We start from the raw sequence: 144,179 nt of genomic DNA, 5'->3' as shown, positions 1-144,179 counted from the left end.
TTTAGAATTTGAGCAGTAACCATGGAGCTTCACAATGTTTCTATGCTTGATGTTTGTCAATGCCCTTATCTCGTTCAAGAAACTGTTGAAGCACACCTTCTCGGGCAACAGGTGAAGCCTCTTTACAGCTACTAAGTTAGAAGGTGGTAGAATTGCTTTGTAGACACTTCCAAAACCTCCATCACCTACGCAGAATATTTCACTGAACTCTTCTGTTGCTTTTATAATTTCTCTGTACATTGCTTTGCCATCATATGTGGATATGGAAAACAAATCAGCATCCTTGACATTCTCTGTGGTCTTCCTTTTTCTTTGTCGACATATTTTAAGAGCTCCAAAGAATGCAGAAAGAAGTAAGAGTGATCCTAGAAGAGGGAGCACAATTACAAGTACAAGATTCAACCCCTTATTCTTTACATGCTTTCTAATTAGTTGAGGACTTTCACAAGCCTGTAAACCAGGAATATTGCCACACAATCCTTTGTTTCCCCTCAATTCTTTTATGGCGAGAGTTTTAAAGGCTCCTCCATAAGGAATTGGCCCCTCTAAGTTATTGAAAGATATGTTAATATGCAATGAACCAGGTAGTTCTGCCAAAGCATTTGGAAGGAAACCAGAGAGGTTGTTATGAGAAAGATCCAATATTTCTAGACTCTGAAAACTCCTGAACTCAGATGGTATTTTTCCCGTGATGTAATTATGACTCAGATCCAAGATAGAAAGGTGAGTTAACTTGGCCATCTGAGGTGGAATCATTTGACTTAGATTGTTGTTGCTCAAGTTCAGGTAAAACAATTGTTGGCAACGTCCTAAATTTTCTGGGATAGATCCACTCAAGAAGTTTCCTGACAGGTCTAGATAAAGCAGATTTTTTAGCAAACCTAATTCTTCAGGTATTTTGCCAGAAAGGTGGTTATATTGAAGAGTTAGATTTAGCAGAGAAGCCAGATTCATAACTTGCTCTGGAATTTTCCCAATCAAGTTATTGGAAGAAAGATCAAGCCTTTGAAGTTGAGACGCGTTTCCCAGCTGCGAAGGGATTCTACCTGTGATGTGATTGTCTGCAAGCAAAAGTGCTGCCAAGTTTGGGCATCTACCCCAGTTGCCAGAAAGTCCACCAAAGAAATCATTGTTCCTAAGATCCATGAAATTCAAGTTTGGATAGATACCAAACATCTCTGACAGGTTCCCGGTTAGTTTGTTTCCATCAAATCGAACTCTGATTAAACTGGAGCAGTTTTTCAAGCTTACAGGGATTGGACCAGTTAGCCTGTTGTTGCTTACTGTGAAGTTTTGAAGTGTTCCGTTTTGGCAAAGATGTTCTGGCAGATGACCAGACAATTGATTTGTATCCAGTTCCATCACAGCCAACTTTGTCAATTGCCCGAGCTCCACTGGAATGGAACCAGAAAGCTGGTTTTCACGGAGAAACAGAAATTCCAGGTTGCTCAGATCACCAAATGATTTAGGAATAGAACCATTCAGTTCATTCCTGTCTAGTTCCAAATCTGTAAGTAGCTCTAGGTTGCCCAACTCTTGGGGAATTGAGCCTGAGAGTTGGTTATCATAGAGATGGAGGACAGTCAAATTCGTCAGATTACCCAGTGATGTTGGAATTGTGCCAATGAGATTATTTCCAAACAAGCTCAAACTCTGGAGTGATTTCAACTGCCCTAACTCTACTGGAATGGGACCGGACAGATCGTTTTGGAAAAGGAACAAGGTCTCTAGCTTATTGAGGTTACCTAGAACATGTGGAATTGAACCTGTTAAATGATTAGAGCTCAGAAAAGCAGTGACTAGATTGGATAAGTTTCCTATTTCTGGAGGAAGGGGGCCTGAAAATTGATTCTCATACAAAGACAAGTATGTCAAGTTTCTCAGATTTGCCAAGGAAGATGGAATAGTGCCGCTGATGTTATTGGTATTCAAGTCAAGCTCAGTAAGATGGACTAAATGGCTTAATTCCTCGGGAATTGGACCGGACAAGTGATTTTCGTTTAGATGAAGGACTTGAAGATTTTTTAACAAGCCAAATTCCGGTGGGATTTCTTCTGACAACATATTGGCCGAGAAATCGAGATAAATGAGCTTGGAAAGATTACCAACCTGGGGTGGTATGCTGCCAAAAAGTTCATTCATGGACAGATCAACGTATTCAAGATTTGGCAAGGATGAAAATGGGAAGTCATAGAGTGTAGAGCTGACTTCGGAATTTGTGAGGTTCAATCCGTTGACGCTTCCACCAATGTTGCATGAGACACCCGCCCAAGTGCAAGGGCTGGAAGAATTCTTGGCTTTGGTAGGCGTAATATTCCATGAAATCAAGAGGGAACCATTCTGGTTGGCAAAACCGGCTTTCCATTTTAAGAGGGCAGCAGCCTCTTCCGCAAAAGCTGACGCACAAACTTCGGGTGGAAATGATGGGGCTAGTGTATATAGCACAAAAAGAAACATGAAAAAGGCTTCTCTTGTCACGCAAGGACGCATGATTTCTTTAGCTCACGCTCAGCTGAAGCTGGATCAAATTGGTTCACTTTGTTTTTCTAATGAACTGCATGATGAGATACTGATGGTTCATCCCTTTAAATACAAGGCTCCGGAGGTCGTCTTTTTCTTTCTTTCTTCTCCCCATTCTTCTGTCATACAGATAAAGTACACATTGAAAATTGATTCATTGTCCTTAATTGGACCAAGTTTTGTCTTGGCCTGTTAGGTAGTTTCCCGATTCTGATAAAGGCCATTCTTGTCACCTTTCTGTATGAAAACGAAAGTAGATCAGTAGAGTTTAATAAAAACCCACTAGTCTCTTTTACGAGACACGTGCATCAAATTTCAGAAGTTAATTATTTAGTAAGGACTTTGAAAAGTAAATCAATGTGGCATTTTGATTTTACATTGCAAACCTACCAGAGATTTTAATAGTCAACAGTCAATGCTTCTAAAGGGCAGTTGAAAAGACCTTCTATATTATACTATCTAGTAGCTGATTTGGTGCATTAGATTTCGTACTCCGACGACGTCCTCAATATATAATTTAATGTAGTTTTTTTAGTCTTGCCTTACTTATGCTATTTGAGTTTATTTATGTAATTTTAGAAATAAAGTTGATATTGAAATATATTACCTTAATTTTCTTGAAGAATAAAAGTTCATATTTGAAAGCAATTCCAAGGGAAGGATTTTAGAAGTTTCTATGGCTATACTTTTGGTATCAAAATAAGAATCAAGCACTTAGGCCAAATTCTTAGAACAATAATTCTTTTAGGATGCATTTGATAAAACCGAACTGTAAAAACTGAAATTTGAAATATGAATACAATAAATTACTGAATTGTTAAATACTAAATCTGATAAATTTGAGTGTATATCACATTAAGTGGTAAATAATATTTATTTTTGGAAATAAATTTTACTTAAGAAATTAAGTACTATTTAATTAATTCAGATATTTTATTTTTTATTATCAAACATGTATAAACATATTAAAATCTGAACCCATTAAATTTAAATATTAAATTGAACTTTCAAACAAGGGTTAGTCTATTGCAACAAGAACAGTCAAGAGGTTTTACAAACTTTGAAAAAAAAAAAAAAAAATTCCCCAGCATGTGCTAACAACTTGGATTATTGTGAAATCTTGCTTAAAGCCGTGGATTTCACTTGGAACAAGAATTGTGAGCGGCCGCCAACCGAGTGAGGTGACGAAGAGAGAGAATGGGTGAGACTGGGGAGACAAGGCCAGAAGAGAGTAGTTCGTGAATCTTCAAAACCTTGATTGGATGGTGAATTAAAATATGATTGAGAAGAAAATTTAGAGATGTGACCCTTTTATCAAACTCTACTAATCTACCATTCTTATTTTATATTTCCTAAAAAGACTTGTGTATCCCATTGTTATAATAGAGATTCTTTGACAAGATTAGGTCTCATAGTTTTTCTCAATTTGGATTTTTTTATATTAAACTCTTGGTATCCCGTGACTTTTACTTTTTGACATTTAATTATTGATGTTATTGTTTGGTAAGTTGGTTTAATCTATTTTCATTAGCACTTGGAAAAAGAGTAATTTATCCTAGATTAATTCTAATATCGTGTGCCTGATTCACAAAGTGGTATCCGAGCAATCATATTGGGTTGCTCATTTATAGTGATTAAAATGGATGACTCAAATAGTGGCTGTATAATAAAATTAAATGTAATTAATTATTCGACTTGAAAAATTAGAATGAAAGATTATTTGTATTATGGAGATTTATTTGAATATGTTGTAAAGGATAAGAATAAACCAAATGATATAGACGATGAAGAGCGAGTTAATATGCAGAAAAAAAACTGTTGGCGAGTGCATTTGATAAATGGAGAAGTTTTTATTAACAAAAATATTGGAAAATATCCAGCGTGATTTAGAAAATCAGAGTCGCTATTCTAGAGGAAACAAACGAGATGTATCTCTGTGTGTGTGTGTGTGTGGTTTTTTTTTTTTTTTTTTGGACAAATTTTGCTGACTCATGTGTAACTCTATTGGCTTCCTTGGGGATCCAATCCATATCCAAGACATTCAACCTAGTCAAAAGATATTCGTATATCATCAATCGATGGTCTATGTCACAGAGACATTCTTCATCATTGTTCATTCTTCAGTAGATCCTTGTTCCAGTGCATTCATGATAATGTAAGGTGAATTTTTTTTTTTTTTTTTTTTTTTTGCAATTTATTTGGCTAAGCATATAAGAGCGTCCAGCTCCGGATCTGTCAAAGCCAGATATCTGCTCTAGCAGATATCATCTGCTATACACGAATAATCATAATCATTATATGAATGCAGATCGGAGCAGCGGCTCAGATATCTGATCTGCTTGCTCCCTTGCGATTATTAGCCATCTCCGATCGAGATTGCATTGTTCAAGTCAAACAGTCCTCCACAGGCTCTGTGTAATCTTTTTTTTTTTTTTTTTAAAAAAAATTAGATTTATGTTGATGACATGATAATCGATTCAAATCCATCAACTTACCATAAGATTCAATTTATATGGATATAAGAAGCTATGTTAATCAGGAAGCATCACCATGATGAGTTCACTATCTTTTCTGCATGATATGATACTTCAATCATGAGATGATTGTTTAGATATGTACCAAACAAGAACAGATCAAGCACTGTCCAAATGGACCACAAAACAAACAACAGAAAACTGATTATAGAAGTTTTCCACTGAGTAAAAAAACGAGGACATATGAAAACAAATTTTCACTATTTCATGTCATTTTGATACTTGACATGCATATTCGCATATAGGCTTACAAGAAACTATTATAAAAAGAAGCAACATTCCAGCCCAAATCCTGAAGTATCGTCTGAGTGTGGGAAATCAAACATCCGGAGGAGAGTTGATGGAGCTGTTTGAATGTGGTGAATCGTAGGGAGGTCGGGAAATCTTTATCTTCGGATGAATATTAGAACCGCTGCCCCTGAATTCATCTGAATAAGACCAGATTACAACATACATAAGCCGGTAAACCAAGATCTCAAATGTTTTTAAGACCAAGATCTCAAATGTTTTTAAGGTACTTATGGTCTACAAAACTCACCTGGTGTCCCAGGAAGTGTTCTTGATGTTGCAGATGGCATGGATGAAGTTGAAAGTAAGATGAGAAACAAAATTGTGGTGAGAGCGTTGGTGTCCATGTGTGCTGGAGAAATCGGTAAATCTTGTTTGAGGGTTGATCATGTATCACTCTCGGACCCTTGTTAAAAGAAATTCGTCGAATTCTTTCTGATTTATTTAAATGCAAGGCTCTGGAGGGCTTCTCTTTCTATTCTTTTAACTACACGTTGAAAATAATTAGGTAGTCAATTTTGGACCTCCCTTAGTACCGTGTGTTCTCTTGGCCCGATGGGTACTTTGAAAATTTCAATACAAATAATAGGCAGTCCATTTTTTTTTTCCCCAGCATTGAGACGAAAGCAAAATGACTTGAAATTTCAAGCCTCCTTTCACAACCACTTGTGTTTTCTTTTTCTGAACACGTTCTATGAATTTCAGAATTCAACTATTGAATGAAGACTCTGAATAATCAATCAGGTCAATCAGTGTACTGTTTACATTACAAACTGAAAACAGATTTACTAACGATTTAATTACTATGATTAGGCCAGGTATTAACCTAAAATAAACCCGGCAATATTAGTATACACAGGACATGAATTTAATATTTAGAGCATCATTAGTCCCTAATGAGCATTCCAAGGAGGCCAGGCGTGGTCTTGCTAAAGAGTTTTCAGAGATTTAATACATAACATAAAGTTTTCAAAGCAGAAAATAATTATGTGATACGAGTGAATAAGTTGGATATTTTAGAGTTATTATGAATTACCTTATACACCCACTGTGACGTTTGAATATTGCAAAAAAAAAAAAAGCAATTTAAATTAATATGTCAAATAGCATAAATGAGCCATTTCATTGATTTTGGGTTAAGCAATTGTAAGTTTTTTCAAATTAGCATTTCCGTTTGTATCATTAACAAATTAATCCTATAATAATAGGATAAAAAATTTGGATCATGTTAGTACCTATTGATTTTGAGTCGAGTCGTATTTAAATCGTGCCCTCATTCCATAAATGAGCACGTACTCCTGACGGTGCACACTTTGTAAATGTACACATCCGCTTATATTAGATGTACAACAGCGGTAATTATACTTCTGAATCAAGAAAATATTTATCAAAAAGCTTGAAGCTAAGAGGTTTACTTAAACAATATAATCTTAAAGGACTGAGATATTAAACATCTGGATTTTTAGGACGGTCAAATCATAATGCTTTCAATTTCATATTCTTCTTTTTTTCTATAGAATTTTAGAATCAAAGAAACATATGAAAGATGTAGACTTTCTTTCTTTCACTTCATTAATTTTAAATTTTAAAAATTACGACAAACGACATAGACACAATATTGTAATGCACATACTCCCAAGCTAGTCATTTGTCCGGATTAGCAAAAGAGACAAATTTTAAAAAAGTTGAAAAATGTTTTTAGCCAACTTTCCCAACAATCTTTTCCACAAGCTCAGAATCCAAAAAAAATTTATCATGATCATCAAGTCAATGCGTGGTTAACTGACACTAATATTAGCCATTTCTTTCAAAAGCGATAAATTGGAATTAAAGAAGAATCCGTGTTCATCGTTTGCTTATTCAAATTAAAAATAACATATATTCACGGTTTATTCTCAAAGCAATGCCAAATTTGCAGTGAAAAACCATTTCACCCGAATTCTGATTAAATTTCGCTTCTCTTTTTCCTTGGGGCTTGGGGGTTGAGTCAGATCCTCTCCCGTATATTCTCTTGGTATTATGCCAATTTTAGTGCAAATAAAAGGTGGTCCATTTCTTCTTCAGTATTGAAACGAAAGCAAAATGACTTTACTTCAAGCCTACGATTTGTTTTCCTTTCTCACCTTTGTGTTTTCTTGTTCAAACCACGTTTTATCGATTTCAGAACTCCAGTTATTGAATAATGAAAATGGTTAGCAGCCATGCGGCGTTCACATCACAATCTGAACACAAGTTTTGATTGTCAACGGTCAATGTCTCTATGGTGTCAATATTGTATTTAGTTATCGTGTTCCTGAATCTTGTTAGAAACTTTGAACCCAATCATGGATCATTACCTGTTTATTCGCGAATTGACACAATAAATATATTTACTCAGATATTAACGGTTTTCCAAGATATAGTTTAATCTTGCCGCGTACAAATTAAATAATATAAGACAGGAATTTAATATTTAGAAAATCACTAGTGCCTAATGAGCATTCTAAGGGTCCAAGCATACTTCCGCAAAAGAGTTCTTGAACACTTCTACATAACATAAAGTTCCCGTTTGGATTGCGATTTTTCTCAGAAAAATTGTTACGTTTTCCATGAACACATTTCCCTGTCACCTTTTTACCTCAAATACATCAAATTGTTACAGTAATTTTTCTACAAAAAAATCCAGAAAAATGCAATCCAAACGTGGTTTTTAAAAGTTTTCAAAGCACAAAAAGAAGTATGTGATATGAGTGATATTGTGCTAGTTTGTTGTTGTATAAATACTATAAATAGGTTACTGATGAATAAAGAACTCAAGTTCATTTTCCAACCCTTAATACAAGTCTATTATAATTTTTTTTTTGTAACAATAACTAAGATATTGTTTCTTAGTTTATACTCTAAAAACCAACAATTATATAGAGGGAAGATTTAGAAAATGGAAAAAGAAAGAGTGGAAATTCATCAAAAGGGTCTAATTTGGATAAATTTGTGAAAGAATGGTGAGTAATTAAAAATGTACAAAAATATAATTTTAAGAGTAGACAAGATGGCTTAGAAGAGAACATAACAAGCACATAAGTAGGACCAAAATGAAAGTGAAAATATTGACAAAAAATTCATGATTTCTTTACCCCTCAATGCGGCTGAGAAGAGTTTGTTTCTAAATGTATAATCTGTACATCTATGGCTAGAAATTAAAGGTCTTCTTCGCCCTGGTTTCTAAGTTATACCGATTTCAGTCAACTTGAGCTATCATGAATTCCAATGAAGCAGTGAATGAGAAACCAGATAAGAATGGACTCAACGCATCAACCGAAAGGTGCCAATTTGGGCTGTACACAACAACTAGCAATTGACCAATCCATCTGGAAGGACAAATTACATGTTCTTGATTATACCTGACAATTGGGCAGGTTGAGCTTATTTTAGATGGGTTTATATTGGATTTTCACTTAAATAAGTTATATCTAATTGGTCCAACTTTAGATTTGTTAGATTTTGGATTGGATCATATTAGGTCACGTCAAATTCATGATCCAAATATAACTCAACATATTAATTAATACATTTTGATATATAAACTTTCTCACATGTATTTACTCACACGAAAAGATTTTTTGACATACATAAAAACATTTTCACTTACATAAATATATTTCACACACAGAAACGCACACTCACTTCTTAACCATCTTGGAAACACATCATAAATAGAATAATATTTCATATTGTTTGTATTGTGAATTTTAGATAATAAATTGTACATTTAAATAGATTAGTTAAAAAAAATTTTTTACCCCACTGAAGGAAAAAAAAATAGATTAGTTAAAAAATTTTGTTTACTTTATACTTTTTAAAACTTCTAATTGATTGAAACTTATTTTTGTCACAACTTATTTAACACTTTTACTATTCACATTTGCTTTATTGTAAGTTCTAAATTGTTTTTAAATTATTGAATGCTAGATTATATTATGCTTGAAAATGTAATTAAAAGACATATAATTTGTTGCATTATAATATTGATGAGGAATTATTAACAATGAAATAAAACAAGTTAGAAAAATGTAAAATAATGCAATTAGAACAAATTTAAAACTCTATTCTAGGTACACAAAAATATTAACAAACAGAATCAAGCAACAATCAGAGATTAACAATCACAAAAAAAGGGGGAGGAAAATAACATACTCTTAAAAGGCATAATAAACTATTATAGAAGTTGAGCAACTACAAATACTATTGTAAAAGAAAAATAAGCATGAGTTTTTATTTCAAGTTTCTTTTTTCTTTTAAATAAAATTAAAAAAATGATTGAAAGCATATATATGAAAATTTTGAATATAAATTGGTCAATAAATTGTTAACACATGTCCAAATACAAGTAGTTTGGCGTATGTGTATTGAATTTTGTATTTATTGTTTTGAACTATTTTTAAACAAGTTAGGTGTTGGGTGCCCCAATAAAAAACTCAACCCACCAAATGAATAATTTGGGTTGTTATTGCTCAACCCAACAAAATCCATAGCTCAACTGACCCAACCTATCCTTTAAAATTAATGGGGATGAGTTGTTAGGTTATGGGTTTTGTTGGAAGTTCTATTCTAGATGATTAGTGAACGAGTTGGATGAGTTGTTGGATTATGGATTTTTTTTGCCAGTTCTATACTTGATGATCAGTCATGCTTACTTCTTTACTACTTTACATTAAAAGGAATCGTACTTGTGCCCCTTTATAAATTCAAGAAAATGTACGTAACACTTAGTACTTGTGTTGTTACTTGTTAGTTACCGTTCTGAATTAGTCCGTGTTTGTTATGTTATGGGAGAAGATATTCCCTATTGGCGTTATATCCAAGAGTAAAAGGGCAATGGTGAAGGGGAAATTTTCCAAAATCTCTATACGGAATATTGTTCAATGATGTTTGGAACTGATTCAGATACTGGCAGTAATACTTTCTGTTCTACTTGGATTTCCTTGTATTTAATTGAGAGACATATTTAGTAAAACACTGAACGATTATAATATCAATTATTCCACATACGTTTATCAAAAAAACTTTTAAGTATGATTAAAAATTTGATACAAAATTATGAGTTGAAGGAAATAGCACATATAAATGTGTGTGTGAATAGTATGACCAAATTCATAATTTATCGGGTTAAAAAAATATTGGTAAATTATTACGAATTTGAAAGATTATACTACATTAATATCAATTTTACCTCATTTCCTTATGTATGAGACAAAAGAGTATTTTAATTTTCATCATCTTTTGAATTTTATGTGTATAAATTTATCTGAATTTTCTTATGTATAATAACTATGTGCTTTATAACTTGAAAAGAAATGACATCATCCTTGACAGAATTTAAAATTTTTTTCATAAATTGAACCGTTACTTGTGAAGTATAATATGAGGCAAGTTTATCACAAGCTTTATATATATATATATATATATATATATATAGCTAAATTCTGTGAATATTTCTTAAAAAAATTTGAAATTCACAAAATAAGGGATTTTTTTTATTATAGAAACAAACATGAAATATATGAATATAATGCAATTTTTTAAAAGAGATGGAGACTCTTATTTAGCTAAATAACCAGGCAAAGAAATACTATTGTCTTGAGATGAATTCTTCTCATATTTTGGCTTAATAGTGGACCAGATTTGATGATTAGATTTACATGGAGTTTGTATAATTTTTTTCTAGTCGGGAAAGTGTGGAATTTAAGCAATAGGGAGGGGGACAGGGAAATTAGAATGATTCATATGAAGTCAAGTTCTCCTTTTGTGGATTGAAAATTAGGCAAAATGCATATCTATTCAATGGTTCAATGTTCAATATTTTGAGCCAGTTTTGATGGCAATAATCAGCGTTAAATCTGCTTAACTGGGCTTAGTAAGTAAAATGCTCATCTGCTTTGCTCACTGTCCTATCACGGACAAAATAATAAACACGAGATATTGAATGAAAAGGAGGCAAAATTCAAGGCAAAATGAAATTACACCTTAATTTATTTGTTACCAAAAAAAGAAAAATAAAAAATATCTTTTCTGGGGCCATTTGTTAACTATTGCCTACCTTCTTGTTGGCCACATGTTGGCTTGGATTCTGGATTTACATGTAAACATGCCTCTGCAATCTTGAGGATGAATACCAGGATCTTTTCAATTTCTTGTGTGGGATGCGAAAGTCTCTGGTCTAACAAGTCTTTCAATTCTATATGTCCAGTTGTTGAAGACATCAGATGGGCAACGAATTCACCAGGGTGCTTCCCCTTGATTATTTCCAATGTCAGGACCCCAAAGCTATAAACATCACATTTTTCAGTGACTCTCATTGTGTAGGCAAATTCTGCATGGAAAATCATGTTATCAGCGAAACCTGTACACTTAATACCTATAACACTGTTAATTACCTGGTGCAATGTATCCCAATGTGCCAGCAGGAGTGGTCCAATTGGATGAGCCCCTCCTGAGAAGTTTAGCAGTGCCAAAGTCCGAAACATGAGCCTCATATTCTGAATCAAGCAACACATTGTTGCTTGAAATGTCTCGATGAACTATTGAAGGTGAACAATCATGATGCATATAAGATGGTGCTTGAGCGACACCTTTGATGATGTTCACCCTCTTTTCCCAATCTAGTTCCTTTTATTTGTTCGTCAATGCTGAAACTTTTGGCCAAGCTACCTGGCTTGAGATACTCGTATACCAAAAAAGAGTGTTTAGAATTTCAGCAGTAACCATGGAGCTTCACAATGTTTCTATGCTTGATGTTTGTCAATGCCCTTATCTAGTTCAAGAAACTGTTGAAGTACACCTTCTGGGGCAACAGGTGAAGTCTCTTTACAGCTACTAAGTTAGAAGGTGCTAGAATTGCTTTGTGGACACTTCCAAAACCTCCTTCACATACGCAGAATATTTCACTGAACTCTTCTGTTGCTTTTATAATTTCTCTGTACATTGCTTTGCCATCATATGTGGATATGGAAAACAAATCAGCATCCTTGACATTCTCTGTGGTCTTCCTTTTTCTTTGTCGACATATTTTAAGAGCTCCAAAGAATGCAGGAAGAAGTAAGAGTGATCCTAGAAGAGGGAGCACAATTACGAGTACAAGATTCAACCCCTTATTCTTTACATTCTTTCTAATTAATTGAGGGCTTTCCCAAGCTTGTAAACCAGGAATATTGCCACACAATCCTTTGTTTCCCCTCAATTCTTTTATGGCGAGAGTTTTAAAGGCTCCGCCATAAGGAATTGGACCCTCTAAGTTATTGAAAGATATGTTAATATGCAATGAATCAGGCAGTTCTGCCAAAGCATTTGGAAGGAAACCAGAGAGGTTGTTATGAGAAAGATCCAATATTTCTAGACTCTGAAAACTCCTGAACTCAGATGGTATTGTTCCCGTGATGTAATTATGACTCAGATCCAAGATAGAAAGGTGAGTTAACTTGGCCATCTGAGGTGGAATCATTTGACTTAGATTGTTGTTGCTCAAGTTCAGGTAAAACAATTGTTGGCAACGTCCTAAATTTTCAGAGATAGATCCACTCAAGAAGTTTCCTGACAGGTCTAGATAAAGCAGATTTTTTAGCAAACCTAATTCTTCAGGTATTTTGCCAGAAAGGTGGTTATATTGAAGAGTTAGATTTAGCAGAGAAGCCAGATTCATAACTTGCTCTGGAATTTTCCCAATCAAGTTATTGGAAGAAAGATCAAGCCTTTGAAGTTGAGACGCGTTTCCCAGCTGCGAAGGGATTCTACCTGTGATGTGATTGTCTGCAAGCAAAAGTGCTGCCAAGTTTGGGCATCTACCCCAGTTGCCAGAAAGTCCACCATAGAAATCATTGTTCCTAAGATCCATGAAATTCAAGTTTGGATGATACCAAACATCTCTGACAGGTTCCCGGTTAGTTGGTTTCCTTCAAATCGAACTCTGATTAAACTGGAGCAGTTTTTCAAGTTTACAGGGATTGGACCAGTCAGCCTGTTGTTGCTTACTGTGAAGTTTTGAAGTGTTCCGTTTTGGCAAAGATGTTCTGGCAGATGACCAGACAATTGATTTGTATCCAGTTCCATCACAGCCAACTTTGTCAATTGCCCGAGCTCCACTGGAATGGAACCAGAAAGCTGGTTTTCACGGAGAAACAGAAATTTCAGGTTGCTCAGATCACCAAATGATTTAGGAATAGAACCATTCAGTTCATTCCTGTCTAGTTCCAAATCTGTAAGTAGCTCTAGGTCGCCCAACTCTTCAGGAATTGAGCCTGAGAGTTGGTCATCATAGAGATGGAGGACAGTCAAATTCGTCAGATTACCCAGTGATGTTGGAATTGTGCCAATGAGATTATTTCCAAACAAGCTCAAACTCTGGAGTGATTTCAAGTGCCCTAACTCTACTGGAATGGGACCGGACAGATCGTTTTGGAAAAGGAACAAGGTCTCTTGCTTATTGAGGTTACCTAGAACATGTGGAATTGAACCTGTCAAATGATTAGAGCTCAGAAAAGCAGTGACTAGATTGGATAAGTTTCCTATTTCTGGAGGAATGGGGCCTGAAAATTGATTCTCATACAAAGACAAGTATGTCAAGTTTCTCAGATTTGCCAAGGAAGATGGAATAGTGCCGCTGATGTTATTGGTATTCAAGTCAAGCTCAGTAAGACGGACTAAATGGTTTAATTCCTCGGAATTGGACCGGACAGGTGATTTTCGTTTAGATGAAGAACTTGAACATTTTTCAACAAGCCAATTTCTGGTGGGATTTCTTCTGACAACATATTGGCCGAGAAATTGAGATAAATGAGCTTGGAAAGATTACCAACCTGGGGTGGTGTGCTGCCAAAAAGTTCATTCTTGGACAGATCAACGTATTCTTGTATTTAAAGGATGAAAATGGGAAGTCATAGAGTCTAGAGCTGACTTTGGAATTTGTGAGGTTCAATCCGTTAACGCTTCCACCAATGTTGCATGAGACACCCGCCCAAGTGCAAGGGCTGGAAGAATTCTTGGCTTTGGTAGGTTTAATATTCCATGAAATCAAGAGGGAACTATTCTGGAGCTCACGCTTAGCTGAAGCTGGATCAAATTTGTTCACTTTGTTTATCTAATGAGCTGCATGATGAGATATTTGGTGGTTCATCCCTTTAACTACAAGACTCCAGAGGTCGTCCTTTTCTCTCTTTCTTCTCCCCATTCTTCTGTCATATAGATAAGTACACATTGAAAATTGATTCTTCGTCGTTAATTGGACCCTAGTTTAGTCTTGGCCTGTCAGGTAGTTTCCCGGTTATGATGAAGGCAATTCTGTCAGGTAGTTTAATTCAAACCCACAGTTCTCTTTTTCTAAACACGTCCATCAAATTTCAGAAGTCAATTATTTAGTAAGGGCTTTGAAAAGTAAATCAATGTGGCATTTAGATTTTACATTACAAACCTAACACAATTGTAATAAGAAGAAATCTTGGTGTCTTGTGACTTTTACTTTTTTATATTTTATTATTGTTATTGATGTCATTGTTTGGTAATTTGGTTAAATCTACTTTGATTAGCACTTGGGGAAAGAGTAATTTATCCTAAATTAATTCTAATATCGCGTGCCTGCTTCACAAAATGGTATCTAAGCAATCATGTTGGGTTGCTCATTTATACTGATTAAAATGGATGACTCAAATAGTTGTTGTATGATAAAATTAAATGTAATTAATTATTCGGCTTGAAAAACTAGAATGAAAGACCACTTGTATTATATAGATTTAGTTGAATGTGTTCTAAAGGATAAGAATAAACCAAGTGATATAAGCGATGAAGAGCGAGTTAATATGTAGAAAAAAACTGTTGGTGAGAGCATTTTATAAAAGGAGAAGTTTTTATTGACAAAAATATTGGAAAATATCCAGCATGATTTAGAAAATCGGAGTGGCTATTCTAGAGGAAACAAACGAGATGTATGTGTGTGTGTGTGGTTACCTCGAAGTCATCCCGACTTGAATTTTTTATTATTTTTGCTAATTTTTTAATCATATTTTTTACAATTTTTAAAATATTAAATATTTCAAAAATTTACGTATCGTTAAGATTGCGACTGATATGCTGAGACCGATGTGGAACGGTTCGAGATCGCGACCGTGACTTGGAGTGGGGGCAGCGGCTGCGGGTGGTTGGTGTGCGCGGAAGAGTAGAGCGCGCGGGACGGCGGCGTGCGGTCCGGAGACCAGCGAGGCCGCGGCGTCTGCGAGCTAATGGCAGAGCTGTTGGCATGCGACGGTGGATAGAGGAGCTGTTGCGCGATGGGTGAGGCGCGCGGCCGTGGAGCAGATCCGACGGCGGAGAGAGCTCTACCCTGACGGCAGAACAGTGCGAGGAGAGAGAGGCAGTGGGCGGCGCGGATGGGAGAAAGGGGTGGCGCGGCTGAGCGAGGGAGGAGAGAAAAGTGGAGCTAGAGCCGAGGTGGAGAAGAGCTGGCAGCGTGGGCGGTGCGTGCGACGGCAGGCTGCGGCAGTCGCGGCGAGCTTGGGCTTGGGCTTCGTGAGCTAATGGTGGTGCCGCGCCGCGATGGGGCTGCTGGTAGGAGCCGCGGAGTGGTGGAGGTGGTCGCGAGATGGTGCGAAGATGAAAGAAAGGAGGTAGAGCTAGTGGCGGTAGCTGTGGGCGGCGGCAGACCAGAGATTCGGTCGAACAAGAGAGGGAACAAGGGAGAAGAAAGAAAGAAGAAGAAAGGAAGAAAGAAAGAAAGAATAAGAGAAAGAAAAAAAAAAGAAGAAAAAGAAAAAGAAAGAGAAATTTTTTTTTTTTTTTTTATACTTTGAAAATCTAAGCTACCGTGAAACAAAAATTTAAAAATTTTTTTTTAATTTTTTTTATTTTTTATTTTTTGAAATTTCTTTTCATTAGCAAATTTTACTTTCGAGATTCAAAAGCAGAGATAACCAACAATCAACAATCGTTTTTGAATTTTTTTTAAATACTTATCTCTCCCGTGAACGTGACGTGGGCACGCCATGAAGGCACGGAATCTGGAACTCTCCAGGTGACTTGACGCGGGCACGTCATGAGGGTAAGAGAGCTCCCAGAAGTTTCTGATCGTGAGCTTCCTGCACGTCACCACGCGGGCGCGTCATGACTGAAGGTCACCTACAAATCAGCAAAAACGAAAATTAACACCCAAAATCAGTCAAATTCAAGGAAGACAGATTTAAACTAACAAATAAAATCAAACAAACAACTAAAAGAAATTGGGTTGCCTCCCAATGAGCGCCTTTCTTTAATGTCTTTGGCTAGACATTATCATGTTTTGCTCATGGAGGATAAAATCTTGTGGCTCGCTTCAATGCTTCATCTTCAACGTGATCCTGGTAACCCTCATAGATGGAGTAATTCTTGGGCACAAGAGTTACGGGCTTCCATGGACTAGTAAATGGCGCTAAACAAGTCAACAATGATCTGCATTCTCCACTCACTCCTCCATCACACGCATTCATTGGTTCAAGATATTTTGCCATCTCCACTCTTAACTTATTCCTGTCATGAAATTTTAAATTTTCTGGTATAATAAAATCAATTTCAGTAACAGGAGTTGAAGAATAGGAGCCAGGAAAATATTGATTAAGGAGTGGAGAAGATGTCACCGCATTTGGAGATTGTTCACTGGATTCATTCACTTGAACGAGTTGATCTTGGAGTCTCATTTCTTGCACTTCAGCTTCCTTTTCAACTGCATCTTTAAATCCGTTTTCTTGAAACTCTTGCAGTTCCATGTCATTTGGCCGGACAATTGCACTCTCATCTTCCTTAAGATTGATATTGTTTTGTGAGGGCAATTCTTCAAGGTGAGCCTCTAATCGCTCTATCCTGGCTGTCAATTGACGCATTTGATCCGCCAGGTCGCGACAGCTCGCTTGTGTCTTCTGATGAAATCGATTTAGGCTCGCTTGTGTCTCCTGATGAAATCGATTTGAATTAGCAATTAGTAAACCTATCATTTTTTCAAGAGACATACCTGACACGGAGGATGATTGCTGAGACTCTTGCTGTTGAAAATCCATTGGCCCCGTCGCATAATTAAAATTGGAATTATCCCACCATCCTTGATCATACCCGTTTGAATAAGGGTCATACTGCGTTTGATATTGGGGTGGAAAATCTCCAAAAGTATCAAGTGGAGAACTTAAATTATCTTGAAATACGGGGCATGTGTCAGTTGAATAACCTGAGTCAAAATAAGTTCCACAATTTGCAACAGCCCATTGAGCATTAGGAAAAACATGAGTCTCATAACCCCATTCAGGAACAAAGTCCAGTCTATCATCAAAATATGGAATGTTAGCAGCCATAAAAAATAAAAAAAAATAAGAGAAAAATAAATTAAAAAATGAAAACAAGATAAACTCAAAAAGAAACAATTTAATCTGGCACCAGTCCCCGGCAGCGGCGCCAAAAATTGACAGGTGCCGAACCTGTGCAATAATAATAAATAAAACCTAACTACCACTTAAAACAGTCAATAATCAAATCGAGTACTGGAGCAGGGACTCTAGGTGTGCAATGGGTTACTTGATTCACCCTGTTCCCGAAGAGTTTGCTTAATCCGATATACCTGAATAAATTATTTAACTGAATTCCCTAACTAGTAGACAATGGTAAGCAGGGTCGTCTCCTCAGGGACTAGCAAGATATTTTGTTTCTTTTCAAATCAAGATTAATGGGGGGTTTTGGTGTCAAATGCCAACTAAACAAACTAAATGCAAAAAATAATTAATTAAAAGGAATAACTAAGAGAAACTCTAGCCAAGGGTACACTTCAGAAATGGTTCATGCAACTGATCATCGATTCACAGATAATTCCAACAAATATTAATAGATTGGTTATAGTTGTCTCGCACGCGCTAAACAACCAGCCCTTCCTTAATTTATCGATAGCTAAGGTACGACTGTTAGCTATTTCTCTAACCCAAAAACAACCCTAGGTACGACCGTAGGATTTAATTTCTAGATTGCATTAATAATTAGAAAGGCCCAATCCTAACTAACAAACACGCTACGAGGGTTTGTTTAAATTAGATCGTATGCTCCCCTAACATAAACCCAATTATGCCAGTTGCTACTAAGATAGAGATAACGAACAATTACGGATTCAATTATCCCTATTTAGCAAAATAGCCTATGTGAATAATTAAATATTGCGCATCTATTCAATCACTCACACGAGTTATAGCAATTAAAAGCAGGAAACATATAAATACCAATAAATTAAGGAAGCAATTAAAATAAATTAGATCTCACAGCAATTGTTGAACCAAATCTTCAGTTGTCCCCTTGACTTGAGGGAGGAGATTAATTCATACTTGGTACGAAAAACCCACGCAAAAGTGTAAAGAAAGCAGTGACCATTGTCCTAATTGTTCCAGGCATATGCGACAAGAGAGCCACAAAGGACGAAAGACTAAAGTCAAAAAGAAAACTTGCTACAAAGAATGATTTCTTTGCTTTCTTATGGCCTCTGACATACATACGAGAATTGAGGTTAAGCCAAAAGCCAACCAAAGAAAAGTCAAAAACTAAAGCTTCCAAGTAGTTCCCTTGTGCGGCGGCTCTCTCCCGAGAGGGAGAAGAAGGAGCTCTCTTTTCCCTGCGCAATTTTCCTATATAAAGTAGTGTTCCTTGCGACGGCTCCTGTGCGGAAAAATGAAGACTTCGGCCCAATTTGCCCAACAAGGGCTCACATTTTGTTGTTTCAAAAATGCCCCCAGGACAAGCTCTATCATCTGAACTCTTTTCCTGCCAAATTAGCACCTGTTATTATATTTTCGTTCTACTCCCTGAAATAAATGCAAAATACTAAAAGTGAGTAGAATCCAGCAATTAATTCACATCGGGTCAGGTAATAGGGAAAATTAATAATAAAATAAATGATAAAATCGCAACCTATCATACCCATTCTCTCCTATATACGGAATAATCATCGAGTGTTCAAAATTTAGCTAACAGCATAAAAATTAACTTTTCGAAGATCAGAATTTAGAACCAAGTTTCAAAAATTAGTTGAGAATAAGCCCATCCTATTCTATATACGGATTAATCAGTTGATTTCTTGCCTTATGATTATTTTAAAATTTGAAGCTGTCAATTACTTATTTCTTTTTGTCATACTTTTCCGTTGTCTATTTTTTCTATCTAAATTCGATTTGATATAAACATTTGATAATGTTTAGAATTAAATGTCTTTTTTGTTTTCAATTTTCAAGTAAAAGGAATGAACATGAGTGAAAAACTAACAATTTTTTTTAAACCCCTGTATATATCTATTTTAATTTCATATGAACTACGTTCAAGAGAAATCAAATAAAGATATATTACATACTATTCGTATTGTTCAGGTGAGATCAAATAGATATATACATTAGTTTAAAAAAAATGTATTCGAACACATAAATAATGAGGAATGAAAAATTTTATTTTGTAAAATATGAGGGATGAAAAATTTCATTTTGTGAAATGTGAGAGATGAAACAATTCATTTTGTAAAATATGAGGGACAAAAAAATTCATTTTGTGAAATGTGAGAGACTATGGATTGGATGATGTAAATTTTGATGTGACAATTTTGTCCTTAAAAAATGATCACGTGCAAAGCACGTGGTGAATTCCGACAAAAAACCAGTCTAAAACCCAGATAGGGATCAAATTTGATCAATGTGAATTTGTAAGGGATGTAAAAGTACATTTTTAAAAATAAGGGATGAAAAAAGTTATTTTGTAAAATGTGAGGGATGTTTTGAACGATTTTTCCTTTTTTTTTTAATAATTACATTTAGGGTTTGTCAACTATAGCACTTGTGAGACATATTTCATGTGTCCTATTTTTTAAAATACAAGATTAATTAGGGAAAGGAAATAAATACAAAGAATAGTATGTAAGATTAAATAGAGAAAGTACATAAATATAACTGAGAATAATATAGTAGATTAGGTGAGTGCTAATGAATGTTTATGAAACACTCGTTAGAAAAATCCTTAGATTTATATAGATGACATGATAAGCAATTCGAATCCATCAACTTAGCAAAGGCATCAATTTATATGGATATAACCGATTAAGTCATGCATGAGTCATGGGATGGTTGTTTTGATATTTGCCAACCATGAACAAACCAAGCACTGTTCAAATGAACCACAAAACAAACAACAGGAAACTGAATATACAGCTTTCCATATGCAAAACGAGGACACATAAAAACAGATTATTTTGATACTGGAGATGCCCATTCGTATATAGCCTTACAAACAAATATAAAAAGAAGCAACATCCCAGCCCAAATGGTGAAGTATCGTCCGACTGGGAGAAATTGTTGTTTTGTCAGAGCCGCAAGCTTTGACTTGTGGCATAATTTTTCATTTCCTTCTCATCCCACATCGGAGCCTGCTGAAGAGAAGCCGGCTACTCGAGGCCTATAAATAGAAGGGTCCTTTGAAGGATTTAATTTGCACCACTCAAGAGAGTTATATGGGCTATTAGCTTCTTGAGTCATCTAGCCCATTCAGTTAAATATTTTAGGCTCTCTTGTTTTGAGTTTAGGAATATTTCCTAAACTCTTTTGTAAGTGCCTATTGGCCTAGGAACCACTTTCCTACGGCTTTTGTATTTCTTCTTCATAGTAGAAATATTGCTCCTCTCTCGCCCGTGGACGTAGGTCAATTTGACCGAACCACGTAAATCTTTTGTGTCTCTTATTTGCTTTGTTATCCGTCTTTATATGGTCGGTTTTACCGCCTAATTATTATATGGCTGGTATCTACCGCCTATCTATTAAATGGTCGGTTATACCGCCTAATTTGTGCTAACTTGAGTTTGTCTATTTCCTGGCCCGGTCCTAACAAACTGGTATCAGAGCTGGTTGTTATATTTTGCAAGACAGGTTCATCTGGTGGGGCCCGTTCATCTGGTGGGGTCCGTTCATCCTGTGGGGCCCACTCATCCTGTGGGGTCCGTTTATCCGTGGGGCCCGCTCACCTTGTGGGGTCCGTTCATCCCCGTGGGGCCCGCTTATCTCGTGGGGTCCGCTCACCCTGTGGGGCCCGCTCACGAGACTTGCATATTTGTTTGGCCAATTTTTTTGAGACAAATTTCAAGTTACAGATTTTGTGGCAATAATGACGATAACAAAGACGGTTGTCGAGAAATTCGACAGGAATGTCAACTTCGGCATGTGGCAGCTCAAGATGGAGGCCATTCTTGTTCAAGACGGAGTTGATTTGGCAATTCAAGGAATTGAGAAAAAGCCAGAAGATGTGACAGATGCAAATTTTGCTGAGATGGATAAGAAGGCAAGATCCAGCATAATCCTAAATCTCTCCGATGAGGTATTGCGTGAGGTAGCAACGGAGACTTCGGCCAAGGCTATGTGGGATAAATTGAAAGCCTTGTATATGAAGAAGACAGTCGAGAATCGGCTATATTTGAAGCAGAGTTTGTATATGCTTCGGATGTCTGAAGGTACATCTATATTCTCCCATCTTGATAAATTTGATTCCATTATTATGGATTTGGAGAATATAGATTCGAAAATTGATGTTGAAGATCAAGCCCTATTACTTTTGTGTTCCCTTCCCCAATCCTTTAAGCATTTCCGTGATATTATGATATATGGAAAGGAAACAATTTCGTATCGGGAAATTAAATCTGCATTAAAATCTAAAGAGCAGATAGATAGGGATATTACTGGGGAAACTAGTGGGAGTCAAGCTGATGGCTTGTTTGTTCGGGGTAGATCTGAAAAGAGAAACACAGAAAATAGAAGTAGATCCAAGTCCAGACATAAAAATGTGATGTGCAATTATTGTAAAAAGAAGGGCCATGTTATCTCTGATTGCTTTAAATTGAAAAATAAAGAAAAGCAAAAGGGGAAATTTGTTGAGAGAAATACTGAATCCGCTGAAGCTAGTATAGCAGCTGATGAGAATGATGGAACCATTTTCTGTGCAACGGAAAATAATTTTAGGTCTAACAATGAGTGGATTTTAGATTCGGGTTGTTCGTATCATATGTGTCCCAACAGGGACTGGTTTTCAACATATGAATCAACTGAAGGTGGAGTTGTCTTAATAGGCAACAACGCTGTTTGTAAAGTTGTTGGCAAAGGCACAATCCAGATTAAAATGTACGATGGTATTGTGAGGACGCTCACAAATGTTAGACATGTTCCAGATTTGAAGAAAAATCTCATCTCTTTGGGCACTCTTGAGTCTATCGGGTGCAGGTATTCAGGTGGAGACGGAGTTCTTAAAATCACTCGAGGAGCTCTTGTTGTTATGAAGGCACACAGATCTGGTACTTTGTATATTTTGCAGGGATCTACTGTGACAGGTGCTGCTGCTGTTTCAACATCATCTTTGTCAGATACAGACATCACCAAATTATGGCATATGCGTTTGGGGCACATGAGCGAAAAAGGCTTGGGCATACTGAGCAAAAGAGGACTTCTGTGTGGACAAAGTACCGGTCCATTAGAATTCTGTGAACATTGTATTTTTGGGAAGCAGAAAAGAGTCAGCTTCAGTTCACCAGCAATTCACAAGACAAAAGGTACTCTTGATTACATTCATTCAGATCTATGGGGTCCTTCTCGTGCTCCTTCTAAAGGTGGTGCCAGGTACATGTTGACTTTCATTGATGATTATTCAAGGAAAGTTTGGGTCTATTTTCTTAAGCACAAAAATGATGTTTTCCTAACTTTCAAGCAATGGAAAGTTTTGATTGAGAAACAAACAGGAAAACATGTTAAGCGGTTGAGAACAGATAATGGCATGGAATTTTGTGGAGGTGAATTTAATGAATTTTGCAAAAATGAAGGAATTGTTCGGCATCACACCGTCAGGATGACGCCTCAACAAAATGGTGTGGCCGAACGTATGAACAGAACGCTTTTGGAGAGAGCAAGATGTATGATCTCAAATGCAGGGTTGACAAACGACTTTTGGGCAGAAGCGATCAATATGGCCTGTTATATTGTCAACCGTTCTCCTTCTGCATCTCTTGATTTCAAAACTCCTGAGGAAGTTTGGTCAGGTACTCCTGCTGATTACTCCAATTTAAAAGTTTTTGGGTGTCCAGCATACATGCACGTGAATGATGGAAAATTGGAGCCTAGGGCTAAAAAGTGCATTTTTCTTGGGTATGCTTCTGGGGTGAAAGGATACAGATTATGGTGTCCTGATCCCAAATCCCCAAAATTTGTAATCAGTAGAGATGTTACTTTTGATGAATTATCTCTGTTATCTTCCAAGAAGGAGTCTTCTAGTCCTTGTACTACTGATAGTACACAGAAGCAGGTGGAGCTTGATATTGGCAGTTCTGGTCCTTCTCAATCCAAATCTTCTATTCAAATGCCAGTAGATACACCTGAATCTACTGTTGAAGATAGTTCTGAAGAAGAAGAGTATTCCATAGCCAGAGATAGAGCAAGGAGAGACATTCGACCACCACAAAGATATGCAAATTTAGTTGCATATGCTTTGTCTGTTGCAGAAGAAACTGATGCAGTTGGTGAGCCTTCCACCTATTCAGAAGCAGTTTCTTGTGATGATTCTGCAAAGTGGTTGATTGCAATGAATGAAGAAATTGAATCTCTTCATCGTAATGAAACTTGGGTTCTTGTAAAGCCGCCGTCAGTTAAGAAAATTGTTGGATGCAAATGGGTTTTCAAGAAGAAGGAAGGTATTCCAGGGGTTGAAGATGCAAGGTATAAAGCACGATTAGTTGCAAAGGGCTATAGTCAGGTACAAGGTGTTGATTTTAATGATATATTCTCACCTGTTGTTAAACATAGCTCTATTCGTGTTTTGCTTGCTTTAGTTGCCATGTATAATTTGGAGTTAGAACAGCTCGACGTTAAGACAGCTTTCTTACATGGCGAACTTAAAGAACAAATTTATATGAGACAACCCCAGGGTTTTGAAATTGAAGGTAAGGAAGACCATGTTTGCTTATTGAAGAAATCCTTATATGGATTGAAGCAGTCTCCAAGACAATGGTATAAGAGGTTTGATTCCTTTATGATTGGTCATGGTTATTTGAGGAGCATGTATGACAGTTGTGTTTAGTTCCGGAAGTTAAATGATGGTTCTTTCATTTATTTGCTGCTTTATGTTGATGACATGCTCATTGCTGCCAAGAATTTGTCAGAAATTCACACCTTGAAACTGCAGTTAAATAGTGAATTTGAAATGAAAGATTTGGGAGCAGCTAAGAAAATTCTTGGCATGGATATCAAGCGAGATCGAGGAGTAGGGAAGTTATTTTTGACCCAGAAAAATTACCTTGAAAAAGTTTTGGAGCGTTTTGGCATGAAAGATGCTAAACCAGTATCTACTCCTCTTGCTAGCCATTTTCGGCTATCTGCTGCTCAATCACCAAAATCAGATGAAGAGGAAGATTATATGGCACGGGTTCCTTATTCCAGTGCAGTCGGCAGTATTATGTATGCAATGGTTTGTACTCGTCCAGATATTGCACAAGCAGTCAGTGTTGTTAGCAGATATATGTCTTGCCCTGGTAAAACACATTGGCAGGCTGTGAAGTGGATTCTCAGATACTTGCGAGGTACTTCAAATGTATGTTTGGAGTTTGGAAGAAATAATAACACTTTGGTTGGTTTTGTAGACTCAGACTACGCTGGGGATCTTGACAGGAGAAGATCACTTTCAGGCTATGTATTTTGCATTGGCAGTTGTGCTGTTAGTTGGAAAGCTACTCTACAACCTGTCGTAGCTTTGTCTACTACTGAAGCAGAATATATGGCTGTGACCGAGGCAATCAAAGAAGCCTTGTGGTTGAAGAGTTTATTTAGCGAGTTAAGTCTATATCAAGGTGTTACTGATATTCACTGTGATAGTCAAAGTGCCATACACTTGACTAAAGATCAGATGTATCATGAGAGGACGAAGCATATTGATGTGAAGTATCACTTCATTCGGGATATCATTGCTGAGGGAAAAGTCCTTATTCAGAAAATCAATACTAAGGACAATCCAGCCGATATGTTTACGAAGCCTCTTCCAAATTACAAGTTCAAGCAGTGCTTGGACTTGATTGGTGTTCGTTTGTGATTTAAGCCCATTGGGGCTTATGTGAAGAAGGTGGAGAAATTTTTACTATTGTCGATGATAGAATTCAAAATTATGCCAAGGTGGAGATTTGTTGTTTTGTCAGAGCCGCAAGCTTTGACTTGTGGCATAATTTTTCATTTCCTTCTCATCCCACATCGGAGCCTGCTGAAGAGAAGCCGGCTACTCGAGGCCTATAAATAGAAGGGTCCTTTGAAGGATTTAATTTGCACCACTCAAGAGAGTTATATGGGCTATTAGCTTCTTGAGTCATCTAGCCCATTCAGTTAAATATTTTAGGCTCTCTTGTTTTGAGTTTAGGAATATTTCCTAAACTCTTTTGTAAGTGCCTATTGGCCTAGGAACCACTTTCCTACGGCTTTTGTATTTCTTCTTCATAGTAGAAATATTGCTCCTCTCTCGCCCGTGGACGTAGGTCAATTTGACCGAACCACGTAAATCTTTTGTGTCTCTTATTTGCTTTGTTATCCGTCTTTATATGGTCGGTTTTACCGCCTAATTATTATATGGCTGGTATCTACCGCCTATCTATTAAATGGTCGGTTATACCGCCTAATTTGTGCTAACTTGAGTTTGTCTATTTCCTGGCCCGGTCCTAACAGAAATCAATCATCGGCCGACTGCTGGTACGCGTCCTCCTCCCCCAAAATGTGGTGAATGACAGGGAGCTGGGCCTATCCGTACGGCTCGAACGCCACCCGCAACCCCGTCGAAGAATGTGGTGAATGATAGGCACCTGGGCCTATCTTTACCTCTGGAAGATTGGCAACTTTACCCCGGAATCCATCTGCACGAGACCAGAGTACAACATACATAAAACGATAAACCAAGATATCAGAGCTTATTTAAGGTATTGGACTACGAAACTTACTTCTTGTCGCAGAAACTGTTCTTGATGCTACAGATAAGGTGGATGAAGTTGAAAGTAAGACGAGAAAGAAAAGTGTGGTTAGAGCTTTGGCAGCCATGAATTCTACAGAAACCGGTGAATTTTGGAAGCTACCACCTATCGAAAGGATGGTGCAATTGCTCAACTATATATAGGAAGATTTAGGAAATGGTGAGAGAGATTTGAAGTTCACAAGTGTAGTATGCCATTCGGAATTACCACGAAACCTTGAAAAGCTTACTGAAAAGGCCAAAAAAAAAAGAAAAATAATATGAATTGCTGCAACTAAAACTTTGCCGCCAAGCTTTTAGTGGTATGCCTCATATTTTGGCCAAATTTTATAAATAAAAAAATATCCTTTTATTAAAGCCCAAAATATATAAGCGCTGTTGCAACTTTTTTACCAATTTTGTTACTGGAAAGAGTTCAATTTTTCTTTCCTTTTTAGTTTCGGGCATATTGGGCTATAAATAGGTCTCGTTAGGGCTTTATTTTTCGAACTACTCTCATTATTAATCAAATATCTTCGAATTTTTTTTAACCAAATTTTCTTGTGAGTGCAAAAGAAAGGTTATGTTTGGATTGTATTTTTCTGAATTTTTTGTAGGAAAATTACTGTAGCGATTTAATATATGTGAGGTAAAAAAGTGATTGAAAAATGTATTCACGGAAAACGTAGCATTTTTCTTTGAAAAATTGCTTTTCAAACAAGGCCAACTTAAGGCTTTCTTTCTACTCTTTAAACTACGCATTGAAAGTAATTCCGTAGTTAATTTTGGACCACACTTAGTCCCGTATATTCTCTTTCACCTAATACTGAAACGAAAGCAAAATGACTTTAGTTCAAGCCCTACAATTTGTCTTCCTTTCTCACCTTTGTGTTTTCTCTTTGTATACACGTTTAATGAATTTCAAAATACCAGTTATCGAATAATGACTTTGAATGGTCAAATGTGGTTGTTGGCGTGTCAAACCAGCAAAAATAAAATTTCCTACTCTAATAATATGGACTTGAGTGTAGCTGTGAGTAGGGTCGTATCCACAGGGATTGGGTGATTTATTTCTTTGTGAAAAATGGGGGATTAGGGAAAATTAACTAAATAGCTCACCTGAATAAAAATAAAGACAATATCACAAAATTAAGTAAAACTAAACCAATGAAAGACAATACTCTAGTCGAAGGTTTAATTTCCACTTTGGTTCATTTAACTGATTATCAATGCAACGGTGAAATCATTTATTCATGAATAAATTGGTTATGGTCGTCAACACGCTCTGACAACCTGTCTCGCCTTACTGTTTTGATAACCACAACACGCTCTGTGGCTATTTCTCTTGCCAATTAAGCAACCCTAAACAAGCTCTTAGGATTTAACCTATTGACAGCATTAATAATTAGAGAAGCTACCAATTCTAACCAACAAACACACAAGCTCGGTTCATTTAAGTTAGATTATATATTCCCGTGACATAGATTCGAAAGTCTCTTTTATAATCAAATTACATCACGTGCCACAGATACTAAAACCATCAAACAATTACGGATTTGATATTTTAGATGGCAATAGACTATTTCAACAATTAAATATTGATCAGGTATTTAACTGTAGAAAAATAATCATAAACATGAATGACAAAGAATATATAAATACTCAGAAATAGATGAAACAAATAAATCAAATTAGATCTCACAGAGTTGTCCAACCAAAGCTTCAATTATCCTTCAACTAGAAAAGAGATTAGCCACTCCTCATGATAGATTCGCAGCCGTAAGGAATATTAGGGTTTGTGTAGAGAAAAAGAGGAAAAAAGAATAAGAGCCAGTGGAAGCCCCCCTGCCCACGTCTGTTTTCTCCCTTATTAATAGGGGATGGACTCCTCTTTTCTTCTAAGACTCCTAGTTCCCCTAAACTAACCAACTAAGACCTTTTAATTGGTTTCCCAAAATAATTACATCGAATCAAGAGGTTTGATCATTGCAACTCCTGACTCAAGAGATATACCTGACTAGTGATTTAACAATTTCTTCAAGAGATATGCCTGACTGAAAAGTTGGTTGTTGCTGTTGATATTGCTGTTGAAAATTTGGTGGCCTCGCTGCATAACTGAAGCTAAGGTTATCCCTCCATTCTTGAGTGTACATGTTGGAACACGAATTATACGTCATTTGAGGCGGATTTGGAAATCCTCCAACAGCATAAACTTGGGCATTCAAACCGTCTTGTAATGTGGGACGCATGTTACTTGGATGATTTGAGGTACAACATATTCCACAAGTTTTTCTTTGTTGTACTTGCCCTTCAACCAACTTTTCTACAAGAAATGTTATAAAATGTAAACGTTGATCAATAGAAGAGATACCCACATTATTAACCCTCCTGTGAATGAAATCCTGACTATCACCAAAATGTTGAGTATAGTTAGCCATAAACTAACTCCAGAGTGAGGGGAAAAATAAAAATAAAAAAATTTAAAGAAAATAAATCAATAAAGCACCAGTCCCCGGCAACGGCGCCAAAATTTGTTAGCATGTCAAACCAGCAAAAAGAAAATTTCCTACTCTAATAATATGGATTTGAGTGTAGCTGTGAGTAGGGCCGTATCTACAGGGACTGGGTGATTTATTTCTTTGTGAAAAATGGGGGATTAGGGAAAATTAACTAAATAGCTCACTTGAATAAAAATAAAGACAATATCACAAAATTAAGTAAAACTAAACCAATGAAAGACAATACTCTAGTCGAAGGTCTAATTTCCACTTTGGTTCATTTAACTGATCATCGATGCAAAGGTGAAATCACTTATTCATGAATAAACTGGTTACGGTCGTCAACACGCTCTGACAACCTGCCTCACCTTATTGTTTCGATAACCACAACACGCTCTATGGCTATTTCTCTTGCCAATTAAGCAACCCTAAACAAGCTCTTAGAATTTAACCTATTGACAGCATAAATAATTAGAGAAGCTACCAATTCTAACCAACAAACACACAAGCTCGGTTCATTTAAGTTAGATTATATATTCTCGTGACAGATTCGAAAGTCTCTTTTACAATCAAATTACATCACGCGCCACAGATACTAAAACCATCAAACAATTATGGATTTGATATTTTAGATGGCAATAGACTATTTCAACAATTAAATATTGATCAGTATTTAACTGTAGAAAAATAATCATAAACATGAATGACAGAGAATATATAAATACTCAGAAATAGATGAAGCAAATAAATCAAATTAGATCTCACAGAGTTGTCGAACCAAAGTTTCAATTACCCTTCAACTGGAAAAGAGATTAGCCACTCCTCATGATAGATTCGCTTCCGTAAGGAATATTAGGGTTTGTGTAGAGAAAAAGAGGAAAAAAGAATAAGAGCCACTGGAAGCCCCCCTGCCCACGTCTGTTTTCTCCCCTATTAAAAGGGGGTGGGCTCCTCTTTTCTTCTAAGACTCCTAGTTCCCCTAAACTAACCAACTAAGACCTTTTAATTGGTTTCCCAAAATAATTACATCGAATCACGGTCCCTCATGGTCTTCAATCCATGGCTAATATGTCAGCCCATGGGATGCAACCGGCTCCTTGACCAATTGACAGATTTATCTTGTGTCTTGCGAACTTTTGACCGCTTTGTCAAATAAGGCGTGGGCACGCTTTATAACGAAAGCTCTTCTGGACATGGACCTTTAGAAGCACCACTTCGAGTTTGACAAAGCGTGGGCACGCTTTACAAGATGTCTTCTGCAAAGTCGACTTTTAACGCGCCTTTTACTTCATTCTCACTAACAACTCCTACAAACAGTACCGAAATTCAAATATGAGTGAAATATATCGATTAATGCCATATTTTAGCAAAACAAAGGGGATAATATGTACCAATTATATGCACAATTAGTCACTTAACAAATTCCTCCACACCTAAATAATGCTTGCCCTCAAGCATTCACGACCCAAGAATCACAGTCAAGATGGCAAATATTTCATAGCACAGTGCATACTAACACAAGTATTGTGTCTTCTCAACAATTTTATCGAAATCAGGATGCACTGGATTCAACAGTTCTCACATGGATAATAGTGTATATACTCTGCACTCAAGTGTTTAAAGGGATATTTAACACTCAAATCAACTCCATGAAATGACATTACCATAAGCTTGCTAATATATCACATTTCCACCACTTAAAATGAATTCAATGCAAAAATCAAAGGGTCTTTATAAGGGTTGCAACGAGACTTGGGTTAAGGGTTGGATAAAAGGGAATAATTTAGGTGTACATATATCAAAGGAAACATCAATAATATTCTGCATGAAATCAAACTCCTTTGTCATTCACATGTATAGTTGGCTTCCAGGTGTATCAATAACTTCACTAAACTTGGCAAGTGCAAACGCAATTCGGGTATTATCCCAACTACCACAAAATAACACAAGGGCACTTCACAACAAATTTTTTTCTTTTTCTTCTTTTTTTCGATTTTTCTCTTTTCTTTCAATATTTTTTTCTTTCTTTTTTTGTATTTTTTTCATTTCTCTCTTCTTTTTTTTTAAAAATGCATAACATAACTATCACACTTGCCAACCATAAACGTACTTTTGGAACACACTTGAAATTTCATGCAAGAATATTTATGTATTCCTTTGACACAAGGTTCAAATGAGAAGGTTCAAACGAAAGGTTTACGGTAACAATTAGGACTATTAAACAAAGAGAAGGATTGAGGCTCAAACATGGTTGACTATGGGTAAACATAATTAGGGAAGGCATGTAGAAAGTCAAAAGGGTTAAACCTAATTGCCCTTGTCCTTTTATTGCATCAAATTCAAGTATGGTCTCAACATGTATAACAAAGCAAGTTCTAGAATGTCAAACCATGTGTGATATCACTCAATAAAAGAAAATAGAACACACTATAATGAATTGCTCATTAGGCTCAAAAGCTCACAAATGATTAAAATTATGTCAAATCTAGCACATCCATCATTCAAATCAATTGCAAGAAAATAACATATTCATGCTAATAACATTATACTATTCATATTTGCATCTTGATTGCTTTTCGTAAAACACAATAGAAGTTCCAAAACTAGATTTGAAAAAAAAAAATTTATGACAACTTTTTCACTTGAAATATTCCCTCCCCCACACCTAAATCAGACATTGTCCTCAATGGATGAAATTTAAGTGCAAAAAGAAGAAAAGAGGACTTCCCTAATTATTAAACTGAACATTCGGGAGGGAATAAGTTGCTTAAAAATCACTGCAGGCGAAGCACGTAGTGAGGTTCAACTTGGGATCGCAATATTGGAGGTTTTGTTGTAAGGCGTGGGCACGCTGTATAAGAAATAGTCTTTTGACCTTCCAATCGTAAAACAAACAACTCCTTCTGGACATAGAGCGTGGGCACGTCTTGTAACAAATAGTTGATAGTCCAATCCGACCTAAAACGAACAATGCCCTCTGAAAATAGAGCGTGGGCACGTCTTATAACAGAATGTCTTCTAACCAAGGAATTTTCATCCAATCAAAGCGAAAACTTCATGAGCACGTCCATGGCCTGCAACAAAAAGCCTTTTGTCAAAAAGAAATGAAATAAACTTAACTTCCACATAAAATCATGAAATAAAAAAAATGCAAAAATGACTAAAAATTGAAACTCTTGGGTTGCCTCCCAAGTAGCGCCTTTCTTTAACGTTTTTGGCTAGACGATACCATGTTCGATCAAGGGGGATAAAATCTTTTAGCTTGTTTCACTACTTCATCCTCGTGCCAGTAATTCTGAAGCAAACGAGCTACTTTGTTTCTCGGTTCAAGAGGTTTGATCATTGCAACTCCTATCTTATCCAAGCCATCCACCTCAACAACTTTTAAATCCTCACACTTAGGAGGTAATTTCTGCAACAGTAAGGGTGAAGCATTTTTCTCCATACAAATTTTCTCATTGCAATTCAGTTTCTCAACTTTGTTAAACATTTTCAGAATTTCTCGCTCCTCCTCCTCTTCATTGGATCTTGTAAATTGATTAGGGAATGGAGGATGTATCACCACAGTTGGGGGTTGTTCATTAGACTCTTTTGTTGAAGAAGTTTGAGGTTGGGATCTCATTCCTTCTTTCTCAACTTCCTCTTCGACTGCATGCTTGAATCCTACTTTTTGAAACTCTTGCAGCCTTTCATCACTTTTCAGGGTAATTGCACTCATATTTTGTTTAGAGCTGTCAATGGTCTGCGAGTGCGATTCGTCTGAAATTTGAGACTCCACCCAGCTCATTGCAGATGCTAGTTGACTCAATTGATTCTCCAGGTTTCGAATACTCATTCTTGTCTCTTGTTGAAATTGTTGCATATTAGTAGCTAGTGATTTAACAATTTTTTCAAGAGATATACCTGACTCAAAAGTTGGTTGTTGCTGTTGATATTGCTGTTGAAAATTTGGTGGCCTCGCTGCATAACTGAAGCTAAGGTTATCCCTCCATTCTTGAGTGTACATGTTGGAACACGAATTATATGTCATTTGAGGCGGATTTGGAAATCCTCGAACAGCATAAACTTGGGCATTCAAACCGTCTTGTAATGTGGGACACATGTTACTTGGATGATTTGAGGTACAACATATTCCACAAGTTTTTCTTTGTTGTACTTGCCCTTCAACCAACTTTTCTACAAGAAATGTTATAAAATGTAAACGTTGATCAATAGAAGAGATACCCACATTATTAACCCTCCTGTGAATGAAATCCTGACTATCACCAAAATGTTGAGTATAGTTAGCCATAAACTAACTCCAGAGTGAGGGGCAAAATAAAAATAAAAAAATTTAAAGAAAATAAATCAATAAAGCACCAGTCCCCCGCAACGGCGCCAAAATTTGTTAGCGTGTCAAACCAGCAAAAAGAAAATTTCCTACTCTAATAATATGGATTTGAGTGTAGCTGTGAGTAGGGTCGTATCTACAGGGACTGGGTGATTTATTTCTTTGTGAAAAATGGGGGATTAGGGAAAATTAACTAAATAGCTCACTTGAATAAAAATAAAGACAATATCACAAAATTAAGTAAAACTAAACCAATGAAAGACAATACTCTAGTCGAAGGTCTAATTTCCACTTTGGTTCATTTCACTGATCATCGATGCAAAGGTGAAATCACTTATTCATGAATAAACTGGTTATGGTCGTCAACACGCTCTGACAACCTGCCTCACCTTATTGTTTCGATAACCACAACACGCTCTGTGGCTATTTCTCTTGCCAATTAAGCAACCCTAAACAAGCTCTTAGAATTTAACCTATTGACAGCATAAATAATTAGAGAAGCTACCAATTCTAACCAACAAACACACAAGCTCGGTTCATTTAAGTTAGATTATATATTCTCGTGACAGATTCGAAAGTCTCTTTTACAATCAAATTACATCACGTGCCACAGATACTAAAACCCTCAAACAATTATGGATTTGATATTTTAGATGGCAATAGACTATTTCAACAATTAAATATTGATCAGGTATTTAACTGTAGAAAAATAATCATAAACATGAGTGACAGAGAATATATAAATACTCAGAAATAGATGAAGCAAATAAATCAAATTAGATCTCACAGAGTTGTCGAACCAAAGCTTCAATTATCCTTCAACTAGAAAAGAGATTAGCCACTCCTCATGATAGATTCGCTTCCATAAGGAATATTAGGGTTTGTGTAGAGAAAAAGAGGAAAAAAGAATAAGAGCCAGTGGAAGCCCCCCTGCCCACGTCTGTTTTCTCCCCTATTAAAAGGGGGTGGGCTCCTCTTTTCTTCTAAGACTCCTAGTTCCCCTAAACTAACCAACTAAGACCTTTTAATTGGTTTCCTAAAATAATTACATCGAATCATGGTCCCTCAAGGTCTCCAATCCTTGGCTAATATGTCAGCCCATGGGATGCAACCGGCTCCTTGACCAATTGACAGATTTATCTTGTGTCTTGTGAACTTTTGACCGCTTTGTCAAATAAGGCGTGGGCACGCTTTATAACGAAAGCTCTTCTGGACATGGACCTTTAGAAGCACCACTTCGAGTTTGACAAAGCGTGGGCACGCTTTACAAGATGTCTTCTGCAAAGTCGACTTTTAACGTGCCTTTCACTTCATTCTCACTAACAACTCCTACAAACAGTACCAAAATTCAAATATGAGTAAAATATATCGATTAACGCCATATTTTAGCAAAACAAAGGGGATAATATGTACCAATTATATGCACAATTAGCCACTTAACAGTGGTGTTCATCACAAACTGAACACAAATTTAACTAATTAACAGTCAGTGGCCATTAACTAATGGAGTTGGCTATCACATTAACTGTGGGGTGGGAGGTCAAAGGTTCAAATCTTACCTCCCATCAATGTGTCTCACTATGAGATTTGTTCGAAATTCATACGGATGTGTGGTGCACCCGTCTGGTTACGTAAAAAAAAAAAACAAAAAAAAAACAATCAGTGGCCGTTGGCAGCGTGGTGTGAATATTTTGCCGGGTTGTCATGGTGTTTTTGTTGGAGACCTCAACCCCATCACGGGCTATTAAGTTGTCATCATCATTACCTGTTTATTCATGAATTGACACTCTACAAATAGTTAAATCCGTTAAACGTTTTCCAACATATTAATGGTCTACTATGATTGACACGCTCACCTCAAATATACCCGGAAACTCTAATCCATTTACTCATATAGCACTTACAGGTAATGTGAGAACAAAAAAAAATTAACAAGGGTTAATAACACTTTGCCCTCCTGAATTTAGGAGATAGTCACACTTTACTCTCTGTCAACCTTAAATATATGCAATATACCCTCATAAAAACTAGTCAAAGTAGGGCTAACAGTAGGGCCGAGCCGGACTGGTGAATATATATATATATATATTTTTTATAAATTATTTTATTTTATTGATAGGAGTAAATTTTACACACTGAGAAAGACCAATTCGAAGTACAGCAATCGACTGAAAAGGTAATAAATCAAACACAAAACCTCCATGTCTCGTTCAACCGCATATTAGCTCCAGTTGTCCTTTGTTCTCAGCCCTTCATACGCTTACTTTTCCGAATTGAAGGCATTCCTAATCTATCCAGTCGAATGGCCCCACGAGCCATAGTTGGGAACCAATTAAAGGCCTCGTAAAGCTTGACTTGATGCTCTGGATGAGATACGCCCACATTGGACAGCGCATCAGCAACTTTGTTAGCTTCCCTATAGCAATGCGAAAAACGATCAGGATCTTTCACCAACTGCCAAATCTGCCTAATCTCTGATCGAATCTTCCAGGGGCATTGAATGCGATTCTGAAGAATTCCAACTAATAATAAAGAATCGGATTGAACATAGAGATTTCGAAAACCCCTATGTACACAAGTTTGAAGACCAATAAGGAGTGCCCGAACCTCTGCACATAGACTTGTAGTTTCCCCAAGATATGCCGAAAAGCCAATCAAAGGTATGCCATTTGAATCCCGAAGAACCCCACCACCTCCACTCACTCCTGGATTGCCCTTAGAACAGCCATCCTTATTTAATATGAACCGATCGGATTCCTTTGCTTCCCAACGAACAAGTTTGTATGTAACCTCAGTATGAGAGGAATACGACCAATCATACAAATGATGAAATGACTGTACTCTGAATACTTGTTTGAAATGAATTCCCACCATGTTCTGGATTTCCGAGAAAATGGCACTACAAATGGCAATTGGCCTCATCTGAACATCCTCAAACATTGCTTTATTCCTTGCTTTCCAAATCTGCCAACAGACAATGCTGGGTAGAATTTGCCCAATAAATCGTTGTATTTCAGAATCATATGAGTTGAGCCACCAACCCACTATACGGGGCCTTAAAGATGATCCTGGAAAGGACAAACCACATGAAGCTCCAAAATAGTGCCAAACTGTCGACGCTATATGGCCATTAGAAAATAAATGTTCAATTGATTCCTCAGATGCCGAAGAACAGCAAAAGCACTTTGAAGGTAAATGTAAACCAAGTTTACATAACCGATCTGGAACCGGCAGTCTCCCTAGCAACAATCGTAGCATGAAGAATGAAACTTTGAAAGGGAGCTGAGAATGCCAAATTGTATTAAAGACCATGGACTTGTTGCGGGCCTGCCTAATATCCCGAAATGCCGAAGCTATAGAGAAGTTTCTAGATGTTGTGAGCGTCCAAATGACTTCAGATTCACCCCCTTCTTCTGGAATCGGGTGCTCTAAAATAGAGGGCACCATTTCCTTCGGCAGTATCTGATATAACAAATTCACATCCCAGTGTCCATTGATGATGAAATTAGCAAAAGACAAATGTGGGACAACGGTCGCTTGGTGGAACAAAGCACCACCCCCCAACCAATTGTCGTACCAAAAATGGCAAGCGCCGTCTTTTGCAATCCATAGCATAGAGAATTCCACTTGTCGACTCACATTGACCATCCTGCGCCAGAGTGCGGAGTCCATTGCCTTGATTTCTACCTGACAAGGATGAAGGTGTCTACAGTATTTTGCTTTCATAAATTCAGCCCACAATGACAAACCCTTTCTAAAATTCCACCAAAGTTTGAATGAGAAAGCTGTATAGATGTCTTGAAGCTTCCGAAATCCAACTCCTCCCTCATCTATCGGATAGCACATATGGGACCAACGTATCCAGTGAAATTTCGACTCCTCGGGTGATGAGCTCCATAAGAAGGTCGATAAAGCCTTTTCTATAGTTCTAAACACCTTATTCGGGATAACCGCAGCCGACATCAGATGTACTGGCATCGATGCCAAGACATGTTTGATTAGAACTATCTTACCTCCAAAGGAAAGCATCCTTGATTTCCATGATATAATTCTTCCTAAAATAGACTGACACGCTTCTCCAAAATATGATGATTTGCATCTCCCAAAGTAAAGGGGGCACCCCAAATACCGAATTGGAAATGGTTGCCAGGTAAACTTGGTGATACGTTCAATCACCCTTCGTCTTGCCGGTGGTAAAGATGGATGAACCAGATAACAAGTTTTTAGCACATTTATTAGCTGACCCGAACACCTTTGATACGCCTCTAGCACCTGCATGATGACCTTTAGAGAATAAGAGGATCCGTTTGCAAATATGAGAACATCATCCGCAAACGCCAAATGAGTTATAGTAGGACAAGCATACGGGACTTTGAATCCCACAAAACCCGATTGCCTGGCAAGGTTATTCAATCCTCTAGATAACACCTCAGCCCCTATAATGAATAAAGCAGGCGATAAAGGATCACCCTGACGGAGGCCTCTCGTAGATTTAAAAAAACCATGAGATGCCCCATTTAAAATGGCCGAAAACCAGACATTAGAGATCAATCGCCATACTAAATCAATAAATATTTCTCCGAAGCCAAACCTCCTGAGAACATCAATAATATGATCCCATGCCACCCGGTCATAAGCCTTAGACATGTCAAGCTTCATTACCACATTGCCTCCTCTATTCTTTTTCCTAATACCCGAAACTATCTCCTGAGCTAGCAGAAAGTTATCTGTTATATTGCGCCCCTTCACAAAGCCTGTCTGCTGGGGTGAAATAATTTTGGGCAGTACATAAGCAATTCTATCAGCTAAGATCCTGGATAGTAATTTGTTGAAGAAGTTACACAAACTGATGGGCCTATATTGAGAAAAATCCTGAGGATTTGGCATCTTCGGAATTAACACAATGGAGGTAGATGTGAAGAATCGAGGCAACTTTGCCCCACAGAAAAAGCTGAGTATTGCATTATATACATCTTGGGCGACAACTTCCCAGGCAAATGTAAAAAATTTTCCTGTAAAACCATCTGGGCCAGCAGCACTATCCCCATCCATTGATCTCACGACTCGATAGACTTCTTCAATCGAAGGAACCTCTTCCAATTTTCCATTGTCCTCTTCCGAGATTATAGATGGAATTAGGTACCGCAAATCGGAAGATGACTGTAAAGAACACGTGAATAGGTCAGAAAAATATGTTATTGCCTCAGTTGCTATATCATCATTCTTGTCCACCCAAACACCGTTTGACTTTTTGATGCGGTGTATCATTCCTTGAGCCCGTCTCTGTCTTACTACCACATGAAAATACCTTGAATTACGATCTCCGTGTTTAAACCATTTGACCCGGGTTTTTTGGCTCCAAAATTGCTCTTCAATTGACAATGCATTCCGCAACTCCGCCTGAGCCTTGCTAAGCTCAACCTGACATTCATCCGATGCATATTGATCCATAGCTTCCTCTGCGCGTTGGACCCCCATTTCCGCAGAGCGAACAGCATCAAATACATTCCCAAAGTGTTGCTTGTTCCAAGTTTGAATAGCCCTCCTCGTTGCCAAAAGTTTAGAGCTCAAAACGCGCAATGGAGAACCAGACACATCTTGATTCCAAGCATATCGAATTACCTCCAAGAGTTCAGATTTGGTTGTCCAGACGTTCAAAAATCTGAAAGGCCGTGGCGTATGATCTGATCTCTCCTTAAATGAAATTTTTAACGGTGCATGATCTGAAGGGTGTCTTGCCAGGTGAAGCACAGAAATTGCATTTGAGAGATCCAAACAAGCCCCATTGACTAAAAACCTATCCAACCTCTTTGAAACCCGAGCTCTTCCTCTACGATTGTTAGACCATGTGAAGCTAGCTCCTGAAAATCCTACGTCAAAAACTCCGGCATCTTCCATAAAAGACATGAATTCCATCCCCTCCGCTATAACAAATGGACGTCCCCCTCGTTTTTCATGAGGCGCTAAAATAACATTAAAATCACCCCCAATGCACCAAGGAAGAGAAATTGGCTTATCATTTAATAAGGTATACCATAAGACACGGCGCTCCTGCACTGAGCACTTAGCATGAACAAAAGACATGACGATTGGAGAAGAAAGCAATTGACTTTGGACATGTATAGAAATATGCTGCTCCGATCTACCCACAATGGAACATATAAAAGGACTACTATAGAAAACCCAAATATCACCCGAGTTATTAACAAAGGTATGATCAAATAATAATCGTAGACGAATGGAGTCAATTTTGGACTCATCTAACTTTGGTTCACAAATCACGACAAACTGAACATGGTGAGTACGAACTAATTTAATCAATCTTCGTAGATTAGGGGCCTTAGCTACCCCTCTAATATTCCAAAATATTCCACTAATCATGAGAAAAAACCTGGAATTAGTTATGGGATGATGTTGCCGAACGTAGCTGCCTGTCGGATGGGATGTAAGCTTGCACACCTTTAACCTTATCTTGTCGGCAATCCCTCTCCAAAGCTACAGATTGGTCAATGTTTAAAGTGTTAATTGATGGCTCCACTGACCTCTCACTTGTTACAACCAATCTTGGAGATAAATTCCCTGCTGTAGTTGGCAAGGCTGCTTCATCAACCGCATCGGATTTGGAATCTTCCTCCTCGACCCCACACAAGTCGACATAAAGAGTTTCAAGCTCAGTGGAGTCGGACTGTTGAAGATATTCACCTGCCAAATGCTTCTCCTCAGCAGGTTGGGACCCGTCACCTTTGTTCCAACTGTGATTGTCGGCATTTTGATTAACCAAGGTGGTAGTGTCGGCCATTTGCTGTTGAACATCTCCCAAGACTTGCTCCACTAGACTATGGGACCCTTCACAATTATGTGCATGGTCTTGGCCTGCAATTTTCGTTTGAACGTTGTGCAATGGTCCCTCCCTGTCATCATCAACCACCGACTGTCCATTTGCATCAGCAGCGGAAGCTTCGGCAGCTTGAGCTTGGGCAGTAATGCTGTTGAGCTTATCATCTTGTGGAGGAGTTGTATTCTCTTTCTCAGCTATCCGATCAGGTCCAACAGATTTCTCCATTCCAGATGTGGAAGCTCCTTGGACTGCAACAGCACCAAGTCGCGCATCTTCAGTCGACACCTCCTTGTTGATTTCAGTCGCATCTTCAGTCGTAACCTCCTTGTGGAAGCTCCTTGTTGATTTCCCTTCATCTTTTGGATTGTCCGCAGGAGTAATAACTAACCCATACTGATTGTTCCCAAGTATCTTAGAACCATGCTGCAGCCGGTTGGTTTGATGATTGTGGTATTGAAGTTCTCCCTTGGAAACATTATTCTTGCAGTTGGTAGACGAATGACCCAATCTCCAGCAGGATGAACAATATGGTGGCATGTTGTCTGGAACAATTTTTTGCCAAAATCCTGATTCTCCTTCAACAGCTACCCATATCCTTGGCATAACAATCTTCGCTACATCGATCTCCACGCACACCCTGGCCACACTAGGACGTGTCCCAGCAGCCGTTGCCGAATCCAGGAACAATGGTCTTCCTACTGGAGATAATATGGAGAACAAAGAGTGTTTATCGAAATAATGAATGGGTAAATTTGGAAGCTCTACCCAAATCGGAACCAGAGATGACTCTCTTTGCACATGAAACTCCCTGGTCCAGCGAAATACCCGCATCGGATAATTGCCCAATTGCCAAATCCCTCTTGTCCAAATCCTGTTAAAATCTACTTCAGCAGAGCACTTAATCAGGACATGTCTATAATCCATCAATCCAATGGAGATGTGGTCTTTTAGATTTAAAGAAGCAAAGAACTTGCGAATATCCTCCAACGAAGGTCTCCCATGAGAAAATTTTCCAACCAAAGCCCATCGAAACGGCACTGCTAGTTTTTCCACATCTGCTCTCGAGAAGATGACCGCAGCTTCACCTTTGTAAACAGTTGCCTGCCGAATTTGGATAAGAGATGTTGAAGGCTGTGAGAAAAGTTGGGAGAAAGTTTTTTTCCCTGTAGGAGATCCTTGCCCCTCAGCCGATGGCTGAAGGGCAGCCATGCAACCCTTAACAAAATGTTGAAATTGAAAAGGCTTGAGATATCTAGATGCTCCGGCTGTCTTTATAACCAGAGGGAATATTCATAGTGGTGGTTGTTTATGGAGGGGTTTCAAATGGTGGACCGCTCCTTTCCAAAGGAAAAAGATAAATTGTGACTACTGGACTGGTGAATATATTATGTGTAGTTTTAATGTATAACCTTAAATATATTTAATGTATAATTAGTAATCAGTATTGGTTTATGTGTAGTTTTAATGCTATAGATTTCAAATTAGGTTTACCACTTCGTGGTTATAGTGATTACCTTAAGGAAATTAAGGAATAACGAGTTTGGCTAAACTCGAATTAGTCTCAAAACTTGAACATATTATGAGCCAGGTATGAGTTATACATTTATTAGTCCAAAACTCATGGTTCGAAACCTGAATGTCTTACTAGTAGGATCAGTCGAACCCGGACTTGTTAAAACTCGGCTCAGATGGCCGATTCACAGCCCTAAGTCAAGGTTGGAAATACAAAGACAAAAATTATTATCCTTTTGTTATGAAATTAACTATAACTTAGAATTATTTTCTTTCATTGTTAAAAGATATACATCTTCCCTATCATATCAATTATACAAAAATATAAAATTGAAAAAGCTAAAAAATTTACATTTAATTTATATCTTTAAAAAAATTTTTATTGGACTACTATTCACTTATATATGCTTCGGTCAATTTATTAGACTTTATGTCAATCAAAATGGATAAATAGAACAATACTAAAAATAAACACAATTACTAAAATTTTGAAACAAAGGCAATACTAAACTTGGTTTTAGCTTAAAAAATAATTTTTTATTATTTTATTTTATATATACTTTTGGACTAGTATTATTGTCATTTTTTGTTGACATATTTATAGTTTACCACTATTGCCTTTTTCTAAAAAACAATGAAATTTGAGTTGTTCGTTATTTTCCACCTCTAAAATTTGAAGTGATTTCAACTGCCCTAACTCAACTGGAATGGAACGGGACAGATCGTTTTGGAAAAGGAACAAGGTCTCCAACTTATTGAGGTTACCTAGAACAGGTGGAATTGAACCTTCTAGAAGTTAGAGCTCAAAAAGGCAGTGACAAGATTGGATAGGTTTCCTATTTCTGGAGGAATGGGGCCTGATAATAGGTTTTCATACAAAGACAAGTATGTCAAGTTTCTCAGATTTGCCAAGGTAGATGAAATTGTGCCACTGATGTTATTGGTATTCAAAACAAGCTGAGTAAGACAGACTAAATGGCTTAATTCCTCAGGAATTGGACCAGACAATTGATTTTCGTTCAGATGGAGGACTTGAAGATTTCGTAACAAGCCAATTTCAGGTGGGATTTCTTGTGACAGCTGATTGAACGAGAAATCGAGATAAATGAGATTGGAAAGATTACCAATCTGGGGCGGTATGCTGCCAAAAAGTTCATTCATGGAAAGATCAACGTATTCAAGGTTTGGCAAGGATGAAAATGGAAAGTCAGAGAGTGTCGTGCTGACATTGGGATTTGTGAGGTTCAATCTGTTTACACTTCCATTAATATTGCAAGAAACACCAGCCCAAGTGCAAGGGCTGGAACAATTCTTGGCTTGGGTTGGCGAATATATTCCATGAAATGAAAAGGCAACTATTCTTGTTGGAAAATTGGCTTTCCATTTCAAGAGTGAAGCAACCTCTTCAGCAAAATCTGATGCACAAACTTTGGAAGGAAGTGTTGGCGCTAGTATATGTAGTACTAAAATAAACATGAAAAAAACCTCTCTTATGAAATTTGGAAGCATGATTGCTTTTGCTCTATCTCAGCTGAAGATGGACCAATTGGTTAATTTGTTTACTTGTATGAACTACAAAATGAGACATTGATGGATCCTCCCTTTAAATACAAGACTTCGGAGGTCGTTTTATCTTTTTATTTTTTTGGCCATTCTTCTTTCCTTATGAACGTACAAGTTGAAACTTAATATTTTGCCGTCAATTGGACTCTTATATTCTCTTGACCTGATTGATACTTTGCTAATTGTAATGCAGATAAAAGCAGTCCATTTCTCCTTTCCGTATTGAAACCAAGGCAAAATCAAAAGAGTTCAATTCAAGCCTACGTACTTTTTGTTTTCCTTTCTCACCTTTTGCAATTTCTTTTCTAAACATTTTTATTAAAATTTAGGTGAAATGTTGCTTAAATTGATTTCTGTCTATGAGAAAAAATACTCATAATTGAACAAACACTACCCGATTTGTGCATAAAGTACCGATTTTGTATAAAGAAAATGTTTAAGTAGCCTTGAATTGAATTTAACCGATGCCACTTACCTTAAAAGACAACCAGTGACAACTATTGGTTTCATAACTTGCACTTGCTATTCCAAAATGAATTATATGTTAACAAAACTCATGTTCTCCGGGAATTATTCTTTTACCAACTTGTTAATTCATGACTATAACGAAAAAAATACATTGTAGTTTTAATAAAAATTCTTGAATTAGTGAGTAACATATTAATTTTGTTCAACCAGAATATTTCCAGTAGAATCGTATTTAATTCAATTGTTGTGATTAATTAGTAAAATCATCTAGTGAGAATTAGTAAAAGTGATTTCAACTGCCGCAGTTCAACTGGAATGAGACAATAAATGTTGTTTTGGGAGAGGAACAAATTCTCCAGCTTATTCAGGTTATGTAAAGTAGGTGGAATTGGACCTGTTAAATGGTTAGACCGGAAAAATAAAAATAAAAAAATGGCTAGAGGTCCAAAAAGCGTGCAATGATGAGTTTCCGAGACTAGCTGGCTTATTGTCTTTGGAATTGAATTATTCAAGTGATTTTCGTTTTAAGTGGAGGACTTGAAGATTTCATAACAAGCGAAATTCAGGTTGGATTTTTCGTGGCGACTGGCGAGTAGTGCTGATATGCTGCCAAAAAGATCTGGGGTCATATGCTGCCAAAAAGTTCATTCATGGACATATCAACGTATTCAGTATTTAGCAATGATGAAAATGAGAAGTCATAGCGTGTAGTGCTGATAGTAGAATTTTTGAGGTTCAATCTGTTGACATTTGACACGTCTATCATTATTGCATGAAACACCAAGTGCAAGGGTCGGAAGAATTCTTAGCTTTGGTCGGCTATGTATTCCTTGAAATCAAGAGGGAATTATTCTGGTTGGCAAAACTGACATTTAGGACTTGCAATAAGGCCCGGCCAACCCAAATTTGGCTCGTTTGACACAAGAAAAAAAAAGTCCGATGATCCTAACTTTTGTTGAATTGGGTTGAGGTTGAGGTTTGCGGGGTGTCTTTATCCCTTAGTAGCAGCAGCCTTACAGGCTTCCCTATTCTGTTTATCCCACATCGTTCTTGGAGGGTTAAGGGTTAGATAGTTAAATCCCCAGATTTGCCTCAAAAGTTGCTGGCTTTTGAGGTTAAATTTGGGATTATGTTTAATTAAACAATTTTTTACTTCTGTAAGAAAAGGAAAAAGGTTGAGATTGAACCTAAATATAAGCCGAATTAATTGTAAGTTGAGTTTAAACTTTATTAGGGTCAAACTAGATATATGTCCAACCTTATGATTTGTATCTATATAAATAGTTATTATAATATATTCATATTTTGACATATATAATTATATATCTAGATATGTAATATTAATACTTTATACTTTTGAGTTATGTGTCCAAATACATTAATATACATAAGAAATATTAAATATACAAAATTATGTCAAAAGTTTCAAAACATAGGCAACTATCCAAATCCCTAAATATACTTATGAGTTAGAATCAACAATTCTGTTGCTTTCTTGAGGGTCAATACTGATAATTCATAGCTTAAATTCTAACTTTCTTTTGATTTAGTAAATGCCAAGTAGTCAAATTCTTGGTTTAGCTATCTCAATATATTTAATATGTTATCTAGATACTGATTCACTGCCTTTTGTAATAGCTGCTTGTATTTTATCTAAACATACACGTGTAGTTCCAGTGACAAAGCATGCCTTTTATATACTCCCCCTTCTTAAACTCTACTAAAACTGACCACCATCATTTCTTGATCCATTTTATTCTTTTTTGTAGGTTCTGTTTGTGATTCATGAGACAAATCAATTTGTTTACTTCTATTTCGATTCAAAAACTGTATTTCTCTTTAAATCTGGTCATTGTGATCAAAGGGACTGGACGAGTTAGTATGAACAAATTGAGGACCTTTCAAGATGTATTAACCATTGATTATATTTTATTACTATTTTTCATGTATTTTGAATTAATTGGATATATTATTGTTAAAAAATTCTTGATTTATGTGCTTTTTAATGAAATATTACTAGTTCGTGTATATTTTAATATTGTGGTCTTATGGATGTTAAATTAACTTTAGAACTTAATAGTTATAGTAATTATATTAAGAAAACTAAAGAGTAATCAGTCAGTTTGGTTGAGCCAAAATTAGACTCACAATCCGAATATTTTATGACCAAATATGAGTTTCATATTTATCAACCTAAAACTCATAATCGTAAACCCGAAAGTGGTACTAATTACATGAGTCGAGATTGAATTTGTTAAAACCCAATTTACAAGGCCTGATTGACAAGCCTACTAATTTTTCATTTTAAGAGGGCAGTAGTCACCTTTTTTTTTTTTTGGATAAGTGGAAGGTTTTGAAAGTAGGATCTCTTATTTATAATCCCTTCTATCTTACCATCCAATTCAACCTTCCTTCGCCACTTTGTTTACTAAAATTAAACTCAGCAATGATATATTGAATTTTATTGACAATGACTAATACAGAAGTGGATGCAATAAAGATGAGTAACACAGAAGTGGATGTAATAAAGATGATATGCAAGCACATCAGTCTGCTTGAGTTTTTGCTTTTTGGCTTGTAGAATGTGCATTTTGGGTTGTTGGAATATCTTTTTGAGATATTTTCTTCTTTGGGCGGCAATTTGTGCCTTTGGGTTATGATAGTAGAAACATAGTGGAATTGATTGTGGTGGTCATGGCTCTAATAGTAGAACAAAGAGTTTTCTATTGCTTTTTTTTTTTTTGTTTTTCTTGAGTTTTCTATTGTTTTTTTTTGTTTTTCTTTTTTTTGTTTTTTTTTTTTTTTTTGCTTATAGTCTATGATCCTAGTAATAAACGCGGACTTGGTGACAGTGGTGTGTTTTTATTTTTTTTTAGAAGTGAAAGATTTTGAGTTTAGGATTTCCTACTTACAATTTCTCTTCCCATATCATCCAATCCAACTCTCCCCCAATAGTGGTTCAATTCTACTCTAAAAAAAATAGCTAAGGTCATAGTTTTGGTGCGAGACAAAGGAGCGAAAAAGAGTTTATCTTTTCTTTACTTTTTTTTTTAACTTTTAGTATAAAGGTCCACAATGATATATTAAATTCTATCCTAATTAGGTTTGAATAAGAGTGTCAAACCCAACCACTGAGAATTACTTGGGTATTATTGATTATTTTGTATTTTTTATTGTTTTCTTCATATGTAAATATGTAACACTACTATGTCATTTTTATATTCTAAATCTTTTTTTTTTGTAGTTGCTGGGGGTATTATGAGATATTATTTTTCATGTGCATTTCCAGATGCTAATACTCGCAACCATTATGGTCAATTCTTGGTTTTATATAGTTTGCATATTATGGGAGGTAACATTAAATATATTCTACAAATGTTAAACCAAATTGTAGATTATGGATTTTTTTTTTCTTTTGCTTCAAATTTACCTTCCAATTTGGAGTATGAATGTAGAATCAACTGTAAACATTTTCAAAAGAAAAGTTGACACTATTCAATCTTAACTTATATTACAGATAACTAAACCTAATGCTTTTATTTTGAAAATGCAAAAGTAAGTATATTCTGAAAGTGTAAAACTAAATTGCAAGTTATGAGAATATTTTCTTTTGCTTCAAATTTTAACTTTTCAATTTGAAGGCTGAAATATAAAACAGTGCATAGCACAGGTCTGGATGTTGTTTTTCAAAAATCTTGAAGGTAAAAATCTTTTTTTACACAATAACTTATTAAAGAAAAGTTTGATAAGTACATAAAATCCCTTAATGGAAATAAAAAATTTTGCTCATATCGTTCTTTGGAATTATGCTTGCTGTAAAATCATGTTTTAGGAAATTGTTTAAAGAGACTTGTGATACTTACTCGATGAGTTTGAGTTATGAGTCAGATGAATATATATGACCAAAAGATAAACTCATGGCCATCAAGTACTTGTCGATTGATGGCTGGACAAGTAGACATTGATTGATATTGGAGTCTGAGTCGTTCGTTCCATTATTATTTGATTTATCTGAAGTTTGATTGTTTAAAGAATTTTAAATAGATTAAATCATAATATAGTTAATTAAAGGCATTGCTGACTAAATTTCAAATTACAAAAATTCAAGTATTAAAACTAAATTACAAAAAATCGAAGTCAATAAAATTTAAGAACCTTTCAGATCATATTTAGAATCAAAGAAACATATGAAAGATGTAGACTTTCTTTCTTTCACTTCATTAATTTTAAATTTTAAAAATTACGACAAACGACATAGACACAATATTGTAATGCACATACTCCCAAGCTAGTCATTTGTCCGGATTAGCAAAAGAGACAAATTTTAAAAAAGTTGAAAAATGTTTTTAGCCAACTTTCCCAACAATCTTTTCCACAAGCTCAGAATCCAAAAAAAATTTATCATGATCATCAAGTCAATGCGTGGTTAACTGACACTAATATTAGCCATTTCTTTCAAAAGCGATAAATTGGAATTAAAGAAGAATCCGTGTTCATCGTTTGCTTATTCAAATTAAAAATAACATATATTCACGGTTTATTCTCAAAGCAATGCCAAATTTGCAGTGAAAAACCATTTCACCCGAATTCTGATTAAATTTCGCTTCTCTTTTTCCTTGGGGCTTGGGGGTTGAGTCAGATCCTCTCCCGTATATTCTCTTGGTATTATGCCAATTTTAGTGCAAATAAAAGGTGGTCCATTTCTTCTTCAGTATTGAAACGAAAGCAAAATGACTTTACTTCAAGCCTACGATTTGTTTTCCTTTCTCACCTTTGTGTTTTCTTGTTCAAACCACGTTTTATCGATTTCAGAACTCCAGTTATTGAATAATGAAAATGGTTAGCAGCCATGCGGCGTTCACATCACAATCTGAACACAAGTTTTGATTGTCAACGGTCAATGTCTCTATGGTGTCAATATTGTATTTAGTTATCGTGTTCCTGAATCTTGTTAGAAACTTTGAACCCAATCATGGATCATTACCTGTTTATTCGCGAATTGACACAATAAATATATTTACTCAGATATTAACGGTTTTCCAAGATATAGTTTAATCTTGCCGCGTACAAATTAAATAATATAAGACAGGAATTTAATATTTAGAAAATCACTAGTGCCTAATGAGCATTCTAAGGGTCCAAGCATACTTCCGCAAAAGAGTTCTTGAACACTTCTACATAACATAAAGTTCCCGTTTGGATTGCGATTTTTCTCAGAAAAATTGTTACGTTTTCCATGAACACATTTCCCTGTCACCTTTTTACCTCAAATACATCAAATTGTTACAGTAATTTTTCTACAAAAAAATCCAGAAAAATGCAATCCAAACGTGGTTTTTAAAAGTTTTCAAAGCACAAAAAGAAGTATGTGATATGAGTGATATTGTGCTAGTTTGTTGTTGTATAAATACTATAAATAGGTTACTGATGAATAAAGAACTCAAGTTCATTTTCCAACCCTTAATACAAGTCTATTATAATTTTTTTTTTGTAACAATAACTAAGATATTGTTTCTTAGTTTATACTCTAAAAACCAACAATTATATAGAGGGAAGATTTAGAAAATGGAAAAAGAAAGAGTGGAAATTCATCAAAAGGGTCTAATTTGGATAAATTTGTGAAAGAATGGTGAGTAATTAAAAATGTACAAAAATATAATTTTAAGAGTAGACAAGATGGCTTAGAAGAGAACATAACAAGCACATAAGTAGGACCAAAATGAAAGTGAAAATATTGACAAAAAATTCATGATTTCTTTACCCCTCAATGCGGCTGAGAAGAGTTTGTTTCTAAATGTATAATCTGTACATCTATGGCTAGAAATTAAAGGTCTTCTTCGCCCTGGTTTCTAAGTTATACCGATTTCAGTCAACTTGAGCTATCATGAATTCCAATGAAGCAGTGAATGAGAAACCAGATAAGAATGGACTCAACGCATCAACCGAAAGGTGCCAATTTGGGCTGTACACAACAACTAGCAATTGACCAATCCATCTGGAAGGACAAATTACATGTTCTTGATTATACCTGACAATTGGGCAGGTTGAGCTTATTTTAGATGGGTTTATATTGGATTTTCACTTAAATAAGTTATATCTAATTGGTCCAACTTTAGATTTGGTAGATTTTGGATTGGATCATATTAGGTCACGTCAAATTCATGATCCAAATATAACTCAACATTTTAATTAATACATTTTGATATATAAACTTTCTCACATGTATTTACTCACACGAAAAGATTTTTTGACATACATAAAAACATTTTCACTTACATAAATATATTTCACACACAGAAACGCACACTCACTTCTTAACCATCTTTGAAACACATCATAAATAGAATAATATTTCATATTGTTTGTATTGTGAATTTTAGATAATAAATTGTACATTTAAATAGATTAGTTAAAAAAAAAATTTTTACCCCACTAAAGGAAAAAAAATAGATTAGTTAAAAAATTTTGTTTACTTTATACTTTTTAGAACTTCTAATTGATTGAAACTTATTTTTGTCACAACTTATTTAACACTTTTACTATTCACATTTGCTTTATTGTAAGTTCTAAATTGTTTTTAAATTATTGAATGCTAGATTATATTATGCTTGAAAATGTAATTAAAAGACATATAATTTGTTGCATTATAATATTGATGAGGAATTATTAACAATGAAATAAAACAAATTAGAAAATGTAAAATAATGCAATTAGAACAAATTTAAAACTCTATTCCAGGTACACAAAAATATTAATAAACAGAATCAAGCAACAATCAGAGATTAACAATCACAAAAAAAAGGGGGAGGAAAATAACATACTCTTAAAAGGCATAATAAACAATTATAGAAGTTGAGCAACTACAAATACTATTGTAAAAGAAAAATAAGCATGAGTTTTTATTTCAAGTTTCTTTTTTCTTTTAAATAAAATTAAAAAAATGATTGAAAGCATATATATGAAACTTTTGAATATAAATTGGTCAATAAATTCTTAACACATGTCCAAATATAAGTAGTTTGGCGTATGTGTATTGAATTTTGTATTTATTGTTTTGAACTATTTTTAAACAAGTTAGGTGTTGGGTGCCCCAATAAAAAACTCAACCCACCAAATGAATAATTTGGGTTGTTATTGCTCAACCCAACAAAATCCATAGCTCAACTGACCCAACCTATCCTTTAAAATTAATGGGGATGAGTTGTTAGGTTATGGGTTTTGTTGGAAGTTCTATTCTAGATGATTAGTGAACGAGTTGGATGAGTTGTTGGATTATGGATTTTTTTTGCCAGTTCTATACTTGATGATCAGTCATGCTTACTTCTTTACTACTTTACATTAAAAGGAATCGTACTTGTGCCCCTTTATAAATTCAAGAAAATGTACGTAACACTTAGTACTTGTGTTGTTACTTGTTAGTTACCGTTCTGAATTAGTCCGTGTTTGTTATGTTATGGGAGAAGATATTCCCTATTGGCGTTATATCCAAGAGTAAAAGGGCAATGGTGAAGGGGAAATTTTCCAAAATCTCTATACGGAATATTGTTCAATGATGTTTGGAACTGATTCAGATACTGGCAGTAATACTTTCTGTTCTACTTGGATTTCCTTGTATTTAATTGAGAGACATATTTAGTAAAACACTGAACGATTATAATATCAATTATTCCACATACGTTTATCAAAAAAACTTTTAAGTATGATTAAAAATTTGATACAAAATTATGAGTTGAAGGAAATAGCACATATAAATGTGTGTGTGAATAGTATGACCAAATTCATAATTTATCGGGTTAAAAAAATATTGGTAAATTATTACGAATTTGAAAGATTATACTACATTAATATCAATTTTACCTCATTTCCTTATGTATGAGACAAAAGAGTATTTTAATTTTCATCATCTTTTGAATTTTATGTGTATAAATTTATCTGAATTTTCTTATGTATAATAACTATGTGCTTTATAACTTGAAAAGAAATGACATCATCCTTGACAGAATTTAAAATTTTTTTCATAAATTGAACCGTTACTTGTGAAGTATAATATGAGGCAAGTTTATCACAAGCTTTATATATATATATATATATATATATATAGCTAAATTCTGTGAATATTTCTTAAAAAAATTTGAAATTCACAAAATAAGGGATTTTTTTTATTATAGAAACAAACATGAAATATATGAATATAATGCAATTTTTTAAAAGAGATGGAGACTCTTATTTAGCTAAATAACCAGGCAAAGAAATACTATTGTCTTGAGATGAATTCTTCTCATATTTTGGCTTAATAGTGGACCAGATTTGATGATTAGATTTACATGGAGTTTGTATAATTTTTTTCTAGTCGGGAAAGTGTGGAATTTAAGCAATAGGGAGGGGGACAGGGAAATTAGAATGATTCATATGAAGTCAAGTTCTCCTTTTGTGGATTGAAAATTAGGCAAAATGCATATCTATTCAATGGTTCAATGTTGAATATTTTGAGCCGGTTTTGATGGCAATAATCAGCGTTAAATCTGCTTAACTGGGCTTAGTAAGTAAAATGCTCATCTGCTTTGCTCACTGTCCTATCACGGACAAAATAATAAACACGAGATATTGAATGAAAAGGAGGCAAAATTCAAGGCAAAATGAAATTACACCTTAATTTATTTGTTACCAAAAAAAGAAAAATAAAAAATATCTTTTCTGGGGCCATTTGTTAACTATTGCCTACCTTCTTGTTGGCCACATGTTGGCTTGGATTCTGGATTTACATGTAAACATGCCTCTGCAATCTTGAGGATGAATACCAGGATCTTTTCAATTTCTTGTGTGGGATGCGAAAGTCTCTGGTCTAACAAGTCTTTCAATTCTATATGTCCAGTTGTTGAAGACATCAGATGGGCAACGAATTCACCAGGGTGCTTCCCCTTGATTATTTCCAATGTCAGGACCCCAAAGCTATAAACATCACATTTTTCAGTGACTCTCATTGTGTAGGCAAATTCTGCATGGAAAATCATGTTATCAGCGAAACCTGTACACTTAATACCTATAACACTGTTAATTACCTGGTGCAATGTATCCCAATGTGCCAGCAGGAGTGGTCCAATTGGATGAGCCCCTCCTGAGAAGTTTAGCAGTGCCAAAGTCCGAAACATGAGCCTCATATTCTGAATCAAGCAACACATTGTTGCTTGAAATGTCTCGATGAACTATTGAAGGTGAACAATCATGATGCATATAAGATGGTGCTTGAGCGACACCTTTGATGATGTTCACCCTCTTTTCCCAATCTAGTTCCTTAGCTTGTTCGTCAATGCTGAAACTTTTGGCCAAGCTACCTGGCTTGAGATACTCGTATACCAAAAAGGAGTGTTTAGAATTTGAGCAGTAACCATGGAGCTTCACAATGTTTCTATGCTTGATGTTTGTCAATGCCCTTATCTAGTTCAAGAAACTGTTGAAGTACACCTTCTGGGGCAACAGGTGAAGTCTCTTTACAGCTACTAAGTTAGAAGGTGCTAGAATTGCTTTGTGGACACTTCCAAAACCTCCTTCACATACGCAGAATATTTCACTGAACTCTTCTGTTGCTTTTATAATTTCTCTGTACATTGCTTTGCCATCATATGTGGATATGGAAAACAAATCAGCATCCTTGACATTCTCTGTGGTCTTCCTTTTTCTTTGTCGACATATTTTAAGAGCTCCAAAGAATGCAGGAAGAAGTAAGAGTGATCCTAGAAGAGGGAGCACAATTACGAGTACAAGATTCAACCCCTTATTCTTTACATTCTTTCTAATTAATTGAGGACTTTCCCAAGCTTGTAAACCAGGAATATTGCCATACAATCCTTTGTTTCCCCTCAATTCTTTTATGGCAGAGAGTTTTAAAGGCTCCGCCATAAGGAATTGGACCCTCTAAGTTATTGAAAGATATGTTAATATGCAATGAATCAGGCAGTTCTGCCAAAGCATTTGGAAGGAAACCAGAGAGGTTGTTATGGGAAAGATCCAATATTTCTAGACTCTGAAAACTCCTGAACTCAGATGGTATTGTTCCCGTGATGTAATTATGACTCAGATCCAAGATAGAAAGGTGAGTTAACTTGGCTATCTGAGGTGGAATCATTTGACTTAGATTGTTGTTGCTCAAGTTCAGGTAAAACAATTGTTGGCAACGTCCTAAATTTTCTGGGATAGATACACTCAAGAAGTTTCCTGACAGGTCTAGATAAAGCTGATTTTTTAGCAAACCTAATTCTTCAGGTATTTTGCCAGAAAGGTGGTTATATTGAAGAGTTAGATTTAGCAGAGAAGCCAGATTCATAACTTGCTCTGGAATTTTCCCAATCAAGTTATTGGAAGAAAGATCAAGCCTTTGAAGTTGAGACGCATTTCCCAGCTCCGAAGGGATTCTACCTGTGATGTGATTGTCTGCAAGCAAAAGTGCTGCCAAGTTTGGGCATCTACCCCAGTTGCCAGAAAGTCCACCATAGAAATCATTGTTCCTAAGATCCATGAAATTCAAGTTTGGATGATACCAAACATCTCTGACAGGTTCCCGGTTAGTTGGTTTCCTTCAAATCGAACTCTGATTAAACTGGAGCAGTTTTTCAAGCTTACAGGGATTGGACCAGTCAGCCTGTTGTTGCTTACTGTGAAGTTTTGAAGTGTTCCGTTTTGGCAAAGATGTTCTGGCAGATGACCAGACAATTGATTTGTATCCAGTTCCATCACAGCCAACTTTGTCAATTGCCCGAGCTCCACTGGAATGGAACCGGAAAGCTGGTTTTCACGGAGAAACAGAAATTCCAGGTTGCTCAGATCACCAAATGATTTAGGAATAGAACCATTCAGTTCATTCCTGTCTAGTTCCAAATCTGTAAGTAGCTCTAGGTTGCCCAAGTCTTCAGGAATTGAGCCTGAGAGTTGGTCATCATAGAGATGGAGGACAGTCAAATTCGTCAGGTCACCCAGTGATGTTGGAATTGTGCCAATGAGATTATTTCCAAACAAGCTCAAACTCTGGAGTGATTTCAACTGCCCTAACTCTACTGGAATGGGACCGGACAGATCGTTTTGGAAAAGGAACAAGGTCTCTTGCTTATTGAGGTTACCTAGAACATGTGGAATTGAACCTGTCAAATGATTAGAGCTCAGAAAAGCAGTGACTAGATTGGATAAGTTTCCTATTTCTGGAGGAATGGGGCCTGAAAATTGAATTCTCATACAAAGACAAGTATGTCAAGTTTCTCAGATTTGCCAAGGAAAATGGAATAGTGCCGCTGATGTTATTGGTATTCAAGTCAAGCTCAGTTAGACGGACTAAATGGCTTAATTCCTCGGAATTGGACCGGACAGGTGATTTTCGTTTAGATGAAGAACTTGAAGATTTTTCAACAAGCCAATTTCCGGTGGGATTTCTTCTGACAACATATTGGCCGAGAAATCGAGATAAATGAGCTTGGAAAGATTACCAACCTGGGGTGGTATGCTGCCAAAAAGTTCATTCTTGGACAGATCAACGTATTCTTGTATTTAAAGGATGAAAATGGGAAGTCATAGAGTGTAGAGCTGACTTCTGGAATTTGTGAGGTTCAATCCGTTGACGCTTCCACCAATGTTGCATGAGACACCCGCCCAAGTGCAAGGGCTGGAAGAATTCTTGGCTTTGGTAGGCTTAATATTCCATGAAATCAAGAGGGAACTATTGTGACGACCCCACCTCCCCCTAAGGCGTACCAAAGGGTTCGGCAGACCGCCTGCCCAGCTCTCGCCAGGACTCACTCCCTATCTCAAACGAGTCATGTACACACATCCATGAACCATAAATAACATTCCCAATTCAAGCTTATAATTTACATTGATAGAAATCGAGGTACAAAGTCTCAATACACCAAACTAGTTCAAAACGTATACAATCCAAGTACAACATGTTCCATTCGAGGAATAGCGCGAGTACAAGACCAAAAAGTCAAAAGTCAAAACAAAAGGCTACGCTAGTCTTTTACAAGTCTCACGCGTCACTCGTACCCCTGAAAGGAAAACAAATGGAGTGGAATGAGCTAAAAGCCCAGTGAGGTTCCAAATAGCAAATTGACCATTATTTAGAAGTACAAGTTTTCGGTATAGCAAAGTAACAAGCATGAAGAGTTCATAAAGGTGAGCAATAACACGTCAAGTAGCAATCTTAAAATGAACGAATGTAGAAAATTTTTCAAAAGAAACAATAATCCAATAAACAATAATTACTCCAAAGTATAAGGATACGGATGACTCTCAGGAGCCAAATTCCCATTACATTACCAGAAGCTTGATCCCGTAGTAGTTGACACTCCGTCAACTTTCAAGTAAGTAACCAATCCAGTAGAACACCACTTAAACGACTCTCCGTCCACCGTTCAACCCCCAGCTGGGCCCAAAATCCTCAAGAACATGGGTGGTAATACTCGAGTATACCGATTAGTCGAGGAGATATCACTCCACTCGACAATACAAGAGACCCAGGGTTCGTTACCCAATCGACCAAGCCCTTGCCGGCTCGACTAGAGTAACTCGCCACAGGGTTTCTGGAATTCCAGGAAGTGCGCGCATCATAATCAAGTATATCAAGTCAATTGCAACAATAAACAAGTATATCACGTAAGGGCAAGTGCGATAAAGTACACTCTTGCCCTATCAATTCACGTATATAACATGTACTCATATTGGTCACGTATCAAGTTCAAGTATCTAGTGCAATTCGGTATTTGAAAGCACTCACCAAAAGATATAGTGCCTTTACTGGTCACTTTCAGGTTATACTCCGGGTTCGGAGTCCAAATCTGCGATAAAACTCAGTTTGAGAACTTTGAAACATGACTAAGATTCGAAACTTAGACGTTTCGTTCAATAAAATCAAGAAATTGAAATTCACTCGAATGGTAGTCGTGAAACACTTGCTCGCTTTTTAAATGGTAAAACTTTGTAACATTTATACTTGAAAATGCCATGCAAGTCGAAAGTATAAGGAAAACATACTCCGAGCAATCATTATTTCCTTTCTCAAGGGTACAAGTTCGGCCAAGTCCTTCCTTATATACCCCGGAACAAAAATACTCAAGTACCCTAGATGGTTCAAGCACTATTCATATCAATTCGACCCAAGTCGCAAGTGTATTTATATAGTTCTCGAGCGTAAATTCGGGCAGCATGCCCTTTGTGTTTACCTAATTTTCCAGCCATTTAGGCTTCATTATTTTTCTCAACCACAACCCAACATCACATATGTCAACAATTCATGTCCAGAGCCGTTCCATAGGCTCACAATATCATAATAACAAGAATCACAACAATGACAAGTGCAGAAATTCAACTTAGCACAAGACAGATTTGACGTATGAAAGCGGAAATAACTTATCCGAGGCTACGCTTATCGGATTAAGACGCAACTTATGCCGTTTCAAAGCTAAGATATAGGGATGCAATATTCATGAAGGTCACTTAGTCCAGTTCCTAATGTAGCTTAGTCAAATCCTCAAATTACTAAACCAGAAACCAATTCGTCGGCTATATAACCGCATTACCCTGTAATGGTCATATCTCAGAGTACAAAGGTCCGAATCAGGTGTTCTTAGAGGCATTTGAAAGATAATTCAGAATACTACAACTTTCATGTTTTGGCCCAGAGATAAATCAGTACGGATCCTAGTCAAAAAACGTGATAAACTGGACTTAACTGATGAAACGGACTGCTGGGAAATATTTGAAACAGTAAGGGTATTTCGGACTTTTCATGACCTACGTTGCTCCGATTGGGCTGAAATTTTACAGGTACCTACAAAATACCATTCTCTACAACTTTCCTTCTTTGACCCAAAGCCAATTCGGCCTCTAACACACAGATACAAATTCGGACAGAATGTAAGCTAGAATTTCCAGAAATCTGAAATTTGTAGTTTCTAGTGCAACTTTCCCCAATTTCTCACCTCTCACACTACCAAAACATCTTATACAACATTAATTGTAACATACAAGCATCATACATCAAGTTGGGCAGAAATTCCACAGCCCTAGTTCATCAAATAAATTGGGGAAAAACTTCTACACATGCTAGCATCCATGAATCCACCACCAATCAAGCTACTAAGCTTACTTTAACCATGATTGAAAGAGAAAGTTAGAGAGATATCATCCTCTTACCTTGATTAGAGTTCACCAAGTGTAGCCCAAGCTTTCTCTTTCCAAAATTTCACCAACAATCACTAACTAATCACTCAAAGGTAAGTTTAATCGGTTTAGAAATTTAATTTGTCACTTGGTTGGTTAGAATCAAGAAGAAGGAATTGTTTCTTGCTCTCACTTTCTCTCTCCCTCTTGGTCGACCAGCTGCTGGAAAAATGAAGAGGAAAGTGCAGAAAATTGGTTTAAGAAGGCTAGTTAATCACTTGGCCAAGAAACTCTAGGGTGGCGACACTTGTCGCCACCACCACCTTTCATTTTTCTCTTTCTTCCTTGCTATTTTCTAGCCTCAAATTTTCGGTCAAAGCAGCTGCCAAACAAGAAGATATTTTGCTCAAAAGTCAATAAGCTTGTATGGTAAGAAAGTGGTGGTCAAGTGGTACGTTCAACCGGTAGTGCGCGGGACCCGCCGGTTCGCGCCGTTTTTCTTAAAAACTCACGTACTACTGTTTTTTGTTTCTTCCCATACTCTAACCTTATATCATTGCTACTACTCACATATGATTTTTCACTTAAAAGTCACTTTTAATCACCAAATTGATCCTTGGTCAGTACCGAAAATTCATCCGGCGAAAAATCGCGAAAACCCTAATTTTGCTCAAATCTTGAAACCGAAGTGTAAAACCCTATTTCCAGGTTCATCTGCACTTATTGTTGAACAATTGGGTAGTAGGGCCTTAATAAATAATAATTTTCAAATAAAAGGAAATTTTTTAAGAAAACGTGAGGAATTTACAATTTTAATAATTAACATTAGAATCTCTAGTAAAATAGGAAAGATTTAAGAAACCGTTTAGTCACAAGTAAACTAGGGTTTTTTGATTAAAACATTAGGGTTTCTAGTCGTTTAAAACGAAATAAGGTTTTAAATCAAACCCGAAGAAATATACTTTAATATTTTCTTCACAAACAATCTCCTAATATTCGGGATGTTACAACTATTCTGGAGCTCACGCTCAGCTGAAGCTGGATCAAATTTGTTCACTTTGTTTATCTAGTGAACTGCATGATGAGATATTTGATGGTTCATCCCTTTAAATACAAGACTCCAGAGTTCGTCCCTTTCTCTCTTTCTTCTCCCCATTCTTCTGTCATATAGATAAGTACACATTGAAAATTGATTCTTCGTCGTTAATTGGACCCTAGTTTGGTCTTGGCCTGTCAGGTAGTTTCCCGGTTATGATGAAGGCAATTCTGTCAGGTTGTTTAATTCAAACCCACAGTTCTCTTTTTCTAAACACGTCCATCAAATTTCAGAAGTCAATTATTTAGTAAGGACTTTGAAAAGTAAATCAATGTGGCATTTAGATTTTACATTACAAACCTAACACAAATGTAATAAGAAGAAATCTTGGTGTCTTGTGACTTTTACTTTTTTATATTTTATTATTGTTATTGATATCATTGTTTGGTAATTTGGTTAAATCTACTTTGATTAGCACTTGGGGAAAGAGTAATTTATCCTAGGTTAATTTTAATATTGTGTGCCTGCTCCACAAAGTGGTATCTAAGCAATCATGTTGGGTTGCTCATTTATACTGATTAAAATGGATGACTCAAATAGTTGTTGTATGATAAAATTAAATATAATTAATTATTCGGCTTGAAAAACTAGAATGAAAGACCACTTGTATTATATAGATTTAGTTGAATGTGTTCTAAAGGATAAGAATAAACCGAGTGATATAAGCGATGAAGAGCGAGTTAATATGTAGAAAAAAACTGTTGGTGAGAGCATTTTATAAAAGGAGAAGTTTTTATTGACAAAAATATTGGAAAATATCCAGCATGATTTAGAAAATCAGAGTGGCTATTCTAGAGGAAACAAACGAGATGTATCTCTGTGTGTGTGTGGTTACCTCTAGTCATCCCGAATCATCTCAAGTCAATTTGAATTTTTATTATTTTTGTTAATTTTTTTAATTTTTTGTCATATTTTTTTATAACTTTTAGAATATTAAATATTTCAAAAATTTACGTCTCGTTAAGATCGCGATTGATATGCTGAGATCGATATGGAACGGTTTGAGATCGCGACCGTGACTTTGAACCATGGATATGATACTTCAATCATGAGATGATTGTTTAGACATGTACCAAACATGAACAGATCAAGCACTGTCCAATGGACCACAAAGCAAACAACAGAAAACTGATTATAGATGTTTTCCACTGAGTAAAAAAACGAGGACATATGAAAACAAATTTTCACGATTTCATATCATTTTGATACTTGACATGCATATACGAATATATAGGGTTACAAGAAACCACTATAAAAAGAAGCAACATCCCAGCCCAAATCCTGAAGTATCGTCTGCCTGTGGGAAATAAATCATCCAATGCTGCCTGGAGGAGGAGGAGGAGGATCCACCCAGAAGTTGCCTGAATGTGGTGAATGGTAGGGAGGTCGGGAAATCTTTAACTTCGGATGACTATTAGAACCGCTGCCCCTGAATTCATCTGCATAAGACCAGATCACAGCATACATTAGTGCAAAAGGGCATGTTTTTAAGGTACTTGTGGTCTACGAAACTCACCTGGTGTGCGGAGAAGTGTTCTTGATGTTGCAGATGACATGGATGAAGTTGAAAGTAAGATGAGAAACAAAATTGTGGTGAGAGCGTTGGTGTCCATGTGTGCTGGAGAAATCGGTAAACTTCGAAAGCCACCACCTATTGGACAGGTTGGTGCAATTGCTCAATTATATATATATATATATATATATATATATATATATATATAGGGAAGATTAGGGAAATATCATTATTGCTACTGGCAAGAGTTTGAATTTTTCAGTTTCGAGCATGTTGGCCTATAAATAGGCCGCGGTAGAACTTTACTTTTCAAACTATATTCTTATTATTAATCAATATCCATGATTTCTATCAAGTTTTCCTGTGAGGGCATAAGATATTTAAGATTCTTCCTAAATCTTGTTTGAGGGTTGATCATGTATCACTCTCGGACTACACGTTGAAAATAATTAGGTAGTCAATTTTTTACCTCCCTTAGTACCGTGTGTTCTCTTGGCCCCGACAGGTACTTTGAAAATTTCAATACCAATATTCAACCCTTGTGTTTTCTTTTCCTGAACACGTTCTATAAATTTCAGAATTCAATTATTGAATAAAGACTTTTTATAATCAATCAGTGGCGTTTACATTACAAACTGAGAACAGAATTTGAAAATCATCGGTTGTTACCGTGTTCTTGTTAAAAACCTGAACGCAATCACAGGCCTAAAATAAACTTGTGATACTTACTTGCTCGATGAGTTTGAGTTATGAGTCAGATAAATATATGTGATCAAAAGATAAACTCATGGCCATCAAATACTTGTCGATTGATCGCTGGAGTCTGAGTCGTTCGTTCCATTATTATTTGATTTATCTGAAGTTTGATTATTTATAGAATTTTAAATGGATTATAATTTAATATAGTTAATTAAAGGCATTGCTGACTGCTAGGCTCAAGTACAAGCAGTCAGCAATGCCTTAAACCAATAAAAAAATTCAAGTGTTAAAACTAAATTACAAAAAATCGAAGTCAATAAAATTTAAGAACATTTCAGATCACATTTAAAATCAAAGAAACATATGAAAGATGTAGACTTTCTTTCTTTCACTTCATTAATTTTAAATTTTAAAAATTACGACAAACGGCATAGACACATTGTAATGCACATACTCCCAAGCTAGTCATTTGTCTGGATTAGCATAAGAGATAAATTTTTAAAAAGTTGAAAAATGTTTTTAGCCAACTTTCCCAACAATCTTTTCCACAAGCTAAGAATCCCAAGAAAAAATTATCATGATCATCGAGTCATTGCGTGGTTAACTGACACTAATATTAGCAATTTCTTTCAAAAGCGATAAATTGGTCTGCAGACGCCTGTTTGGGATTTAAGAAAAATTCGTGTTCATCGTTTGTTTATTCAAATTAAAAATAACATAAATTCTTGATTTACTCTTAAAGCAATGCCAAATTTGCAGTGAAAAACCATTTCACCGGAATTCTGATTAAATTTTGCTTCTCTTTTTCCTTGGGGCTTGGGGGTTGAGTCACATCCTCTCCCGTATATTCTCCTGGTCTGATAGGTGTCATGCCAATTTTAGTACAATTAAAAGGTAGTCCATTTCTTCTTCAGTATTGAAACTAAAGCAAAATGGCATTACTTCAAGCCTACAATTTGTTTTCCTCTCTCACCTTTGTGTTTTCTTGTTCAAACCACGTTTTATCGATTTCAGAACTCCAGTGATTGAATAATCAAACTGGTGATCAATCATGTAGCATTCACATCACAATCTGAACACAAGTTTTGATTGACAACGGTCAATGTCTCTAGGGTCCGTGGCCATTGCCCCAAAAAAAACCGGGGGGAGTATGGTGTCAATATTGTATTGAGTAGTTATCGCGTTCTCGTTAGAAACTTTGAACCCAATCATGGACCATTAAGTTTCGTGATCATTACCGGTTTATTCACGAATTGACACAATAGATATAGTTTAGGGATAATTTCACAAACGTCCCGTGAGATTTTTGACAATTTTACTCAACTCCTTTCAAGTTTAAGAAATTGCACTAATCTCTCTTGGTGTGATAATACAACTATAATGTCCTTCATTTAATAAATAATTTACACTATGATGCAAGGGATAAAAAAACCAAGAAAAAGAAAAAAGAAAAAGAAACCCTACCTCTTCTATTCTCCATCAGTAACCATTCTTTCTTTCTTCCTTTCTCTCACTCTTGTAAAGTTCTTCCTTTCTCTTATTGTCTCTTTGCTTTTCCTTTCTTCTTATTTTTTTGCTATATCCATATCTATGTTTATCTTAATGATGACCTACCATACCATAACCATTTCTATTTACTTGATGAATATGGCACTATTTTACTCGCAGAAGCAAATTTCATTGTCAACTAAATAGAAAGGAATATGCTTATAGTGATGATAAAGAAACAAATAATGTAATTGATAACTAAGAAGCATGGAAGAGGAGGGATTAGTGGGAAAATTGTTGGGCTGGTTATTATCCTGAAAACTTGTATAGGATGTTAATAAATGCATTTGATTTTCTTTACTTGATTAATATTGTTGGTTCTATTTTGTTTTGGATGGCTTTACTCTGTTTTACAATGTTAATATATATTTTTGTAGAGGTCAGAATATTATTCTACTAGTAGTGGATGGTTAGATTATTACTTGTTTTAAGATAGTGGTAGGTATTGAATTGAAGTTTAGAGTATGAGTTTGGTTATTAGTTGTCAAGGGAGGATTGATTTTTCAAAAACATTTAGGCTGGGATGATATTACAAGATAGATGTTGGGATTTTTGAAGCTACTGAAATTCTTGAATTATTCAAACTGTTTGCCTAGTAGGTTTGTTGCATGTTTGGAAATAATTAGATTTGGCATTGAAGTTTGAAGTGTTTGCATAGTGGTGGTGTTGTTGCAAATTTGGAAGAAAATGTTAAGGAAACTAGTTTTCTTTGTTTTTAATAGAACAAAGGTAATTTAGGGTATTTGAGGAAAAATTTAGCCTGATGGGTCTATCTTGTTACCTAAATAGTAAAAGCAAGGGAACTAGGCGTAATTTCTAAAACTTGAGAGAAACTCTCTGCAACTATTAGATACTTTAGGAGAGGTTTGTGAAATTATCCATATAATTTAATTAGATATTAACGGTTTTCCAACATATTGTTTAACCTTGCAGCATACAAATTAAATAATATAGGACAGGAATTTAATATTTAGAAAATCACTAGTGCCAAATGAGCATTCTAAGAGTCCAAGCATACTTCTGCAAACAGGTTCTTGAACACTTCTACATAACATAAAGGGATAATTTCAGAAACTTTCCTTGAAATTTCTAACAGTCTCAGTCATCTCTCTTGAAGTTTGCAAATTATCAGCAACTTCCCCTAGAACTAAATAGGTGGTATCAAATTCAACCCATTTGAGGTGGAAAATCAATATAAAATATGATCAGGAGAGAGAAAATAACTATATTCCACCTCTGCCCTCAAGATTGTCATCAGTGAGTTAATTTATGTTGAATAGTACAAAGGTACAACAACGAAATTTCAGGGGGTGTATATGAAACTGATGGAAAAAACCAAGGTTGCTATTACAAACTGAGAAAATTGCTTGTGACAAGATCACATTTCATCTCTATTGAGAATGCATGCCTAGTCCAAGCAGAGACTAGAATCTTGGACAAGTATCTCCATGATTCTACATTCATGTCCTTGATACTTTGCATTGCTTTATTGTAGCCAATTGCATCATAACTCTTAGTAGCCTGCCAAAAGAAGCTGGTCCATAACACTCCAAGAAACTGAGCTTTGAAGTTACTGCAAATGTGTCAGCAACAATATCTTCTAGTCACAGACGGCAGTAGCTGTTCATATGCAAGATTCAAGCCCTACATGAAGAGCAAAACCAGTCAGAGGATACCAAGGTACACAATAGGTTGTAGAAATTTTAACTGATAAGATAATGTGTTTAATATCTTTTGTCTATCACTCACGAAAGTTAAGCGAATATAGTTATAAAATGGTCCAAAGAATTCTTCAAAGAAATGAAATAACCAACTCCATATCTCTTTGTTTTCAACCTCAGCAATAGCAAATGCAATGGGAAATATGCTGTTATTAGCATCCAATGCAACAGCAGTCAACAATACTCCAGCAAAACTGCCTTTCAAATGACATCCATCAAATCCAACAAAGGCTCTACAACCTGCCAAAAAGCCATCTTTTTGTCCTTTAAAGCTGAGAAAAAGTCTCAGGAACCTTGGTTCAACTAGTAGATTTGGTCTATCATAATGAATTTTACATATGCTACTAGGATTATGTTACCTTAGAAGTATAGCATACTTTGGTAGTTTACTATATGATTCAGGATCTTTGCTTTCAATTTCTTCTCTGGCCTTTTGTTTGGCTCTATATATTTGCTATTTGCTAGGATGAATACCACATTTTAGTATCTCAGCTTCAATGCCCTTTCTTGACATGTGAGGATGGGTTCTTATCACAGCAACAAGTTTCTTGGCCATCCAATCAGAGGTGGCCTCACAATTTTTGATATCCATTACACATGTGTGTTCAGGTATGGATGATTTAATCATAAATGTTACTGAATCAACTACAGGGAACGCATGAATCCTCTAACTACATTCATCAACAGCACAATTGGCAGTACACCTAGTTTTCTCATTCTTCAGCCTTTTAATGGGAAATCCTTTTTGGATCATATAATCCTTCGATGCTGCTCTAAAGGCATCAATATTAGTGAATAGTTGCCTCTTCTTGAACTCTATGTTGTCCCTTGGATTGTAAGTCTACATCCTTGATCTTTACACTTCTCTTAAAGGGTCAATTTCTTGCTTAGATTCAGAATCTGGTACAATTTCACCTGTTTCATTATCATCAAACTTAGAAAAATCATCATACTGCTATCACTATAAGACATTGTCATATGCTCATCACCTATATCATCTTTACTGTCATCATCAAATCCTTGCTTCCATGATTCATCAGAGTTAGATTCACATCCATATCCCTTATCCTCAGAGTTGATAACACCATCAATATGCTGCTCTTTCCTCACAACATGCTTATTCTGAATTCCTAAATTCTCATAGTCACCATCAATATTTCTGTTCAACATGTCACCCTGTTTAGCAGGGATAATGTCCATATTGAACACCTGTATGTTGATGACTAGTTGACCTTCATATACCTTGAATATTTCATGGACAGCTTTCATTATCATTCACATCAATGTAACCTTCTGTTCCAGGTATTGCACACCTCATATGTAGCAGAAGATTAACATTTCCAGGCATTTCATGTAATGCCTTCTCGGCAATATCATTCAGCAGATTAATGAACAAATAATTTTGAGGATCCATATTAGGAATTCATACTTTGGTCCCCCCACAATGGAGCACAATGACATGAATATCACCAGTCACTATCCTACAATGTTAGTAGACTTTTTATGAATGATATAAACAAAACATATAATACCAGCTCACTGTAACTCCTTCGATCTCATGTAAAAAACTTTCTATGATTGATATAAATAGCACTATCACATATGCATGAATACACATTCTAGTTTATAGCTATTATAACTAGAAATTACGAAAAAGTTGTCATAAAATCAACTTTAACACAACACATCACACAAACTAGACGGCCAAAAATAAGAAGACATATCAATGACAAACATCTTAACATCTTCAACCAAAGTATGCAATTTTCATACAGTTTATAGTAGAAATTTGTAGTATCTAACCTTGCTTTGCTTCATATGCTCTTAGGTCTGGAATACTTCACCTCTTCCAGCAAAACTTCACCTCTCCCACTTCAACTCTTTAGCTATTTTTCGTCAATATGGCTGATGAAGCTATATTTCTCACCAAAAAAAAATGATCAATTAGCTCTTATTGTCACATCAATCAGCAAAAAGGACTAGCCCAGTTTTGGCATCTTTTCTCTAAATCGAAATTAGGAATTGATTTTGCATCCAAATTCCAGTTAAGTTAGTTAATTCTATGTATTACTCATTTCACTAATTATTTCATTGCCCATTTCAGAATATATGATAACTACTGAGGATATTTCTGTCAATTCATCATCCATGATGTCACAATTAGGGCCCAATAATTTGACAAGAGGTAACTAATAGTTTGTAAACTTCAGAGGAAGTGACTGAGATTGTCAGAAACCTCAAGGGAGGTTTTTGAAATTTTCCCTAACATAAAGGTTTCAAAGCCCAAAAAGAAGTATGTGATGTGCGCAAATAAGTTGAATATTTTAGTGGCCCCTAACCACGCATGTGGTAATTTCTATTTGACATAACGATTCAAATTGATGAAAGGATTAGAATTATATGTTTTAATTAGTTGAAAATTTAAAACTTATCAATTAATTGTTAGATAGTCAAAAGTTAAAATTTGTAATAGTTCAAGAACCATTGTGATGCATATCATGCTATTTTTCTTAGGCATAATGACTCAAGTTGATAGAAGTGCCAAAATTATATGTTTTAATTAAGGGTTAACAACAAAAAAGCCCCCTGTGATTTAACCATCAGACAAAAAAATCCCCTGTGGTTTCATATCATACGAGTCGATACCCCATGGTTTGAATTATTCTGAAAATTCGACGAAAATCGTCAAATGTACGGCGTGTGTCTTAAATGCACTAGAAAGGCGCGTGTTTTTTTAAGAAAAATAGATTTCTACCACAAACTTTCACCTGATATGCCTACTTTACTCTTCACACTTTAATAACAAGAGACGAGCTTTCGAGTCTTCCGAGTCTTTGGCTTCGGCCAAAATTGAAGGCAACATTCGATGCCTGTGCAAAATTGTAAGTAATCAATCAACCAGAGGTTGCAAGCCAACAAAGGAATTGCAGGAAACAAAGCCTTAAGGTAAAAATGTGAACTCTATCTGTATATATTTTGTTTGTAAATTCTGAAGGGAAAGTGCAGAAAGTACCCCCACGATGTCTTCCTCAAGTTTTCGACCAACTAGCTGGGGAAACGGAGGTAGAGGTCTTCGATAGCGGTACAAGATATGTAATTGTCGAAGGAAGGCAAAGCTAAAGATTGCTGAGTCGGAAAAGCCATCGAAAGGAATGTTATATTTTGTGTGTGAAAAAGATGAATGTGGGTTTTTTTCATGGTGTAATCCAATTTACAGAAACGAGCCAAATCGAGATGCACCTGTCCCCGTAGTGAGCCAACCTGTTCAAGAAAATTCGTAGGAAAATTTGGACAATGAAATGAAGAACTTGAAATTGCTAGTTAGAGGTTGTGTTATGGTATCTATTTTTTCTATTTTACTGTTGCTGATGTCTACCAGATAAGATAATGTTAAGCTGTTGTTGATGATGTAGTTCTTCATCTACCACATTGCTAGTTGGTAGGCTGCTGTTGATGTATGGAGTTTTGTTGCAGTGAAAATGAACGAAATTGGTAATCTGCATTTTGAAAACACCAAAAATTGAATGAAATAAGCTAGTTGGAGTTTTGTTTGGTAATCTGCATTTCAGCAGGTAGTCTTAGCTTAACTAGTTGTGGAGTTTTGTTTGATGTCTACCCATCAAATAATGGTCAGATTTGTTCTAGTGTTTCCACTACGGCTAAGAAATACACCTGCTGAAAATTGGACAACAAGTGATATAAAAGACAAAAAAAGAAGACAAAAATGAATCTAGTTGCCATTTCACATAACATTAATCTCTATTTGCCAAGAACTTCATTCAGTAACTACAAAATCTGTTTCCAGAACATAGATTCAGAACTGTTTCCACATTCATTCAATAAGTACAAAATCTGGTTACCATTTCACATAACATTAATCTGGTTGCCAAGAACTTCATTCAGTCACTACAAAAATAGTAATACATAAGCCAAGTATATGAAAAAGTAGACATTACATTTCCATGGACAATCAATCATTCTACAGGAAAGATAGTTGCTGGCATCATTGCAACTACATGTAATATTCCAAAATGAAGGTCTAACTCCAGCTAGGCAACTATTAGGTAGGTAATTAAGCCTGGATAGCTTTTGATATCTTAACCTTAACTTCCGCAGGACATCAATAATAGTTGGAGCTCTAGTTCTTTTTGTTGTTGCAGTGGTGGCATCAGTCCTGTTACCCCCATTCATATTTGTACCATCCACATACTGTAATTAAAATAAAAAGAGAACTTAGATGTATACCAGTACTCCGTCTGTTTTTATGTAACTTATTAAATCAATAAAATCTTGATTGAGTGCACACCTTCCTAGCCTGTTTGTTGGCCATTGCAGTACTTCGAGCAGCAGGAGCTCCTTCACTAGTTGGCTGTGATTGAGTGAACGACTCAATACTTGGTTGTGATTGAATGGATTCAGTTACGCTTGCATCAGGTGCCTATAAATGCCATTTAACATTATTAATACATACAGATGCTATAACAATGACATTTAAGCATACAAGGAAAATTACATTGTAAAATTTGGAGTTAGGGTGAATGGGATTCTTGCACGTCCGTGAGTTATGCTTTGGCTGAAAACATCTATTACAATGTACTACAAGACCCTTTCTAGTTGATACTTGACCCTTCTTCGGCTCATCTTGTCTTCTTTGGCACAGTTTCTTTGGTCTACCAGGCATTCTCCTAACCACATGGGGGTTTATGGCCTCTTCTTCACAAGTTATCCAGTAAATATCACTTGGAACGAGTGTGATAGTATATGCATATGTTTTCAGATATTCTGCTCTAGTGTAGTAAGTATGCACATAATTTTTTATAGGTAATCTACACACTCCTATCGCAGCACATGCATGGGTACAAGGATAAACTGTTAATTGAAAATACCCACTAGTACATGTCTATTCACGCAAGTCTACTACTACACATTTTCTTACACCACAGCCAACCTCATACTTGTGATCACCGTCCCAAGTCGCAACAAACGTCCTACTCAACCTCTAATTCTTGTCAATCTTTTCTGCTATATTATGATAGATTTCTTCTTGAAACTTTTGCATTCTAGATCTCTTTGTTTGAATTCTCTGCATTAATCTCCTCCTTATCTATTCAAGCATCCCAATGATAGGTAACCCTCTTACTTCCAATATATAGTTGCTGAATGACTCATTTAGGTTGTTTACCAGAATGTCACATTTACTACTTCCTGTAAAATGTGATCTACTCCAAAGAGTTGGTGGAATTCTGCTCAACTATTCAGCAGCTTCTTTGTTTGCCTTTTCTAGTTCAATCATTGCCACTTTCCATTCCTTTTCATTGCCAGCACTTGCAGCAGCCCAAAACATGTCTTTCATTTCCTTTCCTTTGAACTTTTGGTTAAAATTCTGGTACATATGCCTCAAGCAAAATCTATGTTTTGAATCTGGAAACAGTTCATTCACGGCATGCACAAGCCCTTTTTGTCTATCTGAGATAAAGGTGCAAGGAATGTTATCTCTTCCCATGACTAAATTAGCCATTAGTAACTCCAAAAATCATTTCCAGGAGTCATACCGCTCTACCTCTACCACTGCAATTGCTATTGGCACCATGTTGTCGTTGCCATCTCTACCAAGTGCTGATAATAATTGTCCACCAAATGCTGTCTTAAGAAAACAATCATCTAAACCAATTATTGGTCTATAACCATCAAGAAAACCCTGCTTACAGGCATGCCGGCAATAATATAACCTTTGAAATACACCTCTTGCACCATCTGGTGGTTTGTCAATCTAAATTTTTACAGTACTTCTAGCATTTGTGTCTCGGACGATGGCTTTATAACTCCAGAGTTTTTGATACTGCTCCATGTCCATGCCAAGCATCATATCCTTTGCCTTACGCTTAGCTCTACCAACCTTAGCAATTGACACATTAATCATTAAATCTCTTCTGATGTCATTCTTCAATCCCATCAAATCAACTTTTGGATTATCCCTAATCTTATCTTGATATTTGTTGCTCAGATATGTGGCTGATGCATGCTTATTTTGATATTCTCGAGCACACACATGCTCACCCTTCAGTGATTTTATTTGGCAGGTTGATTTATCTTGAATTGGTGTTGCCCGAATCCTCCAGCTACAACCTTTTGTACAATTGGCAATAATTTTCTTGGAGTAGTTTTTCACCCAAGTAACTTCATAACCCTCTCTTACTAGCCATTCACACAACACAGATCTAAACACTCTAAAATTAGTAAACTTCTGCCCCAGTTTCAGCTCAAAGTGTGGCTTGCTAAACTCAACTTCAGGATTAAAGTCAAGGCAGTCATCTTCTTCTCCACCACCAGATCTAAATTTGTCCAGCAACTCTTCATCCTGAACCACAAGTTCTTGCCAATTCTTTTCAGTCATCTCAACATTCCCTACCCTTTCGTCTTCTTCTCTCAAATCTAATTCTCTAAATGTTGCAGGTGATTTTTCAATGTTTACAGCTTCATCTTCTAATGGTCCTTGAGATGAAACAGGTCCATTTTTAATGCTTACATTTTCAACTTCTGATGGCCTTTGAGATGAAACAAGTGGTGTAATTTGCTGAATCACATCAGGCCCTCTAGATTGTGAAGTTTTACTGGTCCTTTTCTTTATCACAAAACCCCTTTTAGGAGAACTTTTTTCATTTGTCTTTCCAGCAAATGAAAATACATGCACTGGCAATTTTGAGGAAGCAGTGGTGCCATCACCTTTTTTTTATGTCTCCATCTGCCCCTGCCCCTGCACCACATTTTTTGTTATAGTTGCTATCTCCAACAGCATCTTTCTTCGGGCTAAAGATGTCTTCATCTTCTATTGTTTGCAACCCATCTTTTAACTATTCTGGCTCTTCATCATCTTCACATGCACCTGTCCCCATAGTGTTAGTGACCCCACCATCCTCATATGCACCTGTATCAGGGCTTTTATTTTTTATTCCATCACTGATCCCACCATCTTCTGGCTCTTTTTCAAATGGCTCATCCCCACTGCAAGCATAAATTAGCCTTTCCTTAGGCAAGTTCTAGTAGCACTGGTTCATTAAATTAATATCATTATGGTCTCTAATTGGGTGTAGACCACCTTTTAAATCAACATCTAGGACACAAAACCAAAACGTTACTCTAGTTGCTCCTTCATCTACTTTTTTAAACATTCTGCATAGGCTCACTATCGATAACTGATCTTCAATTATGTCTTTGAAAATAGCCATGTGGGTTCCTGTGTAGTGGAGCCTTGGTTTTTCTCTAAATTTCCCACCAAAATACATGTGTATGTCAACTTTGTCCTTAGATTTCTCCTCTGCTACAGCAAGATAAGCAATAAAGTTCTCAGATATTAGTAATTTGTCTTTCACAAGTACACAAAAAAACTAATATAACACAATCAAAACAAACAATTGGGGACCACATTGGACCACAACATGTCTTGATATAAAGCCATATTAAGATAATGAGAGATTACAGAAGCTGGCGTGCTTGACTAGTCATGGCATTTAACAGTAGTAATTGTTCAATAGAAGTAATACTGCACTTTGATAGTATAACTTCAAGCCAAAAAGACGGACTGTCATACTCAACAATTGAGTCTGACCAAAAAGAAGGGGTGACCATATTAGGACCTGAAACGCGTAGCCTTATCATCCTAAACAATTGAGGCATTGGAACTGAAGCTGGTAAACGCGTTTTTGGAGGGACCTCTTCTATAAAGCTATCTCTTTTTAAGCTTTCAATAATTATCAAAACTTTAGCAATTTGAAAGGGATGCTTAAGCTGTCTATCTAGGCAGTTAGGTTTGCTGGACATACATCAAAAACCTTTATCTTCATTAACAAAATATGTAAATACATCGAAAAACTTATCTTTGTTAAATAATGGCCTCCCAATTTAATCTGAAATCAGTAAATAACAATTTTCCTTCCACAACATACCCCAAAACCCGAATTGAAATAGATGAGAGATGATATACTAACCCATTTTTCTTCGATTTTTCACTGCAAATCTTCACTTCCTCGTATTTTCCGTTGATCTTGATATTTGATTGAAATAACAATTGAAAATTGGCTAGAAAAGGGGCTGCTCTATCTCTCTCTAGGGTTTTCTATTTCTTTCTCTCTCACCTCGTTGGTTTCGACAGAATGAAAGTGCAAAATTATTTCTGCAATTTTTGCTTATATCAAAAGGGTATTTTTGTCTTTTCATTCAACTCCATTTGTTTTAATGATTTCCGTCTACTTTTCAAAATAATTCAAACCATGGGGTACCGATGCGTATGATATGAAACCACAGGTGGCTTTTCTGTATGATAGCTAAACCACATGGGGCTTTTTTTATTGTTATCCCTTTAATTAATTGGAGAGCTAATACTTATAAATTAATAGTTGGAGGACCAAAAGTTAAATTTTATAATAGATTGAGGACATTTTGCCCAAAAAATAAAAAGTTTGAAGATTGGGGTAGCTTATTACAACTCAAAATACGAAGTAGTTTCCAAAAATCGGTACGCCTTGCATGATATAATTTTTTAAAGAACAATAAGCATGAAGAGATACTTTTTAATTAAAAAAAAATCTAAGCCTTGCATGAATCATGATATCCTTTGGTTAGGCGAAAATTACCTGTTATTAGATAAAGCATGAAAGGAGTCTAGCTAATATTAAAAATAAATAAATGATAAAAATAAAAATAAAATTAAGGGATAATTTCAGAAGCCTCCCCCGAAGTTTCTAACACCTTCACTGACCTCCTCTAATATTTTAAAAATTACACTAACTTCCTTTGAACTTAAGGTTTGAGTAACGGAATCAATTCAATTCAGACAAAGTACTATTATAAAGGTATTTTGAGGAATGAGTTGATAATTTTGTTCCACATATACCCTTTTCTAATTGTCCTCAAGTTGCATTTGTAAAGAATGAAATAATTAATACAACTCAAGAGGTATAAGTGAAGTTCAAAAAGATGCAGCAGCAACAACCTAAAGCGATAATGATCTTTGCTACAGCTAGCACAAATTGCAACAGCCATATTTTCTATCCATTACAACTACATATAAAGGACACAACTAGTCCTATAAAGCTATCAAATTATCAGCATAAGCATCTAAATTTGGGGTAAAAAAAGTTAATCTTTTTATTGTAGTTGGCAAGATGAAAGTAAAGTATTGATGCAAGAAAAATATGGGTTTAGTCCACAAATCAGCAACAAAAACATGAATTAATTTTGTCTTGACACAAGATTCAACAAAACAAGCTAGTCAAAAATTCCTTCTATTTCCCTTGCTCATAAAATCCTTCTATACAGATTATATAAGGTTGACTATCCTTATCCTTGTCAATTAATTTCAATCACAAAAATGGCACCATCTTAGGATAGTAATTGACACCATTTTTTTTATTGTAATTATGATTGCTAATTTGAGATGAAACAACCATTATTCTGGTTTAATTAGTTAATCTCATTTATTTAGTGCTCTAACCTTCTTTTTTGTCAAATATCTATTTGTAATAAAAACATAATGTCTTAGGGCAAAGTAGTATTTTCACAACAACTCAAATAAGCAATGGGCCCAAATTTTTTATAGGGGAGATCAATGTAATTTTTAAAACTTCAGTGGAGGTTAGTAAAAGTGTCAGACATATTAGAGGAGGTTTGTAAAATTATCGCTAAAATTAAATACATCAGCCAATCAAAATTGTATTCTAATCTAAATTCCCTATTAGTTCGAGTCCTTTGCACTTTCCTCCAGCCCACAACAATGCGTGTTCATCGTCTACAGACGCCTGTTTGGAATTTAAGAAGAATTCGTGCTCATCGTTTGTTTATTCAAATTAAAAATAACGTATATTCATGATTTACTCTCAAAGCAATGCCAAATTTGCAGTGAAAAACCATTTCACCCGAATTCTGATTAAATTTCGCTTCTCTTTTTCCTTGGGGCTTGGGGGTTGAGTCAGATCCTCTCCCGTATATTCTCTTGGTATTATGCCAATTTTAGTGCAAATAAAAGGTGGTCCATTTCTTCTTCAGTATTGAAACGAAAGCAAAATGACTTTACTTCAAGCCTACGATTTGTTTTCCTTTCTCACCTTTGTGTTTTCTTGTTCAAACCACGTTTTATCGATTTCAGAACTCCAGTTATTGAATAATGAAAATGGTTAGCAGCCATGCGGCGTTCACATCACAATCTGAACACAAGTTTTGATAGTCAACGGTCAATGTCTCTAGGGTCCGTGGCCATTGCCCCCAAAAAAAATAAAAAATAAAGGGGGATTTGTGGTGATTGGCAGTATGGTGTCAATATTATTGTATTTAGTTATCGTGTTCCTGAATCTTGTTAGAAACTTTGAACCCAATCATGGATCATTACCTGTTTATTCACGAATTGACACAATAAATATAGTTTACTCAGATATTAACGGTTTTCCAAGATATAGTTTAATCTTGCAGCGTACAAATTAAATAATATAGGACAGGAATTTAATATTTAGAAAATCACTAGTGCCTAATGAGCATTCTAAGGGGCCAAGCATACTTCTGCAAAAGAGTTCTTGAACACTTCTACATAACATAAAGTTTTCAAAGCACAAAAAGAAGTATGTGACGTAAGTGAATAAATTGAATATTTTAGTGGCCCCTCGCGAGCACATGGTAATTTTTTATTTGACCTAACGCCTCAAATTGACGGAAGAATTAGAATTATATATTTTAATTAGTTGAAAGATTAAACTTATCAATTAATAGTTAGATGGTCAAAAGTTAAAATTTGTAATAGTTTCAGGGCCACTGGGATGTACATCGTGCTATTTCTATTAGACATAACGACTCAAGTCGATAAAAGAATTAGAATTATATGTTTTAATTACTTGAAGAGCTAATACTTATAAATTAATAGTTGGAGGACCAAAAGTTAAATTTTGTAATAGTTTGAGGACCACTAAGACATTTTGCCCGAAAAATACAAATTCTGAAGATAGGGGTAGCTTATTACAGCTCAAAATACGAAGTAGTTTCCAAAAATTAGTACGCCTTGCATGATATAAATTTTAAAGAACAATAAGCATGAAGAGATGATTTTTTCATTAAAAAAATCTAAGCCTTCCATGAATCATAATATCCTTTGTTTAGGCGAAAATTACCTGTTATTAGATAAAGCATGAAAGTAGTCTAGCTAATATTATAAATAAATAAATAAATGATAAATTTAAAATAAAATTAAGGGATAATTTCAAAAACCTCCCCTGAAGTTTCTAACACTTTCATTGACCTCCTCTAAGGTTTTAAAAATTATACTAACCTCCTTTGAACTTAAGGTTTGAGTAACAGAATCAATTCAATTCAGACAAAGTGCTATTAAAAAAGTATTTTGAGAAATGAGATGATAATTTTGTTCCATATATACCCTTTTCTAATTGTCCTCAAGTTGCATTCGTAAAGAATGAAATAATTAATAAAACTTAGGAGGTATAAGTGAAATTCAAAAAGATGCAGTAGCAACAACGTGAAGCGATAATGATCTTTGCAACAGTTAGCACAAACTACAACGCCCATATTTTCTAGCCATTACAACTACGTATAAAGGATGCAACTAATTCTCTAAAGCTATCAAATTATCAATATAAGCATCTAAATTTGGGGTAGAAAAATTAACCTTTTTATTGTAGTTGGCAAGATGAAAGTAAAGTATTGATACAGGAAAAATATGGGTTTAGTCAACAAATCAGCAATAAAAACATGAATTAATTTTGTCTTGACACAAAATTCAACAAAACAAGCCAGTCAAAAATTCCTTCTATTTTTCTTGCTCATAAAATCCTTCTATGCAGATTATATAAGGTTGACTGTTCTTATCCTTGTCAAGTAATGTTAATCACAAAAATGGCGCCATCTTAGGGTAGTAATTGACACCATTTTTTATTGTAATTATGATTGCTAATTTGAGATGAAACAACCATTATTCTGGTTTAATTAGTTAATCTCATTTATTTAGTGTTCTAACCTTCTTTTTTTGTCAAATATCTATTTGTAATAAAGCATATGTTTTAGGGCAAAGTAGTACTTTCACTACAACTCATGCAAGCAATAGGCCCAAATTTTTTACAAGGAAGATCAGTGTAATTTTTAAAACCTTAGCGGAGATTAGTGAAAGTGTCAAAAATCTTAGAGGAGGTTTCTAAAATTATTGCTAAAATTAAATACATCAGCTAATCAAAATTCTATTCTAATCTAAATTCCCTGTTAGCTCGAACCCTTTGCACTTTCCTCCAATCCACAACAATGCGTCTCATGGTAATAACAATATGTTTGGCTAATGAATCAGTTGTAGGAGCTGCCCTTGAAACTGCCTTAGATTTCTTGCCCACCATGATATCCTCTCTTTGGTAATTGATATGAATTAAATTGACAAAAAAACTTGTAATTTGTCCTACATATCTTTTGATATATTTTCTATTTTTTTGCTGCTGAGTGGGAAATATACACCGATAATGGATTGTATGGGAGAATATATATTTGGAGGTGAATACATCAAATCAAAAAAATACAGAAGAGTTCACTAGTAAGTAAATTTCCCATCTGCTCTACTCTCAAGCCTATCAGAAAGGAAGAAATTGGAGATTTTGACTATTTCTTCAAAAAGATTTGAGTTCTTTCTGCCCCTTAAATATGTTTGGTATTCTATTTTTATTCATTGTGTCACTCTGTCCATAAAGGATTACTTCCTTATAATAGTGCGTAGCCATCTAGCAAAGTAATATATAACACATGAAAATCGTGTTCAATTTCCCGAGTACATTTGTCCTCTAAATTTCTTGGTACATACTCCAGTGGAATCGAGAAAAAAAAAAAAAATTGCTAAGTTTGTTAATTTCTTAATCGACCAAAAAGATTGAATTTTTCTTTCAAAACAAAAAGATATAAAAAGTTGAATATATTTTTTTTGTAATGAAATAATAACTTATATGCAACTTTTCTATCTCCAAATTCACAGCCTCCTTTGCTCAACTTCAAATTTTTATTTATATCCCCATGGTAAAATCAATCATTTAAATAACAAAAATTAAATTACAGCAAACATCTAAACAATCAAAGGGAATCCTCTGGTTTCAAAACCAGATAAATTTGCCAATGAAACTCAAGACAATAGATTATTCCAAGTAACAATCTTCACATGCCCATTAAAACTTTGTCTAACAATGTTGGAATTTGATTTTCATGCAGTAATGCCTCTAGATCTTCTAGACATCCATTGTCTCATCTCCAATCCACACTGCTGTTTGCCCTACCATGGAAAGGAAAGAAATAAGAGATTTTCATAGCAAATCAAGCAAAATGCATAACCAAATTAAAAAGAACATTGACTGAATTATTCTACTTGTCAGCTAAATAATGTAACAGAAATACTTCCAAACTCCCATTGTTACTCACCAGGATGCTGCACAGCCGGTGCTCCAATTGATAACAACCTATAAATGACAAGCATTGTTGGCCTAGATTTTGGATCAACCTCTAAACATGATCTTGCTATTTTGAGGATAGATACCAAAATCTTTTCATTTTCTGGTGAGGGATATGCAAGTCTCTGATCCAGCAACTCCTTCAGTTCTATGTTTCCCTGTTTTTGAGACATCAATACATCTATTAGGTCCCCAGGGTGCCTCCCTCTGATTATTTCTAATGTCAGGATGCCAAAGCTATAAACATCACACTTCTCTGTTGCCTTCATCGTGTATGCAAGTTCTGCAGCAAAAATCGTGTCAGGATTGCTGGTGCTTATGCTCTAACGAACAAGCTATACCAAAATAGAGTCCACCAACAAAAATTGCAAAGTTAATACCTGGTGCAATAGATCCACATCTACCTGGAAGAGCACTCCAATTAGACGAGCCCTTCTTGTGAAGCTTTGCAGTGCCAAAGTCAGAAATACGAGCCTGATATTCTGAATCAAGCAAGACATTGTAGCTGGAAATATCCCGATGAACTATTGGATGTGAACAATCATGATGCATATAAGATAAAGCATCAGCAACACCCCTAATGATATTCACCCTCTTTTCCCAATCCAGCTCCGTGGCTTCTTTATCTATTCTCAAAATTTTGGCCAAGCTACCTTGTCCGAGGTACTCATAAACCAAAAGAGAATGTGTAGCATTTGAGCAGAAACCATAAAGGTTGACAATATTTTGATGTTTGATTCTTGTCAAAGCTCTTATCTCATTCAAGAAACCTCCATGATCTGCCATTTCGGACAAGTCATGAAGTCTCTTTACAGCTAGTGTGGCACCAGACAAAAGTTGTGCCTTGTAAACACTTCCATAACCTCCTCCTCCAATGTAAAACAAGTCACTGAAATCTTGTGTTGCTTTTAAGATTTCTCTGTACATTGCTTCTCCATCAAATGTGGATATAGAAAACAGATTGTCATCCTTTACATCCATGCCATGTCGATTGGTTGTTCTTTTACTTTTTCTTCTTTCACAACAGATAAGAACTCCCAAAGATGCACAAACTAGTATGAGAGATCCCACAAGAGGGAGTACAATTATGAGAACACGTTTGTGCCCCTTCTCCTTCCTTTGAGAATTTTCACAAGGTTTTAGCCCTGCATTGTTGCCACACAGGCCTTTGTTTCCCTTTAACTCTTCTATGGTGGCATTCCTGAAAGCCGTTCCATTTGGAACTGGACCCTCTAAGTTATTAAAGGATAGGTCAATATGAACTGAGTCAGGCAATTTTCCCAAGCCCCTAGGAATAGAGCCAGAGAGGTTATTGTGTGAGAGATCCAACACTTCGAGGTTCTCCAAACTGCTTAGTTCGGAAGGTATCTCTCCTGATAACAAATTATTACTTAAATCCAAAAGGGATAAGTGATCTAACCTAACTATTTGAACTGGAATCTTTTGGCTTAAATTGTTGTTGCTCAAGTTTAAATAACAAAGTTGCTGGCAATCTCCTAAGTATCCTGGAATGGATCCAGTCAAGGTGTTTGAGGACACATCGAGATAAAGCAGATTTGTTAGGATTCCTATTTCTACAGGTATGCTTCCATAAAATTGATTGTCTTGCAGACGCAGATATATAATAGAAGCTACTTTCCCAATTTCCTTTGGAATTTCACCAGTTAATTGATTTGAAGAAAGATCAAGTTCATTTAATTGAGATAAGTTGCCCAATCCTGAAGGTATAAAACCTGAGATGTTATTGTTTGCCATCCGCAAAATTCTCAGATTTGCAGATCTCAACAAATATCCTGAGAGCTCCCCGTAGAAATGGTTATTGCTAAGGTCCATCATATTCAAGCCTGGAAGTATATCAAACATCTCTGTCAGGTTACCAGTTAGCTGGTTCCCACTAAAAGTGGCCCTAATTAAGCTTAAGCAGTTTCTCAGGCATCTTGGGATTGGACCAGTAAGCAAGTTGTTGCTCACACTGAAGTACATAAATTTGCTATTTTGACAAAGTTGTTTGGGTAGCTGACCAGAGAGCTGATTTCCCCCCATCTCCAACATAACCAACTCTGGTATTTGTCCCAACTCTTCCGGAATGGCACCAGAAAGTTTGTTATCGTGGAGTTCCAGAATTTCCAGTTTACTCAAATTGCCTAAGGAAGTAGGAATTGAACCAGAAAATTGGTTTCTGTCCAGGGAAAGAAGGGCCAAGTTGGTTGTGCTACCTAGTGATTTTGGGATTGAACCTGTGAGATTATTTTCAGACAAGCTCAGACTTTCAAGTGCTTTCAAATTCCCTATCTCTGGGGGAATAGGACCTGTTAAACAGTTGCTTTGCATATTAATGTAAGCTAGATTGGAAAGATTTCCTATTTCTGTGGGAATCGGACCTGAAAGCATATTGTAGCCGAGACTGAGAAAAGTCAAGTTTTTCATATTGCCAAGGGAACTGGGAACAGGACCATGGATGTTGTTTGCATGCAAAGAAAGCTGTATAAGTGACCTTAATTGGCCTACTTCCATTGGAATTGAGCCACAAAAGTTGTTTAAACTTAGGAGGAGGGTTTCAAGTTTTGATAACAGGCCGATTTCAGGTGGGATTTTTTTGGACAACAAATTTGAAGACAAATTAAGATGAATGAGCTTCGAGAGATTACCGATCAGAGGAGGTATGCTGCCAGAAATTTCATTCAAGCTGAGATCCAAATATTCAAGATTTAGGAGGGATGAAAACGGAAAGTCTTCGAGTGTACCTTTGACACTTGAATTTGTGAGTTTCAATCTGTTGACACTTCCATCAATGCATGAAACACCAGCCCATGTGCAAGGATTTGAAGAATTTTTGGCATTCGTAGGCTGAAGATTCCATGAAGTCAGGAAGCTATTGTTCTCGTTTCCAGAACTTGCTTTCCATTTGAAAAGAGCAGCAGCCTCTTCATCAGAAGTTGATGCATTAGCTTTAGCAGAAAATGATGAAACAAACAGGACCAATAGGAATGCAAAGAAAGACTTTCTTATGTTCAAGTAATCCATGGTTTCTTTTCTTGGTTCAACAAGAGGTGCAGATATTGGCTATAAATACTGGTGAAACAGGTAATTATTGCTCTGCCCTTCACTTGGCAAGAATTCAAAGGTCTTCTCATTTATTTTTAATGGCTTATTATAGTTATTGGATTATCACTATTTCATACATTTGAGGATGAAACAATGTTGTCACGATAAATTCAACTGATAATTTCGGTTCTATTCAACATATTATGAATTCAGCATTACTGTATAATTGCAGTTTACTTTGAATGAGACTAAACAGGAAGTCAGTCAAGTCTTCCAAAAAGTTAGAGACTAAAATTTAGTAAGTGATTAAGTACAACTTCCAACCGGACCTAGACGTTGATATGAATACAACTGGCAAGAACAAGAAAAAGCTTATCATTCATTAAGGAGTAATAGTATTTCAATATTCAATCAAATTCGGAGTGGAATTCATAATATTCGACCTCCAAATCTTCATGAATTTAATCCAAACTATATTTATTTTTCTCCTAAGAAAGCTAGATCTAGGCTAATTTATATTCATTTCTGCCATTAAAAAAAGTGATATCTGACTCTTTTTTTTTTTTTTGTAAATAAAAAATGACTGCATATAGATCACATGCTGATTTCAGACTTAAAAAATGGTTGAAAACTTAAGTTGGGATCAAATTTTGTTGATTTGAATTTGTAAAGGACGTAAAATTAGCATTTTAAAAGTGAAGAACGAAAAAATTCATTTGACAAAATGTGAAAGATATTTTAAACAATTTTCTCAATTTAATAAGTTGATAAGTACAAATTCCAACCGTGCCTGTAGGTTGACATGAATATAACTATTAAGATCAAGAAAAGCTTATCAGTCATTAAGGAGTATTATTTCAATATTCAATCAAATTTGGAGTGGAATTCATAATATTCGACCTTCAAATCTTCATGAATTTAATCCAAACTATATTTATTTTTCTCCTAAGAAAGCTAGATCTAGGCTAATTTATATTCATTTCTGCCATTAAAAAAAGTGATATCTGACTCTTTTTTTTTTTTTTGTAAATAAAAAATGACTGCATATAGATCACATGCTGATTTCAGACTTAAAAAATGGTTGAAAACTTAAGTTGGGATCAAATTTTGTTGATTTGAATTTGTAAAGGACGTAAAATTAGCATTTTAAAAGTGAAGAACGAAAAAATTCATTTGACAAAATGTGAAAGATATTTTAAACAATTTTCTCAATTTAATAAGTTGATAAGTACAAATTCCAACCGTGCCTGTAGGTTGACATGAATATAACTATTAAGATCAAGAAAAGCTTATCAGTCATTAAGGAGTATTATTTCAATATTCAATCAAATTTGGAGTGGAATTCATAATATTCGACCTTCAAATCTTCATGACATATTACACGTCTTCTTTTCATCTTTTCTCTGTATTATGTTTGTGGACTCTCTAGTAGGTTTCTGTAGATGCATTATTGATGGTGATCCTCTAGAAATTTCAAACTTTCTAATAAATCATCTCTTTTTCTTGGTCTATCTTAGCTAATTCTCTATTATAGCTTCAGAAGAGGATAATCACGCACAAGTGACAAACCTACAAGGCTATTTAGTACAAGCATACAAATTTATGATGAAATATACAACCTATGGATTGATTTTTTTTTTTTTGAATTATTTGCAAGAATAAAGTATATAAACATTTAACGTTTTAGAAAAATTTTTAAAATTTTTGCCAACAAAATTTATAAAGCTCTTATTTTCGATATCCGATCCACCCATCTAATTAAATACTTAGATACAATTTCTAATTTCATCTATACTGTAATTTTGTGTTTGTTAAATGAAGATTAATTGTTTGTGAATATAGCTGTCAAACAAACCCATTTAACTAAGTTTATCTATACCCGCCCATGAATAGATGAGTATGAGTATCTTAAATTTTTTCATATGGGTATAAATGGGTTACCTAATAATACCCATCAAACCCAATTAACCCATTTAGAGTTGGCTTCCCCCAAACCTCCTCTCTTTCCCCACCCATTTTTTTTTTCAAAATTTTCACTTTGTCATGATATTAACTACTTTTGTTTCAATATTATTATTATTTGTTGGTTTTATCTTATCATTTTATTTTCTTTTAGTTTGTTAACTTGCTCATTTTTCAACATTACCAATTTATGACAAGTTTTAGTCTCTTTTTTTGCTTTTCCAAAATGAAATTTTAAATTTACACACGAAAAAATGCTAGATGTTCAAAATTTTTGGATTAAGTTTTTATGTTAACTTTTATAGTACTTAGTTCAAATTTTTATATTCCTATTGTTTAATTATTAAATAGTATGTAATTTTGCGACATAGAGTACAGATGGGAAAAAAATTGATAATTAGATTTATTGAGCATTATAAATAAATATTTAAGACTAATGATGGGGCCAAAGGATGGTATAAATTGATAGCTTAATTTGTAAAAATGAATATAAATGAATTTACAAAAAGTTAAAATTAAATGGGTTATAAATGAATAATTGGGTTGCCCAATTCATTTTTTAACTTATCCATTTATACTCATCTAATTAAATGGATATAAATGGGTTAACTCACTTATACCCATTACTCATTTTACCCAACCCAAACCCGTCCAAATCACCCATTTTGACACCTCTATTTGTGAAGTTAATGAAACATGAAAAAAGGCCTGTGCCAGTAAGCAAAAAAGGGAAAAAAAAAATGTTTCTCCTTTCTCTTTCTTTCGAAGCCCAAAGAGCTTACGTCAATTTTTACAAACCTAAACCCCGAGGGAACCCCAAAAGCCGGTAAATGTTTCTCCTTTCTCTATTGAGACAAAAACCAAGTCAGTAGAGTTCAAGTCAAACCTACAATTTGTTTTTCCTTTCCCACCCTGGTGTTTACTTTTTCTAGACAGGTTTAGTGAAATTCAGAAATTCAATTATTGAATGGAGACTTTGAAAATTCAATTAATTGTGGAATTTGCATTACAAACCGACCAGAAATTTTGTCTGTCAAAGGATCAGTGCCTCCAGTGAATGCAAGTCGAAAAGGACCACAAAATTAAGGTCAAATTGTAAGGGACACTAGTTGAAGTAAAAAGCAACTTATTAATAGCTTGTGACAACGTACACTTTGGATTCGTAATTCTACATTTTTACCTTTAACTCTACACTTTCATTTATTGATCACTAACCTTTGGGATTTTGGTGTCAAGGTCTTTAAGTAATACTAGTTTTTGGCTGCCACGCATTGGCGCGCCAATGCCCAGGCTTAAGCTTAACATACATAATTTTAGATTTCTATACCTATAAAGCAATACACATAATTTTCTAATATGGAAATTCATGTACAAATGGTGCAAATATTCATCTACAATGGTGATACATCTGTCATTGAATCCAAAATATCTAAATTCCATTATATGTTTGGCTCAGACTTAACACAATTTACTCAAATAAAGCATAAATAATTGAATTAGATCTCCACTTCTTTCAGGGCCAATGCTCTCAAATTTTCCACCATTTCTCGCACTCCCTTTTGATTTCTTCCAATCCCATATAGCATTCCTTGTATGGTTCCGGCATAGAGTCCATAGCTTCTCAACTTCTCGATTTCTGCCTCGCTGCCGCCTCCTAATATGGCTCCACAAGCTGCAGCAAAAGCATGCAGTTCACCTTCTTTCTTCCTGCTCACATACTCAATCGAGCTCGCATCGACCGCCCCTTCCTCATCCGATTGGCTGATGATGAATTCCCTGAATTGGCCATCCACCAGCCTAGAAACAGAAATTGCCAAGTTTAAACATACCATACTTTGAGTCCCTAAGTTATCAATAGGTGAACGGGTAGGGTGATCGACGACAGGACTTGTAGAAACAACTGAAAAGCTACCATGATGATAGACAAGAACTGAACTTTGCTCATTGGCTGGCGTACGCTAAATGCAGTCACCGGCCATAGTAGTACATATAACTTAGAATGGTCCTAGTATACATCGTGATTTTTGCATTTGAAGCACCCCGCTGCTCGCTGCTTTTTCTATTCCTCTCCACCTGGTCCTTTTCTAGGCTTGCATATTTTCGCTGCTATATAAATCAGATTTGAAGAGAATGTCCATCCTTCAGCCATATATCAACAAACAATCAATTACCCAAAAGCAAAGATTAGCCAAAACAGTTGGGAGATTTGGATATACAATAGTAAAGAAATAGAAAATGCATACAAAGCTCACCTTCTGGTTCAGAGAAAAAAGTCCAACTGCTTCTCTTGCACCTAAATGCAATTATAGTTCAGTCAACATATATCCAAAATTCCCTCTCATATAGAGCAAGCATCATGTGGCATAGAAGATGCTTGGATGTAATTCTTAACACAATGTTGTCTCCTAATAAGTGGCCAAATTTCTATCTGAATAGCCCGATAACATGTATTACATTTAGAGGTGTCAAAATGGGTGACTTGGGCGGGTTTGGATTAGGTAAAATGGGTACCCATTTAATTAGATGGGTATAAATGGGTAAGTCAAAAAATGAATTGGGTAACCCAATTACCTATTTATAACCCATTTATTTTAACTTTTTGTAAACTCATTTAAATTCATTTTTACAAACTAAGTTATCAATTTATACCACTCTTTGTACCCATCATTAGTTTTAAATATTTTCTTATAATGTTCAATAAACTTAATTACCAATTTTTTTTCATTTATACTCTATGTCACAAAATTACCTATTATTTAATAATTGAATAATAAGAATATAAAAATTTGAACTAAGTACTATAAAAATTAATATAAAAACTTAATCCAAAAATTTTGAACCCCTAACATTTTTTCATATATAAATTTAAAATTTCATTTTATAAAGATAAGAAAATAGGCTAAAATTTATCATAAATTGGTAATGCTAAAAAATGAGCAAGTTAACAAACTAAGAGAAAATAAAATAATAAGATAAAACCAACAAATGATAATAATAATGAAACAAAATTAGTTAACATCATGACAAAATGAAAAATTTGAAAAAAAAAATGTGGGGGAAAAGAAGAGACTTGGGGGGAAGAGAATTCTAAATGGGTTAATTGGGTTTGATGGGTTACCCAATAATACCCATTTAATAAATAGGTATTATTGGATAACCCATTTATACCCATATACAAAAATTTAAGATACCCATACCCATCTATTCATGGGCGGATATGGGTAAATTTAGTTAAGTGGGTTGATTTGCCACCTCTAATTACATTAGCTTCAAGCTTTAACCCAACTAGAACTTAGTAAATGATATTTTAAGTAGAATGTTAGAAAAGAGACCATTTGTTAAAAATTTTAGTTCGAAACAACATGCTCACTGATAAGTCAGAAGTAGTGAATAACTTAGTCTTTTCGCAAAAAAAAAAAAAAAAGAATAAGGTTTCTCTTCAAAATCACTTACATGAATTCAAACTGAACTTTTCTATGTGCTAAACGATCTAAAGCAGATAAAAGATCCACTATTAGCTGTATTTCTACACAATGCACAAGCTGCTAATTTCACTCAGAATTGTGCCGTTGCTTCTAACAAGTAAAAAGCAATATTTAGAGGGAGACCCACCGCTAATTCGACCCACAAACGAAGCATGCACTGATTGAATTACATTAAACCAATCAAAAACATCAACCAACTTCTCTATTGGAGCTTTGCTATAAACAGAGATTTTGTGTAGTGTGAACGTAATCAATCATACATGTAAACTCAGACATGCAAATAAACAAAACTCACCGCCGGAGGTGAAGCAAAAATCAAGAATCTTACATTCTTCTCACCCGCAGATGTCAAATGTGCGCGTAAATCTCCGGAAGCTATAGTTCGCACAAAAATTCTTTCGCCTACCTTATTTGATAAGCAAGTTGTCTCAATACATCCGCGTAAAGATTGACAACATTCAGATTATGAGATTATTAATTTACTTAAAAATTATTGAGACAATAAAATAGCAACAACTCAGCACCCACTAACTGCGTCCAGATTCAATAAACCCCCCAACTTCATCCAAATTACAGCATAACCAGTCCACTCAACATTAGTTGCTGGCAGCATAAACACACACACGAAAGATTAAAGAAAGCCGACAGCAATTGCCACTGACATTGTAAAAAATTACAACATAACCGGTCCCGTCCCTAACCAAACGCCCCTCAAATTGATCAATATTACTGCAATAATCGGACCACAATCAATCCCAATTACTACAGTAACTGAGCTTCGTACTTTTATATCCTGTAAGGTAAGATAAGATAAGATATATAGTAGTGTCTTCTTATATTTTTATAAAAGGGCAAAATGCTATAATGGCCCTCAAAACTATTATGAATTTCAATTTTTGACCCTTCAACAATTAAATATATAATTTTAATCCTCCAATTAATTAAAACGTATACTTATAATTCTCTTGCCAATTTAAGTCATTTTGTCCAACAGGAAAAAAAAGTCAAAAGTATTATGAACGACCTCTATTATTCTGTTAAATATAACGACTCAAGTTGATGGAAGGATTATAAATATATGTTTGAATTAGTTTGAGAGCTAAAACTGTTCATTTAATAATTTGAGGATCAAAAATTAAATTTTATAATAGTTTGAGAACTATTTGACAATTTGCCCTTTCGAGAGCTCGAACCAAGGCCTCCAACTTACACTTTTTCCCCCTTTCACAAATATATTTGTTACTCTGGATTTAAAGTCCTCAACCGCACCTCCTGTCACCAATTGGTTGGATGGTGTTGGTTTGTGGGTCCCCCTTAAATTGGTCTTTGGACCCAATTTGGTGATGACTTCTGAGCGTTTCTAATCTAATTGTGTGTGTGTGTGTATTTCTTCTATGAAAAAAAAAACAAATATATTTGTTATAGGAACTCTGGTCATCTAAAATCGCATTAGAGAAAAAAAAAAAAAAAAAAAAAAGGGAAAACAATGAACTTTAGATAGCATAGTCAAGGGCCAACGGCCAGTAAAACATGGTGGCTATTGGATACTGGCCAGTCCTAGTCTGAGTTAAATACAGGGCTTGTGTCTGCAGGCCAAGGTTTTTAAACTTTTAAAGCGGATCCCTCAGTCTATTGTTTTGGATACAACAAAAACGGATGATAGGAAAAATTCTGAAATCCTAAAGTCCAGCCAAAAGTGCAGAAGTACAATATTTTGTTTATTTATAACCTTATAATTCATGGATACATGTACAAATAAATGTAAAAAATAAAAACACAATGTTAGCCAAAAATTATATTTCTTCAACTAAAATGTATACTTTGTAAAATTATGTTTGATAACAACAAAGTTGAAGTCATGTCAGAATTAATTTTACTTTTTGACTGAAAACTTATTAAAAAAAAATACTATTGATATAAATTCATGAATTGAAGACTCCGAACTCCCAATTATCAAAACATTTTCTTAAGCCCTGTTAGATAACTTCATTCAATACTTAAACTTAATTATTTCAAATCTTAACATATTCAGACGTATTTGACAACAAAAAAATAGAACATCTTAATTAGTTAAGTGATACTAATTTCCGAGGCAAAACTTGATAACCTATAAATACACTCAAATGTTAGGATTTTAATACTTAACAATTTAATAATAATTAATTTCAAATTTTAGATTTCAGTTTCATCAAATGCACCATTAATCTGCATAATATGGAGTTACACTACAAAATGATCTAGCTATAATTCCATATATACTATTGATCCTATTGGAATCGGAATCAAATTTATAAAATCGGCACCTGGATTCGTAACATCCTAAGAAGAGGATTGAGAGTTTTAAGAACTACTGGTATACTTGCCTAACGCGTCCTCTGTTAGTTTCCTCTGAGCAAAATAATTTTTTTTTTTTTTTTGTCCCTATTCTCTCAGTTTGTACTCGTAAAATTTACTTCTTTGTATAATGTTCTCCTACCTCGAAAATGGTATCCATGATTTGCCAGCTCAAAGAGCAAAGCTGAAGTAATTTGTTAATTCTAAGAACCAAATTCATTTCGTTTACAGATTAGCAAGATACTTCTAAACAAAAACCATCAAACCTGCATTGATGTCAAAAATGTTCTTAGTCCATGTATAATTGTTTTTGTTAATTCTGCATCTCCAATATTTGAAACAAAGATAATAACAAAAATGGCAACCATACTGAGTTAGGTGAAGTGCGGTCCCTCTGCTAGTGGTGTGCAATCCACTATCACTAGTAAAGTAGAGCACACTATATAGTGCTTGATGATGAAAAACAAAGATTATATCCACAGGGGAAATGAAATCAGTTTCAAGAAAGCTTCTTTCCTGTCTCTTCTCTTTACTCCTAGCCCTCCTGTTTTTCATCATTGCTGTTTCCAGTGTCAATGATGCACACTCAACATGTAATGGTTCAATAGCAGAGTGTAATCAAGACTTTGAAACCCTGATGGATTCGGAGATAAGCAGAAGGTTTCTCGCAGAAAAGAGGTATATCTCTAATGGGGCTTTGAGGAGGGATGAGCCAGCCTGCAATGGTGGTGATAGGGGTGAACCATATTCTTCAAGTGAAGGGTGTCTCCCTCCTCAATCTAACCGTTATAATCGAGGTTGTTCTGCATATTACAAGTGCCGCCAAAATGCCTAGAGTACAGTAGACACATGATTCTGGAGATAAAAGATTATCATATTCTGCTTTTGCTATGTACAAATGGGGCTTTGTGCAACTCTTTGTACAAAATATTGATCGCCAAGAACTCCTAAAACATTCCATGTACTTTTTCCCAGAAACAGGAGCAAATCAAAGTTTCCTATTGTTTCTCCAAGTAACACCTACGTCTTAGCTGGTCATATATGCAATCACTTTCAACATTTTACTTGAGATATAGTCTAATGAAATCTACATGAGAATAGTTATTCTCGCCATCCTAAAGTTTAAAAGGAGAGGAAGAAGAACAAGATTTCAGAGGGTAACACAATTGGATAGAGGAAGTACTCTTTGCTTGCTCTTCCATACCTGTTTTCTTCACAACTATTTAATGGCTTTCATTTCTCTTCCATAGATTTTGCTCATTTTTCTCTTTCCAGGGAGTAAGATTGAAATTCGACATCTTTTTCCCAAAAATTTGCTTTGCTTCCTAATAATGATCATAAAGGTTGCTACATGAATAGCCTAGAAGGTCAAAAAAATCTTCTCTGCTTTGCAGGAAGTACAAAATCCAGTACTCATGGAGAAAGAACAGAGACAAAGTGCAAAACATCAAAAGCTACATAAGTAGACCGGCAAGATCAAAATGAAATGCATTTGAGCCTCAATTAGAATGCTCTCAAATAGCAATGTGAATTTTGACGTAAAAGATGCCCACAAAGAGCATTTCACAAATGAAGAGTAAAGGTTCTGATGATAAAAGACATCTTGCAATCATTTCAGCAGACACTTTAGCTTCAATATCAAACTTTCTAGTTGCTGTAAACAATTAGACAACAAAATCATTAGCTTCCTTCACGTATAACCAGTAATTCACTTAAAATGGAATTTCCACACTTCTCGAAGATTAGAGGACCCGTCTGCAATCTCAGCAACCATTGTCGATGCCAAAACACCTAGGACAAGGAGTTCAAGGTTAATAAGGAAACCTAAAAGCTCACTTTCTGAATGTACTGGTGCAATAGCCTTAAGATCCTTGGCACATTAAGCACAATACAAACATTATGTTTCCCTTCTTTGGTGATGCCACTCTCTCTTTAAACAATTCTTTTGGATCCAACAAGGATCTTTCTTCTTCCTCCCTGACCCCCTTTCTCGGTTTTCAGATATTTTACATTTTAGAAATTATCAATCTGAAAAAATAATAATTGCGCAAAGGCCAGCTATCTCATGAGAGTGAAAGTGGTACATGGCATACAAGATACCGTCTAGATCCATTTGTATAATCCATGCAAAAAGGTACTTAGTTTTTACATAAAGAAAACTGCAAAAGAAGAAACACGAGATAAGGCACTGATGAATGTATAAATTGCTATCCCCCCTCCCTGCACCAAGATGTTCATACTAGGAACAGGGAAAGAAATTCCCTTGCATAGACATCAACCTAAACAATCCAACTTAGTGCTTGAATCATGTCTGGGCTCAGGCAACATCATCTTAACTTAATGCAAAGATTTCTAAATCAGGGATCTATAAAAATTGACATATCAATAGCCATATAGAAGATAACACCTGGACCTAAAACAAAAATTGGGGAACATCAGGATGCTTTGTTCGCCATCTAGGAAATCAAATAACTAAACCTTTATAGAGTTCAGCAGAAGGTAACAAAAGAAAGTGTAGCTCACCATCTTTCTCAACAATAGAGAGAAACCTCCTTGATCCTCCTCCAACTCCAAAATAATGCTTCTTTGCTGCCATGTACACAACTCCATGAGGACTAGTTAGGCACTGACAAGACAAAAAGAAAAAGGAGGTCAACAACAGTAAATCTAGAGATCTGAATTCAAGTATCTAAAGAATACACTTAAGAACCTTCTTAAGAAGTTGATAGAGCGTAGGAAGAGCGTAGATTGCATAAACTGTCTCTGCCATGAGAATAACATCATAACCACCTCCATTACCCACTTCTTGATCAGAGTTGATTCCACAGTCATCACCACGTACATAAGGAAGAATATTTTGGACTTCACTCCAGTCACCCGCAAAGAAACGAGTTTCTGTCTTAGTGTTACATTCTGTCATATCTGTACCTATGGACTTTGGCTTCTGTTGAATGTTAGCATTTACATTAGGAATGGTGAGACTTTGCAGGACCTCAGCATTAAAATCCTGGAAGTGAACAGAGCTAGATCCCTAAAACAGGACAACATTTAGATTCATTTAATATGCAGCACATAGAGCATTTTGGCAAAAACTATCTAGGAGTGATGAAATGTAGGTTTACCATAAGGCATGCAAAAATTCCAGGAAGCCCATGGCCACATCCAAGCTGAAAAGCTATTAGAGGAGAGTTAGCAGATAAACAAATAAATGGTTACCGCCAATCAAACCATGATATTTACATCCACTTACAATCATTTACAAATTGGTTTGACAAGCATAGGCACAAAAATTGTTCCAGTTTCTAGCGGAATTATGTTAAGAATTAACTTGAAGCAGAGCAAGGCCATGAGAACGACTTCTTTGAGACAATGTTTTTTTTAACCAATAAGAGAATTATATTTCTCTCCAAAAGTTAATATTTTAAATGAAAGCATAGATGCATCAACAGCACAAGAATATCTTCCTCAGTCCGGATCCCTTGCCAAGGAGAAGCCCAACAGTTTAAGAAATTGGTTTGAGCATTCACCGTGAAAGAAATTCGAAAAGCAGATATGTATTCTGAGCCTAAAATCAAATCAATCTGCAGGAAAAATTAAAATAAGTAAAATTGGGAAAAATCAAGAAAATACCAAGAGTTTAGAGGTTACTAGTTCCTATATGAGTGAATATTCTAAGAAGGATCACATCTAGAAAACCTCCTGCTCTGCTGGGTTCAAGAAAGTTTGATATTTTGACCAGTAGTTGCAACAAGATTACCATAAAGTGTTCTAGAGAAATTACAATAAATCGTCATGCAGAAAACTCAATGACTCACTCTAAAGACAGAAAATCAAACAAAATCGCTGTTAGTCTCAGTTGCTAGTTACACATACCAGTACCAAAAAATTACACCAATTTAACAGAGAAATGTAATAAAAGAAAATAGGGAGAGAGAAAGAAGAACAGATAAATGTAAAGCATTATTAAATATCAACCACAAGAATACATTGATACCACCCAAAGAGCATCTCTGTTTTACATTTAAGCACAAAAATCAGTAAAAAATTGGCAAACAGCAACAAGGTTTTTGAAAAGCCATAGATAAACATGGCAGCAGAAGATTGTACAATCACCTCAGCAATTGAAGCCCACCTCTAAAACTCGCTTTCCAGCAAGTGACAACTTCCCATCTTGCATCTCTGATTGAAGAGTTTTCACTAAATCCACCGAACCTTCCCATAATTTCAACCCTCCTACAGAATAAATTACACTAATCAGTAACAAGACTCTAGGAAGAAAAAAAGGAGCCAAGAAACAGAAAATTGCAAACCGTGTATGTGAGAGTCTGTTACAATGACAGGCTCTTGCTAGTGTGACAGTAAAACCAGAAAACCATAAAAACCCCTAAAAAAAAAAGAAAGAAAAAGATGCAGCAAACCTTCATATTTCCCTGGCACTAAATCCAAATTAGAAAAGGCGAAAACCTCCTTAGTGTTCACCCTTCCCTGCAAGTAATGCACGCAAAATTAAAGCCATTCACATTCCTACTGATAAGCAACAATCAACATATTTGAACCAATGCTTCATTTCGCTTATAGTACAACACACACAGACGCCAATCAGATACACACATGCACACTCAACACTCATCCAAAATTTCACACTTTTAGTACTATGTAAAGTTCCAAAAACGATAATATTACCTTAATCAGTGTAATCCCATCAATATCTACACTTTCCACCGTATACTTCACATTTGATGATACCTACTCCAAATGAAAACATCCCACAAAAATAAATTGATAAATAGACTATAGAGGTATAAGGACTCATATACAAGCTCTCAATAAGGAAGTAAACATCAGTTTCCTTAGACCAAAAAGAATCAAGAAATAAAAAGTACCTGAGAGGGGAGGATTTCAACGCAAGGAGGTAGAGCGGGAAAGGGTTTTTCCGGAGATTCAAGAAAATTTAAGCCAAACCCAGGTTGGGGATTGCCATCAAAAAGGCGAAACGTTTCCATTTTTGAAGAATTGGACGGCTGTTGCTCCATTGCAGAGGACACCCTGCAGCTGCAGTGAGTTTCAGTGGGAAAAAAGAAGACGCAAGACTTGAGAGGGAATAAATTTTGTTGGGCTGAACTATGAGCCAATTATGTTTACTTTTTCATCTGAAGTTGGGCTTTAGCCCAATAGTTAAGATATAATTCAACTGCATTACATTGCCTTTGGGTACTTAATTGTGTTAGCACTTTTAAGGATATCTGGTTAATTAGCAGAGGAGTTGGACACCCAATAGGATTTTGCCACAAAAATATTAATTAATTCCTACAACTTTTCTTCATATCCTTCCCCCACCCTCGCGCAAATATCCATCTTGCAAATTTTTTTTTTAATTTTCTAAAAGAGAGGAGATAGGATTTAAGAAATAAAGAAGGGAACAAAAAGATTTGAACCCGAATTCTCTAATTTCTTGGCCTCTAAGCACAATTTTACTAATACTCGTATGTACAATATATAATATTTCTTTTATAATAATAGATTGAAGCCGTGATGTGAATTGCTAAATGTCAACTCGTATCAAGAAATTGTGTTCAACACGGGAAAAGGGTAAATAATTTAACTGCTATGTAGATTATAATTTTTGCCCATGTCTAAATATGGATATCGCCCAAAATATGAAGGTCGCTTGAGTGTTATAACTTGTGAGTTTTGAGCGTTTAATGGTGATAGAAAAACAGAAGAGGAATTACATACATTGCCATCCATGGTGAACTAGTCATAATCATTCATGCTGTTGCGGTATTACTTTATTGGTACTCCACTTACTAGGATCAACTGGTTACGTATTAAACTTTATTTTTTATGGTGTAAATGGAAGGATTCCAGTGATCTCTTATTTACACTACCATCAAAACCACTCGATCTTTCCCTCCCTCAATTATGTATTAAACTCTTTCTTAAGTTTGCAAAAATTTCATTTGCGTCTACTTCATTTCCTATGGCTGGAAAGGGGGTAACAAAGTAGACCTTCTTTCGTCTAAGTAATTTTTTCTCCTCTTTCATTTTGTTAAAATCCTTTGTGGTTTAGAAATTCAGAATTCTCCCTCGTCACTTAAAAATATTTAGAGAAACCCTAGTGCTTTAAACTGTAGTGGAAAATAGACGAGATTTGTCTACATTTACAGAAAGATTTGAAAATACCGTAATATCCCTTCATAAATAGCAAAACTCTTTTCTATTTTTTAGTTGTAAAGGGTGAGATCGCCTTAAACCCCCCCCCTTTGCCGGGGCGGGCGCCGCCGCCACCACCATAAGTGACAAGCTGGAAAAGCCTTAATGTGTATGTGCGTGTGTATATATTTATATGTATATGTAGGACTGTTCATCGAGACCTTTGAATTGGATTTTTACAAGTTCAAACTTGACTTATGAACTAAGAGAGCTTTTAGATTTTCGGACTTTCAAGCTCAAGTCCAATTATAAGGCTCAAACTCAGTTCACAATTCTAGATGAGTTTTGGGTTCAATTCGAGCTCATAATTAAATACATGTCTATACATAATATATATTTAATAATTATGAATTACTATAAATTTATATATAAGTTATTAATGTTCGATGCTATAATATATAATTATATTATATATTTTTATGTATATAATAATATTTATACACCAGTCGGGCATTAATTGAGCCTAAATCTAGCAAAGTCCAAACCCAACTCGTTTTTAATTTGGGCCTTATATTCAAGTCTAACCTCTATTTAACCCAATCAAACATTAGGCTTAGCAAACCCTTTTTTTGGCCTGACTCGAGCTGTCTTAACCACAGTGACATTATGCATATCAAGCCTCTAAATTGCCTCTTATCTTTTTCTTTTATTTATTTTAACCTAAACGTTAATTTAAATTTCTCTTCTCTCTCTGTGTTTTTTTCTTTTTAAATGAATAGAGTTTTCTCATTGTAATTAATAGTAACTCTCACTAGATATATGGTAATTTGAAGTACTTTTTTCTGTCCCATTGAAATTTTATGTTTCTTAGTTTTACATGTTGTAAAATTTTTTTATCTCCAAAGGTCAAAACGTATTCATCTACTTTTTCCCCCGCTCTTATTCATTGTCTCCATATCATGTGAATTTCAATTTTATAGGATAAAATTGGAAGAATGCTATGAGTATTGCTTTAGACACTTCTATTTTTATAAAAGGAGATTATATTCATGTTCCATATTTGATGCAAAGCCCTTCAATCCACTTGGTTCATATTTTTGTTAACACCGTTGCCATAATGAAAGAACCAAGCCTACATCGTTTTTCCCCTATAGGCCTTTGGCAACCACTCTCCAAACAAAAGCTCACCACCTTTTGTTTGATCCAAAACCCTCACCATCCAAGTTTCATTTGTTAGACTTGACTAAAGTTTTAGGATTGATTTTGGTGGAGGTGATAGTGAGTTCCACATACATTAATTCTAGACTTGACTAAATTTTTTGTATTGATTTTGGAGCAGTCGATATTGAGTTCCACGACTCCATAAAATTAGAAATTCACTATTCTATGAGTGAATATCTTTGTGGATTGAAAGGTTGTTAGGAGAAGGAAGATAGATTAAGAACAGTCGTATTTGTCCTCTCCATTGATAAGACACATGCTTGGAATGTACTATAAATGTCAAATATGGAGTGTGGACACGACAAAATTTTCTAAACTTAGACAAAGTAAAGAAGTACATATTTTATGAATGTAACTTTTGACAAGGAATATGGATTAAGAAGGGTTGTATTTGTGACATTGACTTCCACGGTCCACAATTGGAAATTTGCTATTTTGTGACTGATATTGAGTTCCATGGTCCACAAATCTCTTTGTGGATTGAAATGTTGTATAGGAGAAGGAAGATGGATTAAGAATGATCATATTTGTCCTCTCGATTGATAAGACATATGCTTGGAATACACGAAGTCAAATATGGAGTGTGGATACGAGAAAATTTCCAAAATTTAGACAAATTAAAGAATGTATTTTATGACTGCAACTTTCGAGAAGGAAGATGGATTAAGAAGGATCGTATTTGTGATATTGAGTTTCATGGGTCTACAGATTGAAAATTTGCTACTTAATTTGTGAGTGAATCTCTTTATGGATTGAAATGTTGTACAGGAAAAGGAAGATGGAATAAGAAGGGACATATTTATTCTTTCAATTGATAAGACACATGTTTAGAACGCACGAGGTCAATATATGAAGTGTGGACACGGGGAAATTTTCAAAACTTAGACAAATTAAAGAACGTATATTATGAATAAAAGTTTTGAAAAACATTGCATTCAGTGGATGTATTTTTCACCTTTTGAGAAGAAGTTCTAAAAAACCATCATCATTTGGGAATATTTTATAAACTCTGAGAAATTACTAGTGTGGACACCATACCACTAAGAGGGGTAAGAGGGAGGGAGGGTTAGAAAGAAGGACAGGGAGTGCAAATCCACCTTCACGTTATCAAAAAATTACAATACCAGAGCTTCCAAACAAAAGAACACCAGTTCTTGCCCAACAAGCAGTGGCCGTCTAATTGAATAAACTGGCACAATTTTGGTGTACACTAATAGATTTTTGGTATAATCGTGAGTTTCGCACCAATTCAATTATAAATTATGTTTATATCAAAATTTTATTAGGTTACACAATTGGAGAGAATTGGAGCTAGAAAGGCTCCATATCCTTCACGTCCCATATTAGATGTCAGCATGACCCAATTCAAGCCACTCAATTTAATTGAAGTTTCAAGTTGACCCCTCTAATAGGACCATGTCAGCTCAGCCCATTTGGACTGCTAACCTAAGACGGCAATTGTCAATGTAATTGTTGAGAAACTCGGTCCGGTCGTAAACGACTATAAAAGTATGATTCATTCCATGCAACTATCACTAGTCAAACACGAGTTAGGTATAGTCTGTAAGAATGGATCATTTCCTCGTTAAAAAGTCATATATTCGGATTCAATTGTCGATGCGAGAACTATGTTAATGGATAATCTGTAAAATTTTTATACCAATCCATGGTCCCAAGAGCATGTGCTGACCTGTGGTGATAATCGAAATTGTACCCACCCAATTTTTTTTTAATGAAAAAAAATAAAGAAATGATAATAGAATAGAGCCAATATTAAGTTCTTATAACCCTCTCCATAAAAAACAATGGCTACCAAAAGCAAGGCTCTCATCGCTATATTTTTCTTTCTCTTCTTGATCTCAACTCAAACAATCGCTCCTTCAACAGTTAGAAAGATCCTTGGAACAAGTCCGTCCCATTTCATAGTTCTAAAAGTCCATCTTTCATTTTTATGGATTATTGATATTCATGATTGAAAAAAAAAAAAGAAAAAGAAAAAAGATTACTGGCATATATGTACTCATCACCTAAGAGTCTTTATCTTTGTGATGGCATATTATTTCATGTCTACAACTTCCACCCATGAGAATGGAGTAGATATGGTTGTGTTTGTGTTCGGTAGTGAATATTTATCGTCTTTTTTACATGATTTGATCCATAATTATATTACTTTATTATATATGTGGATTTTGCTCATGTATATAAAATATTATAAGAAATGCAACCATACGTGCATATATATACCAAATTTTATAAGAATCACAGGAATCGAAAACAATTGAACAAAGTCAAAACCCTAGCTGCCCTGATCTCCAACCCATATGGATGGGGCAGGTTTTGTAACCAAAGTTTAAATGAGTCTAGTCGCATGTGCATATTTTCCATGTAGAAACTTTAGATGTATAAGTTCTTAGATAAGTTCTTGGAATCGGAAAGTTTTTCCTTTCACATTTAATGAATTGGGCAATAGATAAGGTTCCCATGGTTGACATTCAGTTCATTAAATTCATGGATCAAAGGATAAAGTGTATTAGAGTTGACAAAATTATTCAAAATTTTTAATTTGCTCACTGAAGCTTTTTTATTATTATTATTTTATTTTTGACACCATTTTCACAAAAAAAAGAAAGAAAGAAAAGAAAAGAAAATGAGAAGAAGAAGAAGTGCGCTATTATTATTAATTTGCCACAGTTAATCTCTTTGAGGTAGTCAAGGCAAATTAAAGGGTGAATTGACATAATAAAGAATTGAATATGCAAATAAAATTTTAATTAATTCGTTTACTATTAATGCACTTTGAAATCTAGAAGTGAGCACCTCGTCAGATTCTCTAAATTGATAGTGATAACGTGCCTGCCGTCTATAATCTATGGCAGATTCTATTCTAACGTGCCTGGCATTTAAAATTGCTGATGAATTTGAGAGCCACGAAAATGTATATGCGGCAAAGAAATTCGGAACCGGCCATGAAAACTATACGCCCCCTCAGCCAAATGAGGGAAGCCCTTGATTTGAGACCAGTTCTTGGAAGTTATTTATATCTCCTGATCAACTATTATTGAGAATAAATTATTGTAACACAATAATTTATTGACAATAAATTATTGTAAATCACTTATGCTACAAATTGTAACACAACGTTACATATTACGTGGAAAAAGACGTTACATATTACATTCTGTTTACCAACAAAAGAGAGTCGCTATGTACTGAATCCTTATGAATTAAAATAAATATATAAAGGTGTCATTTTGACATTAAATTTCTCATCATTTTGGCACGTCTCAAATTATGTTCAACATGGTCTGATGAAACTAAAAAAGGGATGCAAAAAAATTCGAGTTTAATCGAGTTACATGTGAGTTTGCATTGAAATGTAGGTTTCAAGCATAACAGAGAAATGATTGTTAGAGAAATGATCAAAAGCCCCCAAAAAACCTCCCATAAAATCCAGACAAGGGAGAACGAGAAATTTCAAGTTCATCTAACTCTTTTTAGGTCAATTTTGTAACGTTATTGAGTTGTAAACTGATTGGGTTAGTCGTAATATTGTCAAAAAAAAAAAGAAAAAAGAATTGTGACTATAAATGACGAGATCCTTGGCACACCAGTTTGACTCTTATGAATTTTCTAATTTAATGAACCGAGCCTGCAAATATAAAACGCCTATGAACTCAATATTACTATCACAATCTGGTTAGGCTGTACCCTAATAAGTTCGATTTTAAAGTCATATTTGATGCTAAATAGTTCCTAATATACTACATCACTCACTAGTTACACATGGAAAATGAAAAAAAGAATAAAGGATCAAGTTTTGGCATTTGAACATTAATAATTTTAACGTTGTAGACCCTCCAAAAGTTTCGTGCAAATTGAATGATATAACATTATTGATTTGATTTGATTTTTAAATATATTAATCTATTGATCAAGATACAGAGTAATGATATAATTGGACAACTATTAGAAATTTTAGTTCTTTCAATATAATCTGATGAATAATTGACAAACAAAAATGAATAAATTATTGCAATAAAAATTAGGTGAGGTTTAAAAAAGGTAGTCAAGAGGGACTAAATCCACAACTCTCCATCCTAAATCTACACCTTATACCATTTTATTGTGAATTTAGAATAGAAAGGTATGAATTTACTACCTTCCTATTAAATAAGGATCAAGTAAAAATGATTTTTGGATACGACAATTGTGATTGTTTTCAAATAAATTTGTTGATGGACCTTGTTGGCAAGAATAGGAGCGCAAATGGTTGCAACTGAATAATTGTTGTACAGTTTTGTCCATTTCAAACCAATTGCGAGTCTTTTATTTGAAAACGATCTAAAGTTAACATACATAAAAAATGACCGAGTCTTACATTTTTTTTTTAGACTAAGCCTGCCCCTCAACCTTCAAGAATGGTATCATTCCTTCCCTTAATTCTTCTTGACAAAGGTCTAAAGGACTTCCAAGTCAAGATGAGGATATACTGCCTACCCTGTTTTTTAAGGAAAATGATGTTGTTCCCTACCCTACTCTTTTAGGAATAAGGATGTGTTGCTTGTCTTTCTTTCTTTCTTTTTTTTCCTTATCAACATATCCTCAACGTGGGAAATGGGAGGTGGGGGGGGGGGGTGACCAATCACCAAGATCTTGAAATTTCTACTTCTTGACGTTAAAACATTATTGTTTTTCAAGTGGATCCTTAGCAAATTAGTGTTTGCCACCTAACAACATGTTTGAAATTAAATTTAGCCCTCTCTAGTCTTGTACATAGCTAAGTATTGTCAATTCTCCACCCTCTTGTTCCCAGTCTTGTACATATTTAAGATTGCTAATGCTTCCCCTTCTCTATTCTCTCCTTTTTGTCCTCCATCAATAATTTTCAAATAGTCTGGCATTGACTCTATTATGATGACTTTAATCAACGGTAACCACTTTTATAAGCCTTCCAAAAAAAAAAATGTGATAACTATAAGAGGGGTAAGATGGTCAAGTGATTTTGACTTTGGAATTTTTCTCACTAATGCTTTAGGACACTCATTAAAACACACAGTAAGATAACTACACATATACTTGATATTTACATTCTTACTTTCACAATTTAATTTTATTTTTTGGTAGACAGTTAACGCTTCGGGTCTTGATTAATGAATCGCGAAACAAATCCTCTATGTACAATTTCTACTCATCGGAGGTAATTTTACCTATTGCGATATATTTTAGGAGGTTTTTACTAGTTCGATTTTCTTATCTTTAAGATACTAATGTGTACATTTGTTTGAGGTTAATTGATATATTTTCTTATCTTTAAGATACTATTTATCAGGAGACAAATAGTTGTTGCTTGTAAAGCATTTTTGTTTTGTTTTGTTTTGTTTTGTTTTGTTTTCCTACTTGGAATACTAATTGCCTAGATTATTTTGTATTAGCGCTGATTGCGTGTATATTTGAGTGCAACTTGTGAGAAAATCTAAAATCCTAAAATACCATATCATTGGTTTAACATAACGATAACGTTGGTTTGATATTTACAAAATCATTAGTACTCTAACAACTTGTACCCAACTAGCTATAGAGTCTCACCTAACTTGTATACATAAAAGGTCATTGTTTTTTTTTTTTTTTTGGATAAAAAGCAAACCACAAAAAAAAAGAAGGTCATTCGTTTAACATAACTAAGCTTTCACAAAACTGCATTTTGTCAAAATCTTGAACCTCTAAATCCAAATTCATTGGTTTAACATAACTAAACTTTTGCAAGGTGGTCTAAAGGACTTTTAAGTCAATATGTATTTTCAAACAAATTTAGTGCTGGGATCTTGCACGTAAAGGTCCAACCGTCAAGATCAAATTAGTTGTGGTTGGTTTCAAACATGTTGAATTCTGGGCCCTTGTGCCCGAAGTAGGGGTGCAATCAAGTCAAGCCGTTCGCGAGCAGGTTGCGAGCGGCTTGGTAAAAAGCTTGGGACCGAGCTCGAACTACTCGTTACATTCAACGAGTCGAGTTCAAGCTCCAAAAATAAATACTCGAATACTCGACGAGTTTAATCAAGTTTTCATATTATATTTATATTATATATTTTGAGAAAAAATTTATATGTTTATTTCAAAACTCGAGCTCGAGCTCGAGTAGATCGGGCTTGATATTTACTTGAACTTAATCGAGCTCAAATGAGTCGAGCTCGAGTTTAATTTTATTTTATCGAGTCGAGCTCGAATCCAAATTTATTAACTCGTTCGAGCTCGAGCTCGAACTCGAGTAACACTGATTCTGACCGAGTTCGAGCTCGAGTATGATGCTACTCGAGCTCGACTCGGCTCGATAGTACCTCTAGCCCGAAGGTCCAACATTTAGGGTTAATCACATTTTATCCCCTTAAATAATACCCTATTTCTCAGTTTACCCCTAACCTTTAATTTTGCTCACTTAACCCCCTTTAGGGCAAAATTACCCTTGCATTATTTTGACTTTTATTTACCTTATTTTTCTTTCTTTTATTTCTTTCTCTCTTTCTTTTTTATTTAATTCTTCCTCTTTCTCACAAAAATCTTCACCTTTATGATTAAAATTAAAAAAGAGGAATTGCAGAAATCTATCTTCTCCTTAAATGATTAAAAAAATATTCAAATCATTTTCCTAAAATACAATTTTTTTAGCCTTTCAATTCTTTTAATTTTGGATTTTCCTCTTTCCTTTCTAGTTTCTCATTTTATTCTCAAGAAAATATCATAAGATGAAATTGTTTTCCTTTCTTTTATTTCTTTTTCTCTTTCTCCTCTCTTTCATCCTTCCCAATAGAAATTCCATTTCAACGAAATTTTTTGTTTTGAGTTTGTAATTGCGTATTTCCAGGTGAAGGTTTAAAAGGCATAAAAAACTAATTTTGATTTTTTGTATGATGCCACGTGTCACAAATTTCAATTGGTGATTATTAATCAGGTCACAATTTCATCTTAACATATTTTCTTGGGAATAAAATGAGAAACTAGAAAGCAAAGAGGAAAACCCAAAATTAAAAGAATTGAAAGGCTAAAAAAATTGTATTTTAGGGAAGTGATTTGAATATTTTTTAATCATTTCTTTTTTAATTTCAATCATTAAGGTGAAGATTTTTGTGCGAAAGAGGAAGATTTAAATAAAGAAGAAAGAGAAAAAGAAATAAAAGAAAGGAAAACAAGTTAAATGAAAAGTCAAAATAATGCAAGGGCAATTTTGTCCTAAAAGGGGTTAAATGAGCAAAATTAAAGGTTAGGGGGTAAACTGAAAAATGAGGTATTTTTTAAGGAGATAAAATGTGATTAACCCCAACATTTATGATCAGCTTGACGTAATATTGGACGAGAAAAGTCATTGTTGTTTTCCAACAATTTTTAATGGCGGGCAATTGTTGGTAAAGGTCAGATACTCGTGGTTGATTTTTATAATTTAAAATGTTAGGCCTTGTATTGGCAAAGGTCTAAAAGACTTGGTCCTGATGATGATGTGTAGCTACCCAAGTCTTTAAGTTACAAGGACGTATTGCCACAAGTCACAATATATTTTCAAGATCATAAGTCGTTGTTTACATAGGTTCATATAAGTTGCTTACTAATATAGTTTTCGAATCCATAACAAGATTCAAATGCACAATTTTTTGTGAGAAAATGATCCGTTCTTAACAATTGAACCAATTTAAATTATATATACTTAGATGTAAGAACTAAAACAATAATTGCAGGCATTAAGACAGTAACAAACAAAAATATTATAAATTTTTAGGGCCATCATTTGCATAATGCCATTGCTCTCATAATTGCCAAGAACTTTAACCCATGTGAGAATGGGTGTGGTAGCCCCAACTCCCAAGATTTTGAAATTCCTATTTCCTTGATGTCGAAGTATTATTTCTTTTTAAATAAATCCATTTAGCACTAGTTTTCGCCACCTTAAAATCTGTTATAAATTGAACTAACCCTCCCTAGTCTTTGTTGATGTCTACCCTTCCCCAACATTTCCATCCGCATTGCCAATTCTTCATCTCCTTTCCACATTTTGTCCTCTATCAATATCAAACAGTCTTTAATCAAGAACCATACTGTTGAATTTGAATTTATTCTTGTCGCTAAGTCATATTGTCGCTTTCCCTTTAGAATAATATCATTGGTTTAACATAACCATACTGTTGGTTGATATTTATAAATATACTCCCCTGAGAGCTTATATCTAACGAAGGATATGGGACCAGGACCAGAATATCTCTCCGAACTTGTATACACGGTCAAAATTTTTAAAGTAATTACCTAAATAGTACAAAATGCATCTTAGTCACAGATTTTGTTCAAACATAAACTTAAATAGTACAAAAGCGCATCTAGGAAATGGGAAGCCTTGGCTTTGCTCATGTTTAAGATATGGTGATAAATGGTGACAAAATTTTGGTGATATATATCAGCCCCCTTAAATAAATTCTTTTTGTCAATAGCTGCTATAAAAAGTAGTAATCAATTAGTGGACAAAAATAGGTGATTACTTGGAGGAAAAGTCTTCGTTATTGACTAGTTGAACTATGAAGTTTGGTTTTGAATGGGATAATGAAAGAAGATCACGCACTAGCAAAACTGAAGAGTTTTAGAAGTTTAAATTACAAATGAGTTCAAGATATTGTATCCTACACATTCCCAAAGTTTCTACTTGTTCATCATACTGTTTTTATATTTTTTTCGTATCAATTCACCCACTGAATTACTAGCTATGAATAGAGTATTTTTACAATAAATACAAACTCAGAACATTTCAAGACTTCTATACTGGCAGTAGCCCATTGTACTACACCTCGATATAAATACATAGCCAGCAGCCACAACTTTTTTTTTTTTTTTCTCGCAGAATCTTGTGCAAATATTCATCATCATGTCATCTTGTGCTGTTGCTTGATAGTGCTATGTAAGAAAACGAAAAATTGTGAGACACAGCAGCTGACAGGAGGCAATGTAGGCACCAAACCAAAAAAAAAAGAAACAGTTATCAGATTCTGCATATCTGTTATATCTATTTACTTAACAAAACAAAACAAAAAAGGGGAAAAATGATTTATATGGCCACGATTACTCACAAAGTGTTACACAGACGATGGACCTGTTGATAACAACCTGGAAATAAAGAGCATCGTTGGCCTAGATTGTGGATCAACATGCAGACATGCTCTTGCTAGTTTAAGAACGGATGCCAGAATGTTTTCAATTTCTTCATTGGGATACCGAAGTCTTTGATCGAGCAAGTCTTTCAGTTCTATCTCTTCAGGGCTTGAAGACATTAGATAAGCAATCAAGTCACCGGGATGCTTTCCTTTCATCACTTCCATTGTCAGGACCCCAAAGCTATAAACGTCACACTTTTCAGTTACTTTCACTGTGTAGGCATATTCTGCAAGGAAATTTGGAAAATAATGTTGTGATAACATGTGATCATACTTGAATTTAGTATTAGCAAATCGATGAAAAAAAAAAACCTTTATTACCTGGTGCAACATATCCATATGTGCCTGCAAGAGAACTCCAATTAGATGAATCATTTTTCAGAAACTTAGAAGTGCCAAAATCTGAAATGTGAGCCTCATATTCTGGATCAAGCAAAATGTTGTTGCTTGATATGTCCCGATGTACAATGGCTGGCGAACAATCATGATGCATGTAAGATAAAGCATGAGCAATGCCTTTGATGATTTTTAATCTCTTTCGCCAGTCTAGTTCCTTAGCTTCTTCTTCTATGCTAAAGATTTTGGCCAAGCTCCCTCTTTCAAGGTACTCATATACCAAAAATGAATGCTGAGAATTTGAGCAGAACCCAAAGAGTTTCACAATGTTTCGATGCTTGATTTCTGTCAAGGCCCTTATCTCATTCAAAAAATTTTTATGACTTGCCATCTCAGGCATGTTGTGAAGTCTCTTTACAGCTACTACATCGCCTGATGGAAGCTGTGCTTTGTAAACACTTCCATAACCTCCTTTACCAATGCACAATATGTCACTGAACTCTTCTGTAGCCATTACTATTTCCTTATACAATGCTTTGCCATCAAAAGTACATATGGAAAATAAGTTTACTTTGTTCATATCAATATCTTCCGTTCCTGAACTTTTTCTCCATTGCTTATGCAATCTGAGACCACCAAAGAATGCACAAAGAAGTACGAATGATCCCAGAAGAGGACTTAAAATTGTGAGAACAAGTTTTTTCTTCCCCTTATTCTTGACATGCTTTTTAATCAACGGGGAACTTTCACAAGCCGGTAACCCTGAAAAATTCCCACACAAACCTTTATTTCCTTGTACTTCCTCTATGGTTAAATTCACAAAGGCTCTACCACTCGGAATTGGGCCCTCTAAATTATTGAATGATATATTGATGTGCAATGGACCAGGCAATTTTGCCAAAGCACTTGGGATCAAACCAGAGAGGTTATTGTGTGAGAGATCCAATGTTCCTAGGCTCTGCAAACTTTGGAACTCAGATGGTATCTCTCCTGTGAAGAAATTTCGACTCAAATCCAATTCAGAAAGTTGGGTCAACTTCCCAATCTGGAATGGAATCTTTTGGCTTAATACGTTGTTGCTCAAGTTCATGTGAAACAAGTTCCTCAAATCTCCCAAATGTTCTGGAAAAGATCCATTTAAGGAGTTTGTGGACAGGTCTAGATAAAGAAGTCCTGTCAGTGCTCCCAATTCCTGAGGTATACTGCCAGTGAGTTGGTTGTCATGTAAATCTAGTTCGAGCATAGAAGCCAACTTCCCAACTACTCTTGGTATCTGCCCAGATAAATAATTTGAAGAAAGATCAAGTGCATGTAATTGAGTTAAAGTTCCAATTTCTGGAGGTATACCACCTGTGATGTTGTTCTTTCCAACCTTCAGGGTTGTCAAGCTTTTGCATTTTCCCCAGCTGCTGGAGAGTTCACCATGGAATTCGTTGTTGCTGAGATCTATGAAATCCAGGAAGGGATAGATGCCAAACATTTCTGACAAGTTACCGTGGAAATGGTTCCCGTTGAAGCGGGCCCTAATTAAGCTTGAGCAATATTTCAAGCTTCGAGGGATTGGACCTGTAAGCTTGTTCTCAGATACAGTTATGTTTTGGAGGGTTCCATTTTGGCATAGCAGTTCCGGCAACGGACCTGATAACTGATTTTGATCCAATTCCAAAACTACCAACTTTTGCAGTTTTCCAAGCTCTTCTGGAATGGTACCAGAAAATTGGTTCGCTCGGAGATACAGTTCGTTTAAGTTACTCAAATTACCAATTGAAACAGGAATAGAACCATTAAATTGATTCTCACTTATTACCATTTCAATAAGGAATTTGAGATCACCCAAATCTTTTGGAATTGGACCTGAAAGTTGATTCTCATAGAGATACAGATGAGTTAAATTAGTCAAATTGCCTAGTGACTTTGGGATTGCACCAACAAGATTATTTTGAGACAAGATAAGATGTTGGAGTGAGATCAGATTTCCTATCGTGTGGGGGATAGGACCATATAGGTGATTTCGGAAAAGGTATAACTTTACTAGCCTGTTGAGGTTGCCAAAAGTGGATGGAATTGAACCTGTTAAATTGTTGTCCTCCAGACCAAGTTCAACAAGAGTATGCAGAGTTCCTATTCCAGATGGAATTGGACCTGAAAGTTGATTACTACCAAGAGCTAAACGAGTCAAGTTTCTCAAGTTGCAAATTTCAGGTGGGATTTCTTTTGACAACTCATTAACTGAGAAATCAAGATAAATGAGCTTCGACAAGTTACCTATTTCACGAGGTATGCTGCCAAAGATTTGATTCAGGCTAAGATCAAGATATTCAAGATTTGGGAGGGATGAAAATGGGAAGTCATAAAGGCTGCCTTTTATGCTCCATTCTGAGAGATTCAACCTGTTGACACTTCCGTTAATGCAAGAAATACCAGCCCAAGTGCATGGAAGGTTGGAAGAATTCTTTGCATTGATGGAGTCGCGGTTCCACGAGGTTAGCAAGCTATTGTTCTGGTTTTGAAAACTGGCTTTCCATTTCAAAAGAGCAGCAGCCTCACTAGCAGAATCTGAAGCGACACCTTTGGCTTTGGGATGAGATGATGGGAAAAGTAGGACCATAATGAATATCGACATAAATTCAAAAGAACCCATGACTACTTTCGAGTTCAACTCAAGTTTGCCCAGGTTGCTATGTGTACCACAAATAAAGCAAGTATTTATCCCGTATTCCCAGCTGTACAAGGGAGACTTCCGAGGTCTTCTTTTCTGTCCTTTTCTTGTTAATTTTCCATTTTTCTTTTCTCTCTTTCTGAGATTGAAACATTTAAGATGTCTATCTCGATGGCCAAGAAATTTAATGCAATGAAATGTCTTGATGAGATTGAACATTTTTATCTTCTGTCATTGATTTAGAAAATATAAGGATGACTTTCCTACTAAATCTGCAGAAGAAGGTGACTTGAGCGCCTTCTATTCCATAGAAATGAAGTAGCGGTTGCCTGATTCGTAAGAATGACGATCAATCGACAGGCTAAGCTATTTATGGTATAGACCTGTATATTGTGGTGAGGGATTATGCTTAATTATTTGGTTTTATATTTCATGAAATAGAAGTGAGAAATTGCCAATAGATGATTTTTTTTTCCCAAATTTTGGTGATGGGTGTCGAATCCAATAAAAATAAAAGGGATAATTTCAAAACCACCCTTGAGGTTTTTAAAAATTTCATTTAGCTCCCTTAAGGTTTTAAAAATTACACATACCTCCCTTGTCATTTAAAATGACAATACTACCCTTAAATAATTTAATGAAATTCCCTTGTTTGGTATGTTTATACTTAGAGTGACCTTTAAAATTATTTTTTCATTCTTTTTCCCTCTTATTATTTTTTTTTATTTTTTGCCAATAAAACTGTAGAACTACCATTATTACCTCTAGTTTCTATTGTAATCAAATGTCAAACTAGTGAATTTTTTTTATGAATTAATTTTATATGCAATCCAATGTTTTTGTTGATCTTTGTTTTCTATTGTTTAGTATTAAAATTAATAATAAATCAAAAGAAATGGCCCAAAATCATAACTAAATTATGATAATCCCACTACTCGAAAAATGCATAAACTCTAAATGAATTATTTCAACATTTTCTTCTCTATCTTATAAATATAAATTCATAATAAAATACTATCAAAAGTATCCTATCATAATAATAAAATTATTATTATAATTATTTACCAAACAGTAGGTACGGAAATGAAAATTTTGGAACCTTTTTTTTATACTTATACTAGACAATCTTATAATTGTATAAGAACGTAAATTAAAACTCATTACACAAGGGCATTTTTGGGTATTCATTTAAAAATTTGACCAAGTCAATATTATTTTAAAGTTTTGTTACTAAAACTATTAAATCAAGGGACGTAGACATAATTTTCCAAACCTCAGGGGAGATCAGTAAAATTGTCAGAAACCTCAGGAGAGGTTTCTGAAATTATCCCAAAATAAAAATACCTATTCATAAAATGATTACTCTTGTGTGCAGTAATGAGTAGGGTTGGAGATTAATTGATTTATTTCTTTGTGAAAGCAATAATTAAATGGGGTTTTTTGAGAAATTAAATTAAACAATACAATTAAAAGAAAAATACTAATGAAAATCAAATAAAACTGAAATAGTAATGATCTTCTAGTCAAAAGATTAATCTCGGTCTTGATTCAATCAATTGATCATTGATACAAAGATAAATTTATATATTCATGAATAAATTGGTTATGGCTATTAACAAGCCTAGCAACCAATTTCTTCTTAATTTCTTGGTAATCAAAATAAATTCTTTGATTACTTCTCTTATTAATAGATAGCGCTAAACAAACTCTTAGGATTTAATGTATCGACAGTATTAAAAATCAGAGAAATCACTAATTCTAATCAACAAACTTGCAAGTTCAGTCTATTTAAATTAGATTATATATTTTCTTGACTAATATCCATATTAGGTCACTCACCACAAATATCAAAACAGTCAAACAATATCAAGTTTTTCCTGCAAATATTTATTATTTGACAATCAATTGTAACAATAAATTTTTTGCTATAATAGGCTACTTTTCATGGTACTTTATTAGGGATATAGATTCTTTTTAAGATAAAGAAGAGAGTGTTATCTTGGTTTTTTTTTTTTATAACAAAACATATTTCATTAACGGATTGCTGGAAATCGTCCAACACGATTGATATACATCATTGCCCTAATAGTAGATAAAATATGCACTAAAATTGTAGATCTACAATTTGACAGATGCAAAAGACCTGAGAAATTAAGAACAAATCTAAAAGCACCATCAATTTTAAAATTATCTCCTCATACTGCAGCCCACTCCATGCATGTTGCAATCGTCAGATCTACTAATCAACAGTTGTAAACTCCAATAAAGATGATGAGATTTGCCGTCATAGACCAAAATCTGAAATAAATTCAAATCTGACAACCAGATCTGAAGTAAATTCAAATTTAAACAACAAAACAAGGAAAAATAACACAAAATCTCACTAGGAACTCCTAAGAGAACAAAAATTCTCATTAGGAACCCTAAGAGAAACAGAGATCTCCCACTAAAAAAATTTAAGGGAGACTTTATTAGGAATATAACAAAAACGAAACTTATGGGAGGGAAATTAGGGAGACCATGGGGGTCTTCCTCCTGAAGAGGAAGGGATTCAGAGAAAAGGAGCAGTAGAGAGAAGTTGGAGAAGAGGAGCCGAAGAGAGAAGTTTTCTCAAACCTATTCTTCTTGATTTTAAAATCATTTTTTTAAAAAGTTTATGGACTAGTTTTTTGTTTTTTGAAGAAAAATTTATGCACTAGTTTAGTGATGAAACTATCATAGTTTAGTAGTGATTTTGGGCTATTTGTTTTTAGTTGTTGTTGATTTATTCTTGATTTTGATACAAAATATAAGAGCTACAAAAAAAATTGGATGATGTTAAAAGTTATCAAAAAATATTACTAGTTTAACATTTGATCATGATAGATGTTAGAGACAACATTAATAGTTTTTCTACATTTTTAATAAGATAAAAGAGAAATGAATGAGAAGAAAAAAGAAACAAAATTATAAAATCCATTCTTTGTATAAATATGGTAACAATGGAGTTTTATTAAAATATTAAGTTTAATATGGTCATTTTAAATTACAACAGAGGTAGGTATAATTGTTGAAACTTTAGAAGTGCTTAGTGAAATTGTCAGAAATCTCAGGAGAGATTTCAAAATTTATCCCAAGTTTTTATATACAACTGTATTTAATTCGAAAAGTTACTATGTTAACCATCCCATTATTAAACCATACCCAATAATTGACTAGGTTTAGTAACAATTTATTTGTGCTTGTCTCCAATTTCTTGCCTCACCTACAAGTGGCACGCCAATTAGTGTCGCTACCGGCCGAGTTGAATTTTTGGGATAATACCTTTTTTTCTCTACACAGGATTACTTAAATATTTACCGAGGTGGTTATGTCCTATACTTGACTAGATCCGCTTGACCCAATTCGAGCTTCGAGCCATTCCTTTTTTTTTTTTTTTTTTTCAAAGTTGACGGCTCAAATGACAAACATAACCGTCAATGTAATCGCAGAGAAACTCGATTGCTTCGTAAATGGCTATAAAAATTTGTTTCTTTACATAATCATCGAGTAGGAATATTAGAATACAAGCGCTAACCTTAAAACTCTTGTGTAACAAACATGGGCAGCAACAGCAAGGCTCTGTTCACCATACTTCTCTTTCTCTTCTTAATTTCTACTCAGGCCATCCTACCTTCAACGCCGAGAAAGATCATGGAGACAAGTAAGTGATTCCTCTTCATAGTTCTAAGATTTCATATTTGTGGATTATCGATAATCATGGTTAAAAATAGTAAAAGAAAAAGATTACTGGTTTGCACTCATCATGCTGGAGTCTTTGTTTTGTGCTGCATGCTAGCTCTGCCTTGACATATGACTCACGAATGGAAGGATGGATTAGGGCCTCACAAGTTAAAATTTGACGGAGTTTAAATTGGTTAGTATAATTCTTATAACTTTTGGTGTAAAATCATATAATCTGGATGTAAACTTGCACTTGTAAACTTATATAACTAACTTGACAATTATACTAAAAGTATACGAGTTTACAGCAGATGCAATAAAAATTACATAAACCGATTTGAGCTGAAACTATTTCAATTTGTAAGGCCATGATCCTGGGTCTTTCAACCAACGTGGATGGCTGGCTTTTTGACCAGATTTTAAATGTTTCCGGTGGCATATGCATATTCCCATACGGAAATATTATTCATATATAGGTACTTAGCATGTAATTCTTTGAGCTATTTAAATTTTAACATATCTAGAAAAGTTTTCCTTGCAACTTTAATTCATTAATTTTTAATAACTCAGTAAATTACATGTGACCCCCTGTGATTTCGTCTATTGCCTAACGTTTCAAAATATCTACTTCCTCATATGGTTTTGTGTAATGTGGAAACTTAAAGAAAAATAGCCTATATAATATCATTAATTAAAATACTAATAGTACCCTTACTTAAATGCTAAATTAATTGATGGCTCAACTACCTTGTATAAAAGTATAAGGGAATTATGTGGATAAAAGCAAAAATCACAAGAGAGTTAAGTGAATATTTATACAAATCCTAAAGTGGTTACATGGAGATTAAAATTTTATCAGACACGCTTTTAGAGCGTGTTTGGTATAAAGGCCATCACTGATTGCGCATTTCGTTCATTTTCCACTTTATATAAAATTATAGGGATTATGTAGCTATTTTGAAACCTTAGGGAGTCATCTGACATTATGTAAAATAATAGGACGTTATACGTAATTTAACCTTAATAATTTCAATTTGCTCATTGAACCTTTTTTTCTTCAACAGTTATCTTAAAATGAAGTGCACTATTTTCCCAAAAAGAATAATAATATAAAATAAAAAGAGAACAAGATTTCACTATTCTGTATAACTGCCTTAGGTACTCTGTTTGGGTTGTCGAGGCAAATTAACAAAATGAATAAAATAGAGCACTTCTACAAATTTAAAAGGTGAATTGGCAGACAAAGAACTCAATAAGCAAATGAAACTTTTGAATAATCAGCTTAATGCTGGTCCATTTTAAATGAAAAACAAAATTAAGCACCGGTTTAGATAATATTATTTAGATGCAAAACTTTTTTTTTTTAGCCAATGAGCAATTCTTCACTAGACTACACCTGTTAAAGACTACAATCTGCATCTTATACTATGTCTAGAAACCAACTAGCCCGAAGATGGGCAACAAACAATCACATTCTTTTCTTTAGGCACAAGATAAGCATAACAAAAACAGGATGCACCCACCATAGCATTATCCCCACCCTTTCTATGTCCCTAGTTTTGCACAATATTTTTAAACTTTTGATTAAAAAAAAAAATCCTACTGGCCCGTTTCATCCTTCTTCAGGGCACATTTTGTACTGTCCGGCGTCCGCTCTTAGTGCAGACTCATCATTAGTTCATCACTATTATTCTTAGCTTTTTTTCGTCGAAAAAAGAAAAAGAATTGGAGTCACTTTCATATTCTTCTACTTTTCTAAATTGCAGGTGGATTTAGGAGTAATGACAAAATATATGCGGAAAAAGAAATAGGGACGGACCGCAGAATCGCCTATGAGACCCCTCTGCCGCAGGCGCCAGGCATGGGTCATCCATGATTCGTGACCGTGAAACCAATTTATAGAAGTTGATTAACATCTCCTTCTAAAGCTGATCGACAATGATACCTGAATTAATTAAAGTACTTATGATACGATTGTAATATTATGCGGACAAAACCTTTTATTCCATAAATGTTTGCTACTGAAAGAGATGTATCATTTACTGAATGAAATTAAATAACTATTTCAAGATATCATTTTGATTATAAATTTCTCATTACGTTGACATCTCTAATTATGTTCAACATGGTCTGATCGAAGTATGAACTAATCAAGAGCTGCAAATGGTTGAACTAATTAGAGCTGCAAAACAGTCGAACTTAATCAATTGGCAAGCTTGCATAGTTGAACACTACTAAAAAAAGTAATTTTTGTGACCTGTAAATAGTAGTCATAAAAGGGTTTGAATAGTCACAAAAACTTTTTGTGACCACATTGTGACATCTATATGAGCGTTACGGATTTAGTAGTCACAAAATTTAGACAAATTAAAGATAAATTGAAAATTTGCTATTGTGTGAGTGCATCTCTTTGTGGATTGAAATGTTGTAGAGGAGAAGGAAGATAGATTAAGAGTGGTTGTGGTTGTCCTCTCAACTGATAAGATAAATGCTTGAAATGTACAAGGTCTTGGAATATACGAGATCAAATATGGAGTGTGGACACGAGATAATTTTCAAAATTTAGACAAACTAAAGAACGTATTTTATGAACCTAAAAAATTCCCTCCTGTAGGTGGTTACTTTCTCTCTCTAAGTAGGGAGCCAACTTCACCTTTAGTAGGTGTTTTGAAGTTACTTTTTCAAATTCAATTTTCCCGTACTTTTCTTATTTCCAACCTTCAAAAAACAAATACAATTCAAACAAATTGAAGCTATTCTTCCATCTTGATCCACATTGATGGTGCTTCAATGGTGCATTCGGTGGAATAATTTGATTATCATGATTTTGTCGTCCTGTTCCTGATTGAGTTATTGGTTGTGGCTTCTGCGAGCTGAGTTCTCAAGCTGGATTCGAGCTCGGATGAGCTTGCTTCTTGATTACAGCTTCTAGTGCGGTCATTTTCTACTCCAGAGTCTTTTCTCCATCGATCTAGATTCTGCTTACAGGTGACATCTTCCTTTGTAGTAGTAGTAGTAGCTTTGTGCTGTCTTTCTAAGTCTCCTAATCCTTTTGTTGTGCTGTTCAATTGGCTGTGTTTCTGTTATTGTGTTTTCCTGTGTTTTGGTTGTGTCGCTTCTTTAGCTTTTTGTGGCTTCTGTTTCTGCTTGGTCTGGATACTGGTATTGTTCGCTTGGTCTGTGATTTGCTGGGGTTCTTACTAGTTTTGGTTCAGGATGAATGAGGATCTGGAGGAAATTTGGAGGAAATTTGCTCTGACAGAGGATGAGGCTGGGGGTGTAGAGTTAGATAGTAAGGATCTGGCTCAGGGAGTAGTGGAATGTCAATTGAGCATAATTGGAAGGGTGGTGGGAGAGAAGACAGCGAACATTGCTGGTATAAAGAGCTTTGCTAATAATATGTGGCTGTTTGCAAGAAATCTAAGAGTTGTTGAGATAGGGGTTAATATGTTCCAGTTTAGCTTTAGTAATAAACAGGAAATGGATAGGGTGTTGAAGGGAAGGCCATGGGTTTACGATAATTTGCCTTTGGTAGTTTTACCATGGGAAGAGGGGATAGAACTGAACCTTGAAGCCTTTAATAGGACTTGGATTTGGGTCCAACTGTGGAACTTACCTATTCATTGGATTACAAAGGATATTAGTAGGAAAATTGGGGGAGTTTTCAGCTTCGTAAGGGAGGTGATTGTTCCTACTGGTGGCGGGAAGGAGGGGAAACATTTAAAAATCCTGGTTGAGATGGATTTAACTAAACCAATGCTGAGAGGAACCACGGTTAAGCTGAGGGGCAGTTCTAGATGGATAGAATTTAAATATGAGAAATGCCCTGACTTTTGCTACTGTTGTGGGGGTCATGGGGCATAATGAGAGGAGTTGCAGGGAAAGAAGAGGGAATATGGATAAGGAGAATCAGTATAGAGCCTGGCTTAGAGCACGTAATGCGAGGAGTCCTATTAGGAAACAGAATTCTTCTGGTAGGGAGGAGGGTAAGGTTGGTGAAGGGCCACATTTGGCTAAGGAATAGGGGGACAGGGGGCAGGAACAACTCTGCCTGCCCTGGAAGCTAGTAGAGGTAAATGTAGATTCTATAGTAAAAGGGAGTGAGGGAAAGGAGAGGGATTTATGGGTAATAATGAAAGGCACTGGAAAGAATGGAGACCAGGGGGTGGTGGTGGAAGTCATTAAGCAAAAAAGTGTGCAGCCTGATCATAAGAAGAAGGCTGATGCTGTTAAGGGAAAGAGTAAAGTTACTAAGGGACTGAGTTTCACTACTGAGGAAAAAATACAGGAGGGTGGCCAGAGAGGGGGCTGAAGGATCAGGAACTATTTGATTCTATGTGGATTGATGGCATTGATACTGTTATTAAGGAGAGGAATAGAGGGGATAAGGGGAGTGATCCTGTGACAGCACAACAGGAGCTGGATGGTAGTATAGAGCTAAGAGGGGGAAAGTATAAGGGGAATAGGGGGTGGAAGAGGTTGGTTAGAGAGGTAGGTAGAAGAATTCCTCTGGAGGACAAAAATGGGGGTATGGTCATTGTTCATGAAGGGGGTAAAAGGAAGCTGAGTGAGAGTGGGGATAAGGAAAATATTAGTGAACAAGGGGAAGGTCAGAAGAGAGGCAAGACTGTGTGTAGTGTGGCTGGAGTGGACCTAGCATCTAGGGTGGTGGAGTCCTGCCTTAATGGGGCTCCCAGGTCCCTACGAGAGCTCTGGTGTGGAACTGTCGAGGTGTTGGGAGCCCCTTGACAGTTCCCCAGATAGAGGAGAGTGTTAAACTCCACTCCCTTGAGTTGATTTTCTTATCAGAAACAAAAAATAAAAAAGAAATTATGAATAGGGTGAGACTTAAATTAAGATATGATAGAATGGTTGTGGTGGATCCAATTGGTATAGCTGGTGGGATGGCTGTAATGTGGAGAAATGATTTGAAGGTATGTCAGATTCTTTGTACTGACTTTACCATTAAAGTGTTGCTAGAAAAGACTGGTGCTAGGGACAGGTGGTGGCTGATTTGTTTGTATGCTAGTAGTGAGGATCTGCTCAGAGAGAAACAGTGGAGGATCATAGAGAATAGGATGAGTGTGTGGGGTCAGAATTGGGTGTTGGCAGGTGACATGAATGACATCCTGTCAAATGAGGAGAAGTGGGGGGTAGTAGGAGGTCTGAGAGTAGTTTTCAAATTTTTAGGAACCTTGTAATCTCTAATCAGCTTGTTGACATTGGTTTTGAAGGGATACCATGGACTTGGTCAAATCATTAGGAGGAAGGGAGGGAAGTAAATGAGCGTTTAGATAGAATTCTTTGCAGTAAACAGTGGAGAAGTGAGCATGAGAAGGCTAAGTGCATACATATCCAAAATAATGCTTCTGATCATCTTATGCTGCTGCTAGACACTGAACCAAAGGGTAGGAAATGGCAAAGGAGGTTCTATTTTGATAGAAATTGGATCAATAATAAGGAAGTGGGGGAGATTGTGTCTAAGGAATGGGAGAAACAGCGAGAGGGATCTAGATTTTTTAATCTGCATCAAAAAATCAGAAATTGCAGAGTGGCTCTTCTGAACTGGAATAAACATAAAGGTAAGAATGCAAAGAAAGAAATTGTAGAGCTGAAGCAGAAGATCATACAGGCTAATACAGATGGGCAAGCCAATAAAGCTGGAAGGGTGAGAGTGCTTAAGAAGAAACTGGAAGAGGCCTATAGGAGGGAGGAGGTGTTCTGGCAACAGAAAGCTAGAGTCAAATGGTTGAAGGAGGGGAATAAGAATACAAAATTTTTCCATGCTAGTGTTACTGAGAGGAGAAGAAGGAATAATATATCTAGTTTACAAAGAGGAGATGGATCTTGGTGTGATTCTGAGCCAGATATTGAGGAGGAAATCAATGGTTACTTTCAGAAACTTTTTACTACTAGTAATCCTCAGCAGTTTGAGCCTGTTCTGAGTGGGATCCCCACAGTGATCACAGACCAAATGAATGCTATGCTAGTTAGACTTATGTCTGAAATGGAAGTCAGAAAAGTTGTGTTCTCTTTGCAACCCAACAAAGCTCCTGGGCCTGATGGCATGACTCCTATTTTCTTTCAACAGTACTGGAGTGTGTTAAAAAATGATTTAGTAAGTGCTATTGCTAGTTTCTTCCATTCTGGGCACTTACTAAGGGCTGTCGATGAAACCATCATCACTCTCATTCCTAAAATTGAGTCCCCAGTTTCTGTTTCTCAGTTTAAACCCATTAGCCTGTGTAGTGTAGTCTATAGGATAATCTCTAAAATTCTGGTCAATAGACTTAAGTCTTTCCTAAAACACTGTGTTAGCCAAAACCAGTCAGCTTTTATCCCAGGTAAACAAATCATTGATAATGTTGTTATTGCACACGAATCCATCCATTGTTTGAATAACAGAAGATGTGGATCAAATGCTTTCATGGCTTTGAAGCTTGATATGGCCAAAGCCTATGATAGAGTGGAGTGGATTTTTGTGCTAAAAATAATGGAAAAGATGGGTTTTTGTCAAAAATGGAGAAACTGGATTTCGAAGTGTATGTCTTCTGTGGTGTACTCTTTTAATTTGAATGGAGAGAAAAGGGGTTTGGTTACACCTACAAGAGGTATCAGGCAAGGAGATCCCCTGTCTCCTTACATCTTTTTACTAGTTTCTGCGGGACTGTCAGGATTGTTTAAGAGAGCCATGATTAACCATGACATTTCTGGATTTAAGATTGCTAAGCAGAGTCCAGCCTTGTCTCACCTCTTTTTTGCAGATGATACCTTGGTGTTCTGCAGAGCAAATAAGGAGGAGGCTGCTCATGTGATGAATCTGCTGAAGCTGTATGGAGAAGCCTCAGGACAAGCCATAAATGCTGAGAAGTCCTCAGTGTTCTTTAGCAAGAATATTGGGAATTCAGTAAAGGGTGAAATCCTTAATATCTTGGGTGGTATGAAGGAGGCTAAGCAAAGTAAGTATCTGGGTTTACCAATGGTTATTGGAAGGCCAAAGAGGCAAGTTTTTAACTACATCAGGGAGAGGGTCTGCAACAGGCTAGGGGGATGGAAAGAGAGGCTGTTGAGTAATGTTGGTAAGGAGGTGCTTCTAAAATCTGTTATACTAGCTCTTCCTGCATGTGCTATGAGCTGCTGCAAACTGCCTAAAGGATTATTTAAGGATATCTGTAAAGAAATGGCTAAATTTTGGTAGGGGGATAGGGAGGGAAACAGGAGAATCCATTGGATGGAGTGGAGGAGATTGTCCGAGGTAAAAGGGAAAAGGGGTTTGGGCTTCAGAGATCTCCAACAATTTAATACTGCTATGCTTGCTAAGCAGCTTTGGAGAATTTTGACAAGGCCTAACCTGTTAGTCAGCAAGGTTGTCAGGGGGAGGTACTTTAGAAGATCCTTCATTTTGAACATAAGAAGCCATGCAGGGGATTCCTGGATATGGAAAAGTATCCTGAGCTCAAGGGAGGTGTTAGCAGCAGGGGTTAGGAAAAGAGTGGGAGATGGTCAGCAGATTAGGATATGGAAGGACAAGTGGTTGCTTGACTTGGAGGATGGGAAAATAAGATCAAAAAAGCCTCTGCATTGTAGTATCCAAAGAGTTCATGAGCTGGTTTTTGAGGGAAGGTGGAATAAGGACTTACTAAGGAATCTGTTTGAAGAAGAGGACTGTCAAAGAATACTTAATATTCCAATAAGTGATTTTGGGGGTAAGGATAGACTAGTTTGGATGCTGCCTAAATCAAGAGAGTACACTGTGAAGTCTGGATATGTGGTTGCAAAGGAGATACAAAACAAGGGTAGAAAGGATAGCCTACAGCAGGAAAGCAGCAGCAGAAACGACACTAATTCAGGGGTGTGGAAGTTTCTATGGGGTCTGAACATTAAGCATAAGCTTAAGCATTTTATTTGGAAATGTCTCCAGTGCATATTGCCAGTTAATGAGACAATTAGGAGGAGAATTGGAGAAGGTAATGATAGGTGCTGTGTTTGTGGAGAAGGGACAGAAACGTTGGAGCACATGTTCTTTTTCTGTAAGCATGCTGAGTTGATATGGAAAGCTGCCCCAATTAGTTGGGATGGGTTGAAGGACTGCAGGCATAACTTCTGGCTGTGGTGGAATGGTCTGATGGAGGCAAAGGCTAGGAAGAAAGGTATGGAGCATATTGAGCTGACTATTAATGTATTATGGCAGATTTGGAAATCCAGGAATAACATACAGTTAAATAGAGAGGGAAGATGTCCAGGTGTAACAGCAAACAAGGCGGTGCAAGAGTGGCTAGAGTTTCAGGTAGCAAACATGGCATTAAGAGATGAGGTAGTTGTTGGGATAGGAACAGGAGACAGGATGGTTAGATGGCAGCCACCATCAGGGAGTTTCTTATGTTTAAATACTGATGCAGCTATTAGGAAGAATGAAGCTAAGGTAGGATGGGGAGTTGTTGCTAGATGCAATAAAGGAATGTTAAGAGGTGCTTGGGCTGGTTGTGAAGGAAGAGAGGGAGTTCCTGCTGTTGAAGAAGCTATGGCAATCCGGAAAGCTCTAATTTTTGCCAAGAGGAATGGCTGGATAAACATTATCATTCAATCTTATTGCAAGGGAATCATTGATCAGATTAGGGAAGGGACCTGAATGAGCACTTAGCAGGAGCTGTCCTTTTTGATATAGAGGTTCTGAGTAAAAGTTTTAGTTCCTGTTTCTTCTCTTTTATTAAGAGGGAAGGGAATTCTGTGTCACATCAATTGGCAAAATTTGCCTTAAACTTAGTTTCTGAGATAACTTGGTTTGATTCATTTCCAAATTGGCTGAGTAGTATAGCCAAAAATGATGTAGGGGCCTTTGCTCCAGAATTTGTAATCCTTTGATGAAGTAATGAAAGTTTTATCGTTTGGAAAAAAAAAAGAATGTATTTTATGAATGTAACTTTTGAGAAGGAAGATAGATTAAGAAGGGCCATATCTGTGAAATTGAGTTCCATGGGTCCATAAATTGGAAATTTGCTATTCCATAAACGAATCTATTTGTTGATTGAAATGTTGTATAGAAGAGGAAAGATGGATCAAGAACGGTCGTATTTGTTCTTACAATTGATAAAACACATGCTTGGAACGTAAGAGTTCAAATATAGAGTGTGGACACGAGAAAATTTTTAAAACTTAGTGACGGGTTTTTACTTTAAGTGCAAGTTTAATTCCGATTTTACACCCGTTGGACTGCAAGTATACAGGTCGCAATTGTAGTACAAGATGTGTATCGGGTCGATCCCACGAGGAGCAATTAAAACAATTATTAGACACTAATTTACTCTATTATTTAGATTCACAATAAATTTGAGCAGAAAATTCAGAATTTAATTCAACTACAAAAATTCTTAACTAGATAAATGCAATTTCACAATAGGAGTAGAATTCACTAAGTATTAAGATCTAGAGATGTAGATTCCACTTATGACTCAAAAGATCTAAAATGAAGTAATTCAACACTTGTTACTACTCTTGTTTAACCAAGGATTCATTTCCAGAAATACCAAAATCACATTCTCATGATAATAATGGGTTAAAACAGATTAGTTTTTCCTAATCTCTTGGTAAATACTAAATCTGTTCTTATTCACACATGAAATGCAGATTTCATCCACTTGAATGTATTTCTATTCTCATGAATATACAACTCAAGTTGTACTTGTGTCATTCCATTATTTTTACCATTTCTTAATGAATAAAAACAACTATAAACTTGTTATTGGTGATCAAACAACAACAAGTAATAAAGCATATACAAGTAGACAAATTAATACAAGATATAACACGTATGAATCACAATCACTTCATATCACTTGGCCATAAGCTTCATCTACTCCCTAGATAAAGGAAATTAGCTACTCATGAATGATGAAACACTCATAGCTTCATTAATGCAAATCATCATGAATTTACAAATACAAAAAGAGTAAAGAAAGTCTTAGCCAAGATATGGTGAAGCCTTCCAAAAATCTCCTTGTCTTGAACTTAGATGATTACAAGATGAAACCTCAATTCTTTCTTGCAAGTTTCTAGCTAGAGAGAATATGTTTTTCAGTCAGAAAACTAAGCTACGAATCCTCCTTCTGCTTCTCCCCTGTGTTTCTGCATAAAAGGTCTCCAAAGCTCCATTTTTCCAAGTCAAATTCTCTCCTTTGATTCCCAAATCTCCACTTTGTTAGCATAGTCAAAAACCAATATTTTTGACTTGAAAATAAGCCACTTTTCTTGCCCTTTTGTCTTCTGAAGCATGTGCACCGAATTCCCTTGCATCTTATAGCTGGAAAGTGGTATGAACACAAGAGAATTGGCTGAGTCAATTTGCAGAATTTCGGCTATAAAACGCGCCTACACAAAACGCGGTTACAAGTCACGTTTTGTGTACTCGCGTATTCACTTTGGCCTTACTTCATCTGCGATTTTCTCTATCATAAAGGCCGAACTAGCTTTTGTGCAAAACACAAAAGTTGTAGCCCTTTGAGTTATCTTTCCAATGCTTCTAGAATCATCCAAATCGGAGCTTTGTAGCCTGAGATATGATCGAAATACTGTCACCTGTTCAAACCTCTGTTTTAACTTCCGACCACAGAATGCAGCTTCTGTATTCCAACGTTTTGCCCATGAATATGGCAGAAATGGATTTCGATGTCTTCATACGAATTGTAGGTCTCTTTATTAGCTTTAAAATGGTATAAAGATCACCTCAATCCGATAAGTGTAGCTCCAGATATGGTCAAAATACTGAAGAGTGTCAAAACTGACTTGTATTGCATTTCCTCACTTGAACGTTTTTCACTTCATTTTTCTTTTCACCACTTAAATTCATCACCAAATCTCTATTTTTTACCTCATTTGACATCCTTTGGTGATTGAATCATCATTCCTGCATAAAAATGAAGTTTTTACCATTAAAATCAATAGAAATGCAATATTATCCACTTTTACCAAAAATATATAATTTTACCAAAAACCTCTTTATTTTAATTATAAAACTAAATAATCAACTCAAAATTAACTAATAAAATGCACTTAAAAATACGTAAAATAAACTCTTATCACTTAGATAAATTACAGAACGTATTTTATGAATGTAACTTTTCAGTAGAAAAGATGAATTAAGAAGAGTTGTTCCACAAATTGAAAATTTGCTATTCTGTAAGTGAATCTCTTTATGGATTGAAAGGTTGTATAAAAGAAGGAAGATGGATTAAGCAGTATCATATTTATCCTCTTAATTGATAAGACAGGTTCGAAATGTGCAAGTCAAATATGGAGTGGAGATACGAGGAAATTTTCCCAAACTTAGACAAAGTAAAGAACGTATTTTATGGATGCAACTTTTGGGAAGGAAGATGGATTAAAAAGGATCGTATTTGTAATATTGAGTTTCATGGGTCTACGGATTGAAATTTTGCTACTTAATTTGTGAGTGAATCTCTTCATGGATTGGAATGTTGTGCAGGAAAAGGAAGATGGAATAAGAAGGGACATATTTATTCTTTCAATTGATAAGACGCATGTTTAGAACGCACGAGGTCAATATATGAAGTGTGGACGAAATTTTCAAAACTTAGACAATCTAAAGAACGTATATTATGAATGAAAGTTTTGAAAAACATTTGCATTCAGGGTCTGTTTGATTCAATGTAAAATATTTTCAACGGAAAATGTCTTCCATGGAAAATTTTATCGAGGAAAATAATTACCTTCTCCATGTTTTTTCCGGTGTTTGGGAGGAGATGGAGACTATAAATCTTTAGTGGACTATTGCACAAGTGGTGGGTTTTGTTCTGAATCTTAAGACTCATAGGGGAGCATGAATGGATAATCTTACGACATACGAGAGGACATGGAATATAACTTCAGTTCATTTATATAGGAAGTCATTTTACACCATCTGGTGTAATATATTTTCGGCAGGAAAAAATTTTCCCAAAGCAATAAACCAACCAAAAAATAGAAAATCAGGAAAATATTTCCTTCCAAACAAACAGACCTTTCAATGAATGTATTTTTCACCTTTTGAGAAGAAGTTCTAAAAAACCATCATCATTTGGGAATATTTTATAAACTCTGAGAAATTACTATTGTGGACACCATACCACTAAGAGGGGTAAGAGGGAGGGTTAGAAAGAAGGACAGGGAGTGCAAATCCACCTTCACGTTATCAAAAAATTACAATACCAGTGCTTCCAAACAAAACAACACAAGTTCTTACCCAACAAGAAGTGGCAAGGCAAACAAATACTAATTATCCTACGCTTTCAGCCGTTAATATCCTCGTCCTTCCCTCAACCTCCTTAACAAAAGACACGAGTCTCGAATTCAATGATGCCTTTATTTTTCTGTGCGTGAATCTCGTATAGAATTATTCTAACTATGGGTCTCAAGGTCCTTGTCCAATTAGCGATTGCAATTACTGAGAGTAGTTTACGTTCGAATTCGAAGATTTTCCAATTGAGGTACCATCCAATGCCGTCTAATTGAATAAACTGGCACAATTTTGGTGTACACTAACAGATTTTTGGTATAATCGTGAGTTTTGCACCAATTCAATTATAAATTATGTTTATATCAAAATTTTATTAGCTTACACAATTGGAGAGAATTAGAACTAGAAAGGCTCCATATCCTTCGCGTCCCACATTAGATGTCAGCATGACCCAATTCGAGCCACTCAATTTAATTGAAGTTTCAAGTTGACCCCTCTAATAGGACCATGTTAGCTCAGCCCATTTGGACTGCTAACCTAAGACGGCAATTGTCAATGTAATTGTTGAGAAACTCGGTCCGGTCGTAAACGACTATAAAAGTATGATTCATTACATGCAACTATCACTAGTCAAACACGAGTTAAGTTTAGTTGTTAAGGATGGATTATTTTCTCATAAAAAATTATATATTTTAATTTAATTGTCGATGCAAGGACTATATTCATAAATAATTTGTAAGAATCCCTATACCAATTCATGCTCTCGAGAACATGATGACCTGAGGTGATAATCGAAATAACACCTACCTAATTTTTTTTTTACCCAATTTTTTTTACGAAAAAAATCGAGAAAGGATAATAGAATAGAACCAATATTAATTTCTTATAACCTTCTCCATAAAAAACAATAGCTACCAACGGCAAGGCTCTCGTCGCTATATTTTTCTCTCTCTTCTTGATCTCAGCTCAATCAATCGCTCCTTCAACAGCGATTGATTACTTGGAACAAGTCCGTCCCACTTCATAGTTCTAAAAGTCCATCTTTCATTTTTATGGATTACTGGTACTCATGATTGAAAAAAAAAAGAGAAAAAGATTACTGGCATATATGTACTCATCACCTAAGAGTCTTTATATTTTGTGATGGCATATTATTTCATGTCTACAACTCCCACGCATGAGAATGGAGCAGATATGGTTGTGTTTGTGTATTTTCAAGCAAATTGAATTCTCGGCTCTTGCTCGTAAAGGTCCACCCGTCAAGATCAAATTAGTTGTGTTTGGTTTCAAACAAGTTGAATTCTGGGCCCTTGTGCCCGAAGGTCCAACATTTATGATCAGCTTGACGTAATATTGGACGACAAAAGTCATTGTTGTTTTCAAACAAAATTTTTAATGGCAGGCAATTGTTAGTAAAGGTCAGATACTCGTGGTGATTTTTATAAAGTTTAAATGTTAGGCCTTGTATTGGCAAAGGTCTAAAAGACTTGGTCCTGATGATGATGTAGCTACCCAAGTCTTTAAGTTACAAGGAGTCATAATATATTTTCGGAATCATAAGTGTTGTTTACAGAGGTTCATATAAGTTGCTTATTAATTCAGTTTTCATATCAGCAATAGGATTCAAACACACAATCTTTTGTGAGAAAGTGATCCGTCCTTAACAATTGAACCAACTTGAGTTGTATATACTTAGATTTAAGAACTAAAACAATAATTGCGGGCATTAAGACAGTAACAAACAAAAATATAATAAAATTTTAGGGCCATCATTTGCATAATGCCATTGCTCTCATAATTGCCAAGAACTTTAGCCCATGTGAGAATGGGTGTGGTAGCCCCAAGATTTTGAAATTCCTATTTCCTTGATGTCGAAGTATTATTTCTTTTTAAATAAATCCATTTAGCACTAGTTTTCGCCACCTTAAAATATGTTATAAATTGAACTAACCCTCCCTAGTCTTTGTTGATATTTACCCTTCCCCAACATTTCCATCCGCATTGCCAATTCTTCATCTCCTTTCCACATTTTGTCCTCTATCAATATCAAACAGTCTTTAATCAAATACAAACATGAAATTTCTAAAATCAAGAACGTGGGCTTGTCTTTGAATTTATTTTTGTCGCTAAGTCATATCGTCGCTTTCCCTTTAGAATAATATCATTGATTTAACATAACCATACTGTTGGTTGATATTTATAAATATACTCCCCTGAGAGCTTATATCTAACGAAGGATATGGTACCAGGACCAGAATATCTCTCCGAACTTGTATACACGATCAAAATGTTTAAAGTAATTAGCTAAATAGTACAAAATGCATCTTAGTCACAGATTTTGTTCAAACATAAACTTAAATAGTACAAAAGCGCATATAGGAAATGCGAAGCCGTGGCTTTGCTCATGTTTAAGATATGGTGCAAATATTTGGACATCCATGTCAACGGTGATAAATTGTGATGAAATTTTGGTGATATATATCAGCCCTCTTAAATAATTCTTTTTGTCAACAGCTGCTATCAAAAAGTAGTAATCAATTAGTGGACAAAAATAATGAGATTACTTGGAGGCAAAGTCTAAGTTGTGGACTAGTTGAACTATGAAGTTTGGCTTTGAAGGGGATAATGAAAGAGTTTTAGAAGTTTAAATTACAAATAAGTTCAAGATATTGTATCCTATACTTCCCAAAGTTTCTATTTGTTCATCATACTGTTTTTATATTTTTTTCGTATCAATTCACCCACTGAATTACTAGCTATGAATAGATTACTTTTACAATAAATACAAACTCAGAACATTTCAAGACTTCGATACTGGCAGTAGCCCATTGTACTACACCTCTATATAAATACATAGCCAGCAGCCATAACTTTTTTTTTTTTTTTGCAGAATCTTGTGCCGCTAAAAACTCTGCCATATTCATCATCATGTCATCTTGTGCTGTTGCTTGATAGTGCTATGTAAGAAAACGAAAAATTGTGAGACACAGCAGCTGACAGGAGGCAATGTAGGCACTAAACAAAAACAAAAAAAGAAAAACAGTTATCAGATTCTGCATATCTGTTATATCTATTTACTTAACAAAACAAAACAAAAAAAGGGAAAAAAAAAGATTTATATGGCCACGATTACTCACAAAATGTTACACAGACGATGCACCAGTCGATAACAACCTGGAAATAAAGAGCATCGTTGGCCTAGACTGCGGATCAACATGTAGACATGCTCTTGCTAGTTTAAGAACGAATGCCAGAATGTTTTCAATTTCTTCATTGGGATACAGAAGTCTTTGATCGAGCAAGTCTTTCAGTTCTATCTCTTCAGGGCTTGAAGACATTAGATAAGCAATCAAGTCACCGGGATGCTTTCCTTTCATCACTTCCATTGTCAGGACCCCAAAGCTATAAACGTCACACTTTTCAGTTACTTTCATTGTGTAGGCATATTCTGCAAGGAATTTTGGAAAATCATGTTGTGATAACATGTGATGATACTTGAATTTAGTAGTTAGCAAATTGATGAAAGAAAAAACCTTTATTACCTGGTGCAACATACCCATATGTGCCTGCAAGAGAACTCCAATTAGATGAATCATTTTTCAGAAACTTAGAAGTGCCAAAATCTGAAATGTGAGCCTCATATTCTGGATCAAGCAAAATGTTGTTGCTTGATATGTCCCGATGTACAATGGCTGGTGAACAATCATGATGCATGTAAGATAAAGCATGAGCAATGCCTCTGATGATTTTTAATCTCTTTCGCCAGTCTAGTTCCTTAGCTTCTTCTTCTATGCTAAAGATTTTGGCCAAGCTCCCTCTTTCAAGGTACTCATATACCAAAAATGAATGCTGAGAATTTGAGCAGAACCCAAAGAGTTTCACAATGTTTCGATGCTTGATTTCTGTCAAGGCCCTTATCTCATTCAACAAATTTTTATGACTTGCCATCTCAGGCATGTTGTGAAGCCTCTTTACAGCTACTACATCGCCTGATGGAAGCTGTGCTTTGTAAACACTTCCATAACCTCCTTTACCAATGCAAAATATGTCACTGAACTCTTCTGTAGCCATTACTATTTCCTTATACACTGCTTTGCCATCATAAGTACATATGGAAAATAAATTTACTTTGCTCATATCGATATCTTCCGTTCCTGAACTTTTTCTCCATTGCTCATGCAATCTGAGACCACCCAAGAATGCACAAAGAAGTACGAATGAACCCAGAAGAGGACTTAAAATTGTGAGAACAAGTTTTTTCTTCCCCTTATTCTTGACATGCTTTTTAATCAACGGGGAACTTTCACAAGCCTGTAACCCTGAAATATTCCCGCACAAACCTTTATTTCCTTGTACTTCCTCTATGGTTAAATTCACAAAGGCTCCACCACTCGGAATTGGACCCTCTAAATTATTGAATGAAATATTGATGTGCAATGAACCCGGCAATTTGGTTAAAGCCTTTGGGATTAAACCAGAGAGGTTATTGTGTGAGAGATCCAATGTTCCTAGGCTCTGCAAACTTTGGAACTCAGATGGTATCTCTCCTGTGAAGAAATTTCGACTCAAATCCAATTCAGAAAGTTGGGTCAACTTCCCAATCTGGAATGCAATCTTTTGGCTTAATACGTTGTTGCTCAAGTTCATGTGAAACAAGTTCCTCAAATCTCCCAAATGTTCTGGAAAAGATCCATTGAAGGAGTTTGTGGACAGGTCTAGATAAAGAAGTCCTGTCAGTGCTCCCAATTCCTGAGGTATACTGCCAGTGAGTTGGTTGTCATGTAAATCTAGTTCGAGCATAGAGGCCAACTTCCCCACTGCCCTTGGTATCTCCCCAGATAAAAAGTTTGAAGAAAGATCAAGTGTATGTAGTTGAGTTAAATTTCCAAGTTCTGGAGGTATACCACCTGTGATATTGTTCTTTGCAACCATCAGGGTTCTCAAGATTTTGCATTTTCCCCAGCTGCTGGAGAGTTCCCCATAGAATTCGTTGTTGCTGAGGTCTATGAAATCCAAAAAGGGATAGATGCCAAACATTTCTGACAAGTTACCGTGGAATTGGTTCCCATTGAAACGGGTCCTAATCAAGCTTGAGCAATTTTTCAAGCTTCCGGGGATTGGACCTGTAAGCATGTTCTCAGATACAGTAATGTTTTGGAGGGTTCCATTTTGACATAGTTGTTCTGGCAATGGACCAGATAACTGATTTTGATCCAATTCCAAAACTAACAACTTTTTCAGGTTTCCAAGCTCTTGTGGGATGGTACCAGAAAATTGGTTTTTTAGAAGATATAATTTTTCCAAGTTACTCAAGTTACCAATTGAAACAGGAATGGAACCACTAAGTTGGTTCTCACCTAATTCCATGTGCGTAAGGAATTTAAGATCACCTAAATTCTTTGGAATTGAACCAGAGAGTCGGTTATCAAAGAGATACAAATGAATCAAATTGGTTAAATTGCCTAGTGACTCGGGGATTGAACCGGTAAGATAATTTTGAGACAAGTCAAGAGACTGAAGTGAAATCAAGTTTCCAATGGCATGAGGAATGAGACCAGATAGGTGATTTTGGAAAAGGTATAAGTTAACTAGCCTATTGAGGTTACCAAAAGAGGCTGGAATTGAACCTGTTAAATTGTTAAACTCCAAATAAATGTCAACAATATAATACATAGTTCCTATTTCTGGAGGAATTGGACCTGAAAGTTGATTACGCACAAGAGCTAAATGAATCAAGTTTCTTAGGTTGCAAATTTCTGGTGGGATTTCTTGTGACAACTCATTAACTGAGAAATCAAGATAAATGAGCTTCGACAGGTTACCTATTTGATGAGGTATGCTGCCAAAGAACTGGTTCAGGCTGAGATCAAGATATTCAAGATTTGGGAGGGACAAAAATGGGAAGTCATAAAGGCTACCTTTAATACCCCATGCTGAGAGATTCAACCTGTTAACACTTCCATTAATGCAAGAAATACCAGCCCAAGTGCATGGAAGGTTGGAAGAGTTGCTAGCATTGATGGATTGAAGGTTCCATGAAGTTAGCAAGCTATTGTTCTGGTTCTGACATCTGGCTTTCCATTTCAGAAGTGCAGCAGCCTCTTCAGCAGATGCTGAAGCTCCACCTTTGGGGTGAAATGATGGGAAAAGTAGGACAAGAAGGAAAATGGAGATTATTTCGAAAGAACCCATGATTACTCTCAAGTTTCAACCTCAACTCAAAGTTGGCTAAGGTTGTTGCGCTGCACTACAGGTGAAGCTACTGCTTATCCCAACTTTATAATATAGGGAAGATTTCAGAGGTCTTCTTGTTCTGTCCCGTCTTCTAAGAGCCTTGATGTCTATTCGCATGGGCCCAGAAATTTAAAGCAATGAATTGTTTAAGTGACATTGAACATTTTATCTTCTATGGCTGAGTTTTCCTACTGAATCTACAAAGAAAGGTGACTTGATAATAAGTGAGAAATCACTATTCATCCTCTTAAAAGAGGGAGAGAGAGAGAGAGAGAAAGGTGACTGGGGTACCTCTTGGAGAAGAGGCACCCATCACCTGATTCCTAAATGGCAATGAACCTCTAGGCCGAGCAAATTATGTCATAGTTCTATGAATTCTGGAGACGGATCATGCAAAGCTTTTTGATAGTATATTTCATGAAATGCATGGGAAGACACAAATTACCGAAAGCTAAATCCTACTTTTTATTTTTTTTGCCGTAATTTACAGTGGCCACATTACTTTGTATGAATCGCTCTTCACAGTACCCTCTTCTTTTATAACAATCGCATAAATCTGGACAAAGTCATCATCTAATTGTCCAATTCAAAGTCCAAACCTGAGGGTGGTTCACCTTCCGTATTAGACGTTAGCTTGACCCGATTCAGAGCCACTCGATTCAATTCGAAGTTGTTCAAAGTTGACTATCCAAATAGAACGAACCAAATTAGCTTAGCCCATTTGGACCGCCAACCTATCCCGGGTATTTGTCAATATGGTGGGCAAACTGGGTCCGATCATAAACGGCTATAAAAGAGCATATGGTTCGTTACATTGAAACAGTCATCAAGAAAGGAATATTAGAATAGAACTGATCCTAAAGTTCTTATAACCCTCTCTATAATATACAATGGCTAGCAACAGCAAGGCTCTGATCACTGTCCTCTTCTTTCTCTTCTTACTCTCAACTCAACCCGTCGTACCTTCAGCAGCAAGAAAGATCCTGGCGACAAGTAAGTCCAACTTCTTAGCTCTAAAAATTCCATCTATCACGTTTAAAGATTACTGATATTTATTGCTAAAAAGAAAAGGACAGAAGATTACTAAATGCACTCACAGCTAAGCTTTCCAAGGTTGAAAAATTAATTTATTAGTGTATAGGAGTTAACAAAATTATTAAAAAATTTTAGCTTGCTCATTGAATATTTTTCCAACAGTTATCTTAGATTGAAATGCACTATTTTCCAAAAAAAAAAAAAGAAAAGTGCAGCGATCTCTTTGAGCTAGTTCTGGTACAATAATAGAATGACTAAAATAGAACACGTTTTAGAAACTTATTGATACTTTTTTTTTTATTATTATTACTTAAAGGAGACTCCAAGCCTTACAAAGAGCAGATGAAAAGGAGAGGACTTAAGCATGTCGGGTGTCAAAATTACAAAGTGGATTATGTACCCGCTGATCCAGGTGAAGGTTCATGTGGTGGTTGAGATATTGGTTGCTGTTTGCAATTTACATCTGCCGCCCAGATTTGTGACCGTCAAACCATTTCGTAGAAGTTGCTGATTCACATTTCCTTCTTCTAAAGCAAGTCGATTTTGACACCTGAACAAGTTAAAACGGGTTATGCTACAATTGTAGCATAATGTTACTTTTCATGTGGAGAAGACTTCTTACTCCATAGATGTTTACCAGCAAAAGAGACGTGTTATGTGTTGAATAGTAGTCAAACTGGAAACCAATTTATCAAAATACAATTTAGCGTATTAAATTTCTATTATTTGATCATAATATTAATAAAAATTATTAACTTTTCACGCTGAACGCCTTTTTTGCTTCCACCAGTTTTCTCAGATCGGGGTCACTATTTAGTAAAAACAGAAAAGAAGAAGAAGAAAAAGAGGTGTTACCGTTCTATTAAATTAATTTGCCTTAGTTAATCTGTTTTTGGAGTAATCATTTCACCTAATTTTAGATTTTGATTTTAAAAAATTGAATTTTTTATGTTCTTACTCAGTTTTGAGTTTAGGTTTTAGATATTTCCATAGGCCAAAAAAACTTACAATCTATCCAATAATAGCTTTTCCTGATGCTGATTAATTAAGTTTGCGATACAGCCAATTATTTATTTGCAGACAAGTGGTGTATTTTGCACCAACAGATGCCCCGTTAAACAATTAATCGGCGTCCCAAATTTTCCGACGAGTGGTGTATTTTGCACTAATAGAGTGTATATTATATTAAGTAATAAGTGAATAGTTCCATTACTTATTTTTGAAAGTAAATTTTGTCTAGCAAATTCAGTATCATTTAATTAATTCAAATATTCAATTTTTTTTATTATCAAACGCATCTGAACAAGTTAAGATCTGAATTCATTAAGTTTAAGTGCTGAATTGAGTTATTAAACATAACTAGATTTTCAATTATGTACAAAAATTAGAAAACAAAACTGCGTCACAGTTTCCTTTTATGACTTTTGGGTATCCGGCTATATATATATTAACCTTGTGCTCTAATGTTAAAACTAGTGAATTCGTAGATTTGAATGAAGATGTTTTATACATAACCATATCGAGTATTCGATATAGCTGTAGAAGTTTATATACTTGATCAGTTTCCGTTTAAAAGAGAAATACATGAGTTGATTGATTAGAAACATTATATTGCTTCTTTTTTCTTTTTCTTTTTTTTATATCATGCATTCAATATCAAAAAAAAGGGTTAACTGCCCTAATAAATGTACGTAAATCTTACTTCGCTTCCAAAATCCTCCCTTAGTCTTTTATAATTTTCCCAGTGTGATACAATCAACCAATACAACCTTACATTTAACACAATTTCATCATATGTTACAAGGAAAAGATATAACCTCCATAAGATCAATGACTTGGGAAAATAAGACGACTAATTACCCACAATAAATTTGTATTTTGGCTACATGTTTGATCCACAAACAATTAAAGGGCATATGTCCTTTCCTACAACATATGCTTCTCACATAATGAAATGCCATCAAACTCAAAACACTGAAATGCCTAAGGGGCAGATTCATTACAACAATGAAGGGGGCAAACTGAGAAACATGTAACTGTCCAAAGGACAATTTGTAATTAGCCCTTAAAAATTCTGAGTTACTATCATATTGTATCATAGTACGCTATTGTTCCCTTGTTCGACAATGCCCATGAAAATTTTCAATAGTGTTCTTATGATTCCGTGAAAATTAACCTAGTATTGTTAGTAATTTACTTGTACTTGTCTCCATTCTCTTGCATCACCTTAAACTTTTTTGGTTTTATTTTGTTTTAAGGGTCAAGTATACAAAAGACCCTTGTGGTTAAGCTAACTTATGAAAAAATTTCTTATGATTTTAAATCATACATTTCTGCCTCCCGTGGTTTGAACTAATTTGAAATAGTAATGAAAATCATCAAAACTCAAGAATGCGAATAAAATAACACAATTACCTTAATATATATAAGCTAAAAATGACTTTCTAACAACTATCATGATTAAGCAAATTCACAAAAAATCTTCTTGTGGGTTAACCAACCTACGAAAAGGCCCCATTATAGTTACCTTTACTGCCATCACCATTCTCCAACTTCTATCACCACCCTCCCCTCTATCACAACTCCCGTCTCTCTCCTTTCTTCTCCTCTCCCTTCCCCTTCTCCTCTTCCTTCTCCTTTCCATCCCATGCACCCCCTTCCCTCCATTTCCTGCCCTTTTCTCGCACCTCCTCACCTCCTTGGTGACCAGATTTGTCGTAGGAGAAAGGGTAGAGGAGTGGGGGAAGGGGTGATCTGGTTGTGACCCCATCCCCTCACTCCCTTCCCTCTCTTCGATGACTAGCCATGGTCGTTAGAAGGAGAAATGGTGTAGGAAAATGGCCGTGATGGGAGGAGAGAGAGGCAGATGTAAGGGAGGGGAGGAGAGGGGTGGGGTAGGACTGGAAGTGCAAGGAGAAAGAAGGAGAGGGCAGTGTTGTTACACCCGAACCGGACTGACCGGTTCGACCGTGAACTGGTCTTCCTTCCGAACTAGTTTGTAGTATAAAATTGCTTTGGTAAAAAATCAGTCAAAACCATAAAAAATTGGCTAAACCGGTGACTAGATTCGATTGGTTGATTTGGTTCTCAAACCTTTCTTTCTTCTTTTCCCCAAACATAATTTGAGTTACCTAAATTATAATACTTTTACCCATTTACTGTAAATATCAAAATTATGTAAATATCAAAATCACTCGCTTTCCTAAATGATCTCTAAGTCAAAATATTTTCATCCCTATGATCTCATTAATTTAGCATCAGTGATTTTAACTTGCATCAATTTGTTTTAATTTAGTTAGTTTTGGAGAATGGACATATTTTAACCATGAATTTACATTTTTATATATAATTATTAAGTGTATATTTGATTGCAAATCTAATATTTTTGGAACATTGTTCAGATTGGTCAAATATAACCAAGAACTTAATTTCAATATTTTTGAAACTTATAAAAATATAAAATAATTATAACATCATGCTGACATCAGTGGGTTTTTGAGAACGGTCCGACCAATCCGATCAGTTGACCCCTGATTCAGTAATTTAGTCAAGTCGGTATCCAGTCTAAATTTAACGACATTGGGATAGGGAAGGGTCGTAATGGAGGGGAGAGTGGTGCTGGAAGGTAGAGAGTGGTTGTGGCAAGAGGTAGGGGTGGTGGTCAAGAAAGAGATAAAGGTGGTATTTTATGTTTATTTATTTATTTTGTGTATAGAAATAAGGTGAATTATATTTGAAAGTTTTTATTCATTTATTTCGTTCATTGAAATAAGGTGAGTTTATTTGAGAGTTTTTATTCATTTATTTGTGTATAGAAATAATGTGAATTGTATTTGGGAGTTTTGGTTCATTTATTTTCTGTATAGAAATAAGGTAAGTTGTATATGGAAGTTTTGGATTATTTTTGAGAATTTTATGAGTTGTAACGGGTTTAATAAATATATCAACAAAAAATTTGATTTAAAAATTATTTTCCAGGTCAAGCACTTGCAATATAGGCACATTTATCTCAAACTCGTTAATTTAAGTGATTCTCGTCGATTTTTCACATTAATTCAAACTACAAGATATCGGATATGATTTGTAACTATAAGAGGATTTTTCTATTGGTTTGCTTAATCATAGGGGAGCTTTTTTGCATTTTACTCTTTTATTAAACTCTAAGAGTATAATGGATATATCAACTAAAAATTTATTTGTTTCCAATACAAATACTTGTAAAAGATACGCGTGTATCTCAAACCTGTTAATTAAAACGATTTCCGTCATTTTTTTAAAATTAGTTCAAATCACGAGATATCGGGATATATGTTTTGAAACTATGAGGGACTTTTCTGTAAATTCACTTAACCACGGGGGATTTTTCTGTATTTTACCCTTTGTTTTAATAATACATTTGCAGTTTTATATATGGCAGTGATAATATGCTATAATGCATGATACCTTCATATCTGTTGTCTCTTCTCAACTTTTCTCGTTAAAGAATCTACAAGGAGGATTATTGACAAGAAAATACCAAGAGTTTAGAGGTTGCAAGTTCCTATATGAGTGAACACTTTAAGAAGGATCACAACTAGAACTCCTCCCGCACTGCTGGGCTGAAGAAAGTTTGGCATTGACCAGTAGTTGCCGTAAGAGAAATTACTATAAATCGTCATGCAGCCAACTAAACGTCTCATTCTAAAGGCATAAAATCAAACTCAATCGCTGTCATTCTCAGTTGATAGTTACCACATACCAGCACCAAAAAATTAGATTGATTTAACAGAGAAATCTAAAAGAAAATGAACAGAAAAATGTAAAGCATTATTAAAAATCAAGCACAAGAGTACTTCGGTACCACCTAAAGAGAATCTCATTTTTACATTTAAGCACAAAAATCAGTAAAAAATTGGCAAACAGCAGCGAGGTTTTTGAAAAGTAATGGATAAACATGTTCATAGGTAGCAGAAGACTGTACAATCACCTCAGCAAATGGAGCCCACCTCTAAAACTCGCTTTTCCAGGAAGTGATTTGGGCTGGTGACCACCGTCGAACCTTTAAAACTTGGTGGGGTAGGAGACAAGGGTTCAAACCTTACTTCCCACTAATGGCCACAGTTGTAACTCTCCAAATCTAGATGGGTGTGTAGTGCACCCATCTGATCTAATGATAATTCAGTCCCCGTCGACCCCTTCATAGGTCCAGTTGGGTCCTTCAAGAGTAGGAGTAGATGTAGAATAGACTATTACTGAGTGTCGAAAAAAAAAACATCACTGATTGTAGAGTTTTCACTAGCCACTAGGCCTTTGGCCTGGTGGTCACAACCAAAGATTTAAGTCTTGGTGGTGTGGGAGGTCAAGAGTTCAACTCTTACCTCCCACCAAAATTGTCACTATATGTGATGGCCTTAATTGGCTTGCCTCCCACCAAAGTTGTCACTATATGTGACGGCCTTAATTGGCTTTCTTCAATAGAGTGTCTACTCAAATCGAGCTATTGCTAGTGTGACAGTAAACCAGAAAACCATAACAACCACCCCCCTCAACCACTGAGTTTGGTTCAGTAGCCACCAAAAGGGATTAAATCACTCTTTGAGCTGTAAATCGGGGGTTCAAACCCCATTTACAACGAAAAAAATTCAAAAGAAATGCCAGAACATCACTTCAATTTAGCCTCTTATACATGTAAAAAAAACTTCCCTGCAAGTAATGCACACATAATTAAAGCCATTCACATTCCTACTGATAAGCAAAGATCAACAATATTTGAACCAATGCTTCATTTCACTTAATAGTACAGCACACACAGAGACGCCACTCAGATACACGCACTCACTCATCGTTTCCAAAAAAAAAAGATACACGCATGCACACTCAATATTCATTTAAAATTTCACTTTTTTAGAACTATGTAAAGTTCCGAAAACGATAGGATTACCTTAATCAGTGTAATCCCATCAATATCTACACTTTCCACTGTATACTTCACATTTGATGCTACCTACTCCAGATGAAACAATCCCACAAAACAAAAGTCATAAATAAAACTATATAGGTATAGGGAATAATATACAAACTACCTAGAAAGGTATAAATATTTGTTTCTTAAGACAAAATGATTCAACAAATAAATAGTACCTGAGAGGGGAGGACTTCAACGCAAGGAGGTAGAGGGGGAAAGGGCTTCTCCGGAGATTCAAGAAATTTAAGCCAAACCCAGGTTAGGGATTGCCATCAAAGAGGCGAAACGTTTCCATTTTTGAAGAATTGGATGAATAGAGAGATTTAAATTCAAAATTTCTAATTTTGAAAACCTCTACATGCAATTTTACTTGTATTCGTATGCAAAATTTGTGATATTTCTTCTATAATAGATTGAAGCCATCATGTGAATTGTTTAATGTCAACTCGTATCAAGAAATTATATGTTCAACATGGGAAAGGGGAGTTAATTTGACTACTATGTAGATTATAAGAATTGCTTGAGTGTCATAATTTTTGCAGCTTTCTTGCTTTTTTTGTTGCAGCCCTATAGTTATTGAAAAAAATTAGAATTCTTTTGGCGTTTTATTTTGAGAGATTTGTACAACTTTTTTCTTCAAACAACTTCCATATTTATTGCTTCTTAAAAGAAGATTCAAAATTTGTTGTATAACAGTATGAGAAGAGCAATATGTTATATAATTCGTGAGTTTTGAGCATTTAATGGTGCCAGCAATATGTTATATGGGAGGGAGGGTTGGATTGGATGGTAAGGTAGGAGAGATTGTAAGTAGAAAATTTTGGATTCAAAACCTGCAACTTATAAAATAAATTTAAAAAAATTGGTTATATATTAAACTCTTTCTTCAGTTTGTAAAACTTTCATTTGCATGTATTTCTTTTCCTATGTCTGAAAGGGGGAAAATTTAGGACTTCCTGCGTCTGAGTAATTTTTTCTCCTATTTCATTTTGTCGAAAACCCTTGTGGTTTAGAAAGCCAGAATACTCCCTCGTCACTTAAAAATATTTAGAGCAACCCTAGTGCTTTAAATTGTAGTGGAAAAATACCATATACCCCTTCATAAATAGCAAAACTCTTCTCTATTTTTAGTTGGTTTTACTTAACTTTTCATTTTTTTCCCCCATTGTTTTCTTCCTTACATAAACACTAGCAAAGCAGCAAGCCCAGCATCATGCCCCACCGAAGAAGGTACTTTATCGCCCAGCTACTGCTATTCTCCATTGGAATGGCAATGGGGTTGGAAGAAGAAACATGGGACTAAGTGGGAGGATGGGGTGAGAATTTCCCCCGCCTTAAAATTTAAATAAGGTGCGGGTGGAATCAACAAGTTGGAAAGGCGACTCCCATGTTAGATCCATTTAATGTATATGTCCATCTTTTTCATTTTTGTTTTTATTTTCCCGTAAACGTTAATTCAACTTTCTCTCTCTTCTCTCTCTATTTCTTTTTTCTTCCTGAACGAATAGAGTTTTCATATTCTAATTAATAGTAACACCCACTAGATATATCTTAACTTGAAGTACTTTTTTCTGTCCCATTGAAATTTTTTGTTTCTTAGTTTACCATGTCCTAAAAGTTTTTTTTTTTTAATTCCAAAATTCGAAACATATTCATTTCCTTTTTTTCCCCCACTCTTATCCACTGTCTCCATATCATTTGAATTTCGATTTTGTAGGGTAAAATTGAAAGAATGTTATGAGTATTGATACAGACACTTCTATTTCTATAAAATGATGCTTGGAGGAGATTATTTAAAATATTATTTGAAATAATTATTGTACCACATTTTATAATGTGATGTGTGTGAAATAAAAAGATAAAAAATGTATTGAAAAATGTAATTATGATGCAAATAAATCCTATATTAGAAATTGTTTTTGGAAATATTCAGGCTCTATAGTTGTTGCGAAGCCCTCCTATCCGCTTGGTATATATTTTTGTGCACATCATTGCCCCGGGTGGAAGAACCAAGCCTGCATTATTTTCTCCTATAGCCCTTTGGCAACCACTCTCCAAAGACCAAACAAAGCTCACCTATAGGTGAAAAAAAAAATTAAATAAAAATCTCTCCATCCGAGCCCCATTCATTAATTGTAGACTTGACTAAAGTTTTTGGATTGATTTTGATGCAGGTGGTATTGAGTTTTCCACGCATGAATTCTAGACTTGACCAAATGTTTTGGATTTATTTTGGTGTGGGTGATATTGATCAGTTCCATGGGTCCACAAATTGGAAATTTGCTGTTTTGTGAGTGAATCTCTTTGCGGATTGAAATGTTGTGTCGGAGAAAGAAGATGGATTAAGAAGGGCAGTATATTTAATCAAAAAAGAAAAAAAAAAAAAAAAAGAAGGGCAGTATTTGTCCTCTCAATTGATTAGGCGCATATTGGGAGTGTACGAGTTCAACTATGGCGTGCGGACATGAGCAAATTTCTAACTCGCGGTGGTTTTTGAAATGGGAAAAATGCGGAGGTCAACTATGGCGTGCGGACATGTCATCCCAATATTTAAGTTGTTAACTAATTTTGTCTTTAAAGTTTCATACAAAATACGTTTCATTTTCATAATTTTATAATTTTGATCAATTTTATTTCTAAAGTTTATGTAAAACATATTTCATCCTCAAAGCTTTATAATTTCTATCAATTGAGGATAATTAAGTGATTGTTAACTAATTTGGACATAACACCATCACATGTCCCGTTAGTAATTGTATTATTAATAATTAATTTAGTTATTGATTAAATTACAGAAATAACAACAAGTATTTTTGGATAGGAGACTATCTCCTTGTTTTAAAAAAAAATTGTGATATGATGTATTTGAAATAAAACAAATACATTGAAAGATAAATGGATGATTGAAAATCATGTAACAAAACATTCTTTCTGTCGCATTAATATTTTTCTCCAATTAGTTGTAATGGAGTTGTTTGGCGTTTTTCTCTAATTGGTTATAGTGGGATTGTTGCTTTTCTATGACTTTGTGATAGGTTGCAATTTTATCATTTATTTTATTATTAATTTTCCCTATTACCTGATCTGATATGGATTAATTATTAGATTCTATTTACTTTTCGTAATTTACATTTATTTCAAGGAGTAGAACAAAAATATCATAATCAAGGCCAATTTGACAGTCATCGGAAAAGAATTCAAATAGCAAGCATCCAGGGGCATTTTTGGAACAAGAAGACGCGACCCTTTTTGGTAATTTACGGAAGACAGCATAAAAGAAGAAAAAGGAACGCAGGGCTGCTTCTCCTTCCTCTTGGGAGGGATTGTCAGGACCAAAGAAGTTGCCATCAGGTCGTTTAATGTAGCCATTCTTGCGTTTTAGTCAATAAGCAGTAGTACGACACCGTTCCACTTAAAAGAGTGGCGGTGGAGGTAATTAGCGCTCAATTCAGTTGGGACAATTGCATAAATAGTCCCCCTGCATTTGTAATTCGGTTAGGAAGTTAAATGCGCAGAATCTCTTTCTCTTTCCTTTCTGTTAAGCTTTCTCTCTCTCCTCCCTCTTTTTCTCTCCTTCTGATTTCTTCTTGTTCTTCTTCCTCCCTCGCCCTCTAAACTCAGTCCCAATTCCAGAGATTAACTCTCGAATCTAACATTTGGTATCAGAGCGGTCGATTCTTGGCCGCGAAGATATCCAAGATGGCGGAAAGCACTCGATTTAGGAGTTTGGAAGATCAACTCAAGAAACAGGATAGTAGGCTGCAGGAGTTGATGGAATCCATGGCGACAATGCAGAACTCGGGCGTCGAGGAGCTGCAGCAGAAGCTTCAGGCTGAGATGGACCAAAATAATGCAAAATTGGAGGCAATGGTGGGGAGCCTGGACCAGAAATTCAATAAAATGGAGCAGAGATTCAGTTCATTGATGAAGCTGTTGATGAGGGAGAAAGGCGTCTCCGAATTAGATGGAGGAGGAGCTGAACCAATCTTGCCGACGCCTCATTTGCACCTAAGGTTGACACCTCCAAACGAAGGGCCAGGGAGTCAGCCTGAGTTGAGAGGTAGGCAGTTCATTCCTAATGTACCTCGAAGGGAGTTGCCAATGTTTAGTTCTGGGAACCCTAGGGAATGGGTAAGAAAATGCCAAAAGTATTTCTTGAATTACCAGATAGCAGAATGTCAAAGAGTAGATGTAGCAGAAATGTTTTTGGAAGGGAAGGCTGACAATTGGTTTCAAGGGGTAAAACTGGCGAAACCGGGACTGTCTTGGGGAGAATTTAGTGAGCTACTATGTGAGAGGTTTTCTGGAAGCAATTCTCGTGACATAGTGGAGGAGTTCAATAAGTTACATCAGAAAGGCACTATTGAAGAATACGAGGAGAAATTTGAGGAATTAAAAACTCTTATGCTAATGAAGAATCCTAGGCTAGACGAATCTTACTTCATTTCCAGTTTTATTAGTGGACTCAAAGATGAGATTAAACCTATGGTGAAGATGTTTAGACCACAGACATTGATAAAGGCCTTCGAAGTGGCAGAACTACAAGAATGCTCCCTAGAAATCCAATACAAACAAAGTAAGGCATCAGGGAGGGGGACAGTAGAACCAAGATTTGGAATGTATAAGAATTCTCCAAATGATCAAGCTCGCCAATCCTCATACAAATTACCATCTATCCTCCCTGCCCCTAGGAAAACTGATTCAATCCACAGAGACTTCAGCAAGATATCAGCTGAGGAAATGCAGTATAGGCGTAAGCATGGCCTGTGTTACAGATGTGGGGAGAAATTTGGAGTAGGACACCAGTGCAAGAAGGGAAATCTGAACTGCTTAAATGCTGAGGAGAAGGAGGAGGTTGAATTTGAGGATGCTGAGGGAGAGCAGGACGAACTCACTGGAAGGGTAGGTGAGCTAGCAGAGGTATCTCTCAATGCATTATCTGGAGCTATAAAAAGGAAGTCTATCCTGCTGATGGGTAACTTAGGGGGACTTCCAGTCAAGATCTTGGTGGATACAGGAAGCTCTAACAGCTTCATCCACCATAAAGTTGTCAAGTTGCTGCATTTGCCATACCACTCAGTCAGTCCTTTTACTGTGACTTTGGCAGATGGGACTGACATCACTAGCGGTGCCATCAGCCCCAATGTAAGCTGGTTGATACAGGACTATCAATTCCAATTTGATCTGAAGATAATGGAGTTAGGGGGATGGGACATAATACTGGGGGTAGACTGGATGTGCCAATTCAGCCCCATTACATTTGATTTCCATTCCCTCAGTATTGCACTTAGTGACAGAGGGAGTTTACTGCACTTGCAAGGTTTTGTGAATCAACCTGCAATGGGCTAGTGAGGGGCAAGGACCTTAGAGCACTCATTCAGGAGAAGCAAAGGAGCTGTGTAGCCCTGGAGACGGAAGCAACAAGGAGACCAGAAGATCAGCTTCCAGATTCCATAGGGAGAGTCCTGCAACAGCATTCTGAGGTGTTCTCCACTCCAAAGGGCTTACCACCAGAGAGGGAGTTGGATCACCAGATCAACCTCAAACTAGGTGCTGAGCCTTTTAAACTCAAGCCATACAGGTACCCCCACTCCCACAAAGCAGAGATTGAAAAGCAGGTAGCTGAGATGCTCACTAATGGAATTATTATGCACAGCACTAGTCCTTTTGCTTCCCCAGTATTACTAGTTAAAAAGAAGGATAATTCCTGGAGGCTCTGTATAGACTATAGGAGGTTGAATGAATTAACTGTAAAGGACAAATTTCCTATCCCCAACATAGATGAGATGTTAGATGAGTTATATGGCACGAAGTATATGTCTAAGTTAGACCTCAGAGCTGGTTATCATCAGCTAAGAGTTAAGGCCATTGACATCCCCAAGACTGCTTTCCAGACACACCATGGCCACTTTGAATTTTTGGTGATGCCTTTTGGGCTGACGAATGCTCTAGCCACATTTCAGGCATTGATGAACAGAATCTTCCAGCCATACCTGAGAAAGTTTGTTTTGGTTTTCTTCGATGACATTCTGGTGTACAGCCCAACTTTGGAGTTGCATGCACATCACCTGCAAATTGTGCTCAAGGTGTTAGCAGAAAATCAGTTATACTGCAAAAGGTCAAAGTGTTCTTTTGCTCAAACTTCGATCGAGTACTTGGGGCACACAATCTCTGAAGCAGGAGTGAGCATGGACTCCACCAAGATCGAGTGCATTAAATCATGGCATGTTCCTAAAACAGTAAAGGAATTGAGGGGTTTTTTAGGACTGACTGGTTACTACAGAAGGTTTGTAAAGGGCTATGGGGTGATCAGTAAACCACTCACACTCCTGCTTAAGAAAGAAGGATTTACATGGAACCATAATGCTCAGATGGCTTTTGAAGACTTAAAAAGGGCCATGACCACTGCTCCAGTGTTGAGCATGCCCAACTTTGAACTTCCTTTTGTGATCGAAACTGATGCCTGTGGGGTTGGCATTGGTGCAGTACTGATGCAACAAGGGCACCCTTTGGCCTTTCTTAGCAAAGCCTTATCAGCTCAGAATTTGGGACTGTCAGTTTATGAGAAGGAGCTTTTTGCATTGGTATTAGTTGTGAGCAAATAGAAGCATTACTTAGTTGACCATCATTTTATTATCATGACTGACCACCAAGCCCTTAAACATCTGTTAGAGCAAAGACTCACTCATCCTCTGCAACACAAGTGGCTGACCAAACTACTTGGACTGGATTACGAAATACAATACAAGAAGGGCTCAGAAAATGGGGTAGCTGATGCCCTGTCCAGAAGGAGAATGGAAGGGACTCACATGGGCAGTGAACAAACTGAGCATCAGATAGGGGCCATCTCAACAATCCAGCCGGGGTGGATGCAGGAGCTGCTAGAGAGTTATACTGGGGACACAGAGATTCAACAGAAGTT

At 35.6% G+C, this 144,179-nt stretch overlaps 6 protein-coding genes and 2 long non-coding RNA genes across 9 annotated transcripts in view; 3 read left to right on the top strand and 5 right to left on the bottom strand.

Moving 5' to 3' along the window:
* The window catches only part of LOC140037787 (MDIS1-interacting receptor like kinase 2-like), a 1,084-nt gene extending 711 nt beyond the window's left edge, over positions 1-373 (bottom strand). The window contains exon 1 of the mRNA XM_072082909.1: positions 1-373. This exon is cut by the window's left edge and continues 307 nt beyond it. Within this exon, the coding sequence (XP_071939010.1) occupies positions 1-240 (240 nt within the window). The 5' untranslated portion in view covers positions 241-373.
* An 83,869-nt stretch (positions 374-84,242) lies between these two features.
* On the bottom strand, positions 84,243-84,578 carry LOC140037786 (heterodimeric geranylgeranyl pyrophosphate synthase small subunit 2, chloroplastic-like). Its single transcript, XM_072082908.1, has one exon. The coding sequence runs from the start codon at positions 84,576-84,578 to the stop codon at positions 84,243-84,245; it is 336 nt and encodes a 111-aa protein (XP_071939009.1).
* Positions 84,579-90,038: 5,460 nt separating this feature from the next.
* LOC113734517 (uncharacterized) lies at positions 90,039-93,677 on the bottom strand. Its single transcript, XM_027261097.2, has 8 exons — positions 93,449-93,677; positions 93,249-93,311; positions 92,984-93,050; positions 92,698-92,798; positions 91,688-91,732; positions 91,276-91,596; positions 91,089-91,191; positions 90,039-90,356 (listed from the first exon to the last, which is right to left on the bottom strand). Exons 1-8 carry the CDS (start codon positions 93,596-93,598, stop codon positions 90,274-90,276), a joined length of 933 nt encoding a protein of 310 aa, XP_027116898.2. The 5' UTR covers positions 93,599-93,677; the 3' UTR covers positions 90,039-90,273.
* Positions 93,678-104,532: 10,855 nt separating this feature from the next.
* LOC113734520 (uncharacterized) lies at positions 104,533-108,113 on the bottom strand. 2 transcript variants are annotated; one of them, XM_027261100.2, is made up of 3 exons: positions 105,440-108,113; positions 105,035-105,345; positions 104,533-104,897 (listed from the first exon to the last, which is right to left on the bottom strand). In XM_027261100.2, the coding sequence occupies exons 1-2, from the start codon at positions 108,093-108,095 to the stop codon at positions 105,041-105,043; spliced, it is 2,961 nt and encodes a 986-aa protein (XP_027116901.2). In that variant the 5' UTR covers positions 108,096-108,113; the 3' UTR covers positions 104,533-104,897; positions 105,035-105,040. The 2 variants fall into 2 exon arrangements, with proteins under 2 accessions (XP_027116901.2, XP_027116903.2); XM_027261102.2 differs by having other exon boundaries at positions 104,533-104,861.
* A 3,526-nt stretch (positions 108,114-111,639) lies between these two features.
* LOC113737229 (uncharacterized) lies at positions 111,640-113,891 on the top strand. Its single transcript, XR_011841849.1, has 2 exons — positions 111,640-111,795; positions 113,582-113,891. It is a non-coding gene; the product is annotated as an uncharacterized lncRNA (long non-coding RNA).
* A 1,140-nt stretch (positions 113,892-115,031) lies between these two features.
* Positions 115,032-115,679, top strand: LOC113735514 (uncharacterized). The gene has a single exon (XM_027262515.1). It carries the CDS (start codon positions 115,032-115,034, stop codon positions 115,677-115,679), a length of 648 nt encoding a protein of 215 aa, XP_027118316.1.
* Positions 115,680-126,910: 11,231 nt separating this feature from the next.
* LOC113737284 (uncharacterized) lies at positions 126,911-130,369 on the bottom strand. The gene is made up of 2 exons (XM_072083221.1): positions 127,587-130,369; positions 126,911-127,492 (listed from the first exon to the last, which is right to left on the bottom strand). Exons 1-2 carry the CDS (start codon positions 130,234-130,236, stop codon positions 127,188-127,190), a joined length of 2,955 nt encoding a protein of 984 aa, XP_071939322.1. The 5' UTR covers positions 130,237-130,369; the 3' UTR covers positions 126,911-127,187.
* Positions 130,370-131,104: 735 nt separating this feature from the next.
* Positions 131,105-132,082, top strand: LOC113734521 (uncharacterized). The gene is made up of 2 exons (XR_003459321.2): positions 131,105-131,271; positions 131,630-132,082. It is a non-coding gene; the product is annotated as an uncharacterized lncRNA (long non-coding RNA).
* Positions 132,083-144,179: the final 12,097 nt, after the last annotated feature.

The sequence above is a fragment of the Coffea arabica genome, chromosome 3c (assembly GCF_036785885.1).
Source record: "Coffea arabica cultivar ET-39 chromosome 3c, Coffea Arabica ET-39 HiFi, whole genome shotgun sequence".
NCBI lineage: Eukaryota > Viridiplantae > Streptophyta > Magnoliopsida > Gentianales > Rubiaceae > Coffea > Coffea arabica.
The sequence above is the reverse complement of the archived record's forward strand: the minus strand, read 5'-3'. Positions and strand labels throughout refer to the sequence as shown.

Coding starts and splice junctions, on each gene's coding strand:
- LOC140037786 (XM_072082908.1), bottom strand. CDS start 84,578: ATGGTATGTTTAAACTTGGCAATTTCTGTTTCTAGGCTGGTGGATGGC.
- LOC113735514 (XM_027262515.1), top strand. CDS start 115,032: ATGAATGAGGATCTGGAGGAAATTTGGAGGAAATTTGCTCTGACAGAG.
- LOC113734520 (XM_027261100.2), bottom strand. CDS start 108,095: ATGGGTTCTTTTGAATTTATGTCGATATTCATTATGGTCCTACTTTTC. Junction 105,346..105,439: donor ATATGGATATGTTGCACCAG/GTAATAAAGGTT, acceptor ATTTCCTTGCAG/AATATGCCTACACAGTGAAA.
- LOC113737284 (XM_072083221.1), bottom strand. CDS start 130,236: ATGGGTTCTTTCGAAATAATCTCCATTTTCCTTCTTGTCCTACTTTTC. Junction 127,493..127,586: donor ATATGGGTATGTTGCACCAG/GTAATAAAGGTT, acceptor AATTCCTTGCAG/AATATGCCTACACAATGAAA.
- LOC113734517 (XM_027261097.2), bottom strand. CDS start 93,598: ATGGAGCAACAGCCGTCCAATTCTTCAAAAATGGAAACGTTTCGCCTT. Junction 93,312..93,448: donor TTGAAATCCTCCCCTCTCAG/GTACTTTTTATT, acceptor CATTTGGAGTAG/GTATCATCAAATGTGAAGTA. Junction 91,733..92,697: donor CTGGAAAGCGAGTTTTAGAG/GTGGGCTTCAAT, acceptor ATAGCTTTTCAG/CTTGGATGTGGCCATGGGCT.